At 45.1% G+C, this 105,209-nt stretch overlaps 2 long non-coding RNA genes across 2 annotated transcripts; one reads left to right on the forward strand and one right to left on the reverse strand.

Annotated features, from left to right (window-relative positions):
• Window positions 1-26,152: 26,152 nt before the first annotated feature.
• On the forward strand, window positions 26,153-78,423 carry LOC128352141 (uncharacterized). Its single transcript, XR_008320232.1, has 4 exons — window positions 26,153-26,501; window positions 69,802-70,009; window positions 73,673-73,836; window positions 78,146-78,423. It is a non-coding gene; the product is annotated as an uncharacterized LOC128352141 (long non-coding RNA).
• LOC128352142 (uncharacterized) lies at window positions 73,529-87,337 on the reverse strand. The gene is made up of 3 exons (XR_008320233.1): window positions 87,271-87,337; window positions 74,033-74,119; window positions 73,529-73,795 (listed from the first exon to the last, which is right to left on the reverse strand). It is a non-coding gene; the product is annotated as an uncharacterized LOC128352142 (long non-coding RNA).
• Between the last annotated feature and the right edge of the window lie 17,872 nt (window positions 87,338-105,209).

Raw genomic sequence — 105,209 nt, forward strand, 5'->3', positions numbered from 1 at the left:
TGTACATTTGTGCATAAATGTAAATTTGTGCATAAACTGATTGATTATTACAAAGGCTTCCAGTGTTCTCCATCCTCTAAAAGAAACTGGCCTTGTAAAGCATGTCCTCTTCCCACTATTGTGGAGGCAGGCAGCACACCAAAAAAACCTCATCATATCCTACTGAATACCTAAATAATTATACATATTGCTATGTCTCCTGTCATACTAGACTTCTGATGTCATGTATCTTCCTTTCCTGTAGGGGGCATGTACTCACTGGAAGTGTGTATGACAAGCATAATGCAGAAGCTAATGGCTTCATCTGCTTTTCCTGGCAGTGTTTATGGGACTGTAGTTTAGAAGTGGTAATGGCAAAACTTTCTACCACCCTGATACTGACCTTGGCAACTGTCGTGCCCAATCTAAAGGACATTGAAGAAGGAGAAGCTAGCTTCTGTTTCAGACATTAAGGTCATTCTCATGACCAGTAGTCAGGCGGGGAGGGGAGGCCGGGGGGAAGCCAGGGTTAAACCTACCTCCCCTCACCCCCGACGATCTGTAGTCTCCTCTTCAGTGCACTGGCACATATCCACACCACTCCCAGCAACATGGATTGCTGGAGGTCGGAAACATGACTCCCAGCCTCGGAATCCCCCATGAATCGGGCACTCTAGGCGCCTGAATCTGTGTGCACTTGGACTGTGTGCAGTCCAAGCACACACATGACCTCAGGCCTGGGGTTGAGGGTGTGCTTGCACCTTCTAAACCCAGTTAAGGGCCGGGGTAAAAAGTCGGGCTAGCGGGGTGGAAGTGCTGCAATTGGGAGTGATCCTGGCACTCCACACAAGCAGCCTAAACTCAGGCTGGGCTGCCCTAGCCTGGGTTGGGCTGCTTGTGTGAATAGCCTCATTGTGAACCAAATGTCAGGGTGCACCTTTGTTCCCAGCTCAGCAATGTTTATTTTCTCCCCTATAAGACAATAGAAATCATTTACTGCTGTGGACAAAGATAAATACAGGCAATCATACAGACCAGCACTTGGCCTACGAAGTAGTATCTTCAAGAATAAAACATAATTGATGCTGCTGCACATAGGCAAAGAACAATATTTAAAGACACTTCACCCATTAAAATACTATATTACTTTGAAAATTAGAAGCATTAACACGATTACTAGGGGCCTAGGGTCATCATTATGGTCATTTTGTGTCCTATAATTTACCCTTGAGTTTTCTACTCCTCTATTGCTAAGATTCATGTTTCTTCTATATTTCCTAGCATTGCCTTCCTTGTGGACTGTTTAGGAGCATGACATGACATCGTTTACTGCTTGCAGTCAGCCACTGCCATCAAATGTATTTTCCCCCAGAGGCATAACTAGGGAAAATGGCGCCCAGGGCAAACACTGAAATTGCGCCCCCCCCCCCGCCTTTTTAAGCACTGACATCTTGTCTCACCCTAAGAGATGTGGACTGCCTTGCCCATTTCAGCTCATGAATTGGAACAATGGTCCGCACAGTGAAAAGAGATCAAAAGTGTTAACTCCCATGTACCTGGCAGCTCTTTAAAAGACAATCTCTCTATGTTTTGTTTCATTGTCTGATTTTTGTTCCCATCAACTATATTTTTCATACCAGTTTCCACTTGTTTAACAACAACAACAAACACCAGAGAAGCCCACGTCTTGGATGCATCTCGCCCCCGCCGCCGGGAGTTCTGCACGCACCCCCTCTCGCCAGCTCTCTCTCTCTCTTGCACACGCGCTTACACACACCCTCCCGCGGTCGTGCAAGCGCCAGGGGCGCAACTGCTCCATGCCCGGCCAGTGCCTGAAGGCTGCTTACCTAGCCCTGGCACGAAGGTGTTGATGAACAAGCAGATGAAGGCCACGGGAAACGGCATGTAGGGGATGGCGGTGCACAGAGGTCCCTTCTTCTCCCTCACTTGCACCACCACCCCGCTGGAGGAGGCGGCGGCACCGCGGCAGCCTCTTGAGCAGCGTCCCCAGTGGCTGCCCCGGCAGCAGAGTCCCCCTCTTTGGGACCGTGGTCCATGACGCCTGTTGACGCGTGCACGGGGTGGGGGGAAGGGAGCGAGAGGCGAAGCTGCCGCTCCCCAGAGGAGTCTCTGCTGGAGTGAGCCGCTGGAGACGGAATCAGCCGCCTCCTCAGAAGGCACCTCTGGAGTGGAGTGGAAGGAGCGCGAGGCGAGGGACTGAACATGCATCCAGACTCCGGAGCACTTGGTTTAAAGAGACAGTGCAGCAGCGCACGCTCTCTCAGTCGTCACACGCGCTCCCTCCCTGCCTCGTGCCCTCCCAGTTGTTTGGCCCGCGCCAGCACGCACACGCTCTCGGCTTCACCTTCCCCACGAAAGGCTTGCAAACATCTACCGTATATCTCATTCTCCCATTTCTGCCTTCCAAGACAAGTCCTCATAACCTCAGAAACTCGCCGTCTCCAAGCACACATACTTAGGAGGCCAGCAAACCAATGGGGGGCGCGGGTGTGGAAGGGACCGCTCTTGCGGGAGGGGGCGCCGCCGACACGCTCCCTTGACTGCTGCTGCTGAGCCGGAGAAATTTTTATTTAAAATTTTTTTTTAAAAAAAAAATTGGGATCGGCGGGGGTCATGGCGGTGCCCCCCACATGACCCGCAAAGATGGCGCCCGGGGCACATGCCCCCCTTGCCCCCCCTATCGTTACGCCTCTGTTTTCCCCACAGAAGCTATTATCATATCATAATTGTACCTTGAAGTCCACATTGGCTCCCTCTTAAAGCAGCAAGATGCTTTTAAGTGGGCTTTCCTTATTTTTATACTGCCACACTGATTGAACTAACCTAGCCTTCAGGTTTACAACATCTAGTCTCTGGCTAGGAACAGCCAACAGTCTGCTAGGATGGCAGCTCCTGAAATGAAGAACTGAGTTCCTTCTTTTTTCTTCTGAAGCAGTCAAGAGCAAACCCAGGACATTGCAATGTGGAGGGAAGACAAGATTACAACACAAGGAAAAGCCATTCCCACTGGGTGTGTTGCTGTAACGTTATGCAAAGCTAGGGCATTGTCTGAAGGCACATGATACAACAAACCAGTTGAAATTACTCACCTCTGAGTCTTGTCAGTGCTGGATGGGAGACCACCTAGGAACCCTATCCCTGCTGCCTTGAGCTTCCTTGAAGAAAGTCTCTCCTATATTTGCATAAAACTAAAAACTGTAACAAATATTGACACAGCTACAGGCCAGCATGGAAGGAAGAAATCAAAGATAAGTCACAGTCTTATATAAGTCACAAAGATATTTGTCCATTCATAATACTGGTGTCAATGTGGATTTCCACTAAACAGTGAATGCAGAAAAAGCTGTTGAGTAGAACATTTCTCAGACTGAATTAGAATTTTGGAGTTTAGCCCAGTATAATTCCCTAAGTCATTAAGGTACATGTGAAAGTTAACAGCTCATGTTTCACTTGTCAGTATTTGAATGGCAATCATATACAGGAGTATACAGGAAAATGAGAGAGAAGAAAAAAGGGGGAAAGGGCTACATTATTTTATCTGGAAAATAAGATCCTAATTAACTGTTGCCAATTACATTGACAACTCAGTTCAGTTGTAACCTACACAACTCACAACATGGCTCCAGAAGCACAGGGAGTTTTTTTTAAAAAAGACAATGGTTGCCAAGTAGAACATTATTTTACCAAATAAAAATCCCAGCTGAGAGGATAGCTGGTAAATAGCTTTTAAATGCTTCTGTAAAAGAATCCCATCCACAGAGAACTTAGCTTGAAATCCCTATGCCAGAACCTGTAGTCAAGACTATTTTTACAGAGTTGGCCCAAGACCTTTCAGTGCCTTAGATGTGGTGTCAAATGCTGCCCCTCACCTCTCACCTACCTATCCTACGTATCCACTCCTACCTATCCACTCCTTGCCCCTGCTGCATCCTCCTCCCCTTCCATTTCCTCAGAATGCCTCCCAGGACTGCTTGACTTGGTGGTGGCAACACCCAAAGCACCACTCAATCCTCCTCCTCACTCAGCACACTTCTATTTGAAAGGGAGAACAGAGCACTGGAAAATGAAGTGTGTGTGGAGGGAAAGAGGGTGGTGTCCTAGAGCATTTCAAGATGCCCTAGGCTACCACCATCATCTCCTCCATGCTTTCTTTTACAGAACTCGATTCCCCTCTGCTTTTCAACTAGAACTTTGACAAGAGGGGAATGGAGTGGTAATGTGTGCACTACCTTGGTGAGCCAGTCTCTGAGAAAGATGGTGGAAGTAGAGGTGGCAATGGACAGGTGGACATGTAGGCATGCTGCCTCTGCTGCCTCTGCTGCCTGTTGCCTCCACCTCGGATCATTGGATGACCTAATGGACAGAACCAAGTAGCTTTGTCCCTTGATATAATGTTACAGTAGTTTGGTTCTCCTAGTGAATTTTCTATTGGTGTGCAGAGGTGTCTGCACACTATTGGACGTTGGAACATTTGGACCAGTGTTGTCAAGCTTCTAAGACTGTTTTTCCACTTGACAAAGAATGTATTATTTATTTATTTTATTTAACATTTTTGTATACCGCCCACTACCAAAGTCTCTAGGCAGGTTAACATTGAATCAGAGGTCACTGTTGTGGGTTTTAGATTTATTTATAACAGACTATATCACTCTCCACACAATGGACTTTACCATTTCTTCAATGCTATATATCTAGTTTCATCTATGTGATCTTGTGTGGATGATCTGCAAGCTCTAGTAACGAAAATCAAAGAGCACAGTGAAAAAATGGAACTATGACTAGATGTAAAGAAGACTAATCTAATGACAACGGGTACAGCAACCAACCTCAAAAGTGATAATGAAGACATTGAAGTGGTGGATAGCGTCTGCCTTTTAGGATCAACCACCAACAATAAAGGATCTAGCAGTCAAAAAATACGCCACAGAATAGCACTTGGTAGGGTTGCAATGAGGGCCTTGGAAAGGATATTTTATTGATTGATTGATTGATTGATTTTAATGTTAAATTTATACTCCACCTTTCATTAAGAAAATCATGAGTCGGCTTTCCCAAGGCGGATATTTAGATGCTGTGATGTGTCTATACCTACAAAGATTAGAATAGTCCGGACAATGGTTTTTCCTGTGACACTCTATGGATGAGAAAGCTGGACTTTGAAGAAGCAAGACAGAAAAAGTATTGACGCTTTTGAACTTTGGTGCTGGAGAAGACTTTTGAGTATTCCATGATCAGCCAGGAAAACAAACAAATGGATCATAGAACCAATCAATCCATGACCAGGCTCCAACTATCATACTTAGGATACATTATGTGAAAACCCAGCAACCTTGAGATAATGCTGGGGAAAGTTGAAGGAAAGAGTAGAAGAGGACAACCAGCAGCAAGGTAGATGGACTTGATTATGACAGCAATGAATGCACCACTGAGAGACCTAAAAGGCCAAATTGAAGACAGATCTTCCTGGAGAGAATCTATCTATGTGGTTGCTAAGAGTTGACACCGACTTGACGGCACTTAATCAATCAATCAATCAATCAATCAATCAATCAATCAATGTGATCGCCTATTGTTAACTTTGATTTATCTTTGGTTGAGCATCTTTGATTATACTGGACCCTATATATGCTCTTTATTGTATGGTTTGTGCATAGTATGCTGGGGATCTTGTTGTTTCTTGTTTGCTTGACCTAATGGACGGGCCAGCCCTGCTGTTTTTGTTGATGGTTCTGCATTCCGTTTTTAGAAAATAGGTATCACCTAGCTCTAGGAAGCATAATTACTTCCATTTTCTCAGTCATAGCTTTAGTACAGAGCATATACCAACAACAATGCAACTCTCATGGAGCCAGTTCACACATACGGCTTAATGGTATTTAACACTAGCAGCAACTGTAACTGCAGTACGTCCGAATATGAAAAACCGCTGTTAAGTCTCAGAAGTTAACTCCAGTCTTCCCTGACTAATTCCAACTTGTACTCGAGATGTTTCCTATGGTTCACTGCCAATTACAGCAGTTATGCTGCCAAAGCTGTACACCTGAACCCAGAACCGGAGTTAAGCACCTCTGTCTGACAGCAATCACCTCTCAGAGATTCAGCCCCACCACCCACATCCTTCCCTCTCTTCCCTGTTCTGTCTGGCAAGGACGTGTGCCATTAAATTTAAAGAGGCACAAACACAAGCTTCCTACTAATTCCTGCTTCAAGGTGCTGTGAAGACTTTTGTTCCCAGTAAAGTAAAATCAAAAGCAAGCCACACTTCTACAGCTATAATTCTCTGCAGTTTTACTTAAGAGGAAGCCCACTGAACTAAATCATGTACTTCTGTGCAATCCCATTTGTTTACTGCAAGGCAATGGATCAGTCCAGGGCAGGGAGAGAGAACTGTCACTTTCTTAAGAGGAAGCCTATTGAACTGAATCATTTACCAGCAAGCCTGCAAACTGTTCTCAAAATTCAGAAAAACAGCTACTATTTCATGTCACCCCTGCCCTTCACAGCCACAGTCTGTTTCGGAACTTAACTTGATGTTTCAGGCTTGGAGGGGCTCCCCTCTCCTTCAACTCCAGTTAGGCTAACTGGAGTTGTTTTTTGTACGTCTGTAGCGCAAATTGGAATTACGAGGATTTTTAACTCGTTAGTGTTAAATCCATTTAAACTGTACATGTGAACCAGCCCTTATAGTAACAGAAAGTACTTTGCAGGAATTGAAAAAATCAACTGCAGCAGGCTGAGTTAATATGCCACAAAACTCATCAGTCCATTCCAAAGGTGAAACATGAAGATAACAACACAAGATAAATGGAATTCCCTGGACCAGCTTTCAATTTCATTTTATATATAGTCAAAAATCCTGCGTTTTACCTCCCAGGGTTCTTTGGGAGATACATCTTCTGGGTTGTTAACCTCTGCTAACTCAGCAAAGAGGCACCTTTTAAAGTGATTATTCTCTTATATTTAGCAGGGGGAGAGCAACTGGCCCTATCCAACCCCAGCACAGCATCACTCAAGTGGCTGTTGCTGATATTTGTCTTATGTGTCTTTTTAGATTGTGAGCCCTTTGGGGATAGGGGGCCATCTTATTTATGCATTATTTATTTTTCTATGTAAACCGTTTTGGGAACTTTGGTTGAAGAGTGGTATATAAATATTCATGGTGGTGATGGTATATCTCCCAGGACTTTTTTCTGGATTCTGATGCACCAGTTTAGCTCAGTGGACTTGTGCAAGCCAAACAGCATCAATATATAGCAGAAGCAGATCCACTGATAGCCTCACAGCTGACTGAAGGAGTCTCATGGGAAGTATGGTCTAACACAGGGATCCTCAAAGTTGGGCCCCCAGATGTTCTTGGACTTCAACTCCCATAATCCCCAGCCAAAGGCCACTGGGCCTGGGGATTATGGGAGTTGAAGTCCAAGAACATCTGGGGGCCCAACTTTGAGGATCCCTGGTCTAACACAGCCCTTCAAGATAAAAGGATGTTTGGAAACTAACCATAGGGGATTGGAGGAATGATTGTTTCCTGTTGGGTTCCCAATAGCACCAGTGGGGGTATGCTAGCATCTGATTGGGCTCATCAACTGAGCTCTTTTTCAAGCATATAGAAAATAGCTGAGTTTTCCAAACCCTGTAAAATGGCTGATGTTAAATGACCAAACCTGACCAAAAAAATTTGTTCCATGTCTACCTCTGATAGGATTCTTGGTTCTATAGGATGATGTTGTTGTTTAGGTTTTTTTTAAAAAATGTTATTTCATTAGGTCGTAGCCTACTTCATATATATATATTATTGCTTTGCTTAGAATGGGTGAGGTGTACATTGCAAAACTATATTGATTATCCAGTAATTCTGCAAATTTCATTATAAAGTAAGGTAACAATTTAGGCTCACAATGCAAGTGGATTTAGTGTGCAGTATGGATTTAAAAAAAACTTTCTGTGAAATTATGAGTGACATGTTTCTTTCATACTGCTGTGCCTGGAACTCTTGATAACAGTTTAAGAATATTGCTGCTCTAATTTTTCTTACTCACTATGGATCTTGTACTGCTGATATTGATTATCTACGCAAACTGAAACATCTGCTTAATTTGATCTAGCTCCAGTTCTCTGTCACAATAATTAGTTGACCTGCTTCTGGGGAAAGTGTTTGAATATTCTAATCAGAACTGAGAGATCCGTCAAAGCACAAGCCTGTGATTTCATTAGCCGGGAAGAAGAACATTTTCACAAAAGGCAGCATAGTAAACTGGCTGATGTTAAATGATATTGGACCCTGATGCCCCTTAGCACAAGCTACAAACTTTTTAATTGATTCAGCTTCTTTTTCATGCACTCATACATCAAATCTATTGGATAAAGAATTGCGACCACATTGTTTTGTTGACTAATGCAAAAAGACTTAATTTCATGAATCCATTTAAATAATCATTTCCCAGGACTGTTAACATCTCAATATAATAACATAAGGCACACATTCTGGTGCAGTCATCTCACAATTCTGCAGCCTAATGTACATTTAAAAATAGCACGTCGGAAAACTGATTTCTATAGACTTGAAGCTCATTCACATGACTCATCCATGCCTGGAGAGGACTGGCAGGGAGGCAGGCTCCCACCTGTCTCCCCGGACTCAATCCTGCCACTCCCCACCCACCGGCTGCTCACATGCCCATATGAGCGGCACCTTGGCAAGAGGCAAAGCTAGGAGCTGGAGGAGGAAATCCTCTGGCATCACACAATGCACTGCAGCGGCATTGTACATTTTCCCTTGGAGCATGCCAAGACATGGGCAGCAGGCAAAACATAACCATCCACCCCACACCAATGGAAAGGGCACCCGCCAGCAAAGTTCCTTTGACAGATCTCTGCAGGAACATCACCTATTTTTGCTTGCTAGGAAAGGAGATTGAAGGGCATACACTCACTCCCACCCCTATGAGATGGGAGGTGCCCATTAAAGGATTTGCACACTGCAAAATCTCCAGAGTGTGTGTGGCCAAATTCCACTTCCTTTCCTGGCACCAAGGAACATTTTTGCAATAGCAGGCAGAGCACCCAGCATGGCTGTGTACAGCACCATGGAGATGGTCCTTCACAGCATGGAAGAGGAATCTAAACATAGATCTTAGCAGAAGAGGGAGTTACTGTGGGTTCTTGGAAGCTGGGGGAGCATGGGGGCAGCTGCTGCCTGCCAGGAAGCTGCCAGGTTCTGCGCTGTATCAACGAGATGCAATGAGTTCATTGTGTGCTCGAGGGTTGCTGTAGTGAGTGTGGAGAGAAGTGCTGGGGCACTCACCTCCTTCTGCAGGAGGTCCACAGACAGCAGGTGGATATTGTCAAGGCATGACAACACCTTCCAGTCCATGGAAGATGTCTCAGAGTAGGATGATGAGCAGTTCATGGACAGCTTCAGAATGTCTAGAAAGACCTTCAACTTCCTTGCTAGTGAAATGGAGCCAATCTTCCGATTCCAGGACACATTCATACAGCTTGCTGTGCTAGTGCATAAGTGTCTGGCCATCACACAGTACAAGTTGACTTGCAATTCAAACTACCTGACACTCAGCAACCTGATTGTGGTTGGTGCCTCAACGGCATGCAAAATTTTCAGGGAGCTAGTTCATGTGTTGAATTAGCTGTTCCTCAAGGACATGATGTGGGTGGGGAACCTGCAGAAGGTAATGGCAGGGTTCCTGCAGAAGGGTTTCCCCACAATCATTGGCTGTATATATGGGACACATGTGGATATTTTAATGCCCCCTCCACTGCTGCCATGATGAGTACTATAGCCACAAGTACTGCTACACCATGACCCTGCAAAGTATTGTAGACTCCACTGGGTGGTTTATGGACATCTACATTGGGGTTTCCGGGAGAAGCCATGACACAGCAATTTTCTGGACCTCTCCTCTCATGTCAAAGCTTCGGGCTGGAACCTGGGTAAATGCACTACCCGTGTCTGTCGATGTTCACCTTGTGATGCCTGTGATATCTGAGGGCCAGGGATACAGCCTTCGGAAGTGGCTAGTAAACCCCTACCGTGTACCTCGGAGCACCATTAAAAGGAACTTCAATTTTCAGCACAGTAGCATGAAAATAGTGATGGAACAGGCTTTTGGTAGGCTGAAGGCCCACTGGCATGCCCTGCACTCCTTGCTGGCTGTAGAGGAGGATATCGTCTTATAGGTGATAGTGGCCTGCTGCCTCCTTCACAACATTTGCAAGTACAGAGGAGATATCCTGCTGTTGGAGCACCCCGATTTGCCAGCCCCTCCTGCAAAGGGAGCAGGTAGATGTCTGGGCAAAACAGGGATGCAGCATCCGTCCCTGTTCCGCCAGAAAAGATCCAGAAGAGCAGCAAGGAGGCGAGGACAGCAAGAGCAACTTCTGCAATATATGCATGGGAGCATCTTCCACTGGAGAGCCATAAAGGCAGGCAGATGCATATGTTTGAAGGGCTTGCTACTCTTAAACCAGGAGAAGCTTGGATGCTGCCAACGGATGCAGCTGTGGTCCCATAAATGATCAATCCAGGATACTCCTGGGTGGCCATGCCTATTGCAACCCTTCAGTGATTGGATAGAAAAATTAAGTGTTCACCTTCCAGAAAAGTGTGTTGTCTGCCTATGTCACTGCTACTGCCCTTGAACTAAGCAGCATGTGTTCAGGAAAGGAGAGAGGAAAGGGTTCTGCACCAGGTGTAAATCTTTGCTTCACCTCTGCTGGCATTTTACTGCAGAGTTGCCCCAAGGGCTGGGCTGGGGCAACGTAGAATGGGAAAGAGTTTGGCTACTCTGTGGAACCTATCTGGAAAGAAGGTAGGGGTGTGTGGCCTTGGACCCACAGGAGGAATTTCCTGTTACTGGCGACCATGGGCAATAAATATCCTTGTACTGAAGCCTGGAGCAGAAATCATCAGGAACACAGGTGGTGGCAGGTGTGCCAAAAATCTCTTGCAGTCTGTCATTACACAGTTGCAGTGGGAAGAGAGGGGCCGGATCCTCCTTCCTTCCCTTCCTAAGAAACCTTACCCTCATTTTGTCAAGCTTTAACAGAATGGATGATTTTGTTGGGAGAGGGGAGACACCAATAGGTGTGGGTGGGATCGCAAGGTGCATTCAGTCTGTCTTTGAACTGTAAAGATGGAAAGATAGGGGCCCAATCCTCTCTACCCAGGGGGGAAGGAAGGAGGTCCCAAGTCTCTTCCTCCGCAACTGGTGGTTAGTCTTTCCCTGGGGAGATTAAAAGAGGATGCCCACAAGGGGAATACAGGGATCCTCGTATTATTCAATAAACAACCATTTTTCTGACTTTATATTGAAAACCATGGCGAGCAGGACAGCAATCAGTTTTCCCCCTAGGGAGACCCCCTTGCTGCTCTCAGGCTGCCATTGGATGGCAGGGTATACAACATAGGGAGTGCCACGGTGGGGGGACACTCTAAAGTCTGGATGCATAGAGTGGTGGTTACTCCCCCTGAACAAAGGTGGAGGCCACATGGCTTTGCGAGGCACCACCTTTCAAGGCAGGTAACATCTCCCAGAGAAACATTGGCAAGTAATTTACATGAGATCTGCCCTGTGGTGCAGGAATAGCTGCATGGCTGTGTCAAGGGATAAAGTTTTCTGGTACACCATACCTTCTACCACCCACCCAGCCAACAGCCCACCCCTAGCCCCAAGTGCTCAGTTGCCGTGTGTGTATCTCCCATGACCATGCTGCCATAAAGTGCCCCATGCCATTCTGGCATATCAGTAATTCTGCTTGTGCATGACCACATGGCTTGGAAGTTCTGCAAAGGCAGTGGTGCAAGGAAGAGGTTAAAAGGTCTTTGCCCTGCCAAAAGCAGCCATCAAGGCCAAAAAGGCATGATCACATTGGCTCATAAGAAAAGCCCTGCTGTATCAGGCCTAAGATCCATCTAGTTCAGCATCCTTCTTCATACAGTGGCCCACCAGATGCCTCTGGGAAGCCCCAGGCAGGAGCTGAGGGCATGCCCTCTCTCCTACTACTACTTCCCTGCAAGCATCTTGCCTCCGAGGTTGGATGTGGCCTATAGCCCTCAGACTAGTAGCCATTGATAGACCAGTCCTCCATGAATTTATCTAAACCCTTCTTAAAGTCATCCAGGCTGTTGGCTGTCACTCCATCTTGTGGCAGAGAATTGCTCTGTGGCAGAGAACCCTCTTGTGAATGCCTCCAAAAAATTCCTCTTATGACAGAGAACCTCTAGAAGATCATGTCCAATGGTAGCTGCTTTACTTGCATCCTCCTGCCCACAGTCTGGTGATACGAGTGGCCTGAAGCTTGCTGGGATTCAGCCTTGGCAGACCAGGAAGAGAGAGCAGCTCCTCTGCCCGGAAGCTGGAGGTTGCCAGGCTACAGTTGGTGGATCATCTGCAGTACAATTCCTGGCTTCGTGAATTAACCTCCAGTTCAACCAGCTGTTTCACACTATGTCTGAAGGCAACCACTGTGAGCCCATTCACACATAATATGAAACCAGAGTTGAAGGGGCCATAGGTTGCAATTTCTGATCATCTGAATGTGTGCAACTGGACCCGAAAGTTCCCTCCCGAGACTCTGATTTTAACATTCAGTTTGTAGTGGGTTTTGCTGGCCCTACATGCAGTTTGGTGGTGCGTTTTGTGCAATCACTGCACCGCGGTCCCACACTGCTACAGCCAGAGTCGAGGGAGGAAGCTCTTCCTTGCTCTGGCTGTAATTGGCTGCTGGGCTGCCCTTGTCAAGAAGGAAGCCCACTCAGCCAGTTCCACCTCCTCTCTGTCTCTGCAGTCTCCCTGTCTGCAGTGATCCTCCTGTCTGTGACATCCAAATGCAGACAGGAGTGTGGGAGGGAGCAAAACCACATTACATGCAAATGTGGCCAATGTCTGAAGCTGCCCACAGTTGTTGAGTTTTTTCAATTACAGTGAGAATGATGGTTCTACCCAATACAATATTTCTATACAGATATGAAATATGCAGGACTGGAGTCGGTACTGATATGGTATATTCATCTCTTTCGAGAAAAGATCCCTCATAAAAGCATTAAAGTCTCATTCAGAACTTCCTAGGAGTATTATGCAGTACTCTTCTTTATTTCATGTTATTTGAACTGGGCTTACAAACTTAAAGCTGTTAAGCTGACTAATTTCCTTCTGTGTGCAGATAATATCCCCTTATTAGTGAGGGGCCTATGTAAAATGATCACAACAGCCTTTGAAGTATTTTGATAACTGATAAAAGCATACTAAATCAGTAGAGCTCACATTTAACATGAATGTGCAGGTAATTCACATTTATGTCTTGGAAGCTATAATGGGATTACAAAAAATAGCAATAACTAGTGATAATGCTGCAGTTAGTGCAAAGTGCTGGGTCCTAGTGAGTATATTACAGTAGTGCTCTTGGGTCTGTTCTGGTTTTCTATTCTCTTCCAGGTGCAATACAAGATATTTCAATTAACATTTAAATGGTGTAAGCCTAACAGCTGAAAAGCATTACCTTTTATTTCTTGTCATAATTGCTAGTCAGGCAGTGATGACTTGTTTATTTTTGCATCTATATCAACAGATCTGATGAAGGCACAAAGTTGTTTTCTTCTAGATTGATGCTCTGGAATTATCTTTCTCCAAAGGACCAACGGACTTAAAATCTGTGATTCTTCCAGAAGCTATTTAGTACTTTTAAACACATATTTCAACACCTTGGGCTAAGCATGGGTTATTTCAATGTAAGTTTTATACATGCTTTAATGTGTGCTTTTAGAAGTTGTTGTTATCGCTGTTTTTAGCTTTCCAGTAGGCTTATGAGATCACCCAGCATTCTCTGTGTGTGTGTCCATGTGTCCGTCCGTGTCCCCGCCGCCATCAGCTTCGCAACGCTTGGACCAATATGAACCAAATTGGGTACAGTTGTAGGAAAACACAGGAACACCTCAGTGGCGTAGTTTGTGATGATGTCATACACCCCAATCCAAGATGGCTGACATGTAAACTTTTGAGGCACAAGTGGGCTAACTTGTGAACCGCCTAACCGATTTGAACAAAATTTGCTACAGCTGTAGGGACGGACACAGAGGGATGCCCTAATGGTGTGGTGTGTAATGGTGTGGTGTGTAAAACACATAGGGATGCCCTAATGGTGTGATGTCATCCACTCCAATTCAAGATGGCAGCCACATGAACATTTGAGGAGCAAGCGGGCTAATTTGTGGACTATCTAACCAATTTGAACCAAATTAGGTACAGTTGCAGTGAGTAACACACAGGGACACTTCATCAATGGCGTAGTTTGTGATGATGTCATTCACAGCTATTCAAGATGGTGGACAGGTAAACTTTTGAGGTGCAAGTGGGCTAACTTGTGGACTGTCTAACTGATTTGAACCAAATTAGGTACAGATCAATGGACACATAGGGATACCCCAATGGTGTATTTTGTGATGATGTCACCCACCCCAATCCAAGATGGCAGATGCATAATTTTTTGAGGCACAAGTGCACTAACTTGAGGACCACGTATCCGATTTGAACCAAATTGGAATAGCTGTAGTGAGTGACATACAGGGACACCTCAATGGTGCAGTTTGTAATGATGACATCAACCCCAATCCATGATGGCAGACACATGCATTTGAGGCATAACTTGTGGACCTTGATTTTCACCAAATTTAGTCCAGATGTAGAGACAGTGAAAGGAAAGTAAGCTGATTAGTTCTTACTTGAACAACATGTTAAATTCTTGTAAACAACCAGAGCCTAAGGGTTAGATTAATTTAGATGTTTCAAATTGTACAAATAAATTGGCTGCCATCGAGTATGGAACTTCTCTTGAGTGCAAGCAGCAATGAACATACATTATTATTATTTATTTATACAGTCAGACAGGTGTTATTGACTGGTTTGTTTTATCCAGACATCAAGTCCTTGCCAAGGACCTGGGATGGCTGAATTTTATTGTCAAAGTTGTTGCTGTTGTTATAGATATTGTCGCAAAATATAGGCTGTTCCCAGTAAAGCTGCTTTTTGTAACTGGCTGATGGTGATTTCTGTGGCCCCTATGGTGTTGAGGTGCTCGGTCTTTTGGAACTGCACCCAGGGCGCCAATTACCACTGGGATTATTTTGGTCTTTTTCTGCCACAGCCTTTCAATTTCAGTTTGTAGATCTCTCCTGATGTATTCACTTCCAATTTTTCTTTTAACTTCAGTGTGTGTGATGTTATCAGCCTGGAGAATGTCCAAGTATTTGTAATGTTCTTTCTCTTCCAGGTTCTTGATGTTGCTTCCATTGGGCAGTTCTATTCCTTCTGTTTTTCTTATTTTTCCTCTGTTCATTATTAATGCAGCACACTTGTCTAGTCCAAACTCCATTGCTATATCACTACTGAATATACGGACAGTGTTTAGCAGTGATTCAATTTCTGACTGGGACTTTCCATACAACTTCAGATCATCCATGTACAGCAGATGGTTGATTTTACTTGATGTTTTAGATGTTTGGTATCCGAGGTCTGTTCTGTTTAGTATTTGTGAAAGTGGGGTCATGACGATTACAAACAACAGAGGGGATAGTGAGTCCCCTTGGAAAATGCCTCTTCTAATGCTAACCTGTTCTAGTGTCTCACCATTGATTGTTAACTGTGTACTCCACATGCTCATTGCTTTTTTTATAAATATCTGAATGTTTTTGCTGACACCAGTTGTTCCTAAACATTTTAGTATCCATGTGTGATTATTAATTATTATTATTATTGTTGTTGTTATTATTTTACATTTACATCCCACTCTTCCTCCAAGGAGCCCAGAGCGGTTTGAGCTTTTTTTATCTGTTTCTTTGGTGGCAGATCTCCCCTACATGGGTTTTGCAGGGAAATGATGCAAAGAAAACAGGTTATAGAAACCTCTGTTCTGTCATGATCTATTGGATCATGTCTAATATATCTGACATCTACCAAGCCCATGTACAATAAAAGTTAAAACTGCTGCGAATTATCTCCTTCTCCATTTGCGGTAAGGACAAGAAAGGTGACCCTATACTGTTTACAATAACTGTTTACAAGAACAGTCTCAGACTAAATGATCCATTATTTCCATTATTTTTGTCAAAGACAAAATGAGAGGTGTCCAAGACTAATCAGTTACAACATAAGTTACTATTGCACTATACTATCATTTTCTTTATGATAGTCAGTGGCATAGTGAGGACACTAGCGGCTCTTGTACAGGCTGCCACCACCCCAGCCATGCCCCCTGCATCAGACACAGTGAGTGTGGCAACTATAGCAAATGAGGCCACACACCCTGAAAAACAATCCGCCTAGCACTAGGCTCCCAGTGTGGCTAGGGTGGCTTCTCCCTGCTTTCAAAGACAGGGAGAGGCATTCACAGCCAGGCTGGGAGCACAGCACCGGCTAAAACCTCTCAAAAATGGAACCCTGCTATAGTTGCCACGCCCCCTGCATCTGACATCAGATACAGGGGCTGTGACTGGGGCCACACCTCCTGTGGCATAGCGGCCCCGGTTCTTCAAACTCGTTTGCACAATGAATGCTACACCCCTGGTGATAATATAGTGCACTAGTAAGTTATGTTTTAACTGATTATATTGGATGCCTCTCATTTCTATTTTGAAAGAAATGATGGATCATTTAGTAATGATGTAAGAAGAAGTAATCAAACAGTTAATGAAAGCACATGGTAAGGGGAGTGGGAGCATCATAACCTATCACCTTCATTTTGAAGGTCCACATAGACCTTACAGCTCTCTTCACATAATTGGGAGTTCTGGGATCCCAGCTGTATGGAGAAAATACACCACACATACATAGGGTCTATGCAGTCATTCAAATTGAATGTACAGAAGTCAGGTGATGGCGATTTCCACTACAAGCCTATTCTTCCATGCATTCATTCAGCCTTTGAAAGGAGCTAATAATTCCAGAATTCCTAAGCAATGATACAACTTAAATTCAGTTTTGGCCTAATTAAAAATGGTGTTCACATTTGTGCCATTTTGTCCCACTGTAAAAATCTGCTGGTTAGTTTAGTCTTACCATAGATCTAACTCATACAGTGTGTATCTCTCCGTGAAGAAAACCATGTAAAAGAGTTTTCAAAAGTACTACTTTCCCCAAATTTTTGTGTATTTATTTATTTATTTATTTAGCAAGAGCTTCACATTATTTGAGTTACATAAATCTTTAGATCAGTTACCTATTATTTCTTGTTGCTTATATATGTTATGTAAGCCACACTAAGGGCTCTGTTGAGGGTATACATTGATTGATTGATTGCATATTTTTATAGCGCCGAAAACTTGCGTCTCTCGGCAGTTTACAACAAAATAAAAACAGAAAAAGTAAAACATTAGTTAAAACAAAAACAAAACATTTAAATCAATTTTTAAAAATTTAAACAACATTTTAAAACAGCATTAAAATATTAATATATGCCGAAAACTTGCGTCTCTCGGCAGTTTACAACAAAATAAAAACAGAAAAAGTAAAACATTAGTTAAAACAAAAACAAAACATTTAAATCAATTTTTAAAAATTTAAACAACATTTTAAAACAGCATTAAAATATTAAAACAGTATCAGTTAAAAGCCTGGGTGAACAGATCTGTCTTTAAAGACTTTTAAAAAGCTGTCAGAGATGGAGAGGCTCTTATTTCACTGGGGAGCACATTCCAAATCCTCGGGGCAGCAGCGGAGAAGGCCCGTCCCTGAATAGCCTCCAGATGAGCCGGTGGCAACTGCAGACAGACCTCTCCTGATGATCTCAATGGGTGGTGGAGTTCATGACGAAGAAGATGTTCTCTTAAATACCCAGGGCCCAAGCAGTTTAGGGCCTTGTAGGTTATAAATAACACCTTGTATTTTGCCCCAAAACATATCGGGAGCCAGTATAGCTCCTTCAGTACAGGAGTAAGATGGTCTCTCCAAGATGAACTGGAGACCAACCTGGCCACCACATCCTAGACTAACTGCAGTTTCCAGACTATGTACAAAGGCAGCCCCACATAGAGCACATTGAAGTAATCCAGTCTGGAGGTTACCAGCAGATGTACCACTGTTCTGAGGTCGTTCATCTCAAGAAACGGACGCAGCTGGCATATCAGCCAAAGCTGATAGAAGGCACTTCTGGCCTCAACCTGGGACACCAGGGAGAGATTTGGATCCAGAAGCAACCCTAGACAATGTACCTGTTCCTTCTGGGTAAGTGTGACTCCATCCAGAACAGGCAGATCAGAATTGTCTCTCAAGTTTCAACCCAGCACAATGAGTACTTCTGTTTTATCTGGATTCAGTCTCAGTTTGTTATGCCTCATCCAGCCCATCACCGACTCCAGGCAGGCAGGCATTTAGGGAGGTTATGCCCTCTCCTGATGATGCTGACGTGGAGAAATAGATTTGGGTGTCATCAGCGTACTGATAGCACCCTGCACCAAATCTCCTGATGATCTCTCCCGGTGGTTTCATGTAGATGTTAAACAACATTGGAGACTTTGAGGTGAGTCTCATGATCAGTGAGACTCACCTGAATGGGGTCTGCAGGGAGAGCGGGCTTAGCGACTATGGTCGATAGTATCGAAAGCTGCCGAGAGATCCAAAAGGACCGACAATCACACTTCCTCTGTCAATTCCCAATTGGAGGTCATCCATCAGACTGACCAAGGCAGTCTCCACCCCATAGCCAGCCCAAAAGCCAGTTTGAAATGGGTCAAGATAATCAGTTTCATCCAAGACTGTCTGGAGCTGGGAGGCCACCACCCTTTCAATTACCTTGCCCAGCCACAGAAGGTTGGAGACAGGCCTGTAGTTGCTCAACTCTGAGGGATCCAAGGTAGGCTTCTTCAGAAGTGGTCTAATAATTGCCTCCATAAGACAAGGCAGCATCCTACCTTCCCTCAGAGACTCATTTATAATCTCTACCAGGCCTTCTACAACAACCCCCCAGACAGATAGTATAAGCCATGTCAGGCAAGGGTCAAGAGAACAGGTGATAGGCTGCACTGTTCCAATCAGCTTCTCCACATCTTCAGGAGTCACAAACTGGAAATGATCCAACCTGGAGTTGCTGGACACCTCCACATCAGACACTGAAGTAACTGTGGAGATGGCGTCTAAGTAGGGCCGAATACGAGAGATTTTTTCCACAAAGAATTCATTAAGCACATCACAGAGGGTAATTGATGGTTCCAGATTCTTATTCAAGGCAGGAGGGGCACATAGCAGACCTCTCACCACCCTGAACAATGCCACTAGACATGAACTTGAGGGTGCAATATGGGCAGAAGAGAATTGCTTCTTTGCCACATGTATTGCCTGAGCATAGGTCTTCAAATGAGCTCTATGTTGCAATCTGTTGGATTCAAGCCGAATCTTTCTCCACTTGCACTCCAGTCGTCTACCTTGCCGGTTCAGCCCCCATAGTTCTTCCGTATACAAAAGGACCAGTTTTGAAGCGGGTCAGAGAGGATGCTTAGGAGCAATCATGTCTACTGCCCTGGTGAGTTTGCTGTTCCAGTTCTCCACCAGGGCATCAACAAGATCACCAGCAGAGCCAACACTAAATCCGTCCAAGACTTCTTGAAATCCTATTACAGGTAGATCCAATAACCTTTTTGGGTGGACCATCCTAATAGGTCTTTCGCCCCTGTGAAGGTGGGAAGTGATTGTAAGTCCAACCTTAACCAGATGGTGGTCCGTCCATGACAATGGGGAAATCACAGGATTCCCCATCCATGGAACACCACCCTGATCAGAGTGAAAGACCAAATCAAGCATGTGACAAGCAATGTGCGTCGTTCCCGAGACCACTTGAGATAGGCCCATAGTTGTCATGGCCGCTATGAACTCCTGAGCTGCCCCAGACAAATTGGTCCCAAAATGAACATTAAAAGTCCCCCAGCACCATAAGCCTGGGGGACTCACACAAAGCCCGAGATCAAGTCTGTCAGCTCAGTTAGGTACTTTGTTGAGCAGTGGGGTGATCAGTACACCAACAGAAGTCCCAGTCTATCCCCAAACTTAAGTACACACTTATTTGAAAAATAATTAGCTCTCTATTTTTCCATTGCAATATTGGAGAGTGGCAGATTAAAATTCCATTGTATTCATGGCATGACTGCTACTAGGGAAGGGAACTATGTAAGTTAAGAACCAGCTGGTTTGTAAGGAACTGATGTCCTTCGTCATTTGGGAGCATTTTGACCACATTACAGCTTTTTTTTTTCTTAATAGTAGCTGCATTCATGTGCTTAAAGCCTCTCCCATGAATTATGTCAGTGGAAACCACTTGATAACCACTGTCATTGTGATTCAGTTTACCTGCAAATGCTCCACAAACGTATAATGGATTTTAAATAGAAAGGCAGTTTAATTGTATATTGTATATAAGCTTGATCACACAGTCATTTGAATCTAGGTTTAATGTGGGTTACCCACATAGTAGTGATTATGTGAACCCATGCCAAGGTGGTTTATACAACTATGACGGATATTTATATACCGCTTTTCAACAAAAGTTCCCAAAGTGGTTTATGGCCCTGAGATGCTTACCTTGACTTGGATTCACACAATTATGCTAACATTGATAGCCCACATTAAACCTAGTCAAATGACTGTGTGAACAGGCCTTATGGGTTGTATCCTGTTGTGGGGCTGTGCAAAGCTCCAGGGGACTATTTGGTTTTAACCCATTTCCACTGCCTGAAATGAAGTGCTATCTGGCAGTGGCCAAAGTGGAGTTGAAGTGGAGCAAACACGGCCAGACCCCCTACACCACCGCTCACCCCTCAAACTACAAAAATTTACTGATCAGTAGGGCCAGGAGAAAAGCATCTATTCTCTTTCTTCACTTCCTGCCATGAGAGAGCAAGCGACTGCCTTACGCAGCCTGACTTTTAAAAGGACTTTTTTGCCTTTCCATGGAGTCCAGAGAATTGTATGGGTGCTCCTAGAATTTGAGATATTTTCTGAGGCTGGCAGAACAATCCTGACTTTGCTTAGCACAACTTGCACAAAATTTTCCCCTTGGGCATTTCAATTATTAAGCATTATCACCTCTATCCATCGGTCTGTATACCTATCAAATTGTTAATGAGATTTCAATAAACATCATCCAATTAACAGAATATGAATGAACAATATGTGTAATTTTTCATCTTACAATAATGTCAGACATACTCCTAAACTCTAAATTGATGAAGTTCCAGTACAGTACAAGGTGTGACATCACAGCAAAACACACACATCCCTAATGCTGAGCATAAAGCGCATATCCAGGAAGTGCAAAGAGAGGATATCCTCATGATTCTTTTCCCACACTTCTGTTAGTACAGGCAGATGCTTGGCTGGAAATTGCTCAAGGCAACCCACAAACATCAAGAAAACGGCCATGCTCTGGGGGAGGCTGCAACAGCAGATCCAACAGAAATTTGTTTATTTCCTTCTTCCTTTTAAATCTTTTATGTTTTCCCCAGTTTGATAGAGGAAGTGGGGGAGAGTTATCACATTGTTAAAGAAGTAGGACAAGTAGTATGTCTTAGGGTCATGGGCTGGGGATGGGAGACGAATAAGGGATTTATGTCTGATACCTTTTTTGTTTAATGAACATTGAAAACCAATGCCGAAATACTTATTTTAGAAAAAATATTAACACTTTTAGAGTTTTCCAACATTAAACAATTACTATCACAATCTTAGTTTCAATCATAAATACAATAATAAAACTATAATACATACATGATAATATGCACTTGAGAGTACAAAAGGTTATGCAGAATAATTTATTATTAAATAAAAATAATTTATTTTTCCTCTCAAATTTTCCTTACACTCAGCCTCTCTTTTAAACAGTGTTCACTAACAGGGTTTAAAATACTTTAGCATTTTATTATGCTGCAAGTGAAATGATTCATTTTACCACTGCCGTCCTGGAGAAAGCATACTGTGTGGAAGTTAAGCTTGAGGTAGAACACTCAGAAGAAACTGTATTTGCTACTGCTTAGAAGCTTGGACGAGCAAATTCTCTGCTACAATATGAGAATGATTGGCCTAGAGTAGGGCCAATCATATTTTAAATTATGTTTTTGGTATTGCTTTTATAAAACTTGTTCCACCTTTTCACAAAATATGTTTAGTAATAGGTCTGCGACTTTAGGAGTGAGCAAATTTTATTTTTAAACAAGATTGTGCCCATAACCCCTGCTAACTTGGCAAAGAGGCACCATTTAATGGGGTGATTATCTTTATTTAGCAGGGGGAGAGTAACTTGCCCTATCCACCCCCAGCACAGTACCTCCAATGACTGTTGCTGGTGTCTCTCTTATGTTTCTTTCTAGATTGTGAGCCCTTTGGGGACAGGCAGCCATCTTATTTATTTATTATTTCTCTGTGTAGACCGCCCTGAGCAATTTTTGGAGGGGCAGTATAGAAATTGAATTATTATTATTATTATTATTATTATTATTAATATAACATAATCATTTTAGGATAAAGAGAAAACAATGGCAGCAGCCACCTATTTATGAAAATATCTGTTCAGAACACATTACTTTATTTTAATTAAGATGGTAACCCACTCACACATGCCTTTCTATGCTGGAGTCACTATTGTAAACTATCTTCAAAATAGCAACCTCATTTGCACATTCTGCTCCACCCACCCCCGCTCTCCTATCCACATTCGGATGATAGGGAGAGTGTCTTCTCTGCAGTCAGTGAGACTTCAGAGAGGAAGGGGAACTAGCTGGGCGGGCTTCCTTCTTGCTTGAAGGACAGCCGCACAGCCAATCAGGGAGGGAGGAGCTTCCTCCCTCAACTCCAGTCCAGCCAAATGCAGCCTCCTATACAGCATTTGGACATCATGGAGGCTCCGTGAATCCTCATTTTTGAGAAGCAAAACTCACTACAAACTGTGGGTTCAAATTGGAGTCTCCCAAGCAGAACCTTGGGTTGCACAATGGACAGAACCAGAGTTGCACATTTTTGATAAGGAAACTACAGGTCCATGCAACTCCAGTTCCCCGTTACATGTGGATGTGGCCATTGTCTTACCTACCATGCAGCAAACCACACACTCAAGTGGAATCCAGGCTTGCTACTTGTGTGGGGCTCACCAGTTGGCATTGCATGCATAGGCAAGGCAGGCTCCATGCAAATGACATAGTATGTCAGAGCAGCTGTTCCAGCATTTCCAAGGGGAATCAAGTGTCAGTCAGAACATAAAACTAACTGGTTGCTATTATCACTCTCACAGTAACAATGCTATGCAGAAGATGCTAAAAGTTGACTGAGTGCTGACTTGCAAGTGATGTGCATGTGTAAGGATCACATGACTATGTCACCAAGTGTCAGGCCATGAATGGTTCTGCACAACTCAGAGTGGAACTAGATATACAGTGGTAAACACAAGAGTCCAAAGCCTATGTTTACATCTTAGATGCAAATCAAGGATGGGGAGGACGTCTTTAGAGAAAATCTGGCAGACAAGGGAGGACTGCTTTAACCTCTTCTTCCACCCATCATTTGCCTCTGCAAACCCTTCCTCTCACAGCCATTTCCCCCTCAGACTGGATCTGAGACCAGGTTCACTGGCTAAATGGGAAAGTGGATGGAGCGAGGGGCTTCAGAGAAAAAGGCTGACACTCCATCCTGCCCCTTTCTGCTCCTTTTCCCTTTGCTACACTGTTTTCCCTTCTCAGGTATGGCTTCAACATTGGACCTTTGGTTAGAGTTCTTTAACTTGACCACATAGGCAGGAGCAGCCAGTGAGGGCAGAGCTGGGGGTGGGCAGCAAGAGGCCCTTTTAAGGAATAATAAGCAGGTGCTTACAAATGTGTAAGCAGCACCTGCAAGTTGCTGCTCTCTGTCTGAAATCCTGCACGGGTCAGTGGTGCTCCGCCCAGCATCTGGTGTGGCTGTGGCATGGCCCTAGCCTCTGCGCATGCGTGGAACCTCTGCACACGCACAGAGACCAGGGGAGCGCCACAGATGCGCTAGATATGCCACCACCCCATGTCCTCCATTCTACTGACAAATGGGTCTTGGGCATAGAAACTAGCTTCTTGCTACCCAAGCCATTTACTAATACAGATCTGTCAGGAAGGAATGCTTTTTTATCCACTAAATCCGATGGGATAAATGGAATTGTAGCTCTGGTAGGGAGGACTGGCGGCACTGCTGTTGTCCTATCAATACTGACTGATGAAATTGTTCATCTCATCACAATTAGTGATCAGGAATCCACATTTGTGGGCATCTGCCTCTGCTTTAACTGCAGGGGATTTTTCATAGCGAGTGTCTGGTTTCTTCTCCTGTGGCTGGTTTCTATAGCGACATTCAGCCATGATATGTCCCCTCCTCCCACAGCCATAACAGAGCACCTCACTCACTGTTGTTTTAATAAGACAGTTTTTCAATCTCTTTTTTCTCCCATGTAGGAGATTCATTGCTTTGTTCACTAGTTTCTTAGTGTGTGTACCTCCGGTTTGGTTCTATAAGGGGACTCCTCCCTATTTAAAACCAGTGGACCAACAATCTCTGCCACTTTAATAACAGTTTCTGGGGCCAAGTCTTTCACTTTAATTTTGAGCTCCCTCGGTAACAGATAATAAAATGGATCCAAACCCACCAGCTCCACAATCTTCTGCTCTGAGTCAGCTTTTGCCTCTTCAACCCATTTCATTATAATTGTGAGGCAAACTAAATGTAGGATTTTCCAGTTTAGGCTCTTTTTGAAAAAGTATTGTCCCATATGAAATCTATTATATACTGCCTGTTTAAAAGTTTCATAAGAGTCTGCCATTTCCTCAGGTAAACCATTACAAATCTCTGCCAGGTCCTCTGACAAGTCCAGGTATATACTTCATAAAAACCTCCTCAACCACCTGCCATCTTTTAGCTGCTCTTTCCAAATTTTAGAGCAATATATAATGATCATCTCATGAAGGATACTGAAGAATACATGACAAAACCTTTTGGCGTTACTTTATCCTGATGTTGTGCCTTAAATTAAGCCACTTCTCTGTCATGCTTAAGCCTTGCTTCATCCTGCTCTCCTTGTGATTCCCTATCTCTTAATTCAAGCTGAAGCTTCCTCTCTTCAAATTCCTCTCAGCATCTCTGTTTTTCTCCTCAAACTCTCTCTGAGCCACTGTATCTTTTAATTCAGCTCTCAGACTTTCTTGTTCCATAGTCATTTTCTCTCTTAAATATCCCAAGTGTTTTTCACTTGGTGAACTGAGTATACTTGGTTCCACCACAGCCTTTTCTTGACTTGTGGCATTAATTATTAAGAGCACTTTCAACTCTTCCACACTTGCACCACCGTACTCCAAACCCAGCTCTTCACATTCCTTGACCAGAGCTGCTTTGTTCAAAAATATACATATAGTAGCCATATCTACAACTTCTTTCCTCACAAAAGTGTTTATACTGTTATCTTTACTTTCCAGCTGATGTTTTACTTATTTCAAGCAACTTTTACCTCAGGATTTCACATTCACTTTTGCCTCATTAAATACACTGCCTAATCCTATTGAATTCTGACCCCACCTTTACCACCACTCTGTCAGAAACCTACCCTGACACCCCTCTCAAATCCAGGGAGGTGATTTGTTTTTATATCGTTTTATAACAACTTAATCTCCAGGTTCTGAGAATTTATTCAGTTTTTACTTTCTTTTGCTGCCACTATATGATTACTTATTATCCTGCTCTCAATACTCAACACTTTGGTTACGTAGCCTCGTTAGCACAGGACAGGCGTATATGTTCACTCAGTGTACAAATGAAACAAAACATGAGGTTTAGAACAAAAACAAGAATTAGTTTATTGTTTACAACCATTTGAAATAAAGATCTCTGGAAGGCAGAGCACATAAATTTTCTACAAAGTTGCTAAATACATCCACTGTTTAACTCTCGGAATGGTTTTTTCTTCATGATAAAATGTAACGTTTAGGGAGGTGATGTAACTGGGACAGACGTAAATAAAACTTGGTTTGCCTGCTTAGTGAATCAACTCAGACTTTCCTGACTCTCACTAGGAGGTTTCACTTCTGGGTACCTTTTACATCCAAGGTTTCTTTCCCAGGCTTCACCCTACCCCCCAGGCGCGTAACAACGATAGGGCAAGGGGAGACAGTTGTCTGGGGGCCCCACTGCCTGGAGGGGCCCCCCAGAGGCACCTCACGTGACTCCCCATTGCCCCCTGCCCAGCCCCAAGGCCCCTCAGCCACTTGCCCTGTTCGCCGTCTCTCCTGCTTGTTCTGCTGGCCGGCAATCGAGCAGCAGACAAGCTGCAAAGAGCTCCTTTTCTGCCGCCTCTCAGCTGATCGGCGGGTGGGCGGGGCTTCCACGGAGGTCTGGTGTAGGCCTCTGTGAAGCCTGAACTCGAGTAGGGCCCAAGCCAGCCAGGAAGGAGGAGGCAGCCAGAGAGGCCTCCACTGTTCTCTGCAGCAGAAGACCCCCTGCTGCCAGGTAGAGTGTGAACTCCTTTTTGTGGTTACCTTCCCCACCCCCCCACCCGGATATATAGGGATCTGCTTGCCATAGGGCTTTGATATGGGGGGGAGGGACTGAGAAGTCTCTGACTATTTATTTTTAAACAGCTTGGAAAATTTGCTGGCTTAAAAAAAACTATCTAAAAAGTCTTATAAGTGGCTTGTTTCATGGCAGAAAATTACAAAAACTTCTGGAAGAAACAGTATTATATTTATTTTATTCATTCATTCATATATTTATAAATGCACTTATGTTCAAGTTGTTTTGCAACCCAGAAGGTCTGAGTGAGAACTGTGAAGCATGTGTGGTGCTTTTATTTTATTTTATTTTTCTTGTGTGTGAACTGCTCCCCAATTACTTGCAGGGACTTCAGGGTAAATCTGGCCAACATGTGAATGCAGCACCTCCATTCCAGAGGAGAGGTGTGTTAAAGGGCTTTAAAAGCCTCCTGTGAAAAACCTCCTGGAATCAAACTTGACTGAATTTGTTCAGAATTCTGAGAAAACAAACATAGGCTCACCCTGCATGGTTGAAAGTCTCCTTGGCTAATCTGCAGTGAGGGGGCCATTTTAATCATTCATCTTTCTAGTGTGTTCTAGGCATTAAAAGTAAAACAAATGTATAGTACTCAATGTATATAACTATATATTGTGACGTGTGCGTGTGTGTATTCAGTGAAATGTATTTCCAGGCAGCATACTTATTTTGGAAAATCAGACTTAAATCCTTGGGGGCCTGGGGTGTGCGGAGGCCCTGGACTTTGAGTGGGGGGGCCCCATTTTAAAATCTTGTCTCTGGGCCCACTCCAACCTTGCTACGCCCCTGCTACCCCCACTTTCAGAGCACTGCCCAGTATAATTCTGGTTCCACATTCTCCACACATTCACCTTTCAAGTCTCACACAAACCCCTGAACAATCTCTGCTACGCCATGTCCAACCTCTTACTCCTAACAATCAGCTCCAACCCTCCAACACTCCTACTCCAACACCAACTGTCTTCTCCTGACCAACTGTCCTCCTTTTTAAAATGCCTTCCCCTCTGAACATTCCAGGCCTGGTTACTATGGCAACACACACTCTCACGTACTCACTCTCCAACTCCCATATGTACATTCTATCACAGGGGTAATCTCAATTTTTTTCCAGCAAAGAAAGACTTCTTAAGACTTGTCTTAAATATGTTTTACCTGTTTACTTTATTACTGATTACTGAAGGGGGAGGGCAGTTTGGAGTAGAAAAGAATATCTAAGGAAATGCTGCTTAAGCACATCTTCTCTGCTCAAAATTGCCCCCACTGGGGGGGAGACGCTATTAGGATTGTGTTCCATACATGTGTACATAATCCAGCTGCTCACCCAGGCCTGTCGGGTCATGGTTTCTTTGCATCAGCCTCAATTAAATTAAAGCAAGAGATAATTAGGGCCAGGCTATTGGCTGCCAGGCCAGGATGAGGTGGAGTTAAGGAGCTGTTGTGGCTCCCATGCTCCTGGCATGGAAGTCAGCATTAATGAAGCAACCCTCACCCCAAACCCACCCTGGACACAGTGTGGGCTTCAGCTGGTTATCCTTTGGGGGTCTGGATGGGAATCTTTTGGCTTCCATCACTCTGGCCGCATTCACATGTAACATGGAGCCATGGGTCCAATGGACCCACAGTTCTGCTCCCCGTCCCATCCCATCCCCACTTTCTTGTCTGAATTCGGATATCATGGAGAGCACTCTCTCTACAGTTAGTGAGACTGCAGAGAAGAGGGGGGACAGGCTGTGCAGACTTCCTTCTAGCATGAAGGACAGCCCACACAGCCAATTGTAGTTGGAGCTGAGGAAGGAGCTTCCTCTCTCAACTCTGGTTGAAGTGGATGCAGCCGGCATTAAGAATTTGGATGCAAGACAGGCTGCGTCTAGCCTCGGGTTGCAGCGGTGAAACTCACTAAAACCCAAGTGTTCAAATTGGAGTTTAAAAAACAGAACCTTGGATTGGTTGCCACATGGAACTGGAGTTGCCACATTTGCATGGTAAGAAAACCTCTGCCCCCTAAAACTCTGGTTCCATGTTACATGCAAATGCAGTCATTGGCTAGCGATAGAGTCTCTTTTTTTACCTACCTCTTACTAGCTCCATAGTTAGGTTTTTCACTGACCACAATGGCAGGTACAGTGCAGAATAGGAAACGTTAGTATAGGGTTTTGTGTGCACCTTAAGGCACAGATTTGATTTGATGAGGAGTCCTGGTTCAGTCCCTAGAAGATTCTTTATGGCTCAGGGGTTCTGGTTGGGGCTTCCTCTAGCCTGCTGAGTCATCGTCAGCCTTAAAGACTTGATGACTTGTTGGGAGGATGTTTTCTTCAAATGCCTTGACCTTAGGTTGGCTAAGAGGGGCAGCATCCACTAGAGCAGGGATTCTCAACGTCGGGTCCCCAGATGCTAGTGGACTTCAACTCCCATAATCCCCAACCAAAGGCCACTGTGGCTGGGGATTATGGGAGTTGAAGTCCAATAACATCTGGGGACCCAAGGTTGAGAATCCCTGCACTAGAGGACCGCGATGCTGGTTGGAACCAAGGTGTGTTACTGGATGCATTTTAGTTTGGGGCTTGCACTGTGGCTGGCAAGTCTCTAGTTTCCACACTGTGGGGGATGGAGAGTCAATCCCTTCTGTCATTTATTTGGCTTTCTTAATTAATAAAGTTCTGGTTCTTTATGCCTCATGTCTTCATTGGTCTGGGTACAATGTGTATTTTGCCTTTCAATCTTCCTTGAGACAATAAAAGTTTCTATCTTCAACATTAGAAACAACTAAGTCTGAACATAGGAGGAAGAAAGAAGATAGCTACCACACAGTACTAGTGAAAAATAAACCATGTCCTGTATTTTAAAAAGTTGACAGACATCACATACTAAAGGGCTTCTCTAACTTTGAAAGATTGTCTGATTACATAACATCACAGCCCTGGGGAAGATAACACTTGCCCCTTATATGAGAGTATTTCAGCTGCCTTGAGACCTACGGAGTAAGTCTCTCATTTCTGAAATTGTCACCTGGCATGCTTCTCCGTAAATCACAGCCTCAATTTGTTTCTCTCTCTTCAGCAGACATAATGAACACATAAAGTAGGGCAGAACTGGAACTCCTCCAAACAAGCAGCTTTCTACACAATTAGGCTACCTTGTAAGCTTTGCACATTAACAGTCTCCTTGGGCTGTTCCTGTATTGTAGGATTACCAGCCAATTGTTTCGTAAATTTTCTTCTGTACTTTCACTTTAAGCAGCTGTGATTGAAGGCCATGACCAAATGTAACAAGTCCACTCCTGGGCTATTGTCAAAGCCCAAAGGTGGAGGGGAAAAGCATTTGCAGAGGCCTGGACATTAGAAGTACTGCCATTTATCCAGTAGCATAACAGAGGTTAAATAAAATAGCTCCCTGCCAAAAAAAATTAAAGTCTAAAATTTAACAAAGGAAGAATGACAACACAGACAGGAGTTGTGCAAGATATAAATGGGAAACAAAAACAAAAAAAGAGTAAATGCAATTCTTTGTTCACAGAAAGACCTAATTACGATGCTAAAAGCAAAGACTGAAAATGATAGGAAATAGCTGAGTGGCAGAGTGCCAAGGGAGTAATAAATTAATACACTGTAGCCAGATAATTTGGGCAAATAGGTCTATTCCACAATTTAGATAGCTGGAAGAATAGTCAGCAGTCAACCCAAGCTGAGGAACGAAATTCTCACTTGATTGCAATGCTTACTAAGTAGCATTGAGGCAATGTGCTCTGCTCTTACCATGAAAGCAATTACATCCAACTGAAAGTTCATTTTAAAATTATTTAAAGCTGGGATACAGAACCAAGCATTGGATACAACAGAGGGAAATTGAACAAAAAATACAAGCTCAAACATGAGTATGCAACAGGAGCTTAAGGAGATCCTACCTTTCAAAGTCATGCCTTTCCTATGTCCAGGGTAGTAGAATATGTGTTGGATTTGTTTGGGCTTTTAAAAAAAATGTAATAGTCTTAAATAAAGAAAACAAAAATATACACCATTATTATTTTTTAAAAATAATATCAATCCATAATTCTGAAGAGTGTGGGGGAATGAGAGGTAGTTCACACACTGAGTTTCACGACACTATTTTACCACTTACAAGCATTTTACTGACCTCTAAATTCCTTGAAAGAAACAGACAATATACCAACTATTCTCAGTCTGTTCATGGGCATATCACACACAAAACAGCTGGTGGAAACATACCTCCAGATAGGGCTTGTTAAGTAGTGATGCCAAGCTTGTTTTGTAATGTTCTTGACAGCAATAAATTATTTGTCCCTGACCATAGGGAATGCATGTCAATGTCTGGTTATCTTCAAGGATATTCAGTCTTACTTTCATTTTTTACCCTCTCTCTCACTCACTGGCACACACTTATAAATATAACACTTAGGGATAATAATAATATGACTTGCATATTTCTGACTCAAGTCTGGAAAATGCATTAAATGACTGACTGAGGATTTATATGAAGAAACAGAAATCTCCCTTTTTAACTGGAACACATTAGAAAGAACAGGAGGTAAGGAACTAAGACACATTCCTACATCCAACTGTGTGTAGAGCCCACACACTGTGGGCATATATGACTGACACAGACAGTACAATCCTGTGCATGTTACTTTCAGCGGGACCTACGCCCTAATATATGTACACTGGATTTCAGCCACAGTTAATCATTTATGTAACTGCCCCTTTGGCATCAGCAAGATTTAGAAATCTTTTGTTTTGAGCAGATTGCACCCATAATATATAAAGATGAGATGGTACTTATTTGTCTGTGCATGACCAGTTCCTGGGATTGGAATATCAACCAAGTTAAGATATTCGGGGCTTTAATCCAGTTGTTAAAATCACTTTGATTTCTCAGGTAGGTCTTAGAACTGTGGATGGTACATAATGGTGATAGGTCATTTTCTTGCAGTGGAGGGGCTGGCAGTCTTCTGGCTGTGGAAAACTGAGTACCCAGAATGTTGGGGGCAATATGCTAAAAATCATTGTCAACCGCTTAGAGAGCTCCGGCTATAGAGCGGTATATAAATGTAAGTGCTATTGCTATTGCTAGTGCTATAGGCCGCCTTCAGAAATCACACCAAACCAAAGGCAACCATGCCAGAGGTTTGAGTTTGTCTGAATGCTAGAAACATCAGGTCCATTAGAAAAGTGACCTGCAGTTTCTGGCCACAAACCTGAATTGCCACCCTTTGTCCTTCTTCAGCTTCACTACTGAAACCTCTAGTGGCAGTGTGTCATCAGAAGGCTGCTGCAGCTGTAACCAGAGTTGAGGGTAGGAAGCTCCTCCCTCTCTCTGACTTCTATTGGCTTCCGCAGCTGCCCTTTATGAGAAGGAGAAAGCCCGCGCAACCAGTTCCTTCCCCACTTTCAGGCTCCCAGACTTCAGATTGGGATTGTCTGGGAGCATGTATGGGGTGTGTGGGGGAACCTTGAATCCGTTGGATCTGCAGTTTCCCGTTATGTGTAAAAACGTTCATGGTATAATGGAATCTGATTTTGCAGCTCACAGCATAGTAGAGTGACTGTTTGGAAAATGAAAGATAAATTTAAAATCTTTCCTTACAGTATTTGCTTAATTACTTACATGGCAGGACTATATTTGCTGGCTCTTGGTTCCCAGATGCTCTGCCTTCCTCTTCTTCCTGTTCTGTAACTCAGACTCCATTTTTTTGTGCTTTAACTCACCAGCCTCCCAGTGATGGAAATGCTTGCCATCGCAGTTACAGTTTTCACTTCCTCAAATGAAAGTTGCTGGAACTGTGAGCAGTGCAGGGGAGAACATGAGTGATGCATCGGGGCAGGACTTCTGGCACGCTACAGCCTCTGCTCTAATAATGGCTGAAGGTGGCTTTGGCCTTCTCTGTGTAGTACTAGTTCTTCATGATGACAACTGCTCCTCCTTTGTCAGCTTCTCATCATAATTGTTTCTGAGGGTATGATGGCATCACAGTTGAGATTAGCATGGTTGAGGTCAGCTTGTATGGCTGAGATGCAGAAGGTTTTCAGACTGGATGCAGATGGCTTCTTCGATCATGTACAAAAAAAAATCAGTTGCTATGCAAAAGAATAAATGGACACATACCTAATGTCAGGAACGAAGACCCTCAAAAAAGAGTAAGAGAACATTTTAATCTTCCAGGACACTTTGCTGCAGAATGCCCCTTTCCCGGCCTCATGCAGGTGGGAGGGCGATTTGTCCCAGCCCTGCACGAGGCCCAGGAAGACTCCCATTGGTCCTTGGGCCTTGGGGGCAGGGTTTAGCGGCTGTTCCAGCATCTCCCCACCCTGCATTGTCAGTCCAGCGTGAGATTTCCCCATCCCCCTTCCCTGGAGTAGAGCGGGCCTAGAGGCTGGTCATCCCTTGGGGGGCCAAATAGGAATTTTCTGCTCCCAACAGATTGGCCTTGGTTGGGGTTTTTTCCGCCTACTCTGTTCTGTTCCATTAGGGGAAGCTGTTAGATAGTTAGGTCATAGCTGGCAGGGACAGTGCAGGTTTGGGTGGTAAATAGTGGGGTTTAACATCGGTGAGCACCCTTGGATGGTTGAACGGGTGATTGGTCAGTTGCTCCCTTGTGGTTTGTGCAGCCCAGGAATGACGATTCGCCATGAACCGGCTTCAGGACTTTGCAAACCCTTGGGCTGCGTGGTCCTGGGTGTGCAAAGGCCTAGAAGGATCCAGGCCCCCGCAGGGGGGTTGGCTATGAAGGGGAGGGATCGGGCTGGTGCCTGATGCTTTCCTGAGCCAGGGTGTGTCGCCCAAGCAAGGTACAGGGGAGGACCGGGGTGTCCAAACCTGGCCGTTGCTAGGCCCCGCACTGTCTTGGGGAGGTGGATATCCCTACCTAGTTTGCTTGCTCAGTGTTAATTAATTTAATAAAGTTATGACCAGTTTCACCCAAAAAATAGTTGTCTGTGTCTTCTTGGGCTGGGGTCTGGGGACAATTGTAAGTTGCATTCTTCAACTGAAGAACTTCCAAGTAAGACTAGAATGTTAGACTTCTGAATTACAATGTATAACAATCTTTGATTTATTATCTTTGGTATAAAGTAAAGTGTGTCATCAAGTTGGTTTCGACTCCTGGCGCCCACAGAGACCTGTGGTTTCTTTGGTAGAATACAGGAGGGGTTTACCACTGCCTCTTCCCACGCAGTATGAGATGATACCTTTCAGCATCTTCCTATATCTCTGCTTCTCAATATAGGTGTTTCCCATAGTCTGGGAAACATACCAACGGAGATTCGAACCGGCAACCTTCTGCTTGTTAGTCAAGCATTTCCCCGCTGCGCCACTTAAGATGGTTATCTATTCTACAGTATACATAAGGCCTAATCATTCCTGTCACATGACAGAATTAATTAACATAACTTTTCTGGAAGGATGTTACTGCCAATTACTGTTATTGTGAATTATTACCATGCTTACTGTATATTCTTTTACACTTATCACAAGACTAGGCCCTAGGCCCTAGTTTCAACTTTCCCCACTATCTATGCATACCTCCCTCCCAACTGAGGATTATACTTCATGAATCTGAAGAAGTACACAGTAGTTACAAAAGCTTATGCTATAATAAATGTGTTAATCTTTAAAGTGTCACAAGACTCTTGTGAATATGCATTAGGAATGCACAGGAATAGGCTACAAGTTTGGGCCAGGCAATATCCAAAATGTTGTTTCAGTAGTAATGTCAGTACTTAAGATATTCTCCCTCCAGTTGGCACCTATAATGTTCCTTTCTAAATACTCTTTTGTATAAAAGAACAGACCTTTAAGGACTTGTTAAATCATGAGAATTCCAGCTCTTCAAAGTTCCAACCTCATACAGAAGGACATTTCCAAAGGATATCAAACCATAAGAAAGAAGGAAAATGATCCAGTTTGTTTTTAGGCCTTTGAGAAAAATAATTGTACCAGAAACATAATCAGTAAGGTGTTCTCTTTTCATACTTTACTGCAATACTAATGTGAAATTCTGACTAGATAAGATGACAATAGGTTAGATTTGTATGTCCAGAAATAATTATGCTCAAAGCAATTCACAATATTTTAAAAGCAGCATCATTTCAATTGTAATCAAGTATAACAATATAAACAAAATGATCAAAACCAAGAAAATTTAACAATACACATTAGCAGCAAGGGTTGGTTTAAAAAATACAGATACCATCAAAGCAAGCACAAATTATAGCTAGATAACAAACTGGTGTTTTCTCAGACTTCTGAAGATGCTAGACATATTCTGCGACTCACACTCAACAAATTCAGTCCCAAGACAAAAGGCAAGGGGTACAGAGTGCAACCCCTATAGAAACAACCCCTACCGTGGCTAAACCCTACACCACTAAGATATGCTCACATCGTGTGAGTAAAAGGACCACCCCCCAAACTGGCAGGGAGAACATAACCTATCTCTGGAAAGGACATCGCACACACCCCACACTGTGAAGCCCACTCCATTATTGGGAGTCCAAAGATAGTTAAAAGGGTGGCCCTCATTCTAGTCACAACCATAGCAGCTTCAGCTGACATGTCTTCTCTGCAAAAGATGGCACATCCATGATTGTTCCTGATGTTTCCTACATCTTCCAGGATTCTCTCACATAGCAACAGCTGAGGAAAACTCTGGCCTCTCAGTGCCCCAGCTGCCATATTTTAACCGCAGTCATAATGCCCGCCACTTTTCTGGCTCCAATTATTGTTTAGCAAAACAATAACAGCTCTAAAGCAGAAGGCCGGGCCAGAACTGCAAGCACTTACCAACTCTGCCTCCTCATGATGGCAGCAAAATTTTTATTTTACTCTAGACAACAGAAGTTCAGGTGTGCACAACAATGAATATCATATTGTTCCTCGCACGTTGAAGTTACTGGCTAGAGGTTACTTCCAAGTCTAACTCATAATGTGGTTAATCATGTGGTAGTAAGCATGGACACTGGTATGTGTGACATTGCAGCCAAGTAGAAGCTTATTTTAATAAAGAAATCAGTCCTTTTACCTTAGAGGCAAACCTTGGCTTAAACAACCTTTCTAAAGATAACAGATGGTCAGCAATTTAATAATAATGTGCTAGATTTGGCACATTACTTAAGGGGATATTGTTGATGACAAAAAAATTAATATCACACTATATCATTCCAAAGAAAAGTGGGAAGAAAGCTTTATCATTAATATACATTGACAAAACAACTAATTAGATTTCAAGTTTGCACTCAAATGAAAACACGAGTCATAGGATTTTGGTAATAATGGGCCACAACTTTATTTATTACAAATGGGGATTGGTGCAAAAGGGGATTGGTGCTCCCTCCCTCCATGGTGTGGTAACTAGAGCTCACCACCCAGGATGCAAGCCCAGCCAATAACACCATGGGCAACATATCTTGGCTCCAGGCAGGCCCATTGCCCTGTGGCTGGAGCTGCCCTTCCTAGCCAACCTAATGTCAGGCAACTTCACACACCATCCCTGCCATCCCTGAAGCTGTATAGTCCTTTCAGACTGGCGAAGTCACAGCAGGGACTTAGAGCAAGCCCAAGCCAGAGTTCCCTGAGCTCTAAAACTTCCAGGGAATGCCCTGGGCTCCTCTATACACCAAACGTGTGCTTAAAGTGCTCACCAGACCCTACGCTATTAAAGTATTCTGCACTGTCCTTGCCATTGTGACCATGAAAACTAACTAACTAAGTACATAGTGAGAGGTGGGTGAAAAGGTCAAATCAAAAACCTGGCCAAAGGTCCATCAGGCCAGAGCCCAAGAAATTCCTACCCAGCCCACCAAAAGGGAGACCAGCAGAAATCACACTATGCCCAGGGATGGGCAGGAGGTGTCTGGGGTAGTGAGTGGGCTTGGCAAATGGCCACAGAAGCTCCACCCCTCCAAACCCAGCAACCAGTGACAGCTCCTGTCTCATGCTCCATTAGAGGAGCTGGGGCAAACAAGCCATGTCATGGATGAACCACGGCAAGTGGCAGGCTTCTTGAATAAGTGGCAGGCTTCCTGACTGTGAGAAAGCTCTAAAGTCCTATGGCATTTGCAAAAACAAGAAGTTGTTCTACGAAGAACGAATCAGCCTACTTTCCTTTCACTGTCTCTACAACTGGACTAAATTTGGTTCAAATTGAGGTCCACAAGTTAGATCTCTTGCCCCTCAAAAGTTAACACACCGACCATATTGGATCGGGGTGGGTAATATCATCACAAACCACACCATTGGGGCATCCCTATTTGTCCATTCAGCTGTAACAAATTTGGTTCAAATTGGTTAAGCAGTTCACAAGTTAGCTCACTTGCACCTCAAAAGTTTATGGTACCGCCATCTTGTATCAGGGTGGATGACATCATCATAAACTACACCACTGAGGTGTCTCTGTGTGTCACTCACTACAACTGTAACTAATTTGATTCAAATCAGTTAGACAGTCCACAAGTTACCCCACTTGCGATTCAAACATCCATGCATCCACTTGGATTGGGTTAGATGACATCATCACAAACCATGCCATTGAGGTGTCCCTATGTGTCCCTACAGCTGCAGTAAATTTGTTCAAATCGGTTAAGCAGTTTACAAGTTAGCCCACTTGCACCTCAAAAGTTTATGTGTCCGCCATCTTGAATCAGGGTGGATGACATCATAACAAACTACACCATTGTTGTCCCTACAACTGTGCCCGATTTGGTTCATATTGGTCCAGGCATTGCAAAGTTGATAGTGGGCGGGGCACACACGGACAAACGGGCGGACATGTACAGAATGCCAGGTGATATCATAAGCTTAAAGTAGGCTAAAAAAAAAAGCCCTCTCAAACAGATTGTAGGATGTAACTGTCTGAAAATATTCAAAGCTCATATTTAGACAGTTATCTTGTGCTCATATATTTCACACTGAAATTAACATTTGCAGGCACCATGTAATGCAGGATTGCAGCCCTTATACGCACTGGAAGAAAAGACCACACATAAGATTTATCGTTTGGACTCCATAGTGAGAGGACATTTTCTGAAAACACAAAATTCAGCAGAATTATGACAAAATATTTCTGTTCCAGTGTGTTATAATCCTTCTCTATTATTTTGACAGCTAGAAATCCACTGCACTTCACTGATCAGGAAGCTTTATCTGTTGTCAGTCTTACATCAAGCAGTATGGTTATTCTAATGCTGCATTTTATTTCTTTTACACTTAACCATTTCCTGTGATCTCATCCAATATTGAGATAAACAGGTAGAAACATCCTTAAGGATCATTGTCATTGTAAATATCAAAATCACATTGTCATGACAAAAAAATGTATGTGTACATACAGCTGTGCCAAATTCTAAGTGAATTTGAAATTTCTGGAAAAGGTTTACTAACAAATCATGTTTAGTTATGATACCAAATCAATACACCTTGATGCAGTGAAGGGGGAAGTTGCTTCTATTCAAAGTAGCACTGACTGACAGAAATTTACAGACATTCATTTACAGTGATGTAGGCTGACACCTAATGGCGCAGCGGTTGCCGATTTGAATCCCCGCTGGTACTATATTGGGCAGCAGTGATATAGGAAGATGCTGAAAGGCATCATCTCATACTGCGCAGGAGAAGGCAATGGTAAGCCCCTCCTGTATTCTACCAAAGAAAACCACAGGGCTCTGTGGGCGCCAGAAGTCGAAATTGACTTGACACACTTTACCTTTAGGCTGACATAGGGATGTGGAGAAATTTACCCAAAGAAATTCTCTCTGAATGTAATGGGTTTTCAGGGTTCACCCAAGGAGGTATACACTGATGGGGTCTGAGCTGTCAGTGACTGACCAGGAGAGAGATCTTGGAGTCATGGTGGACAGCTCATTGAAAATGTCGACTCTGTGTGCAGCAGCTGTGAAAAAAATCAAATTCCATGCTAGGGGAAGGGGATTGAAAAGAAAAATGCTAATGTTATAATGCCCTTATACAAATTGTTGGTGTGGCCACATTTGCAGTACTGCATACAATTCTGCGTACAGTTTCACAGCAGCCCTCTTGCCTGTGGGCTTCTCAGAGGCATCTGGTGGACCACTATGTGAAACCAGATGCTGGACTAGATAGGCCTCTGGCCTGATCCAGCAGGGCTGTTCTTATGAGAAATTGAAATTCTTTCTGAATTTCAGAGTTTCTGCCAACGAGGAATTTTCTAAGTTTCTGACAAAAGTTGTACTGAATGAGAGAGAAATGAGATATGTGGACTATAAGCTAAAGAATGACTTAGCATTGCTAGTGTGAGCCATAGGTGTGCTCACTTCCCTACCTGTAAAGGGAGGAAGTTTGCAGCTTCTGTTAGTAGTTTAAAATAAACTATAATTGAACCCAACAGAGTGTACTAACCACAGTTTGTGAACACACCAAGTTATCAAACCAGAATCTCAGTGGATTCTGGTTTCATATCTTGGCCTGTTAATAAACTGTAGTTAGATCGAATCAGGATTTCCTGGGATTGGATACAGAGATAAACTGAGATTCTTCTAAAACATAAATGGATGCTTGTGCATGAAGGGGAGGGGGAAAATACGCAAGCAAAGCGCTTATACCAGCAGTGCTGAACCATGGTTTCATTATGGTTTAGTGTTACATCTAAAGCTGGTCACTGTGCAATTTATTTTCCCTAGGCTAAAAGAAAGAGTCAGAAATGAATTTAAGTTGAGTTCATGCATTATATAATTCATGTGAAAATGCATGTCATTGCAATTATTAGCTGTTAATCTGAATGGTGTTAATCTGAATGGATAGAAACTGCTATCATCAGTCGTCATGATTCAGTGCATCCTTTCTAGGAATCATAGTTCACTAGCATTTCAACTCAGGGAATTAGTTACCAAAAATTAGAAGCCAAGCTCCTATATTTACTGTAAATTGCATCCTAGAAAGAGGTTATGGAAGGGTAGGGTGGAACAGATTTAATAAGTCATAACTATGTATAGGCCAATATTGGAATGGATGTTTAGAGGCTGTTTGGATGAGCAGTTGCACATAAGAACATAAGAACAGCCCTGCTGGATAAGGGCCAAGTCCCATCTAGTCCAGCATCCTGTTTCACGCAGTGGCCCACCAGATGCCACTGGAAGCCACAGGCTGGAGTTGAGGGCATGCCCTCTCTCCTGCTGTTCCTCCCCTGCAACTGGTACTCAGAAGCATCTTGCCTTGAGGCTGGAGGTGACCTATAGTTCTCTAACTAGTAGCCGTTGATAGACCTCTCCTCCATGAAGTTATCCAAACCCCTCTTAAAGCCATCCAGGTTGTTGGCTGTCACCACATCTTGTGGCAGAGAATTCCACAAGTTGATGTTTCGTTGTGTGAAAAAGTACCTCCATTTGCTGGTCCTAGATTTCCTGGCAATCAATTTCATGGGATGAACCCTGATTCTAGTATTATGTGAGAGGGAGAAGAATTTCTCTCTATCCACTTTCTCCACACCATGCATGATTTTATAGACCTCTATCATGTCTCCCCGCAGTCGTCTTTTTTCTAAACTAAAAAGTCCCAGGTGTTGTAGCCTTGCCTCATATGAAAGGTGCTCTAGGCCCCTGATCATCTTGGTTGCCCTCTTCTGCACCTTTTCCAGTTCTACAATGTCCTTTTTTAGATGTGGTGACCAGAACTGTATGTAGTACTCCAGGTGTGGCCACACCATAGTTTTGTATAAGGGCATTATAATGTTAGCCGTTTTATTTTCAATCCCCTTCCTAATGATCCCTAGCATGGAATTGGCCTTTTTCACAGCTACTGCACATTGAGTCGACACTTTCAATGAGCTGTCCACCATAACCCCAAGATCCCTCTCCTGGACAGTCACCGACAGCTTTTGAGAGTGATTGAAATATACCTTGACACTGCATTGGGATGCTTTTCAGACGACATCATGGTGAATAGGCTCACAGTGCACCACCACACTCTTCGCATATTGGTCTGGTGTTACCGGCCCTATGCTAATTAGCCAGCTGTGGAGTTTTACATATCCAGGAAGAGAATCCGGTAAAATAGAGAAGGTTGCCATTGCTGACAGAGTAGGGTATGGTATGCAAGGCCAATTCTTCTGCCTGGGCAGTTGACTTTGCTCATCATCATTTCTCTTAATGGCTCTTCTGTTCAGCTTCCATACCTTTTCAAAATTCACTCATAAGTCAGAAAGGTCCACAGTACCAGTTCATCCATTTGGACTACCCCCATCACTCCCACTTCTCTTCCAAACCACATTTCCCCAGAGCCGTTTTCAGTAGGTTAAAGCAACCAGTAGGAGTCATTTTTTGCTAATTATCCCTCATCACTGAAGAATGGGAAAGTTTGCAAAGTTTAGGAAGGTTTGCAAGCAAAGGAAATGCTGGAAAACTAGCATTTTCTCTGTGTAATTACTTATCCATTTTTCATGTGGGGCTTTTTAAAACAAAAGACTCCCCAGGTGAAGATGAGTTGATTACTTTACTATGATATTATAGCAGATACAACTAGTCCAGTATTTCAAAGAAGAACATATTGGAAACGCATGCTTCTCAATGAACTGTGCAAAATTACCTGCAATAATAGAACACTATAAAAACCAAGTGCAGGATATAAACAACATGAGAACTTAGCCATACCTAATACAGTCAACAACTAAAACATTATTTTTCTCTTTCATTGTATTCATTCTTGCCAGTACAGAACCTCTGTTAAATCAGGACATATACTTTGTCCCAAACATATCCAAGCCCTGCTATAGGCCTTCATAGCCATTGCTGTTCTCCACTTGCCTCCCCGCTTTCATTTCTTTGCCCCAGGCTCTGAAACCACCATACTGGGATTTGGAAGACCCATTTGAAACAAATTGCTTTAATTAAAATAGTAATTTTCAGTCCCAAGAGATGTAAACTATTAGCATGTTGCCAGGAGGGTGTTACACTAATGGAGAGCAATGAGCAATTACAGACAATCTGCTGCAGAATCTCAGAGAAAACGCACTGGAAAGAACTAGAACATTCATTAGCCAAATCAACATTTGCCACCATACACAACATTTATATTTAAAGGTACATATGCTATTTCCTCTTTGACAATTCCCTAACAAGTATACTGCATTTCCTTGTATGTCAAGGACACACTATTTTCATATGAAATGATGTAGCAGTCAGGTTTAAGGGAGGGGAGGGGGAGACTTTTCCTTGAGCTTTGTTAAAAACTTCCACAGTACTGCAGATAATAAAATTCAATAGTCAGATAAAATGATTAACTTTTATTATATCATAGCAAATTTATTTTTCTAGCAAGTACTCAAGCATTCAATTTGCCAGTTTTCTCTGGAGAGAAAGCTTTAGCAGGCTCAGATTTTAACAAGCTACTCTAGATGAAATTCTTTCTTCAGTGAGGTCAATGGTGTTTTGTCCCAGAGATCAGTGAAATCAACAGAAAACAATGCACTGTAGATACAGATTTCATAGGGCGTTTCCACATAATTGGACTGTGTGTGCCCCATCACATTTTTCTCAGAACACAATTCTCCATGAAACCCTCCTACAGAGATAATGCCATAAATATCCAGCTTGCATATCAACTATGGAAATGCATTGGTTCATACAGAACGATGTCCTTATCTACTAGTGTGAGGGCTATAGGCCATCTCCAGCCTCAGAGGCAGGAAGCCTCTGAATGCCAGTTGCATGGGAGTAACAGCAAGAGAGAGGGTATGCCCTCAACTCCTGCCTATAGGCTTCCAGCGGCATCTGGTGGGCCACTGTTTGAAACAGGATGCTGGACTAGATGCGCCTTGGGCCTGATCCAGCAGGGCTCTTTGTCCTTACGTTTTCCTGGAATCAACCCATTACCAAATAAATGCTGAGGAAATGTGAAAATCTTGCAAGAGGTATTAATGTGAAGGCAGATATCTGGCTTCATATTTGTTTTTCATAAATTAAGAACAATTGCTCATTTAGGACTAAACTAGGTGGGATACAAGTACTGTACATATGTTCTTGTGTCTGCCCCATTCACGGGGAGGGGTGTTTCTGTATTGTTTTTGTTGTTATTTTTATAAGCAATTTTTAAGTATTTGGAAATTTAAAAGTGCAACAGAAATGCAGTAATTAAAGATAAATCAATACATGCATGTAACATCAAAAGGAACATGGGGGTGAGGGAGCTGAAACTTCCACCACACACCCCTAACTACAGTAAAGTTTATTTAACAGAACTGTGGGGACTGAAAGGTTAAGAGTTGTAGGATGGGCTTCTACCACTAGAGGTGACTGGGAGGAAGAACCTAATTGTTAATTTGTGTTAACCAGAAGACGGTTGATGGTAGCAGCAGGTTCTGATTTTGTATATCTTAATTCTTTAGTCTGATAAATACAGTGGACCTCGCTATATGCAGTCCTGACATCCACAGTACAGCATATCCACAGCATACCCATGGTCAGGCAACCGGCACCTGACCTTGGTATATGTGGGAAAGGGTTAATTTCTGCATGTCCATGGTTTGGGGGTGGCCAGAAATGACCTCTGAGGTCATTTCTGGCCACCATTTTGAGAAAGGGGGGCATTTTGTGGCTCATTTGTTGTTTTTTAAAAGCCATAATTTTTCATGGGAAAATGGCAGATTTGGAACTTGTGGGGCATTGCTGGACAGCTGAATACCAATGGAGCATGGTAAGGCACCATTTTTAGGGCAATTTCCCACCATTTTTAGCTATTTTTCCAGCCTCCAGGAACCTAACGTCTCGATTCCCATTACTCAATGCACAGTTCCATTATCCGTGGTTGTAGAGGAGAAACGGAACCCCGTCGATAATAAGGTCCACCTCTAAACTATCTTATCAGAAGTAAGTTTTGTTCAATTGTAAAGATTAGAGAAACTGGGATGGCAGGATTACTTGATGGCAGGACTGTTGGAAGTGAAGGACTCTGTGCTGCCTCATGCCTCAATGACAGAGGGGGACAGATAGTGAGTCAGAGATGTTATGAATGGTCCATAACATATCAGAACCAGAGGTACCAACTCAGAAGTATGTGAAATATAGGCCTGTGTCTGATTTCATTTTATATTAAGAAATGAATTAACTCCTGAACTCAAGGTGAACTGGCATACTAGATCTCAAACTGCTCTGTGGAGCAGGAGGCCATCCGGCATTGTATTGTAAAAATGGATATGCAAGGAAACACAAAAGCCAGGCCTGAATGCTGAATGCTAATCAATATGCTAAAAATGTGACCCAGGCTGCTCTTCTGTTGCAAGAAACCAATGTGAATCATTGTCAATGATGGCTCTGCTATTCCCAAGGGGGATATCTCAATTGCTCTCTATAGAGGTTCAACAGAGATCCACCTGTAGACTTTAAATCTTACCTCACTGATGCTACAAATGTATTGAACGTCTCACACACCTTTTCATGTTACTTTAAATATTCTCTTGTTATAATTACACACTAGATAGAGGTACACAAGAAATAATGTAATTGCTGTCTCACAACTAATTTTCTCACTAACTCTTGACTTTTAACACCTTTTTGGGGTCAGACTGGCAAGATGTAATTTGCAGCTCTGAGAATGCAGATTTGCTTTGGGCAATATTCCCCCTCCCTTCTAAGCGCACAGTTTACAGATGAGATTGAGATCTCTCTAAACTGACCAAATATCCTGAGAGATTTTTGGTAATTAAAAGACAATATTCAGAGGATAGCAGGAATAAACGCCTTTTGTGATTCAGAAGACTCAAATGGACATCAAAGGATGGAACCACTATAAGATGGAGTCTCTGGACATGGCAGTTTAGCTATCTTGTGCCTACAGCAAAATTTGCTCACAGCAATGCCAGGGTTTGCTGCCAAGCCGCGGGGCTAAGCAGGAACTCTGCCCATGGACAGGAACTGTCTCCTACAAGCAGACTTATGCCTTCGGGCAATCTTGCTCACACAAAGATCCCAGAGTTTGCATCCCCAATCTGTCAAGCCAGCAGGAACTCTGCCCATGCACAGAGGCTGTCTGTGACTTCTACTGCACAGTGAGAAGTCAAGACTCCCCAGCCATGGTGCTCTGGCTCTCAGCCGTGCCCTGAGCAGACTGCAAAAAGGTTCCTGTCTCCAGCCAGAGGCCTCCTTCAGCTGAAAGATCCTGCACTCTCAAATCTCTCTGATCCTGGTAAATATGCTGCTCCATTCCGAGCCTTGGCCCTCCCCATCCTTTCCCCTCCTTCTCCTTCCCCCCCTTCTTTTCATCTACTAATCTCTCCAAACCATGTCAGCCCTCAGCCTTCCCCCCCCCCTTTTTCTGCCTGTATTTGAATTGTATTAGGCTCTAGGAAGATTTAATTGCACACACATATGTTAGTTAGGCACACGGGTTGAATATTGGTGCTGGCTAGGAAATACTGTTACTGATATTGATAGAATGTTCTGCTTTCTGCTTTGCTAGATTATGTTGTTAGTCTTTTATACTCAATAAAGCCCATTTAATCTTTGAGGATTGGTTTGATCTCCTTTCTTCCATGCACCCAGATGACACATGGTCACTAATATAAAAGAACTTGGTCCAGACCTATTTTGTATACTAGCTAATGAGCATATTTAGTATATAAATCAGGCCTGGTCTGTAACAGAGGGCTAGAGGCGTCAAGACATTGGTTATTCCTCTGCTCTACTGCTCTGACACTATCCCTTTGATATGTAGATTGCTACTCTCAGGGACTTACTTACTTCCTCTCTTCCTTCTTCTTCTCCCTATCACACACGCTTGCCTCTCTTTCTGCACCATGTGTGCAGAGATACAGACAGCATCTCTCTGCATCCAGCTAGCTAGCTAGATTAGAGATTCTATCTCTCCACTTTCCTATCTAGAATGGAGTTCTCCAATAAAGACTCCTTATATTGATTTGAAACTATGAACTGGCTCCGAGTTTCTTTTGCTCTCAGCAAACACACATGCCTGGGCAGACTCCACTGTGTTTTGCCTCTGTGCACTCTGCTGTAATAGAAGGGTATCTCTTACCAGAGATAATTCTGAACAAGGACTACACACCAGGTGGAGTGGATTCATGTGTACACATGCTACTCCCCATCTGATTTGACAGGCTGGTTAGAAAGTATCATCCAAACTGGCTCATAAAACAAAACAGCCAACATGTTCTGCAGTGTAACACAGGTGGTTCTGAGCTGCATAGGCTGCTGTGAGTTCCTAAGAAACTTCCAGTAGTCTTCCACAAGATCACAAATACTTAAAGTAGGCACCCACATTTCAGGAGCACTACTTAGATTGGAAATAATATAAGTAGCGCTCCCAAAGTTTAAGAATTGTATTCTTGCACTTTTACACAAAATTGCCGACAGTTGCTTAGGAGCCCACTTTATGCTGTGTGCAACTGTCGGCTGGTGTCAGGAAAAAGTTCTAGCCCAGCTTTCTCAGTGGACAGGTTCAAAAAAATGCATCCACCCAGCTCTGCCCACAGAACAATTAGAAACATGAGCATACAGATCTATATTTCATAATCATGTGGAAGGGTTATCTGAGACATCCCCTCATATGTGATTTAAATGCATTAAAAGTATTATTTAAATATCATGTGATGGCATTTCAAATGAATCGCCCTCTCACATAATGATGGATACAGGAATGGCAAACAGGAAGGGGAAGTGAGATGTGGCAGTCCTGTCCTTTTTTCTGTGGTGGGCACAGTATCTCAGACTGTCACAGGAGCTCAGAGGACAGCAACCATAAGGGTAAAGACTTCATTACTGTACTACAGGAATAAACAAGATCAACAAGGGGAGCGGGCTGGATAAAGAAAGGACTTTGTCTCTAGTTAGTATCACCTCCAGCAAACACTAGTGCCACCTACTGGTTGGGACATATAACAACAACATTTCCACACCCAAGATCCAGGCTGTCATCACACATAACAGCAACTTTTGTTTAAAATGGCCACTTTTATTATCATTTCAATAGCAGTGGACTTGTGAGGCACTCAGCTGGGACTGGCACTCCACCCATCGCAGTGCGGGGCCCCCCAGGATGGCCACGCGTGTGGCCGCCCTCTCCTAAATGCCTAGGGTGCTGGCACCTTCGTTTGAGGCAACTCAGCCGCTGTCAAGTGGTACACACTTCTCAGCCAACCTAATGTCAGGTACTTGCTGTCGACGCCACCCCTCCGATGTTGTCCAGCCATACGGAAGGATGCCGCCTACAGCAAGGTAGGAATTGAGCTGCATCCCCAATCTGTCAAGCCTCAGGGAATCAGCGACTCCTCCTTGAAGCCAAACACTTACCTAAGGTGCAGCACCAATTATTCCCCTGTTTCCCACCGCACTGAACCTGCCATTGCGGGCGTTAGCCTAGCTTAATGCCCCGCACCCCATAAACCCCGCAGGACTACCACCAATCCCAGCCTCCAGTCATCAATGAGTAGCCGCATCCCTTCAGGTGACAAGTGCACCCCGTCACCCCGGTAGAGTGAGGGCTGCGTGAAAAGTATATCATCGTGTGGTATGCAACCGCCCCCACTGGTGGCTAAGAAATGTGCCAACACAGCATTAACCCCCCGTCTAGCCCTGTCAATTTTATTCTGCTGGCACACTCCCCTCCAGACCCTACTCTGGGTGATGTCAGACCAAAGTATAATGATGTCAGGACACCAGGACAGAACAACCTCCAGGTCCTGCATGGTCTGCTGGGACAATGAGATGCTTGACTGGCTAACTAGGTTGTTGCCCCCGAAATGCAGTAACAGGATATCCAGTACTGGATTCTCCTTGAGGAACTCCCGCAGCATCAGCAAAAGCTGGGCCCTCCGCATGCCCAAAGTTCCGCACCACTCCACCAAGGCCCATTGCCCCAGGCCCAACTGCGTTCCAGGTTCAGCGCCCTGCGCCCACTTGAACGCTCGAAAAAAGAAAGAGTGGCACAAGACGAGGACTCTAGCACGCTCTGCCGGAGACATCATCCCTAACGAGAGAACATTAGTGAAGGGTGAGGCAGAATGTGGGGGCTCCCCCCACTAATGCACATATTTGCAGTAGACTCCGGACGGCCAGCGGCCCATAGCCGTGCCTGAGTACCCAAAGCACGCCACCTCAGAGGCCGCACCAATTCTGAAGGAATGAGAAGACAGGTGGCGTGTGGGCACCCCAGCTGCCACGAAGGCCATCCGCAGCACTGCCCAGAATTGGTATTGCGACAGGTGCCCACCGTCCGCATGAATGAAGAGGCAGCCATCTGCCTCCCCACTAACGGCCAAGTATGCTGCAAGCGCCTGGACCGGACACAATTGCTGGTTGTCCACCCTGTGGAGGGTAACCACCTGCCCCCTGCCCCTCTGGTCTGTTTTGGAGAAGCGGAGCCGGAGTACAACTGAGGAGGGCCTGAAGGTGAGGTCTCACCTCTGCAGAACCCTGCCCGCCAGGCTGCGCGACCCTCTAGGGAGTAACTCACCTATCCTGAATGCTCCAAAGAAGGCCACCAGAGCCACCGCATGGAACAAAGCCTCTTCATAGGGGGAGGAGCAAATCCCCCTTAGGTGCTGCGTTGTGCTCAGCAGAGCCTCGGGGATGATTGGCTGGCAGTGGTCTGCCTGAGCTGGTGTTTCCCTGGCCCAGCCCTCCAACATGTGCCACACCCGGAAGTCAGTCAAGTGGTCCAGCAGCCCCCTGGCCTTCCCGTAGAAGGACAATGCTGCCAGATGACCTGCCATGGTGCTCACTGCCAGCCCGCCCTCACGGAGATGCACCAAATATTGCATGAAGTGCTCTAGCAGGGGCAGCCACTCCTGCCCAATCCCTACCTGTGTCCTAAAGTTTTGGAATGCCCTAACCCTCCTGACGCAGTCTACCTGGGTCCTAGGTGCTATTGAGGCCTCGATCGCTCTGAAGCCCTCTACGCTCCAAGGTTCCATAGTCCCTCGGGCATCCGCTCAGGGACTGCAGCCGCTTCTGGGGCCAGCTGCCAAAAACTCTGCATCTGAAAACAAGACAGTGCATCCGCCACGTCATTGTGCACCCCGGGGACGTGCTGAGCGGTAAACAGTATGTTTTGGCGTAAGCTGGTCAGCACAAGGGCCTGTATCAAGCCCATAACCCTCTTTGACTGGGAGGTCTGACTGTTGATAACCTGCACCGTCGCGAGGTTGTCGCACCAGAAGCGCACAACCGAATTGCTAAAGCGATTGGCCCAGATGTGTGCAGCCACCACTATGGGGAACAGTTCAAGGAAGGTGAGATCCCTCGTGATGCCCCTGTCTGCCCAGTCATGTGGCCAGCGCTCCGCACACCACCGTCCCCTCAAGTAGAGACCAAAACCTAACCCTCCAGCTGCATCTGACTGCACTTGGAATTCTGCTTCCAGCAGCTGCACAAACCACCAAAAGGACACCCTGTTAAAAGATGTCAAGAAGCTGTGCCAGAGCCTCATATCCTCCCTCATATCTGCGGTCACCCTAATCTGGAAATGTGGCCGCCCACACCCAACCATGGCATCACAGAGGCACCTGAGAAAGGGGCAGCCAGGGGCTACTGCCCGGCAGGCAAAGTTGAGATGCCCAACTAGTGATTGCAGTTGGTGGAGGGTAACCTTCTTGGCTAGGACACAAGCCCTAAGCAATTCCCTCAGTGCCTGAAGCTTGTTGCCTGGAAGGCGCGAGAGCTGGCCCTGCGTGTCCTCTTCTATGCCCAGGAAAGTGAACCTGGTGGATATTCCCTCCATCTTGTCTTTGGCCAGGGGCACCCCTAGCTCCTGACAGATAGCCATGAACCTGTGCAGCAGCAGAGAGCATTGATCAGAGCCCGCCCTTCCTCCAAAAAGGAAGTCATTAAGGAAGTGAGCTGTAGAGTGGAGCCCTGCCCTGCAGCACAATGCCCACTCTAGCATTGTGCTGAACGCCTCAAAAGCTGCACAGGATACTGAGCATCCCATGCGCAGCACCCTGTCAATGTAGAATTTCCCTTCAAAGGCGAAGCCAAGCAGGTCAGAGTTGTCTGGGTGTACTGGCAGCAGCTGAAACTCAGACTCAATGTCGCATTTGGCGAGCAGGGCCCTGGGCCCGCACACTCGAACCATAGCCACCGCCTCATCAAAGGAGGTATACTGGACCAAGCAGAGTTCGGCTGGTACGCCATCATTGATGAAGCTGCCCTTGGGGTACGACAGATGGTGAATGAGCCTGTACTCACCTGCAGCTTTCTTAGGTACCACCCCCAACAGAGACACCCTCAATGCTGGCAAGGGAAGTTTGGTGAATGGCCCGAGCACCTGGCCCAGTGTGACCTCCTTCTCTATTTTCCTGGCTACTACGTGTTCTAATCCTATCACTGCTTTCAAGTTATGTGCAAAACTATATCTATGCGGGAACTGGCATGGTATCCTGAAACCCTTTGAGAAACCAGACTCCAAATACTATGCGCATGTCCTGTCCAGGTAGTTGCACAGCATCAACCGGAGTACTGGGACACTAATTGGGCTGGGGCCCTTTTCCAGTACCGCTGCCAGAAGTGGCCACTGTGCCCCTTTCCCCCACCAAAACGGTGCTGCCTGCCTCCCCTTTAAAACCCTTGGTCCAGGGGCAGTGGAAGCCTGTGTGCCGGCTACCACAGAAATCACACTCATGCTGGTATTTGCATGGAGAGCACGTGCATTTCCCGCTCCTATTGAACTCCCAGCAGAACAGGGGGCTTTGAACATCCTGGGTGCCCACAGCCAGAGCTGTCGATGCCACTAGTGTCTTGGATATCAAGTGGCCACTTTCAGCCCCGTCGCTCTCCCACCATAGGCCTTGCAGGTGTCATGATCTGGAGCCAGAGCTCCTGATGCTGCTTCTCCCAAGCAATACCCAGGTGGCTCGCAGCACATTCCCTAAAGGATCTATCGTAGTGCTCCCTCGCATTACCTGTGAAGTCCATGAACGCCCTGAGGAGTATGTTGAAGTACTTAATGAGCACAAGGCCCCTCTCCGGATATTTCTGACTGACTACCCCCATGTACTGTAAATAGTAAACCCAACAACCCAGTTGCTCCAGTTGTGTTTTATGGGTTTCCTCCTAGTTCTTTCTTTTTCCTTCTCTTGCATCCCATCCTTGTCTAAAGGCTCGGGCTCCTTGAAAAGCAGCTGGAAGATGTCCAAGAATCTGCCCTTCCAGATCCACTCCTTGACCCCGGGCAACAAGTGATCACCTAGAGGGACGGGCACACCATCTGCGCTGCCACTGGAGCTGGCATGCGCGGGTGGCTTTGGGGGGGGCATTCACCTCCCCTTGCCCGACCCCGCCCTGCCACACCTGATTATAGGCGGCATGCGGTGATGCCCAATTCAGGGGCCTTGGGTACCACCCAAGTGAATTGAAACGAGGGCTGAAAGGTAGACCCCACGGCCATAACCCTTCGGGGGACTCACCTGCACCAGATCCACTGCTGCCAGGCTCCTCATCACTGCCTCCCGGCCCGGGCTCCGGCTGTGGTGCTCCGCTGCCCCCTGGGCTAGGCGATGGTGTTGCGGCGGCCTTGAGCGCTGCTAGACAGTCAGCAAAGCCCTGCATTAGCTTTTCCTTTTTGGTGGCCCTAGATAGCTGCTGGTGACTCATCGGGGCCCCGCCCAAGCCACTCCCAGCCCCCTCCCCTTTGGGCGCCGACCGCTGTTTCTCCGGGGCCTCCAGATGTGCAATCAGCGCTCTAATGGCCACCACCTCCGTGTCCCTCTCATCTTCAGAAGAGGAGTCCAACGGGGCAGGCGTCCGCCTGTGGGGGGCTGCACTGGCCTCCCTGCCTTCTTAACAGTTGCTTTCTTAGGACCCATAATGTACCGTTCTATCATGTATGGGGGGGTGTATGTGGTCGTGCCTTCCAAAACCAGCCCAAGCCCCCCCAAGAAACGTGTGTACTCACGGATGGAATGGGGGGGGGTGTCCACCTCGGGCCCGCCCCTATCACCCGGCCCAGGCCGGGGGTATGTGGAGTTAGTTGGGGTTCTGCCCACGGGGGAGCAAGGGCGAGGGGATCCTCGCCCTTGCTCCCCCATGGGCAGGACCCCAACTAACTCCACATACCCCCGGCCGCGCCGCTCAGTCAAACCTGATGTAGAAGAAGAAGGCAGTCCCACGTTGATCAATGGGGTCCTCTGACTGTAGCCGGCACCCCAGGCCTCAAGACTTGTTGCTGCACTACTGCAGGGCTAAAAAAAATGGCAGCCATGGCCAACTTACGGGGTCAAGAAGCCCGTGCCAGTGCCCCAGAATGCCTGGCAAGAGTGGAAATTGCAACCACGGCTGATCCGGAAAGCCCCATCGCCACCACCCTCAGAAGGCCTGGTGGGGGCTGAAACCACAGCCCTGGCCTATCCGGCAGCACACGGGGAGGCAGAAGAAGGCGCCGCCGGGAGGCAGGCCGTGGAGAACCGAGGCCGTGCATGGCCAAGTGGGGCGCCAGGGCCCGAGTCGAGCCCCAGAGCCTGCCGCAGCCCGCCTGCACAAGCCAACAACCGGCGCTCCGCTGCCACTTGAAGCGAGTGGGCTTAAAAGCCTGCACACCAGCTACAGCCCCCCGGCGCAGCCTGGTTCTCCATAGGCCTGGCCACGTGTTCGTAGCTGGCCTCGGAGAACTGCACATCCACGGCCGCTCTCTGCAATGGTGAGAGTCGGACTGGGCAGGCGCAGGCAAGCTGGCAGCACACCTGCTCTGGCCCCGCCCCCGGAGGCACGTCCAGCAAATGGGAGCCAGCTCGCAGCGTCATGTGCTCCTCCAATCGAGGGGCTGGGGCAAATGAGCCACATTGCCTAGAGAGACGGCGATCGGCTGGCTTGCCTCCATTTCCTACCTGCACACTCCCAGATGATCCAATATGCAGTCTGGGAAACTGCAAAGTGGAGGCATTGGCTGTGCACATGGCATGAAGGACAGCTGCAGCAGCCAATTCATAAGGAGAGGGGGAGGAGCTTTATGCCCCCAACCCTGGTTAGAACATGGCATGATGTTGCATCCAAACCTGAGGTCTTGGTAGAGATGCTCACTACAGACCTAAGGTGACAACTGAGGTTCGGGGGCTAAAACTGACTCATGATTCAAAGACGAAAAGGTGGTTTTCACACACTAACCTAGGAAAATAATCTAGTATTGATTAATCCATGTTGTTCATTGTTCAAGATTTTATCACTTGACTTGGTTTGTCACTTGATGAAGCGGAACTGGACTGTGAACTATGATTTATAATGTCTCTATGCAAAACTGATGATATCTATTTCACACATTCAAGTTGTCATGCTGCTGAGGTTATCATAAGGACATAAGAACAGCCCTGCTGGATCAGGCCCAAGGCCTATCTAGTCCAGCATCCTGTTTCACATAGTGGCCCACCAGGTGCTGCTGGAAGCCTAAAGGCAGGAGTTGGGGGCATGCCCTCCCTCCTGCTTTTACTCCTCTGCAACTGGTACTCAGAGGCATCCTGCCTTTGAGGCTGGAGGTGACCTATATCCCTCCGACTAGTAGCAGTTGATAGACCTCTCCTCCATAAAGTTATCCAAACCCCTCTTAAAGCCATCCAGGTTGCTGGCTGTCACCACATCTTGTGGCAGAGAATTCCATAAGTTGTGAAAAAGTACCTCTGTTTGCTGGTCCTAAATTTCCTGGCAATCAATTTCATGGGATGACCCCTGGTTCTAGAGTTATGTGAGAGGGAGAAGAATCAAGCAATGACTACTATGTATGTATGCATTATGCCTCAGCAGGATTCCCTAGACTTAAATCAAATGTAACTTGAGGAGCATAAAAGTTCATTCTTCAGTAAAACAAAAAATGAAACTGGTTTAGAAATATGCATTTTTGGTGCAAAATATGGCGTCATAATCTTTGACATCTCTCACTTATTGCTTGTGTATTAATAATTAAATTATATTCAGTAGAAGTGCTTAGAATTGGAATCACTGGAGAAATCAAGCTTCTTAAAAAGACTTCTCTGAAGGATGTTTAAACAGACATTCCACAAGGGCAAATAATAAATTATGCTTCCCCTCAGCTGTCTGTGTGACAACAACAAGAGAATACTAAATTGAAAGCATAAGGGACATGTTGTAGCAAAATGTTTTGCTTTTTTTATTATTTAAAATTGAGCTTTATAGATAGAGGGCCTAGAGGCAATGAGCATTGCCAATCAAAGCTCATGTAATGAATAAGTTTTATAAATGTTCTAAAATCACTTCTCCACAGAATTGCCTAACTCATTTGAGGATTCCCATATGCACACACAATATCTTTAGAGTTTTCGAGAAACATGGTTTCTTATTGACAAATAGTACTTTTGAAGTTACCCAAATAGCCTTTGAAGTCAAAATAGGGAAGTAATTTATTTATAATTCATAACACTACTTCTTCCCTTCACCCACAGAGAGGTTGCAGAAGCCAGTGTGAAATACGTATGTTTAAATATGGCATAATACTGCTCCCTTAACAAATTTCCACGCACCTGAGTAAATCAGTAATGCTCTACCTATGCTCTAAAAAGCATGGAAATTGCAAGTTAAGGTGCCCATCTTAACTTCTGTGCCATCTAAGCTGTAAAGACTTTGTACAGTCTGGTATATGATGATGGCTTTACAGATGAGGCTCCATGCACCCACACTTTGCCTTAGGCAAAGAGATGCATTAGGCAGAAATTCATCAGGGACATCTCTAGGGAGTGATTAGGGAAGCTGCACCTTTAAGTGTCTGCCTGGATGCATCCCTCCCAAGCCCAATGTCCAACTGAAAGACCAAGGCAAAGTGTGGGTGGACACACAGGCCCTGAGCATCAGTCCTCTCCCCACCCTTCCAGGGCCTCTTCTCTGGCTACAGTTGAGCCCCAAGGAGCTCGTACAAGCTCTTCTGGCCTTAGCTCATTTTCTTCTTTTAATAACGTTGCGACATGCTTCAATTTGTGTCTGTCTCTTTCCCTTCTGTCTAGGAAGTGGTACGTTTTCAAAGTTGTACACAAGTTACCTAGCCTCTGAGCATAGATGGAGTAGATTTCTCCCCTTTAAGCCTCGACTTAATGGTTAATGACTCAGGCCTCCACTTAAGGGTTAATGACTGATAGGATAATGGCTTCCTCAAAGTAGTCTCATTGAAATTAAAAGGACACTGGGCATTCTTTAACATGTTCTTTTAATTTCAGTAGGATTACTTTGAGTAATGTTCCTAATTACGTCAGATGCTATCTCTTTCTTGCTGTATTCTCTACAAAGTAGGAAAGGAGGGGTTATCAGCATTTTTAGCTGATTTCCCTTAAGTTCTTACCAGAAAGACTTGTTGTTTTAAATATACTAACAGATCTTATGCCTTGTGGGATGCTTTGGCTAATGTCAGATCTGTTTGCTGGGTGGGATGCTAGTGGGTTTAGCTCACAGGATTTGACATTGTTTTCCACTCACATTTTTGAAAGGAAATTTCCATTATTCTCCCCTCCCCAAGACCATTTCCCAGGGATTATAAATGTTCCCTCATTGTTTGGAAGAAAGTCCCACTCATTTTAATGGAGTTTACTCCCTTCTAGGAGTGCACATAGAATTGCAGGTTCAGTTATCAAAATGCTGCTGGAAAAGGCAAGTGTACTACAACCCAGTATCCTCTCTCTGACGGCTCTCAGCTACATGCTTCCAGGAAGCTCCAAAGATGTGCAGCAAGCAAATTGCATAACCCATTTCTACCCAGTGCCAAAAAACTTGTATCGTGGTATACACTGCCCATGAAAAAGGAAGTTCTGCATGATAACCTAACCACCTGTGAATATGGAGGCTTCATTTCTTAAGTATGGCCAAATGAGGCTATATTCAGTTTCATATTCACTGGCAGTTTGGTTCTGATGTAGAACCTCCATGTTCAAGAGCAGTCTACACCAGTATGATGGTTTTTTGGTGCTGGGTGGGAATGATTTTTAGGATTTCCTTGAGGTTTCTTCTTCAGAACTTCCTAGCATGGGACTCTTGCTAGCATGGGAATCAGAAGTAAGTCCCAGGGAAACAAATGGAGTTCCTTCAATGCTTTGCTGAGGGGCTAGGAGGAAGGGAAAAGAGAGAGCCCACATTCTTGCCTAGGAGCTCTGTTGGTTCTGATTCCTGTGTGTGTTTACTCAGAAGTAAGTTACAGTGGAATCAAAGGGCTTACTTTCTAGTAATTCATTCCAAGCTTTGCTGAGGGGCTTGGCTTCCAATCTTGTGTATCCAAGAAGCAAAAGGAGCCTGCTACTTAAAACACTGCTATAGAGCCTGTGACTCTGTATTTCAGGTGGTAGCAACTCCATTTCTGTGACTGTTTAGGTGAACTATTGGTGTGGCAGCTTGGCAACAGGTATAATCATTTTTTAAATGATGAACAGAGAGCACCTTCTTCTGCATGATCCCCACTGCACATTAAGGTCATCTGAGGAGGTCCATCTCCAGTTACCACCAGTATGTCGGTGGCGACTCAGAGGAGGGCCTTCTCTGTCGCTGCTCCTGGGCTGTGGAATGCACTCCCAGCAGAAATCCATAATTTGAATGCATTATTGGCCTTCAGGAGAGCTCTCAAAACCCTCTTTGGCCTGGCCTTCCAGGATTTTTAAATTGTAGTAAATGTTTCTAAGTTGTTGTAACCTGGTTTTCCAGGGTATTTTTAACTGTTTTGAATGTTTTAACTGTTAATTGTTTTATGGTGTTTTATAGTCTCTGTTTTTAATTGTTAATTGATTTTAATTGTTTTGTTTTAATGTAAGCCTTTTGTTTTAATGTAAGCCGCCCTGAGGCATTTTTGGAAGGGCAGTACAGAACGCAAATAAATAAATAAATAAATAAATACAATACAATACAATACTTTGTGGTTTTCTTTTCTCATTTTATATTCTGCCCATCTCATAAATGTGTTTTCCCACCACTTAACATTTCCCAAGTCTTTCCAGTATCACAAGCTCCCCCTATATAGATTTTCAGCAGCTAGGAGAATAATAACCTCTGACCCTACAGATATATATTTATATATGCTAAATGCTATAAGAGAGTCTCCTGTGAGATGCTGGGGGGAAATTGCCACTTCAGGGCAAGGGTCAGTAAACTGTGTCTATTGCATGCACAAATGCACTGTTTGTTGAGTACAATTCTTGTTAATAGAAATTGCCTTTTAAACTCCCATAAGTTGGAAAGCATCTGGACAACATGATTACCCCCTGTAGACCATGCAATAACTGTAGAAGTAAGATTAAAAGGTAATTTTTTAAAGAGGTTTGTTCTTAAATAAAAGTGTTGGGTCTAGTTACTGGGGTTTTTTGTAGTACACTCAGAGGAATTTATTATATTATTATTTTATTTATTTATTATTATTATTATTATTATCATTATTATTATATAACAATTATAATAACAGTGCTTTAGAATGTTAAAGCACTCTACATTATTATTATTGTTGTTGCTAAACAACAATGTCTGACAATTTAATGCTTTAGTGTTCAAAGCACTATAAATTATTTATTAATTATTATTATTATTATTAATTTTCAACATTAATAAAATTATTTATTAATTATTATTAATTTTCAACATTAATTAAAAAAAACCCTCTAAGCATTTTACTTAGCAACAAAAATAAGAAGAGGGATACCTGTCCCAAAAGGGCTTCCAGTCTAAATCAAAACACAAGAGAAACACCAGCAAGAGCTACTGGGACAGATGCTATTCTGGGTTGAATAGGCCCTGCTAAATATGAGAGAGCCATTACTTTGCACAATTAGCAGGAGTAATTAGCTCAGTAATGACAGAGTAAGGGCTTACTCTTCAAATTCAAAGGACTGGTCACTATAAAACGTCTTACTTTAAAAATACTGTTCAGACAATGAAACCTTCTCTACATTGCCTTGCCATATGGACAAATACCATTGAGAAGATCACCTAATTCTCAAAACAAATAAATCAAGAATAAATAGACCCCATTTTAAACTGTCTAGTGTAACCGTAGAGGGTGCTCCATTTGGACTCATATTACAGTAAGAATGAATGCATTAAGAGCTCAGCTATTTCTGTGCACAATTCTCAAGAGCATAGGATAATGCGTGCCACAATAAGAAATCGAATATATGATTAAATTTTATTGCAAAGATCAAGCATATATCAAAGGGAGACCATTTTATTATAAAAATACATGGAATCTCTTATCTTTCATCAGACAAATGAAAGAAATGAAAAAACTAAAGCTAAAAGCCTTGATTCCAATTGTTTTTCAACCCTAAGGTCCCTTTAGGAAAACCAACCATAAAGTTTAATTAGTTCTACCCTTCACAACCCTTCAATCAGAACTCTGGCCAAAGGGCATAAGAATACAATATTTTTAATTGTATAAACATAACCCCACAAAGTGGATATTTATTTTAAGCCTTCCAAAAGAATAAACTGGACTGACAACTTTGTGTAATCAGAAATGCATTAAATGTCAAACCTGCCCTGAATGTTTAATGGCGCTGAGCAGGACCAAACATTATCCACATCTAAAGCTTTAACTAAAACTGAGCCAGCCAAAGTAAAAAAATAAGTTATGGGCCATGCTGTTCTGTACTGCAGAGCAAAAAGATAATTCTGATCTCTCCCTCTCTCGGATCTTGTATAGCTTGTGAGTTAATGGCAAAAAAACAACAACAGTAGTTTCTTTCATAGCCACAGATGACTCTTCAGAGTAGACTTTACTTTGACACAACAAATACAGCATCTTGGAGAATAAAAGAGTTATTGTCAGTGACAATATATTTGCAAACATCTGTATGAACTCAAAGAAACTACAATATATGGAACAATCCAGGGCCATGTAGAATTTTGTTATTGCTCCAGATATTGCTGTGTACTGTAAAACTACTTCTGCTATCTCAGTCACTGTTCATCCCTCACCATAGTGGTCATTAATGGGAAAATGCAGTATGGAATAAGAAAATGCAGCCTGCTGCATGCTCCATTCCTGTAACAATACCTATAGCTATTTTTAAGTGTCTCTATTTTCCTGATATCTTTTCCCAATTGGTGTACCACCCAAGTGGTTCTTTTACTGGGTCAGTGAGCCAAAAACATCACCAGAGGAAAGGTTTCAAAAAGGCTTTATTTGCTCTGCAGAAGCAATGGTTCTGGTCAGCTAGCAGGAGCGTATCTAGGGTAGGGCAGGCATGGCACGTGCCCCTGGTGCCACTTGAAGGGGGGCACCATTTTTTAAAATTAATTTTTTTAAAGGCCACTGAAAACAAAATGGCCATGCCAGGCCTCGCAAAGGCAATTTGAGCATGCGCGATGGCCATTTTGTTTTCAGCAGCCTTCAAAAAAAAAAAAAAGATTATTTTTTTAAATGGCCACCGCACATGCTCAAATGGTCCCTGTGAGGCCCTAGAGGCCAGTGAGGGGAGGGGGAAGCCTTGCAGACCCCTCTCCATGGCCTTTAGGAAGACCACCAAAGAGGCTACAGGTATTTTTAAAAAAACATTAATATAATATAAGTCACTGCACACATATTCAGATTGGCACTATGTACAGAGAATCAAGGCTTGTGAATACTGAGCTGAACTTATGAGCTAGGATTGTATTCATTTGCTCTTACTTTGCTTCTTGTCATAAGTGAGTTAAATGTGATGTCTTAATAATATGGCTATTAATGGTGAGTTTGTCTTTGAATCAGTGTGAAATCCTTAGTATTAAGGCCCACTGGGAGTTTCTTGCTCTCTTTCTCTCATTTTAACTGTCTTTCTGAAATACTAGAATATATTCCAGGCAGTGACACAGTTTACTCTGCATATCCTTTAATTATTTTCAGAGTATCTGGGAAAAGTCAAATTCTCCATTTATTTTTAAAACTTATGTAATAGTGATGCTACAATGCATAGTAGAGAATTAGACAGGCACTTCTGTTTAGTTTTCCAAGTACACCTCCACATAGTATTTGGATATTTCATGAGCCCCAGCATACTGAAATTTGTAGTTTTCCAGCATTTTTTGGTCTGGCTACATCCACTGCTAAATATTTTTTGAAATATTAAAAGATTAACAAGCTTAACTTGTATTTTTCAGCTGATATTACGGTAACGTTATCTGAAAGATGGGTGTCAGGTGTTTGGACAGGGGGTGCAATTTCAGTGCTTGCCCTAGGCGCTATTCTCCCTAGATACACCTCTGTCGGCTAGCACCCAAATTCCAGAACCCCAACTATCAGTCGCAACAGACTTTTATACATTACATGTCACATAGGCAAGCAACCTCCTGATTAACAAATATGATAACAGTAACTTCCTATTTATCTCCTGTGTAAAGTTAGACGTACTTTTTTCCTGCTTGCACAGCAGTTTCAATTAAACAAAAATCCCTCTGTGTGGTTTGCCTTGTCCTTGCCAATACTTTGTATGTTTATCCTTAAGTTAAACATAAACTTAACATAGCTAAGTTAATATTAGTTTGATCAATTACATCACCAGATTAATCAATTCATTCCCATTTATAGTGCTGATTTTAATTTTCTCAATAATCTGTACATGAAAACCTTGGGAAATATTATTTCATCATTCTTCTCCATTAGACACTCGATTTCTCTTGGGCAATAACAACACATTGACCTCCATTCAGATGTTCTTGGGCATGATGTTCTTGGGCAATAACAACTCATTGGCCTCATGTTGTATTAGCATAACACTGTTGCACTGTGTTGTAGACTCATGTTGTATTAGCATAACACTGTTGCACTAGCGCAAGGGGATGTTGCGCAAAGAAAGAAATGTTTGTTCTGGACTAATTCTTGTGCTACTCGAAGATGTTGACATGTTCCACAATGCATTGCACAACAGGTTGAGCAACATCATTTTTGGTTGCACAACATCATTTTTAATCATCATGGCACACCTCAATTTTGCAAGAAAGAAACAGAAGCAGGGGGCGGAGCAGTAAGCCCCCTCCCCTCGTATTGTGAGGCTATTAAAGGAGCCAGTACAAGGCAGGGGAACACATGCACAAGTCATACATTAACTAGAGAGTGTTGGAGATAATATTTAAAGTTTTAGCCTGGGGTGCCCAAACCTGTAAGGGTTTATGGGCAGGTTACTTCAATATACATAGCAGCATATTTCAGAAGCTAACAGGGTCTTAGGGACAACAGCTTGTAAATGATAAGCATGGAAATTGATTTAAGGTTAAATTAATCTACTTTATTTAGAAGTACAAGAGGACAGAAAAGACCTATACCCTAGCTGCTAGCTACATGGTAGTCAGAGAGAGACCTATAGGAGCATTCTGGGGTGGGGGGGAGGAGGTTGTCATCACTTTCAGGAAGTACTTGAGATATTCTATTCATTGAGGGGTCATAGAGGCAGAGATAAACAGGAAAGAGGAGACCTTAACTGACTATCTCTGCTCTCAATGCCCCTAGTGGTCATTAGGGTTATCAGTGCAAAAAGGTAGATGCCATCTGGAACTGGATCTCCAACAGAGAGGAGCGCTGTGCTGTTTAACCTGTTACATTTTAACCCAATTTTTTAAAGTACACACCTAAAAAGACACTGTTAATTCAAGAAGACATGGCAAATTCAAAAAGTTGCCAGCCCAGAATCCCATTTTTGTTGGGAAGATTTTACATAACCCTTCCACCATCAACAGGCTGGAATCCTTCATGTTCATGAATGTGGTTTCTAGTACCAAACAGGTTGCCCCATTTGGGAATTCTCCACTGCTTTCCCAAAAGCTAGGACAGTGAGTGCTGGTGTAGTTAATAGGACAAAATGGTGTTTTCCTTCATCTTAAAACAGTCCCTGGATTACCTATTAAACAGCACCTTCCAGCTGAAATTGAATATACCCACTGGACAAAATCTCCCCATATGTTCAATATCTAATTTTCTGAATAATATTCAGAATGGTTTGCAGGCATTTTTATACCGGGGGGTGGGAGTTAATTCTCCCACTCACATGAAAGTGCTGCCTGTAAAATTGTGACCTTTGTTTTATGTGTGCACATTCACAGCTGTTAACCAATATTATCAGTACATCCCAAGGTGTATTTCATCTAGAATACAAAGTGTGTCTTTATTGCACTTATGGTTGCCTGGGAATACAATTAAGAGAGTTTGTTTTCTTATGCCTGAAAGCTATTTGCATGGTGTTCAGATATTTAGAGGTGATCTACAGCTTGTGTATTCACATCATGGATATATAAACTTGAAGATGGCACATCAGATGACAGTTTACTTGCTTCAGCATCTGTTTTATTCCAGCAATGATTTAGTGAAAGAGAGCCCATCTTAATTATTACTACAAGAAACTCATTTTACCTCCCTTGCTATTGCAAGTTATTATTGCATTTAAGTGTACCTAATGGCATCCATTGGAATTTCAGTGTGTCGTAGTTGGCAGAGTTACTAGAATCTACCTTTTCAACAAAGTGGCAACCTGTTAAAGAAAATTAGATGGTGACCACATGTCTGTCATAGCAATAACTAAAAAAACGCTAAAGGGAGCAAGCAATTGCACCAGAATAATTGCATAAAAGATGATTGACCAATCAGTGGTGGAACAGTTCCAGGTTCTCTTAAGAGGAAGGATACAGATTTTCTGGACTCATGTCAGTCAGGATTCAGGGCAGGGCTGAAATGGCTTCAGTCATTACTTTACTCCTTTGGACTATGGGGTACCAAAAGGTTATATCTTGTCCCTGTGCTGTTTAACACCTACATGTAACCTCTTGGAGAGTCTGTGCATCCGTCTGGAGTGCAATGTCATCAATATGCTTATCCATCTCTGTTGTTCATTTTCATCAAATTCAGGAGCAGCAGTGGATTCCCTGAACGAATGCCTGAATGCCCTTATGGGCTGGGTGATGGATAACAAATTCATGCTTAATCTAAATAAGACAGAAGAGATTGTGAGCCATCCTGGAACTGTAGGCAGTGGGGCTGGGAATGCCCCATCCTTCCACTTTGTGCTGGGGGATGGGTCATTGTCCCACCCCCTCAACAGGCAACCTAATGAAACAACCTGGTTGGTCAGGGCTTGGTGGAGGGCGGAACTTGCCCACTGTTCAGGCAGCTCCCCACCTCCGCTCTTCAGTTTGTTTCCTGCAGGTTTCGGGAAGGGAGTTCACTTGGGCACCTTGCTCCCAGCCATGTGGCCTTGAAGGACAATTTGTGGTCCAGCAGGGAGCATTGGCGGTGCGCCTGCTGGTGGCAAGGACCCTGCAGGCCATTCAGAGCCTGGGTCTGGGAAGCTGCAGCAGAGCAGCATGGGGCTGTGGAGGATGTCGGAGGTGGGAGCAGACAGGGTTTGCAGGCCCCTGGCCACCAGTTTGGGAACACCTGTGGCATTGGCCTCTGGGAAGGGATTGTCTTTATCAGGGGACAAGCTCCGGGAGCAGCAAGAGGATTCAGGGTGTGGTGGCTATGAAGGCCTCTGGGATCTGTGGGGCCCCTTTTGGAGCACTAGGGGGGTGGGGGATATTAGAAGTAGGGGAACCCCCCATCTGAGACCCCTCCCCTTGTCTGGGGCGACAATTTATTATTGCTCTGTATTGCAGTTGGGGTTAAGTCCCCTTGGGGAGTACCTTTAGGGCCTTTGGGAGAACTGGGTCTTCAGTGTGGTGGGGTTCTTGTTTTTGGTGCTGCGGGATGCTGAAAAATACTTGGCCATGCCACCTAAGAAAACTCTGGAGGAAAGTGGGAGCATTAAGAACCCTAGGAAACTGCTCCCTCGGTCATCATCATCTGAGGTGATGCAGAAAGCAGAAAGCATACAAGGAGTGCTGCCCGGGTGGAATACTACTGAAATCTCTATCTGATAGGTTGGCATCCTTGGAGCAGGATAAGGGCGAGCCTACACCTGTTCCTGCAGAGCCCACAGGTCCTGATCAACAGCCTCTGGTGGCACCTTTGCCCAGCAAGCCTCATGTTCCGACACCTGTTGTGCCTGCACCATCAGATTCTTCTCCATTGGAACCACCGAGGCCAAGCCCATCAGGTGATGCAGACACAGACCCAGTGAAGGATGGTACCAGCTAGTGGCCAGTGTATCCCTGTCCTATACCTCCTTTCAGTGGTTGGGGTTACAATCCTTTTGGGCCATGCCTGCACTGGTTTGGGCTTCTGGTGCATTGCCGAACATGATGGTGGTGGTGGGGCTTGCAACACAGGGGGCAGCAGAGTGGTTTTGGCGGGGATTGATGCCCCAGGGCAAAACACTGGCAGTGGTGGGGGCCAGGGGAGGCTATCCCATGGGGGGTGGTCCCATCCCCCCAAACATTAACCTTATGAGGCTTTGGACCTACCACTTGGAGATCATCTCCAGCCCACCACAAAAGATAAGATTTTGAAAGGGGAATATGTGGATATTTTCAGTTTGCTATTTCATGAACCTGAAGAGAAACAGAAGGAAGGGGATGCCTGCAAGGAGCAGGAGATTCCCAAGTGTAAGTAGGTAAATGGAACGGACCTGGAATAACTGGCTCTCAGGTTTTAGCATCTACATGGGTGTTATACTATATATAGGCTAGGGGCCCTGTGTTAGTTAAATATATGGACATTATCCATCGGGCCATCATGGGTTTCGTGGGGATCTCATGTGCCCATTATGATGAAAATTTCAGAAAGAGGTCAATGTTAGACCCCTTCCTCCCATGGGATGCGCCACTAAATTTGCTGTTAAGGGGACTTATTATGTCCCCCTTCATGCCCAGTGGATGGTGACAGGGCCAATAGTGGCCACTTGTTGTCCAGGACACCAGGCTCCCCCAACTCCTCCAATGCCAGCCAGCAGTGGGTTCAACCCCGCCTGGTATGCTGGGAATTTAACAGTGGGGGCCATTGTAGGGGCTCCATTTAACAGAATTTAAGAGTGTTGAATTTAACGGTAGGGGCCACCATGTAGGTTCCGCTACACATGTGGCTTCTGTGGCGCCTAGCATCCCAGTTCGTCCTGTAACAGGGAAAAGGGCAGGGTTTAGAAACCACCAGTCCAACCAGATGAAAGGTAATCCCCCTTCCCCGTCTCCAGGTAAAGGGGCGAAGCCCAATTAGATTAGATGTACTGGCTCAGCTCTTGGCGGATTAGCCTGGTCATCAGGTTGCTGTTTATTTGTGGGAGGATTTCCATAATGGGTTCAGGATCCCCTTGTCTTCATGGCAGGAAGCATTTGTTGTGCGTAATCTATGCTCCGTGGCAGGCATGGAGGAGGTGGATGTTAGGAAGATTGATAAGGAGGTAGCAGGACGTAGAGTTATGGGCCCCTTTGACACACAACCTTCTCCTAATCTGTGTGTGTCACCATTGGGGGTGGTACCTAAGAAGAACCCAGGCGAATTTCACCTGATTCACCATCTAGCTTACTCTCAGGGGTCATCTGTTAATGATAGGATCCCCAAACACCTCTGTTCAGTGCGGTATACAACCTTTCATGAAGTGGTTAGGATGGTAAGGGTTGTGGCCCTGGTTGTTAGCAAAGTATGACATCGAATCTGCCTCCTTCCTCTTGCCCTTACATCCTCTAGATTTCGATCTACTAGGCACCACCCCCAGGGATCATTGCTTGCAATTTGTGGACCTTTCCTTCAAGGGGTTGGTAGAGCAGCTGCTTTTGTGTGAATCCAAGACCGACCAGAAGGGCAGGGGCCAGAAGGTCAAGCTTGCTGCAGTGACACTTGACTCGCTAAGCCCAGTTTTGGCTTTGCGGAAGTATGTTGCACTTCAGCCCGGCATGGCAGGATGCCTGTTTGTGCACTCTGATGGCATGCCCTTGACACAATATCAGCTGTGGACTGTCTTGCGGAAAGCACTTCTTAAGTTGAGTGAAGCTGCTCACCTCCTTAGTTTACACTCTTTTTGAACCGGGGCTGCGACAACCACCCATCAGCTGGGCTTTGAGGATGCAGAAATTAAGCATACGGGACATTAGAAGTCCAAAGTGTTCGTGCATCATGTATGTTAAGTGATGTCGCGTTATTGCCAGCTGGTTGCTGGATGTTCAACTCTGTTGTTCTTTTTGGCAGGTGCTGGCAGAGCAGCAGCTCCTATGTGTGTGCTGATCTGCAGCCATTCCCTTGTTTTCTGGGTCTTCAAGCAAGCCAGCACTTTGCCAATTGGTATCCAACTTGGTTTGGGGTAGCGTGACACCATGCCTGGCTGGGTACACGGGGTGTGCTGTGGAGCTAGTTGCTTCCAACGTTGTGGGAGTATTTAGAGGTTAGCATTCTTCCCAAGGTTTTGGTAATGCATTTAGGTGAAAACGATTTGGGTGAGTGAACTGGGCCAACTCCCTGACCCAGCAAGCCACCTCCGATTTTGCCACCATTTGTTGTTGAATTCCTGGGGTGATCATAGCATGGGCTGAATGGCTACTGCGTAGAGTTTGGAGTGGGGTACAGAATTTTCAGGGCCAGAAAGAAGATTAACACTGCCATGGGTAAGTATGCTGTGGCTTGCGCCAGCGTGTTTATCCTGCAACTGGGTATAGCACATTCATTGCCGCGCCTATTCCACCCTGACAGGGTGCATTTATCCACAGAGGGGTGTGATTTGTATCTGGCTAACCTTTGGAGGGGGCTTGTTGCAATCTTGGACGGTGGTGGGGGAGGAAAGCCAAGCTAGGCTAGCCCTTTGTGGCAGGTACAGTGTGGACTGGGTAGAGGTGTAAAAGGATTTGAGATCGGTGAGCACCCTTGCAGTTAAAAGGGGTGGATTGATCCATCAGTCCTTAGAGGCTTTGAGGCTCAGGGACTTTGATTCACCATGAAACTGCTTCATGGCTTCACATACCTTAAAGGCTGCTCGCCTTGGTGTGTGGTGGGGTGGGTGCGTGAAGCAGTAGAAATTGCCCTGATCTCTTTGGGGTTGGCAATGATGGAGATGAAACCTGCTTTAAACCTGAAACCAGGTTTAACCTGCTTCTATCCTTGAGTCAGGGTGTGCCACTCATTCAAGGTACAGGAGAGGACATTAATGTCTAAACCCGGCCTTGGTTAGGCCCTCAATGTTAGGGGCTGGAGTTTGTTCCGCACACAGTTTGCTGATTTGATCATTTAATAAAGTTGTGGCCCTTTTATACAACTGGAATGTGTCTGTGTCTTCACTGAGGCTGGGGTGTGTGGGCAATAACAGTTTCAACTGAATTTGATGGAGTTACACTCCCCCTGAAAAATAGGGTTCACAGTATTGGGGTGATTGCAGTCATCCCAAGTGACAGGTGTGGCCACCTTTCATCAATATAATGGGTCAGTTATGCCTGTTCCTTTCAGTTATCTGTGCTTTGGCAGGATTTCAGTCACAGGCAAAACCTGAGTAACAAATTCTTGCTTTTTTCTTTTCTTTTCTTTCTTTCTTTCTTTCTTTCTTTCTTTCTTTCTTTCTTTCTTTCTTTCTTTCTTTCCTTTTTTTTTTTTTTTTTTGAGTGAGAGGACTTTTGGAGGGACAAAAATATGTATTGGGGAGTGAAAATATGGGTTATTAGGTTTGGTAGTGGAGAAAGTTCAGTAAAATGAAAGTTCTGGTGGGTCACTGGGGGAAACAGTATTCTGGACTTGATAGGCCTTGGGCCTGATCCAGAAAAGCTCTTATATTCTTAGGAGGAACTGCTCCCCTGTGCCTCGATAACCTCCCATTAAGGTCCTTGCCTTTGAAGGTGGTTTGAAAGCTGCAGCTGATGTAAAGTGTGGCAGCTTGTCTTTTGTCAGGGCAGAATTCTGGTACAGCTACACCAATTAGTTGTTTGCTTCCTGGCACAAGTCAAAATGCTGTTATAAATTTTAGTCTGGGACCTGCATGCCTGAGGGTGCACTCCCTTCCATTTCCTTATATCCACAGAGGTAGAGTTGTTCCGTGTCTCATCATTTACAAAAGATGAGGTTGGCATGGGGCACAGGAACAGGTATTTTCCATGTTGACACCCATACAGATTGTCATGCCCACTGATGTCCACTTGCCTTCTTCATTATTGGCTTTCTGGTGACAAGTAAAACATAGATTTTCTAAAGAAGAGATTTTCTGGACAGCTAATTGCCTTTAATTTTAACCTTCTGGGTTAGGGATGTGCAAGCTGGCTCGCACTCAACTTGAAGGCTCACCCTCGAATCGGACTGCGGGGAGCTGGTCTGGGGGTCGAGCCAAGCCAAGCCCCCACCTCACGAGCTGGCTTGATGAGGATACTTCCAGTAATGGAGAATCCAGCAATGATTCCTCTTTACAAGTAAAGGGTTAATGGGGTGGGGGTGGCAAGGGCAAAGCCTTTCATTTACTTTCTTATAACCACGGCTGCAGCTGTGGGGTTGGGGGATGACAGTAGCGATGGCGGAGGCAACAGGGGGCTCCTTCCAACACCACCCAACCCCCCGCCAGCCTCCCAAATGATGCAGCAGCCCATTTCAGGGCTGGGATGCCAGTGGCACCCTCCTTCTACCCCCCACCAGCCTCCCAAATGACAGGCCGGCCATGCTGCAGTCCATTTAAGTTCTTTGTACACACATGTGCACAGAGGCCTGAAACGGGGCCCAGCATGTCTTGGTTTTAAAAGGTAAATGAAAGGCTTCCCCACTGCCCGCATTTAACCCTTTACTTGTAAAGAGGAATCTTTGCTGGATTCTCCTTTCCAGGTATCCCTGCCAAACTCCTCGAGCTGGCTCGATAGCTGGACCAGACCAGGCCCAGGCTCAATCAAACCCAAACCCGAGCCACCAAAGGCAGCACAAATCCTGTCTGGATTGGAGTCAAACCTTCCAGCCGCCTGGCTCGCACATTCCTAGTCTGGGTAAATTGCATTTTTATCTTCTAGATGTTATTCATGTTGTGTTATATTTATGTGCCTGTGCATGGTTATGTTGTTTTATTGTGTTTAATATTTTTGAACTTGTATTTCTATTGATTTTCAGGAAGAAAAGATGCTTGGGAAAGGAATATTGTTTTAACAGTGGCAATATTAAACCCCCCTCGTATCAACCCTTCCAAAAGCCTTACAAGTGAAAAATAATTTTATATAGTCCACTCTTTGTTATCAAAATTAACACCTACATTCCTTAACAAATAACAAAATTTCTAAGGTGTATCCCATCTACTCCTATCTAGGTGCTAACCAGGCTTGATCCTGTTTAATTTTCAAGACCAAATAGGATTGGGTGCTTTTATGGTAGGCTGTAGGTGAGTTTATCCCATCAACATCTGCATGACTCAGAAAGGAAGCTTGGTTTTTAAGAAATGTAATTTTTCTCTCTTTACATACGACTTCAATCAATCAAAGCTTATTACGGTCTATGACCAACATACAACTTGCATAAGATCCATTAGCATTAAATATCTTCAGTGTCTCAAAATGTGCATGCCCATTGGGTAACTATGGAAGCCTAAGCTTTTTTCCTGTGTCAAAATTTAGCTTTATGCTACTTTAAGAGCTCGTAGGCAGACGACACAACTAAAAATGGTTTAAACATATAAAAATGGAAGATGGATACGTCCATGGGTATGGAAACAAAAATTTTTAAAGGAAGGTTCTCTCTTGCTGCTTCTTGAATGATCATCAGAAATGATTGTCGTCATATCACTGAAAGCCGCTTTCACTATTTGACTCACAGGTCACACTAAGGCAGGCTCTGGGCTTAATTCTAATAGACCAAACAGCACATCATGAAGATATTTACCTTAGGCATCAGCCTTTTAACAGGGTGAAATTACAATGAAATCCTGAATTCTTCTGAAATGATATCTCATCCGAGGACATCTGAAATTTATCATGGGCAACATCCAAAGTTGTTGTTAGTCTGAAAGAAGTGACCTTAGTATCAAACAGGAGTCCTTACTCTGGAGCAAATACTCCACTCCAAAAGGTCTCATTTTTCAGACTATGGATGCTGTCGTTTATCCTGGAGATCCATTCAATGCTATAATTCTCCATAGAGGTATCCAGTGCATAGGTGAAGAGCAGTTTTCCCTAACAGGGATTCCCAGATGCTGCTGACTACAACTCCCAGCATGCTCATCTGCAATAGCCTTTGCTTGGGGATTCTGGGAGTTGTAGTCAACAACATCTGGGAATCTCTGTTAGAGGGAACACTGGTGGAGAGGGTGCATTCCAAAGTAATGTTTACCATACAGCAATTAAAGCCACATCATAATGAAATCCATATACCATCCTCAGGCTTTGGACAGTGTAGTTAAAGCACTGAACATAATATACTGTGCAATTCTGCTTTCTAGAAGTGACACCAAAACCTTTGCAGTCCTGCTTTTTGTGAAATAACTTGCCCAACAGCTAACCAATATTTACTTTGCTTTTGCACCTAGCACACCTGCAGCAGAACCCATTATGAAGTGATCTGCTAAAACTACCTCCTAATGTGTGGGAAAATAAAGTGAGCTCATCCATGAGACCTGGAAAGCCTGAAAAGTACTGAAACGCAGACTAAACCTGAGCAGATGGTGAAGGGCTAGTGTGACTGCTTTGTCGTGCATTATGTATCTCCCAGACGGGTCTGATATTCAACCCAGAGAGGTTAGTCATATAATTAGCCAAACTGGAATGAACAGAGAACTAGCATTCAGCGTATTTTCACATTGTGCAATAAGATTGGTTGTTTAACACATTTGTGGCAAAAAGCCATTGTTCCTATTTATAAAAAAGGTGATAGGTATTATTATCTATTATTGGGGGAAATAATGCCAAATTACTGTACAATTGTCTTTTAAAATGGATGGAAGAACTATCATCTTGGAAGAAGAACAGATTGGATTTACATCAGGCCATTCGACTTCAGATCATTGTTTTGTTCCGGGCCATTGAGCAGAAAAAATACTTGTCCAAAAGGGGGGGGGGATCTTTTTTCCACATTTATAGACTTAAAATCTGAGTTGGATTCAGTTCCTAAGAGTTCAGAGGCCAAGTTGCAGGAAATGGCTATCAATAGAAAGCTTTTGTTTTAATTCAGAATTTTTATAACCCAATGGAAATGCAAGTGTGTTGTACTTGTTGTTTATTTACGATCTTAGATCAAACATCAATATACACAGAATATACACAGTAAAAAGAGAAACAATAATGGAAACAAAGTCTAAAATGTCATCAAATATATAAAATCAGGAATCTTTGACAGTAACCGATTGCTGTGCTCTAGCTTCTCTTAGTTTGGTCAATGTATAACAAAATTTAGCAACCACCAGGGATATTGTTGGGTCCCTGTCTTCTAATAAGCATATAAGAATTGTCTCCACTGAGTGGCTTTGGAGATCTTTCAGATACTGAGATAAAAATAAATCTCTTTCATCTGTATAAAGTGGGCAATGTAACAGTGAATGCGTCAGTGTTTCGGGAGCAGCTCCGCAAAGGCATAGTCTCTCCTCATAGGGTTTTCTCTCAAATTTCCCTACTAGCATCGCTGAGGGTAAAGCATTCAAGTGAGCTCTTGTAAATGCCCAGCGCAGCTTTGGTGAATAGATTGTATAGAAATAAGAGGCTGTGACCCAGTCTTTCTTAGTGCTTAGAAATTGTAGCGGCCTGTTTACAGAGGCCCGTTCCTCCTGGAAATTTATGTCCCTAAGCCTTTGTTTAACTAGGGATCTTACCGTTGACTCGCCCTGTTCTAACAATTGTACTGGGCAGAAGCCCATCTTCCAGAGTCTTTCCTCAACCATCATACACCAATGGGGTTGTGGGGTAGCAGCAAGGAGATGAGGTATAAGTCCTGCCGGGTAAAGATAAGTCTTAATCCAATACAGGATAATGAGCAGCCAGGCCCTGGTCTCCAATTTCCATAGCCCAGTCTCCAGCCGTATTAAGGAGTTCGGGACGCATTTTGGTACCCCCAATAGTGATCTCAGAAAGCCCGATTGTACTTTTTCTAAAGCTTGTAAGTCTTTTGGCAGTCTAACCTGAATCCCATATAGCAGCTGAGGTATCACTTTAGCCTGAAAGGCTTTATTAGCTGCCGGAATATAGCCACCACCTTGTGCCCAGAAAAATTTCCTGATTGCCATGGAAGATTGAGTGGCATTCAATTTAGCGGCACTGGTGTGCATAGAGGTGTGCATAGTGTGTTGTAGACAAATTGGTCTAATTCAATCAGTCTAATACAATCCAGACTGCAAAATGTTAGGAAAGTGGTCTGGAGCTTAGCCCGCTTTCCAGGGATCATGGGAACCACCGAGCTCGCAGGCGAGCCCGGTGCTCCCAAGGCAGCTAGCCCGCCTAATTCCCCCTCCCCTTAAATGTGGTTAACGGAGCGAGCACTCCATTAACCTCATTTGGTTGCTTGTGGGTCGCCACTGCGTGTGACAACACATGAGTAGACCCCCAACTGGGAGGCTGCAAGCAGCCTCCAGGGCTCGGGGGTCTGTCCAGGATGTCCCGTGCACTTATGCGGGGCATCCTGGCCCTTCTGAGGGCCAAGCGGTCCCTGATCCCTGCAGCCCCCACTAGTTCCATGATGGCTGCCCAAGGCTGCCTTTTGATCGTCTACAGGGAGAGCAGGCTAAGCCTGGAAGAAGACCTGAAAGAAGCTCTTCTCACCAATCATGAGAGGAGCTTCAGTATGTCAGCTCTGCTTTTAAAAAACTTGTTTTTCAATGACATCTCAGGCATTTTGAGACCATGGTCGCATTCTCATGAAATGTGAAACTGGAGGTAAAAGGGGCAGAGGACTCTTATGTCTGAATGTGTGCAACCACAGTTTTGAGGCAAAAGCAACCTGTGGTTTGCCTCGCCAAACTCCAATTTGAACCTTCAGTTTGTAGTGAGTTTTGACATAAGCTGAGGTTTTGCAGCAGCAGCGTTACGTCCAAACGTGGAAACTATACATGAAGTTTCGTTCATTTTCTGGAGCTGCAAGTCACAGAGATGGTGGCACAAACCCATCCGGGATTTTGCCTGCTCCATGCCAGTGGCACTTCTCGCTGCCCAACTCTCTGAGCACTCACCCTGCCCCTGTTTCTGATCCAACTAAACAGGTGCCCGGCAACGGGGATGCCACCACGTCACATCCCAAGCTTCTCAGCCTGTCAAATGGCAAAGTCACACTGGCCATGCCCACTTCCCACTCTGCCTTTTGCTCCCCCCTCCTGAAAATCAGGCGAGAAAGGGGATGGGATGGCAAGATGGGCACTAAGTACTGTGTTCTCCAAAAATAAAGCAAAAAAAATGTATTTTCACAAGCACATCCCTTTGAGATGGCGACACAGGCAGGGCAACCCCATTTCAGTGCTGGGATGGAAATATATGGCAGGGCAGCAATACCTAGGGTTATGCTTAAAAGGAAGCCCCAACCAGGAATTCTTGAATGGCTAAGATCTAATTTTTGTACACTGATGCTGGGGAAGGGGCAGCCAACCCTTTTCCCTTGTAAGAGCTCCAAAACAAAACTGTCTCGCAGAAGCACAATTTCTGGCATGGTGGAGGATCTTTGGGGGCACTATTTTCCTATTACTCAGGAAAGGGAAGGGAACAAGAAGAGTTCCTAGGAGGAGATATGTATATGAGAGAGGGCAAAGGATCCTCAGTCTGGCCCTCTGTCACCAAGGATGCTCTTGAAATTGCTCATCCCAGCTCATGGAGACCAAACCATACTCCTGCCACAGTGGTGGCTTGCTGCCAGGGGACTAGCACTCTCATGAGAGGGCCAGTCTACTGGGGAGGACCTTAGGCTTTGGGTGCATGGAAGGAGATTTTGATGCTCCGTGTGTCCAGGTGTAGTTGGGTGTGCAGACTGGTGTTTCGGGGCTCTTACAAGGGCAGCGGTGCAATCACTGTCAGTAGAAGGGCTGGCATGGCCATTTAAAGGAATTTAAATCTTCTTTCCCTGCTGAGGGTGGGCAGACCATTCCAAAAAGCCACTGTCATACTCAGCATGTCCCCTTCAAGGTTATAGCCAATGGCTGCCACTCTTGTGATGTACCCACAGTCGGGCAACGAAAGCACTATGGAGCTTGCTGGGATGTGACCTTGGTGGACTGGAAAGCTGGAGGGGCCACCCTGCCCTGAAAATGGAGGTTACCGGACATGGTTGGATGAATGTCTGCAATGCAATTCATGGTTAAAAAAATTAAGCCCTAGTTCAGTGACCTCTGGTTTAATGTTACATGCAAATGCTGCACATGTGTGCAAGAGAAATGCAGGGTCATTTCCCCTGCAGATTTCAACTGGCCTGGTACTGGCTTCTCTCTCCAGGTCAGTCTTTCCTGCCACGTAGTCTTGAAAAGAAAAGTCATCTGGAACGCAGACAGGAAGCTTTGGCTCAAAAGCTTTTGATCCAAAGGGACAGCATTTTCTAAGAGGGATCAAGCCGATTTCCTGAGTAATTTTGAAAATGTCAAGCAAACTTCATCATTAAGGTAATTAAATAATATACTAGCAAATTAACTACCTTTTTCTGTAAGTACTTAACTATAGCAAAATCCTCTCTTCTCTACATTTTTAACATCCCTTTGCTCTAATAAACTAGTTGTTCTAAAGTTGCACCATATCATTTAGGCAAAAAAACCCAACTTCACATATACACTGATGGGATCTAAACTGTCAGTGACTTACCAGGAGAGAGATCTTGGGGTCGTGGTCAACAGCTTATTGACAGTGTTAACTCAGTAAGCAGCAGCAGTGAAAAAGGCCAATTCCATTCTAAGGACATTAGAAGGGGATTGAAAATAAGAGTGCTAGCATTATAATGCCCTTATAGAAATCTATCGTACAGCCACATTTGGAATATTGTGTACAGTTCTGGTCACTGTATCTTAAGAAGGATATTGTAGAACTGGCAAAGGTGCAGAAAAGGGCTACCAAGATGATCAGGGGGCTGGGGCACCTTCCTTATGAGGCAAGGCTAAAGCATCTCAGGCTCTAGTTTGGAAAAGAGGTGACTACAGGGAGACATGATCAAAGTGTATAAAATTATGCATGGAGTAGAGAGAGTGGACAGAGAAAAAAGATTCTCCCTCTCTCACAACCCTAGAACCAGGGGCCATCCCATGAAACTGAAGGTCGGAAAATTTAGGACCGACAAAAGGAAGTACTTTTTTACACAGCACATAATTAATCTATGGAATTCTCTGCCATGGGATGTGGTGATGGCTACTAGCTTGGGTGGCTTTAAATGAGGCTTAAATTCATGGAGGACAGGTCTATCAATGGCTACTAGTCTGGTGGCTATAGGCCACTTCCAGCCTCATAGGCAAGATGTCTCTAAATACCAGTTGCAGGGTAGCAGCAGGAGAGAGGGTATGCCCTCACCTCTTGACTGTGGGCTTTCCAGAGGCATCTGGTGGGTCACTGTGAGAGACAGGTGCTGATCTAGACAGACCTTGGGCCTGATCCACCTGGGCTATTCTTATGTTCATTTATGTAATAATCTAAGTCTCTACTTTGATGAAATTCCTATGGAATAGGACATGTATCTGACTTTTCTAGATATTTTGTCAAAGCAAAGTGAAGTCTTCTCAGAGATATCTAGTGATGGTGTTTAATGAAGCAACTACGCAACTGCATACATTCTTTCAATCCATATCTGGGGGCGCTTTCAAAGTTGTGTGGATTGGTTCTCACAGTCCCACCTTTTACATGCCTACTCTAGGAAGGAACAGAGAATATTGGAGGACAGTACACATGGACAGAATTTGGATTTTTCCTGTTGGTACTGGAGCTACATTCTAATTTTTTTTTAATAGTTCTTTGCCACATATTGGGAAGTCTATCCTAAATAAAGAAAACCTTCTTGGGATTCTCTCATTTCTTCTCAGAACGATTACATTTGTGCAACAACCATTGAAACCACTTACACAGCTATTCATGCCTTCTGAAGAGTCATTATTACATCATTAACCTTGCTAGTTAATGAATTTTCTTATATTACTGTTTCTCATATTACTGAATTTTCTTATATTTACAAACTTATATTATAGTTTGTAAACAGGCCACCAAGAATGCATTTATTTATCTCTGTTTTCTAGCTATCTGTCTTTGAATGGTTTTTTCTATTATAAACCCTGCCACAGGTAGTTATATATCTGAAAGGATTAATTCCAGGCAACACACCTGGTTCCATGATTTTCTTAAGTGTCGTTTTGTACATTGCTTTGCAATGGGCTGAGTTACATTGAAGATGAAAGCACTTGTACTTGCTTTTCTTCCATATTTCCATCATGCCCAGAGACACCTTCAGCAGGGCCTTCCAAGGGACTTCAGATGGATGGAACTCCTTAAGGATATTCTGATATTTATGTATGGTTTTTGTTTTGTTCTGTTCTGTTGTTTTGTTTTGTTTTGTTTTGTTTTTTGCCTTCGTGGCATTCTGGAGCATTTTAAAGATTGTTTAAAGAAAGTATGCACATTACTATTCTTTGCTATATGTATTTAATGAAAAGCATTCACTCTGTAAATGGATAAGAACAATACCATCCTTATGATCAACCTGCAGAAGAATTTGGGTTGCCTGTGTTAGGCAGTATCAGGCTCCCTGACTAATAACTGTCACTACGATTAGCAGTACAGAAAGGAATGCTCAATTTCCCAGCTTAGCATGGCTAGAAATAAAATGGAGTAACTGGCCAACGTTTTCCACAGCATAACATGGGTGGTTCTGGACCACCCACGTTGCTGCAGGAGCCAAAGGCAGCACCGGCAGTCTTGTGCACAGATACTTAAAGCAATGTGTGCACAATTCAAGAACTTTGCTTATATCAGAAATATAAGTAGCTCTCCTAAAGTGCGGGCACACTGCTTTAAGTACTTGTACTCACACTTACTACTTGCAATTAGTTGGCACGCAACCAGAGTGGAAGCAGTTTATTAAAAACTAAAAACGTATCTTTGTACCTGGAGTAGCATCTCCATTCCCAGATAAGCCTTAAGCCTGCCTTCCAGGGGTTTTAAATAGGGCTGTGCAAATTGATCAGGTACAAATAGATTTCAAATATCTTTATTTCGGTCAGTGACCAGCATGAGATTAAAACAAATGTAGAAGAGAAAACAAACAAACTTCTAGTACAAACAATAAAACCAAATAAATTTTAAAAAGTCCTCCTGAACATAAATCAAGGTACTGAAAGTAGGCCCACCAGAACTATTAAAAATACATAACTATGAGTAAAAGGAGACAGCAGTATTTCATACTTATGAGATTATTACATACAGATCAAAATTTAAACATTTGCCTTCCTGACTCCTGAATCTGAGAGGGTTAAACAATTCAGGAGTTCGGGAAAATTTTGTTGTTAGATTTACTGATGATATACTAGTAATCCCAATACCTGCATGCCCAACTGCAGTTAGCCACACTGTAGCTGCAAAAGTTGCTCTGGCCTTAAATCCATCACCTATTTTCCCATTATTAAGCTCTTACGCAAACGGAGGGCTGCGCTACAAAATTTAGCTACCTGTCTGGTGGTGCTGGGATTACTTCCTTCCAACAGCCTGCCAATCATCTGAGGAGAATCCAGACCTGGGCATTTAGCCATCAAAGGGTAGATGAGATCCTGACACAGGTCTCTGTAGAACAAGCATTCCAACAGCACATGGGTGACTGTTTCCACTTGACCCTCCCCACATGGACAGAGCCTCTCCCTATAGGGAGTCCCTCTATATCTGCCCTCTAAGAGGGCAGAAGGCAAGGCATTGCATCTTGCCAGGGTAAAAACTCTTCTAAGTGGGGGCACCTCCGGGATAGTGAGATAGGATGCTGGGGCCAAACTATACCTGACTGATTCCTGGCTCTGAAAGTCAGGTGCCCTCGCTATATCCATTTGTCTCTCAATATCCTCTATTGTCTATTTAATGAGTTTCCTAGCTGTCTCCAACCTTTGCATAAGCAAGGCAGACTGATCGAGGCCCAAGGTGGTAATATTTTGGTTCAAAGCACACTTCCAGGTCGACTGATAGGAATACAAATAGATTTGTACCCGAATCTAGCTGATTTGGGTGATTTGGAGACAAAACAAATCACCCCTGTGCTCCATTGGCTAGATTCGGATCCAAATCTAATCACACCTGATTCAATTCAAATCTATTCAAGATTCGGATCCTTCCTATTAATTTCCCCAGATTCCCAGCTTTCATTTTTTTTTTAAAGCTAAGCTCTAGCCCTTGTAGAAGTGGAGTTATGGAGCAAAATGTATGGTCACTATTTTTCAAGTGTTTGGATTCTTTGGTGTATAATAACTTTCCCTCAATGAATCCCTATAAGGACAGTCGTGACAAGCTTATACTTCCACTGCTCCTCAAGTACCCTGGCCACCCTAGTCAAGCTTACACCAGGATGCTGCTTTTGGATGAAGATTAGGCCTTCGCGTATAACACTGCCAAGTTCTGTGCGGCAGCATGCAAGATCTACCGGGCCCCGACTGCCAGTCCATAACCATGCATCAGTCTTGTATTGATTTTAACCACTGTCTCATTTTATTATCTATTTTACTAGTTATCCTATCCTACATATTTTAGCCACCCAATCCTATAGTTTAAATATCTTATGCTTTTATCCTCTCATAGACAGAGCTTTACTGTTCCTATCTTATGCTGGTCTTGGGCTGTAATACAGATGATTGATTGATTGATTGATATTTGGACCTTCACCATACTGGTTCTCAAGCATGCAAGTGGTAGCCCTATGCTACTCACCCTTTCTTCTTCCCACTGTTCTGCTTCTTTTTCTGCTAGGAGATCTGCCAGTGTACCCATCTACAAGTGCACCAAACAGACCAACGGACCAAGGATAGGTAAAGCTAATCTTCTGCCTCTTGGAATCTCCTTGCCCCCGCCCCTCTCTTCTATCTATCCCTGCCTTCAAGCTCTTTCTACTACAAGCCTTAAGCTGATTTACCCACAATTAGTGAAATTCCTGTTAAGACTGTCAGTTAAGATTTTATTGCCTTTCCTAAGCAAACTTTTGTCTTCCTGTACCCCTATTTTATCCTAAATAAATCTGTTGTATTGCATTTCTGCCTCCATTTCCAAAATCCAAAACTCACGCAGATTGATACTGTAACAGAACTGCCCCCTCAAGCCAAGTTAACAACCCACACTAAGCCAAAAGCACAATCAGAGTTTGTGCTTTTGGCACTCTGTCAGCACTCTGGGGCACTTCTGGTAACAGCTGAGAGAATACACAGAGATAGGCATATTTAGTACTGTGATATATGAAACTAAGAACATCTATCAAAGTTTGATAGCATGTACAGTTTTTTGTGGAACACATCCAAAATGCCTCATAGGTGAATGAGTTATAGCTAACTCCAAACAAACAGGCTTTGTTTTCATTTCTGCTGTTCTTATTTGCTCTTTAATATTCAAGCTGGATTTTAGATTGGTGCGATGTTTTTGAGTGTTAAATGTGTTGTGCAGCACCTTCAGTGCCTTTGGTAGAAAGGCAGAACAGACATGTTTGAGTAAACAAGAAAGAAACTGTGCTAATTAGCTGACCAAACACAAGGCACTTGCTTCCTTATCCAAAATGAATGGAAAGTTTTCTTGATAGAATGCATAGCTGAGGGGGTGGGGGTGGATTCAATATTTATGCAACCTGAAGTACTAAACGTGAATTTCACAACCCAAGATGTGGTGATGGCTATTAGCTTAGGCCAGGGGTTTCCAACCTTGAACCCCTGGCACCAAAGTGGGATAGTGAAGCTGCTTGTTGGATCTGCAAAATAACAGTGGCATACTGTGTGCAGAAGGCACCTAGAAAGTCAGGCCAGAGAAAAGGGGAGAGGGGTGGTATCTGGGCTGCTTAGGCAAGGTGTGGGGCTGATGAGGGTGTGGGGCTCCAGATGAGGAGAAAATCGTGCAGGCAGGGCGGCAGTAGAGCAGAGGTGAGAATGTGGCAAGGGCCTCAGGCAGGTGGGTAATGCCTGCAGTGGGAGGACGGGGTGTCCATATTTGCCATCCAAGACCTTCATCCCACTTGGAGAAGCTGCCCCTGCTCATGAAATTCAGTACTTACAAATGCTGTACATTTTCAAATCCTCTGCTAATTTATGTTGGCAATGCCCAAAATGAAACCTATTTTATTTTATTTTATTAAAATGTATTGATAAATGTATATACCACCTTTCATAAAAGAAGGCTCTACACACGATTCATGTGTAGAGTCAAAAGGGGGTTTGTGGGGAGTGCAGGCTTGACCCGCCACAGTGCTGGTTGGGGCAGCGGGGTTCCTCCTGCCCCCCCATAAGGCACCGCACAAGTGTGTGTGTGGGGGCCTTTTGGGGAGCCTCCCGGCCAGGAGGCTACTTGTGTGTTGTTGCTGCACGGAGCCACACTGCGGCGACCATTTAACCTGCTTTTCGGGCACGAGACCCAGGTTAAGCGGTGGGCTCCAAAAGCAGGCTTGCCACTGATCTGCTTCCGGAAGCTGCGTAGCTCCCTTTGCTGCACACGAGCAGCAGGAACCGGGCTGGGCTCCCTTAGCCTGATTCCTGCTGCTCGTGAGAATAGCTTCAATATCTCAAGGCTGTGTCCAATAAAAATACTATAACAATAATAAAATCCAATAGAAAGAATTAACACAATAATAAAATCAATAATTAAAAACTAGTTAAATGATTCTCCAGTGATGTAGATCCAAGAACCTCACAAAATTCTGTTGCTTCTTAGGGATTTTCAGGGCCCTAACCCACTTTTCTCTAAATATTTATTATACTGATCACATTATGCCTTTCTACCCCTTCTAACTTTTACCCCAATCTTTAGCAAAAATTCAAATGCAAGCATTTGGTGCATGTGAGATAAAATGTGTAGCTTGTTTCAGACAATAAGGACATAGCAAGGTCAGATTACACCAGCTCCTCTCCCTCCCTTCCCTTAGCCTAAGAGAAATCCTGCTGTAGGCCTGTCTTGAGAGACCTACCAAGGTACTGTATATAACCCCTAATAATACAGTTTCCAATATTTGTGTGGAATCTGAAATCAGTATTCAAGGTTGTGTGTCCACACACAACACAATAACCATAACCAATCAAAATGATTTGGTAAATGATTTCCAATCTTTCATCTTTACACTCTGCCATTCAGTAGTTCCAGAGTTGTATAGAACTCCACCACACAGTGATTCCCAGTTCTCAGCTATGAATAGAGCACTCTGCTCCCCTGATACACTCAGGGATGGTTCCCTTCATAGAAGAAAAGAGGTAGTCTCTATGTAAGTGCAACTTTGGATCACACCCACAAGTCCTCTTCAACAGGAAAAAGAAAGAAAAGTTTTGTTTTGCATAAAGTTGATTCAAAGCAATTACAAGGAACAGCCTGCTCTGGAGGGGAGGAAGTAAAATCTGTAATTTATTTTTACATGATCTACTCATTACCTCATTAAATCATTATACACAAAAACATTCTGGATGCTATCTGGAGTGTTCCATGTCAAATCAAGAATTGACATAGCATATGAAATCTTTATATTAGAAAAAAGGAGCATAGGAAAGCAGATACAAGAAAAAACAAAAAGTATTTATATTTTACTCAGCAAGCAATCTGCAACCTGAATCGTTATTGTATAGCTTGGCAGGTCTATCAAATTAAGTTTTAAATAACATGCTCGCTGTCTGTACAGCAGAATAAACGACATGTCTGAAGCATGGCTTAATTAAAGTACCCAAGCAAGCATCTCAACTTCTTTGCTTCAGGCTTTCTTTAATGAAACAGCACAAGTGAGTGGACACTGAAACACTTCTGTTCTACTTCAGAGAAAACAAATAATTAGGGAGAAAGGGTGGAACCGCACATAAACCAGGAACAAAACGTGTAAATCTAGGAAATAAAATTGTATCTTTCTGGCAAGATTATACACTGCTGGCTGCACAATTTTGTTCTTTATCCGTGAATGGGAAAGTAGTCTCACCCCACCCCCGGAAAAAAAGGAAATCGTTGCACAAGAAGTGGTGCAACAATCCTGCCAAAACCTATCAATTAGACTGTTAGCCATGCTGACCCTGATAATAGCCAAGTCTGCCATTTGGATTTCCAAGGATCAATGTTCAGGCCCAAACCAAACCGGCACCTGAGACGGAGTGGTGAGTTGCTCCCCTAGCTCATTTCGCCCTTTGCCTCATCTTCCCACCTCACTCTTGCAATGCAGTGAGCACACCATGCACCAGCTTTCCCCCACAGCCAATCTCTCCCTCCACCCCAGAATGTGTGTGCCACACTCCAATTCCCCTCACCTGAGTGTGCCACACTCCAATGCTGAGTGTGCCACACTTCAACTCCCCTCACCTGATTTCCCCTGTCTGCCCCAACTTGATGGTGGCAACATTAGGGGTGTGCACAAATCATTTTTCGCTATTTGATTCACTAGTGATTCAAATCACACACAAAAATGACTGTTTGTCAAACCAGCTGGCCGCACCCATCCAATCTGTTGAATCAAATCATAAGTGCATGAAAAAATTGTGAATCACCCCCATAGGGGACAATGGGGAACCTGTCGTTGACCTACTGATCCAGATAAAATTTAAAAATTCATTAAAAATTGCCTGATTGCTTTGTGCATTGGATGATAGGTAGGTTGCGTTATGCCCTATGAACCAACTCACTTTAGAGTCCCTAGGGTCTACCCATGGGGAACAATGGGGTGATACATGTTCACCATTGTTCCCTATGGGCTAAGCACACATTTTGCAACCCCACCTCGTGCCTTCAGAAAACAGCAACTCTGCAGAGGAGAAGCACACAGTCCCTCCCAACGCAGAACAGAACACCACATTTTGCCAAACACACACAGTCCAAAGATGGTAAAAAAAGAATCAGTGGCCCAGAATCCACACCAGCCATTGGTGTGGATTCCATTGCCTGCCTGTGCTGCAGTAGCATAACTGGCAGAAGTTGTCTCTTGCAACAGCTGCCACAACAAAGCAGGAGCAGCAGCACCCAGCAGCCAGAAAGCATAGGCATGGGCTCAACTACAGCAATATCTCTCTGTAGCCACATTCTAAGTACATCTTGCAATGCAGATTGCATAGCAGACAAAATCAGTTAAAGAGAGAGAGAGAGAGACAGACAGACAGACAGACAGACAGACCTGAGAAGCCACTGTCCATTTCTCGCCATAACAACACCATCTCACAAGCAGACCAAACCACAACTCAAGGAAGGAAGGAAGGAAGGAAGGGCCAGCCTGTTTCTGGATAGCACCATAACCTCAGATTAGTGCTGGGCCCCAGCTGACAACCTGACAGATGGGTCAGGGGCACCAGTCCATATCTAATCATTGGCTATGGCAGTGGCAGTGTGTGTGTCTGCATTGAATGGGGTGATTCAAGTTCCCAATTGTTCCCTATGGGTGAAACAAGCAGAGCACACACATTTTGCAACTCCGCCTTGAAAAACAGCACTTCAGAACGGAAGCACACACAGTCCCTCCCAACACAGAACAACACATTTTGCCAAACACAGTCTAAAGAAGGCTAAAATAGAATCACTGACCCAGAATCCACTGTCAGGCAGCCACATTGTGCCTTGTGCTACAGTAACATCACAAGTGGCAGAAATACACACAGAAATAAGACACCTTATAACAGCTGCTACAGCAGCACCCTTAGCAGCCAGCAACTAATCTCAACTACAACAACCTCTTCAGCCACATTTTGACTGAGTGAGCACACCTTGCAGTGCACAATGCAGACTGCAGAACAGACCAGAGCAGTGAGTGAAGCACAAGTCACTCACAAGGTCAGACATGGAGAATGGAGATAATGTCTTACCATGTGAAGAAGTCTTCTCTTCTTTTCCAGCATAAGCATACCGCCCTGCCTGCCTGCATCTGGATAACACACCATGGCCTCAGATTGGTTCTGGACACTCCAACACTCTCCTCCTTGTTGTGCCCCAGGCTCCTCTCCTTTGCTCACCTAACCTCTGCAACCAGGAGGTCCCTCCGTATTGGCAGCTGGTCAGGGGTGACCACTTTGCCTTTCATCCTTGGGTCACATAGACAGGACAACACATGTGCTGCCATTGAACCCAAGAATCATCCAACCCAATGATCCACCACTCCAGTCTTCAGCTGACTTACCAAGGCTATTCCTTCCTCAGTGGTCAGAATGGTCTGGAGCTCACACACCATCTTCTCAAGGTGAATAGGGTGGGCAAAGCCTGGCTCAGTGTGGCTGTCTCAGAAGACAAGCTGTTCATGGCAACATAGAAGAGCTCAAGTGCCAATACAACCTTGGAAAGCAGTGCTCAGTCCTAGTTGGACAGGTTACACACTCCCAATACATACTTCCTTGCCAGGGCGTGGATGGCCACACCTTGCAGGCACTAGAGCAAGAGAAATGTGCAATTCCACCGGGTTGAAACATCTTGAGAGATCAGGTGTTTAGGTCAGTCAAGCTCAAGCTACCTCTTCTTGAGCATCCACCTACCCTTTCACTCTGGTGGAAGGAACCTGTGGTACTTCTCCACAATAGCAGCTGTGGCAGCAGCAGGACTGCAACCAGTGCCTGCAATGCAGATGTGTCACCTGGCCACAGCCCCCAAAGGGCCAAGTGCATCCCCCAACAACCAGGTTCAGAGTGTGCACCATACAATGGAGGGACACAAACTGACCCTGCTCGGATGCCTTAGTTATTTATTTTATTTTATTTTATTTTATTTTATTTTATTTTATCACATTTGTACACCGCCCAAAACTTTCATCTCTGGGCAGTTAACAATAACATTAAAACAAGTTAAAAATGTCTTTGGCAGCATTGTCGGTGTTAATGAACACTCGGCGAAGGTTTGACTGCCTGGTCAGCTATTCCTTCACCTTCATGGCCATCGATTCATGGCCGTTGACAGCTCAACTACTGTGTGCTCGGTGTCAAGTATCTCCACATGCAGCACAGCCCACCTCTGCTTCGCAGCATGGGAGGGACTGGGCACACCACCTGCACCAACTGTCCCCTAGCTCTCCAGCCCCTACCAGTGCACTGTGAGGGACAGGAAAGCAACATGCCTCCCATTGGGACTCCTCCACAGATAAACAGTGAAGTGTACACTGGTGTCAGGGGCTGTTGCACGCAGCAACCCTGACATGGCCTCCCTGCAAGCCCAGTACAGAGAGGGCACCACCCACCTGCTGAAGGTGATGCATGAAGGGATTTGGTAGTCAGAGGCAAACAGTCGGAGCAGCTGGCAGAAGTGAGCATTCTCCACCACCTGAAATGGCTGGTCGTCCAAAACTTTCATCTCTACAACGGTCTGGATGATGAAATTACGCTTGCCCATCAACTGCACCCAACATGCAGGCAACTTCCCCTGCTTGGAAGCAGGAGCAAGTGCCTTGCCAGTAGCTGAGAACATGCCAGGCCTATGGCTGCCAGTATGAGCAGGGACCCTGTGCACAACGCATCAGTGGGGATGACTTGGGGAGCAGGCCCCGCTTGCCATCCCCCCACCACCACCAGTAACATCACCCCACTTGCTGCCTTCCACTCTGCTGCTTGCTCTGCTTCGCACTCTCTTGGACATCTTTGGGGTTTTAACATTTTAAACCCTAACCCTGATGGGGGGCAGTGCCTTTTAGGGGGTGTGGGGTCGGGTGGTGTATTTATGCTCTGTGTGCCACACACAGCACTACATATAGCACTGTGGTGCACACAGAGAAGGTTAAAAAGTTAAATTCCCAGAAATAAAGCAGCAGGCTTTATGGGGGGGCTATTTTTAGAGGGGAACAAGCAACCATTGGGGAAAGAACAAGGGATGGGAATGCAAAGAAGGGCTGGGATTTTGTGTGGCTTATCTCTTTACCTACCTTACCTACCTAACTCCTTACCTACAGTCCTGTCACCTAATCCTTCCCTTCCCCCAAACAACCTGACTGAGGCATGGGTGTGTCACTGATCTGGCATCTTCAGCTGGAGTCTGCCAGGTGTCTCTGGGGGGAGACGACAGCTGAGGGGGGAGGGCAGGTGGGCACTATTCAGAAATCCACCCACCCAACCAATTAAAACACACAAACACACACACACACACACACACACACACACCAAAAAGAAGGTATAGAGGGAGCCTGGCAAGCTAGGCACCACACACCAGCCTACACAAACCAAAATTTAATCCACCGGGCACAGGCAAGCAGCACACAGCAGCAGCAAAAGTGGCAGCAAGGCTGCAAAATAATAAAATAATAATAATAACCACACCCTAAGAAAAACCAAATACAAAGAATAAAATTCCAAGAAGCACTCAGTTAAAGGCACTGGTGCTGTTGGTACAATTTCAATAAAATTGGGCAGGGGGCGGGGTCATGGTGCCCCAGTTACTAAAGGGGCCTGGCTACATAAGAACAGCCCTGCTGGATCAGGCCCAAGGCCCATCCAGTCCAACACCCTGTTTTACACAGGGGTCCACCTGATACCTCTGAGAAGCCCACAAGCAAGAGATGTAGGCATGTCCTCACTCTTGCTGTTGCTCTCCTGCAGTTGGTATTTAGAGGCATCTTGCCTCTGAGGCTGGAGGTGGGCTGTAGCCACTAGACAAGTAACTCTTTTAACTCTTGTGTGGTGTTATGTATGAACCCAGCCAATGTTGCTGCCTGCTTGCCTTTCCAGAGTTCCAGCCTTCCACTGAGAACAGCAGCACTTATTTTAAAGATCATGAAGCTTCTGAAGTGGGGTTTTGTTTTTGTTGTTTTTGTAGCGGGATGTTGTGTATGTTGGACCTGCATTTTCTAAAAACATAAATGTCTCAGAAATTGAGGGGAGTACAGATTTTGGAGCATGAGCAACCGCCCTACGACACACACTTGAAAGTTATACTTTGGATTACATTTATTTCGCATCTTTCTTTCATGATAAAACTCAAAGCAGTATAGACAGGCTTCCCAGGTGCTCTCCTATTCAGACATTGACCAGACCTAGACCTGCTTAGCTTCAGTATGATGCTTGTAGCATCATGTGTGTCATGCTCAGGAACTTCCTTTTCCTCAATTTATTCCAGCCCATTATTCATCCTTCATGTTCCTCCAGAAGCTAGTTTCGATGTTAGAGCTACAGTGACAACTGCATCTGTTTGAAGAGTTATCGGGTGACCAATAGTAGGGGTTTGACCTGAGTTGCTGGGAAGGGTACCAGTTGCCAACTCCTTATCATCCCCAGACATTGATGTCTAAGCTTGCTGTTTGCAGTTCAGTACACTTGTAATTGTAGTCCATTCAGTGGATCCACCAATGTAATCACAACTGTCACAGTGTTGCACTCATTAGAAATGGGAATGAATTAATCAAAAAACATTTTCTCTATCTGAGCACCTACATCAAAAATATTAATCAAAACATGGTTGGCTGGTTCATTTGCACATTATCTGTGTGTCATTTATACCGCAGAAAGCAAAACAAACTTGCTGTCAGTTGAGTACTTCATTTTCCCCTAATGAGTTCTAAACTTTCTAAATTGGACATTGCAGGAAAGTAATGGTACTCTGAATTTATCTGTGTAATGTTTTGACTAAAAGAAAATATATCATCCATGGGCAAATTGGTTTTCTATGCCAGAATTTGTCAGATTTTAACAACTCTGCCAATTGCAATTTTTAAAAAGGTACAAGGCTAGAAGTGAAAACAACAACATTTAAGTTAAAGGCAAATACATAAGAACAACAGAGAACAGGGGTGGAGGAAACTCTGGAAGTCACACACAACGAGGCTATTCTCACGACCAGCAAAAACAGGGCATGAGGGCTGAAGGCGGGGTTAGCACTCCCATGTGAAACCTCGGCAAGCTCTCAAACAGGGCTCTGTCAAAAGAGGGTCACCCAGTTCCCAGCCCCTCCTCTAAAACCAAGTTTAGCAAGCAGGGGAGGTTGCCTACCCTCTCCCAGTACTTGTGTGAAGCCACGGAACGCTGCTGAAGGCTACCGCTCCTCCGTTACACAGAGCTACCATAGAGCCTGCTTACCAGAGTGGCCTGCAAAGCAAGCAGAATGCTTCGGAAAATCGAGCCCAGCAACAGCACTGAGCACTCACTCAAACTTCCTTAAAGTGGCAGGCACCTTGCAAATGAGCCCAAGGGAAAATATGAACATAGGAAGCTGCCTTCCACTGAGCCAGACCATTGGTCCATCCAGCTTAGTACTGTCTACACAGACTGGCAGTGGCTTCCCGAGGCTTTCAGGCAGGATTTCCGCTCAGCCCAACCTGGAGATGCCAGGCAGGGAGCTCAGACCCTTCTGCATGCAAGCATGCAGGTGCCCTTCCTATAGCAGCCCCATCCCCTAAGGGGAATAGTTGCACAGACACATATTTCATACTATTTATTTATTTTACATTTTATATCCTGCTCTTCCTCCAAGGAGCCCAGAGCGGTGTACTACATATTTAAGTTCTGCCTCACAACAACCCTGTGAAGTAGGTCAGGCTGAGAGTGAAGTGACTGGCCCAGAGCCACCCAGCAAGTATCATGGCTGAATGGGGATTTGAACTCGGGTCTTCCCAGTCCTAGACCAGCACTCTAACCACTCTAACCACTGCACCACGCTGGCTCTCCAGTGTGACATATGTAGTCACCAAATTTACATATGTAGTCACCAAATGCAAACCAAGATGGACCCTGCTTCGCAAAGGGGACAATCCATGCTTGCCAACACAAGACCACCTCTCTCCCATGGATTGGGGGCCCAAGCCCCATCCAATTGCTTGGCAAACCCAGCAGTTGCAGAAGCAGCCGCTGCCAATTTGATATGCACACTTTCCTGACGGTCCGAAGCACATATCTCTGGGTAGGTCACAACAACCTATTTATCCATCCATCCATTCATTTATAACTGCATTTAGCCCTGCAGTCATTTAACACAGTTTTATACCACCCTACACACAAGCCCCTGGGCAGTGTGCAATCTAGAAACAGTTACAGGTAATAGATGCAGGAACACGCACCCAGTGGGCATGCCCACCCCCCAATTGCAGAGCCATAAGGATGGCACAGAGAGAGGGGCTGTCCTGTGCCTAGAGTGAGTGGGGAAACAGACCCCTGACCTCCCATGCTCCTTCCTGTCCCCTGCAAGTCACTGGACAAGACCAGGAGTGTCCCTGCCCTTGCCTACAGCTACCCGCCAGTTCCTCCTTCCATCTGCTGCCTCAGAGGAGATGCTTCCCGACACACACACACACACCGACCGCCGACCGCCAAGGCAAGGGCAACAGCACCCTTGCCCTTTCCAGGTGGAAACTGCACTGGTGATGGGGCTGCTGCTCTTCCCTTCCTGGTGCCAGTGGGGTGGGGGGAGTGCATGCTTGTCCACTAAATGGTAAGAAGAAGCCTGCAGCAGGGCGGCAGCATCCAAGGAGAGAGCAGCTGCCATGGGGAGAACGGCGTCCATTGGCAGGGACCCACCAGTGCTCCCCTCCCAGAGGTAGCAGGGCCGGTGCACACAGCAAAGAGTGCTTACCAGTGGGTGACATTTTGGCACAAAAAGGCACAGGAGCTCAAGGCAGCAGCCATTCAGATGTTTGGCTTTGGACAGTGCTCTCTGCTCATGCTCTGAAGCACTGTAATCCATGTGAACTTCCTCTTCAAGGAAAGATGCTGGGTCCAACTTGTGGCATGAGCAGAAGCTGTGCTCCACGCAACAGCGCTGCAAGATCCCACACCATCCCACAGGTGCATCTATCTGACTCCCTGCTCCACTCGCCCACACAAGTGGCCTGGGAAAGTCATGGGAACCCTCCACTTATCAATGTCTCAAGCCCTCTGGAATGTCATGCCTGATAATAAGTCTGGGAAATGCACGCCCTGCTGTACAGGTCAACACAGCCCCAGGCAAAGATGTCGACTGACCAATGAGCTGCATGCAGAGCCCAGCAATGCACCCCCCCATCACCTGGATGAAGTGGGAGCTGCAGCATCCCATCAGAAGACCCCCTACCTACCTTTGCACACACCATGGCAATCGGTACAAGGAGGGCTGGGGGAAAGACAGGCTTGCCAGGGCTCCAGGGAACAGAGGGAGCCACCAGTTCCTACCCCAAAACCAAGGAGGGCCAAGAGCTGGGCAGATGAGGAGACAGAGGCACTTGTCAACCTGCTGAGCATGGACAATGTGCAGACTGCACTGCATGGCAAGCCCCGCAAGCATGGAGTGTACAATTGGCTCGTCGTTGAGATGGAATGCAGGGGACACAAAGCCACCCAGTGCCGTGACCGGTTGCACCTCCTCAAGAGGAAGTTCAAGGAGGTCAAGGCCCATAACAAGCTGTCAGGGGTTGTGCCAAGAACAATGGTGGCATATGAGCGCCTGGCTGATTGCTACATGATCCGCACGAGGTCACACCTGTGCATACAGCTGGGAGCGGAGTTGCCATAGGTGGGAAGCAGGATCACATCCCAGCCCACCCCCAAGGCAGCCTGCACACAGCTGCACTCCACTGCCCCACACCTCGCAGCTGTGAGAGAGGGAGCCCTTCACAGCCTGCAAGGGGATGCAGGGATGGGCTCCGTACGGGGAGAGTGCGGGGCCCTCGAAAATGTGAGGCCCTTAGCATATGGCCAGTGGACGGGGTGGATGGGTGAGTGGGCAGATGTTCAGCATCACCCACACACCTGGAGGTGTTCTTACCCCCGGACCATGGAGCCCTGGCTCATGGCCCTGGCTCATGGCCCCAAAGCTGTGGGGGAGGCATTGAACGGCTGCCACAGGGTTGGCCACCACGACCGCGAGGCCAAACTGCTGATCTTTGCAAGTATTCTAGCCACCAGATTTACTCCAGGACTTCAGCTTTGGACTACTAAAATGTGTTAATTATCCGCATTTGAATTGGGGTTTTCTCACCGTTTAGGCAAAAAAGAAGAGTTTCAAGCTATATGGTCAAAAATTAATGAATTATATGTGCTTTAGAATGCATATATGCATTGTTTGTCGGGGGGGTTCTTTTCTTTTCTTTTTTCCTTTTTTCTCCCCCCCCCCCTTCTTCTTCTCTCTTTTTATTTTAAAATTTCTTATGAAAGTGTTTCATTCTTGAGAGTGTCTTGGACTGTAATGTTTGTTCTTTAAAATAAAGTGTAAAAAAAAAAAAAGTATTCTAGCCACCATGTGTGTGGCCAATGCAGGCTGGAGCAGGCTGAGGCTCCCGTGGCGGCGGCAGGAAGGGGAGTGACTGCTGGACTGACAGACTGTCCATGCAAGGATCACAGAGGCTCACATGGTGACTGGGATACTTGCAAAGTGGTTCGGCCTCATGGCGGCAGTGGCAGCAGTGAGGGGGCTCACAGTGGCAGCAGGGGGCTCACAGCAGTGGCGGGCAGAGCAGCTCCTATGCCCACTCACCTGGTAACACGAGTGGCCTCTGTGCACGCACAGAGGACCAAAATGGGTTGCAGATTGACTGACCTGTTATTTGGGAGGCTGGCAGGGAGTGGCAGTGGTGGATTGATGGGGAGGCAGAGTCACCACTTGGCTACGGTGGCAGTGGGGGGCAAGGGGGTTCTCCCTTTTACCTTCTACACATGCTATACAGTGGGATGGGGGTGCCACGGAAGCCACAGCTGCGGGGAGAGTGAGGGGGCGGGGCAGGTTCCCCCTTCTGCCTTCCCAAACCATGCTGTTGTACGGTGGGGTGGGGCGATGGGGCCAGCCACAGCAAGAGTGAAAGGGGGTGACACATGTGGCAAGGAGGGCAGGTACACACTCCCCATTGCCTGCTTGTCTTCCCATCCACTGTGACCAGGGGGGCAACTGGACAGGGGTGGTAGGTGACACATGTCATCACCCTTGCCACCAGCTTAGTGCCTTGGGTGGCCATTTGCCCAGCGTTAATGGGTGGCCCAGCCCTGCATGCCTACTGAGTGAGCAGACGGGGAGGTGAGGGGAGTGTTCTTGGGCTAGTTGTGGGGGCATCTGGTAACTGCTCTCACCGGCAACTGGCAACTGCTCCAGGGGGCATATGCTGTGTCCCTCCTGGATCTGGGGTGTGTGTTGAGGTTTGTGTGTGTGTTCATTTTGGCTCTTCCTTTGGGCTGGCTGGCAGCTGCAGCTGCTCTCTTCTCTCTCCTTTCATCCCTGCCTTGATGTGAGCAGGGAGTTTTGGGCATGGGGACGGAGTTCAGTGCCTTTGACAGTGCTGCAGTTACCAGGAAAGGGTTAACTGAGGTTACCAATCAGGGAGCAGCAAAGCGGGACTGCAGCTTGAAGCCCTCTGAGTGGTCTCCTTGGGTCACGTGATCGCACTGTCCACTCAGGGGGCTGCTGCTGCCAGGGGTGGGGCTGAAGAACCAACAATGCTAGCTGTGGCCGGGAAACGCTGAAACGTTAATCGTATGTCACTCACACTCCCTGCCGAGTCTGCACCATATGCTTGTGGGTTTGCTATGAGGTAAAAATAGGGTTCCAGCTGCATTCAGGAGGTCACCCTGTTTTTTGCTCGTGTGAATAGCGCCAACATTTACTGGCCGTAACTCAATTGCACCTGGCAAAGGTGGCATATGGCTTTTGTTTATTTATTGTACATATACATCTTATGTCTCGATGTCATCATAGTGAAAGAGCTGATAAACATTTCAAATCCAAAATTATATTTCAATGGTCCAGCAGTTTGCACAAAAAAGATTAGCTGCTCTGCCTCAATCCCAATGTCAGTTGTCTCTAAAGCAGCTCTTTGCTGAGGATTATGACTCTGAAAAATGTAAGGACAGTTAAAAAGAAAGCACTATAATATCAAGTTATATCATGGTTACTGGAGAATACTTCCAATTATGGTAGTAAAGTTGGGGGGGGGGTGAGGTTATGTTTGGCAGCTAAAGATACCACCTCCCAATTCCTCCAGGACATGGCAAGGCTGTAATCTTTAAACCTACTGCAGATATTCTACCTACAAGATCTTTAATGCAATGTTGTAGGTGACAGGGATGTCCAGCATTTCCAGCACTTAAAAAAGCAATAGGCAATCATTCCAACTAAAGAACAACTAGTACAACATAAAACATAAATATTATTTCATGCCAAGATCCAGCAGTTGTTTCCAAAGAATGACTCATAACACTTGACTGAAAGCAAGCAAAGAATGGCTCAAAATATTGATGAACACCATTTGCTTAAGGTCTTGCTATTTGGACTGCATATTCCTTTAAAAATAAAATAAAATTGTTCAGAAGTTACTTTATAAGAAACATAGGATTTTCAGCTTCAACAACTACCCTTGTAACTTGATGCAATTTTCTTGTTCAAAAGGAATATTCTGAGTCTGTATGACAAGCCAGTGTTTTTAGCATTGTAAACACTAGCGGTAATGTTTAGGTCTGGAATCTATATCTAATAAATGGTGCATAGGGGAGGCAACCTGCCTAGAGAGCAAGAAGCTGTTGGTTCGAATCCCCACTGATGTGTTTCCCAGAATATGGGAAACTCCTGAATTGGGCAGCAGTGATATAGAACGATGCTGAAAAGCGTCGTCTCATACTGTACGGGAGAAGGCAATGGTAAACCACTCCTGTATTCTACCAAGAAAACCACATGGTTCTGTGGTCGCTAGGAGTCAACAACAACAGCACAGCCTTTCCTTTCCATTTGTGAGGCTTTGTAGTCTGAAAGGCAGAGTTGTTTTGTTTATTTGGTTGCTTGGTTTTTAACCCCTTTAAATTTTTTTAGCTAGATAGATGTTATAAATAATAAAGTGATGCCATTCAACTAAACAGGATGCACAGCATATTTTATATATGATGGTGACCAAGATCATGGCTTCCAAAATAATTGACTCAACCACCCAAGAAAACTAGGTGAACAAAATAACGTAAAGTCCCCACTTTTGCTTTGAGTCTACTTCAGCCTACACTAGGGTTGTACAAATATAGCCCATGGGCTGGAACCAGCCTGTGGGCACATTTTCTCTGGCCCTCAATGAAAGCAGGCCACTGCCACTGCCACCCACCTCCTGCAAGCAGCCAGGGCTTCTCATCTCCCCCCACTCACTACCCCAGCTCCTGATCCCCTCTGCTTCCATTGGAGCTGAAAGCTTCATGGGAATCAGGGTGTGCATTCACATGGTCATTCACCATTAATAGACATATTATTAAGACATCACATTTAACTCACTTATGACAAGAAGCGAAGTAAGAGCAAATGAATACAATCCTAGCTCATAAGCTTCAACTCAGTATTCACAAACCCTGATTCTCTGTACATAGTGCCAAACTGAATATGTGTACAGTGACTTATATTATATTAAATTAATTTTTTAATCTATAGCACCTTTGGGGGGGCTTCCTAAAGCCCGGGGGGGCTCTGCAAAGGTTTCCCCTCTCCCCACTGGCCTCTTAATTCACAGCCGCAGCCCATCCTGGGCTGATTTTCGGGCCTGTTCAGGCCTGCAAAGATTGGCATGGAGGCTTCCATGCATGCTCAAATGGCCTCTTTGAGGCCTGGCAAGGTCTAGAGCTTAGCAGGGACCATTTGAGCATGTGCGCTGGCCATTTTTAAAAAAATATATATTTTTTTAATGGCCGCTGAAAACAAAATGGCCACTGTGCATGCTCAAATGGCCTCTGTGAGGCCTAGCATGGCCTAGAGTCTCGCAGAGGCCATTTGAGCATGCGCGGTGGCCATTTTGGTTTTGGTGGCCATTTTCCTTAATTTTTTTCATTTAAAAAAATGGCGCCCCCCCTTCAAGTGGTGCCCCGGGCATGTGCCCTGCCTGCCCTACTCGAGATACGCCCCTGTCCTTAATGCACATATAGCCATGCACACAAAAGCATGCACATACATACAATCTAGTGTCTAAACAGGGCAAGATATGTGTTGAATGTGCATCCAGCCCATCAAAGGCTTCTATGTAAAATCAATACTACTAGCAATTATAGAGGCTTAAACAAATATGTTAACTTCCTTTCTTAAACCCACCAAAATAAACTGTTCCTACTCAGCAAGCTGGAAGACGTCATATCAGAAGTGATGACTCTCATAGCCAAAGGAAAAACACAGTACTTAAAGGTAGATAGCTGAAGCTTAAATTATACATTCTACAGAATTCAGTTATTCTTTCCTCTACATGTTTTTAAGCCCAACTCTGCCTGAGGTAGCCTCTGTCTGAGTGCAAGGAGGACAGGTGAAGAAAGATTGCTTAACCCTTAACCCTCCTGCCTTTTTTCCAGCTCATTAGCCTCCCTTTTGCTTTCTACCTCCATGAGAGGAAAGACATGGGAGTGGGGGTGGGAAAACAGAAAGATATGAGCATTCCATAGCTTTCCCCCTGCAGGTGAAAAAGGTTGCTTGGGAAGGGTGTTTTGGAGCTGAAAAGGAGTCAAAATGAAAGGGTTAGGCAGTCTCACTGAGTGTCTTCCTCCTGCTCAGACACAGCCTGCCCCAGGCTATGTTCAGTTAAAAAAAAAAGCATTGATGAAGCAATGGTTGGAATTCTGTGTAACATGTAGGATGAGCCTTAGTTCTAAACTTACTTTCATGCACTACAAAACTGACTCTGGATTGGCTCAGTCTGAGAGCTTTTTGGGGAAATGTAAAATCAATAAACAAGCAAGATGTTGTTCTAATGCTGCAATCCCACCTCTAAGGGCTGCTTTCAACTTGTTTGGGTTTTCTTGTTTTGTTTTGGGGTTTTTTTTGTCTTCTTTCATTCTAAAAATCTATGTCAGAAACTGGCCAGAAAATAAGAGACACATGACTTAGTAGCGTGAGAATGCTCAAATATTACTCTGAGGGCAAAACTACATGTTCTAGGAAAAAAGCATATGGTACTTCACTTCAGGAACACACAGGGGTGGGGTGGGGGAGAGGTGAGAAACATTGTTTAAAGCAGGGATCCTCAACGTTGGGCCCCCAGATGTTCTTGGACCAACTCCCATAATCCCCAGCCAAAGGCCACTGGGGCTGGGGATTATGGGAGTTCAAGTCCAAGAACATCTGGGGGCCCAACGTTGAGGATCCCTGCTTTAAAGTTCTTACCAGCTCCCCACCACTCAACTCTCCCTGCCCCCAGGTGCAGCTGAATCACCAGCGATCTTTAAACAAGCCACTCTCATGTTGCCTTGTTTAAAGAGCGACCCAGCCAGCGATTCAGCTATAGCGGGGGCAGTGAGTGGCAGGAAGTGGGAAGCTGATAAGAACTTTGAAAAACCTTTCTCACTGCTCTCCCACAGCCAGTTGCTCCCCCTTTGCTCCACCAGTTCTCATCAAACGGGGCTTGGTCTGTTTCAATCTCGGACCAAACTGGCCTCGCTTTGGTTCGTGATTGAACTGCTGAACTGGCCTACTTCAATGCAAACTGGTTTGACATCGAACAGTTCATGCATACCCCTAACCATTGACCCCACTGCTGCTCCATACATATGTTCAGAGGAAGGTGGTGAAAGAACACATGTGCATACCAACTAAACGTTTTGCACATCGCTTGGGCCACATGACTGCAGGCCCTGCCTACTAAGAGCCTATAATTGCATAGACAGATACCACATATGTACACTTTGTATGTGCATAGGCTCTTTCAGGCCTTCTGCTGAACACACCTCAGTGGCAGGACCTAGGAACATAGGAAGCTGCCTTATACTGAGTCAGATCATTGGTCCATCTAGCTCAGTATTGTCTCCACAGACCAGCAGCAGCTTCTCCAAGCTTGCAGGCAGGAATCTCTCTTGGCCCTATCTTGGAGATACCAGGGCAGGTAATTTGGCACCTAGATGCTCTTCCCAGAAGGGCCCCATCCCCTAAGGGGACTATCTTACAGTCCTCACATGTCTCCCATTCATATGCAACCAGGGCAGGCCCTGCTTATCTAAGGGGACAAGTCATGCTTGCACCACAAGACCAGCTCTCCAACAGCCATTTAGCAGGTATGATCCTGCTCATTCTGTTTATGCATTCCAATAAACAAGACTAAGGAGTCCTCACGCAAACACACAGTGCTGAGGAAATGTGGTCAAATCCATACAGCACTGTGCCAACAGTGGTTAACTGCCTTCTACCTTTATGTAACTCAGTTTTCCTTTAGCACATGTAGAGTCTCAGGAGGAAGCAAAATATAGCCACAGGGACAAAAACACACCTTTTGTGTTATCACACTCTAAACCTGGCTCTCATAAATGTATCTCCCAATGCTGTTTCATGAGGAGGGGAAAGGAAAAAAAGGACACCTTTCTCTTATTCACTCTCAAGAAATCTCCCATCCTCTCCTCTTACACTATGCAAGGGAACTAGTTTGTACATAAGAAGCGCCTTCTGAATCAGGTCCAAGGCCTATCTAGTCCAGCATCCTGTTTTCCACAGTGGTCTGCCAGATGCATCTAGGAAGACACCAACAGAAGATGAAGGCATGCCCCGTCTGTTGCTCCTGTTGTTGGTATTCAGAGGCATCCTGCTTCCTTGATTCCTTCCTCTTCTCCTGATGTAAGGGTTCTCTCTCTGCCTCCCAGTCCCTTTGAATACATTTTGAAATCCTCTCCTTTTCTGTTCCCCGTTTGTAAATCTCAGATCCAGCAAAACCAGATAGTTATAGCAGCAGTAGGTAGCTCAGCATTTACTCAGTGCTGAGAAAAGAAAACCACAAAACCAACCTTCCTTCCTCCTGTCCCAGTGTTCCCTCCAATTTTCATCATCAGTGAGGGCAAAAAGTTTTGTTCTGGGCGGCAGTATCAAGTCAGTGAGGTCATTCACACAATCGAAAACTGTGTTCTACCTGGGTTTGGGAACTGTGTGTACTCCCAATTTTTGATTGTGTGGAAGCAAGGTTAGAGGAAAACCTGGGTAGCTTTTTCTCCTACCTTGCTTCCACACAATCACTTCTACCCAGGTTTTCCTCTAACCTTGCTTCCACACAATCAAAAATTGGGAGTACACACAGTTCCCAAACCCAGGTAGAACACAGTTTTCGATTGTGTGAATGACCTCAGTGTGTGCACATAACTCTCTGGGGCTATTCTCACGATCTGCAAAAATCAGGCTAGGAGAGCCTAGCCTGATTTTGGCAGATCGTAAGAACCACTAGGCTCGGCTGTGAGCCCGGTGGTTCTAGAGTGGGTAACACGCTGAAGAACCCCTGCCCTAAAATGAGGTTTGCAGAGTGAGCGTTCTGCAAACATGGTTTTAATAATCGTGAGTAGCCGCGGCGCAGCTTTGCACTGCGCCTACTCATGAGGAGACCCCCGGAGGGGAGGTGAAAAGCCATCTCCCGGCTCCAGGGGTCTCGCCAGCATGCCCTGCGCACTTGCGCAGGGCATGCTGGAGCTTGCGGGGGCCAATTGGCCCCCACTCCCTCCAGCCCCCGCCAGCTCCGTCACGGAGCTGGCAATCATGTGGGCAGTCAATCCGGACGCCCAGGGCTCCCTCCCCACTCACCCTGCAAAACCGGGTCTCACAGATCGTGAGACCCGGCTCCATCTCTCTCTCTCTCTCCCCGCCTCCCCCCCCCCACACACACAGTATTGATGTGCCACACAATGCATAGTGTGCAATTTTTAAAAATCTCCCCCACCACCAGGCCCCCACCTTGACAAGTTTTAATTAATTAAAAATCACTATTTAGATCACTTGTCTACACAATCTATATATCCCCCCTGCCTCACTGGGGAATCACACAGGGAATCATTAGGGCTGCATATGAGGATGGGCATCCACACACACACATGTGAACACACAGAGATATGAAAGGCATGAGGTGGATATACACAGTCACCTCCACAACAGAAAAGGGAACTAACCACACTTACAAAAAGGAGGTAGTTTGACAGACACATCCATATGACACAAGGAGAGTGAGGAGGGAATCTCACACAATGCCAGGAGAACAATCTTTTTCCTTCACCACCCCCCTTCCTTCTCCCATAATCTCCTAAAGGGGGGTATCATCCACATTATTGCCTCTGCCCCCTTCCTCTTCTTCCTCCTTCCCCGTAGTCTGCAGTGGAATTACTGGTGGTTTCCTCTCTTTACCTTCCCTCAGCGGAAGGAAGGCAGCTCCTCACAAGGTGTGCCGTCCCTCAGAACAGCAATGAATTCCTCAGCCACCACCTGCCAGTCAGTGGTGCCCAGAGTGTCAGCATTGCTCCAATAGCCACGGCAAGAGTCGGGTTTTCCTCCACGTGGAAGAAAGCTGGAAATGAGCTGCAGAGGAGGGGAAGTGGAAGGAGCCCACCTACCCCCATCCAGCAGCGGCCCAGCCAGCGAGAGGGGGAAATGGGGCAATGCTTCCTGGCCAGGCAGAGGAGGAAATGGGGTGCCAGGCAGTTGGGCAGCAGTGGCTGGCGCAGCAGAGACTGCGCATCTACCAAAAACTGCTGCACGGGGGCCTGGGGGTTTAGCTTGTGCACCTTTGAGGGAACAGTGTCTTGTCCTGATATATCCTCTTCTTCAAGAGAGGCATAAGGACTCTCTCGCTCTCGCGCTCTCTCTGCTTCTCATAGTCCTTTTGAATACATTTTGAAATTCCCTCCAACAGTGTTCCCCCTCCCTCTCACCCAGCCAATGGGGGCACAGTTGTCCATGACAACATTTGATATGGATGATAACAAGCCAACCAAGAAGCAAAGAGATCTCAAACCAATAGGAAGCCAGTGCCAGGAACCAAATAGGAAGGGCAAAACCAACCTGCCAAAATGGTACTTGAAACACTTGAAATGATTCAAGCTCAAAACAGGGTGTTTCCCCTCACCCCTTCATTTCAAGCTAGAAATAGGCCCTTTATTTTATTTTTATTTTTTATTATTTTATTTTATTTTATTTTATTTTATTTTATTTTAAGGGTGTTTTGTTTCAAGTTTGAAACACTTGAACTTGAATCATTTTGCACATCCCTACTAGTTTCCAAGGGGATGTTGAATTTCCATAGGAAAAGTTAGTACTGATACAAGTTAAGGATAAGGGAGCTACTAGAACAAATGTCTATAATTTTCTATCATTTCAGATATAACTGTGGTTTAAAGTACAAAATATTCTTTCTCCTTTTGGGGGCCTGGGAATTCAGTGAAGTTTGCCACAGGGCACATTTCCTAAGCAATTATGGTCAGGCAGTTTCTGCATGCTAAGAAGTTATTCATAAGTTTCTGCCTTGAGAAGTTATTCATAAGAGAACGTTGTTTCCTTTTAAATCAGGAAGTACCGACAGCAAAGCTCACCAATCTGTAACAGACACATCATTCCAAAACCTTGAGAAAAGTTCAAATCTTGTGTGCTAAAGGGGTCTCCCCAGGCCATTCCTTCATGTCACTAGACATCCATTTCATTTCCTTTTTAAAACTATGTTTCCCATCTTCTTTATTGGAGCATTTTGAACTTTGTCTTCTTTCCCTCTTCACTCCATCATATGCCTATTTAATTCTGATATTCTTATTGCAACTAAATTCAATCTAGAAAGCTGATTGCCAAAGCAGTGCTAGAATGAAAAAGCTAAATCAGGATCTAGGAGTGTCTGGGAATAATCATGTACCCCTGGAACGTGACACAGAGACAGAGCAACATAGATATCGCAGAGCCACATTTTCACAGCAGAACCATCATTTTGAACAGATGTCTAGTGGTGATTCCTTCCACTGATGCCTTGAGAACAAAACAACTAAAACCAACCAGAAATGTCTAGGACAGGGGTGTCATACTGCAGCCCTCCAGCTGCTTTTGGCTTACAACTCCCATCATCCCCAGTCACAGTGGCCAGTAGCCAGGGATGATGGGAGTTGTAAGCCAAAAACAGCTGGAGGGCTGCAGTTTGACACCCCTGGTCTAGGAAGCATGAATTGTCTCATTTGCTAAGCAGGGTCTACCCTGGTTTACATTTGAATTAGAGACTATGAGGCGATTCTCGTGATCAGCCAAAATCGGGCTAAGGGAGCCTAGCCCGATTTCAGCCAAGCATGAGAACCACTGGGCTCCCAGGTGAGCCTGGTTTCTCCAAAGTGGGTAACCTGCTTCTGCAGCCCTCCCCTTAAATGGGGTTAGCGGAACCCCATTTATTTGATGGTGTATTGCCATGGCGCAGCTCCATGCCGCGGCAACACACGAGGAGACCCCCAACCGGGAGGCTGCTCCAGGTCACTCCAGGATGCCCCATGCACTCATGAAGGGCATCCTGAAACTAGTGATGTGCACGGACTGCGGAGGCACGGTCCGATGCCAGGGGGGTGTTGTTTTAAGGGAGGGGGTTGTACTCACTCCTTCCGCCACTTTTCCCCCTCCGGCACTGTAGTTTTCAGCAAAATCTTTGGGTGGTCCTCCCTGCCACCCCTGCCCCCTTGTTGGTGCCCAAATACAGAAGTAACACTCGTGCATGCACCCACCACCATGCGCGCCACTGATGTGAGCGCGCGCACCGCACATGTCACAGTGACGTGCGTGATGCACGTGGTGTTGGTGGGCACATGCACGTGTGTTGCTTCCGCATTTGGGCACCAACAAGGGGGCAGGGGCAGCAGGGAGGACCACTGCCACCCTGAAGATTTTGCCAAAAACTACAGCACCGGAGGGGGGAAACCAGCGGGAGGGGTAAGTACAACCCCTCGTCCTTAAAGCAACACACCTCCCCAGCTAAGGTCCATCGGACTGCCGGACCAGCGAACTGGTTCACAGGCCTCCAACATGGCCTGCGAACCGGTTCGTGTACATCCATACATGGAACTTGGTCAGTGTGGGCCCCGATTCCCACAGCCCCGGCAGTTCCGTGATGGAGCCAGCAGTCATGTGAGCGGCAGGGCTGCAGAACTGATAATCTGTGGGGAGAGCGGGCTTAACTTGCTCTCTCCGCTAATCCCCTTACGATGAGTCTCACTGATCATGAGATTCGCCTCTATGTGTGAGCACTGTAAGATATTCCCCTTAGGGCAGGGATCCTCAATGTTGGGCCCCCAGATGTTCTTGGACTTCAACTCCCATAATCCCCAGGCCCAGTGGCCTTTGGCTGGGGATTATGGGAGTTGAAGTCCAAGAACATCTGGGGGCCCAACGTTGAGGATCCCTGCCTTAGGGGATGGGCCACTCTGGGAAGAGTATCTGCATGCAGAAGGTTACAAATTCCCTCCCTGGCATCCCCAATATAGTGATGAAAGGGTCTCCTGCCTAAAACCTTGGAGAAACCACTGAAAGTCTGTACAGCAGACAATACTGAGCTAGATGGACTGGTCTGGCTCAGTATAAGGCAGATTCCTACATTCCAAGGAGGAGGAGGTCCAAGCAATTACTGATACTATGGATCTGAAACTGTGCCCTACGTCCCAAGGGAAAGATGCCTGCGTATGTCTTCAATCCATCAGACTCTATCTGAGCTCTTCACTAGCATGACAACCTTACTCATAAGGCCAGATCACGCAACTATAAGTGGGGTTTCTTTTTTCAGCTTTGTGTCTGGTTGTGCATATGGCAAATCAACCAATATGCCATAGACACCCAGATAGGTGACAAAACTCATTGCAAGCAGACTGACCATTGGTGCTGACTGTATACCAACTTCCACAATTCTGTCAGGTTACCTTATATTTTCTCTGGACTCAGCTAAAATGTCTGGGCCAGATATTTGGATAAAACTGGGGGGTGGGGGAATCAGGATCTGAGATTCCTTCCTACCTTCCCACCCCTTGTGGGGGCTTCAAACTTGGCAGCTTGCTTTGATCCATAGATGAACAACTGTCACCCTCTCCATTGGCATCATCAGAGCAGGCCCTTCAACAATGAAGGAATAAAAGCATCACACATGCAACATGAAGGTTGCAGGGAAATGACTGATTAATTTTCTACATTACTCTGAACTGGATTGTTGACCTCTTTGCTTGAGATTCTAGGCTGTCATTTGGTACAGATACTGATACACAGAAGTCATTCTCACGACCAACTCTACCTCGGCAAACGCAGCCCTACCCAGATAGAGCTTCTCATGAGAACCACTGGGATCGGGACCAATCCCAGCACTCCTTGGCCGGGCAGCCTTTTTTTTTTTTACCTAGGCTAAAAGTGAAGTAAGAATATTCTTACGATGCGTCCTCTCTCACTGCCTGGTTGCAGGGGTGGACTAAGCTTTTTGCTGCCCAAAGACAAAAAGGCTTTTGCCACCCTTTAACCTTTAAAAAAAAATGTCGCTCATGGAGGCAGCAGTGACTGTGGGGAGGGGGGCGAGGGGAAAGTGTCCCCTTTTGCTTTCTAAAGAGCTGCCAGCGGTGGGATGGGGCACAGAGGTGGCAGCTGCAGGGAAGGAGGGTGGGGTGGTGAGGAAGGGATAGTTCCCCCTTTTACCTTTGTGAATATACAAGGTCCACCAGCCACATAGAGGAAGGCTGAAAGCGGGCTGCACAGCAGACAGGCCGTGTAGTCACTTGTGAGGAGGGGAGCTGGAAGGAGCTCCCCCCCACCCATCCTGCTGCGCAGCTGCAGCGTTTTAAAAGCTAAACGCAGGGGCTCTCTCCTCCTCCCCCCCACCTTCCCTCCCTGCAGCCACTGCCACGCCCCATCCTGCCACTGGCAGCAGCATCCTTTAGAGGACAAAAGGGAAAACTTTCCCCTCGCCCCTGCTCCTTGCAGCTACTGCTGCCACCGTGAGCCGTGGATATTTTTTAAGGTAAAAGGAGGGACTTTCTCCACATGCACCCTCACTGCAGCAGCCGCCCCCAGAGAGTGGTGGCAACATTTGCAAAATGCATTTCCAGCATCAGGATTATGGCCAGAGGTGAAGAACACTCCTTTTGTTTACCACTTTGCATGCGATCTCTTTGAAAAACACAGTGCTTTCAGTGTGATTATAGCTTCGAGCATGAAATATCTTTGGTACCTATCTGATATATTGCTGTATCATCTGTGCACAGGCTGGACGTGTTCTGCTTTAAGGTCTTGTTTCTTGTGATTAAAGCTGCTGAGTACCTGTTTCTCTCCTTTAAGCAACCTTTTATTCTTCTTAACTTACAAGTAAATAAATCAGGGCAATTATTTAGCATTGGTACCAGATATAATATGAGCTGTCTTTGAGAAACAGCAGTACCAGCTTAGATTTTTGAAAAGGAAGGGAGGGAAAAGACCGTGCACCATATTACCAGCCCTGTCTGGTTAGTCAAGGACATGCTCAATCACAAGAGGAATATTCCTCCTTTAACTCAAAGCTTATCAGATAAAATGATATTTAAGGATGAAGACAAATTTAGACACACACCCCTCAAAGGACTCTGAAGACTGAATTTCCTCAATGGGGTAAAAATAACCATTGTAACAGGATAGAATCTAAAGCACCAAATTTGTGCTTTTCTTCCCCTCCTCTAAACTGTGGGTTGCCAATTCAACTTTAAAAAGCAAACTCCTGAATTGATTCTCCTTCTGTGTGGACACCTGCAGTTTTCCGGGATCTTGAATGAACTTCTACAGGCTGGTTATATTCTGACAAATATGCCTTTACATTGAATCACCAGCTGTGTGAAAAATTACCTAACATTTCCTCTAAGCACAAAGTGTTCCCTCAGATGTCAGTGCATGTTCTCAGTAAAACTGAGTAAAATTCAGTAAACCCACATAAAGTATATAAATAATTTAATAAAAATTCCATTGTTTTCTGTTTCTAATCCTTCAAATGAATGTAATGCTTAATGTTTTAATTGCTTTATTAAAGTCCCCTTTAATGAAGAATCAAATACACATGGATGGGCAGGAGAAGGCAGGGACAGAAAATAGGAGGAAAGAAACATGGAGAAGTTGTTCTCCATGCCAATGAGACTCATGAATTCCTTAAGGACCAAACCATGTGATGTCGGAGCTCCATTATCAGATCACCAATGCCCACTTCACTGAGCATGGGAAACTCCAGTTTTGATTGAAAAAGCCGCATTGGTGAGCAGATGCACTCTTACTCCGGGACTTTGGGGTCAAATTCCAGGGGCCTCCACAGCCCCTGCCCCCCCCCCAATCTTCTTTAGTCTGTCCTGGCTGGTGTGGATGCCCGGCGGAGCACAATGATGCTTAATTTGCGGGGGGGCGGGCGTTCCAAAAGCCTTTCGGTCCAGGCTCCAAAAATCTGCCCTGGACATGGTTCCTGCCTTTCCCAGGCTTAAAGCATAATATTCCTGCCTACATGACCATTTCGTTTTCCTGAAGTCACAAAATGGAAGCCAACTCTCACAGCAAAGCTCTGGTTCACATAGCAGTTTATTAGGCTAATATTTAAGCTAAATTCCGGGAGAGTTGCAGGGAGGAAATGCTCTAAGCAACAGGAGAAAGAGTTAAACACCTCCTCTCTCAGTGCTGCTGCCCTAATAAAAATGAGAGCCATCCATAGCTGCCTTTAATAGTAATAGACACTTGTTTTAAATGAAAGTTAGGGGAAGGGCCCTTAGAATAGTAGGGAGGCAAGACATCATCTATTTTATTAATTCTCCTGGGTGTGCCTTGGAAAGTGCGTCCCAGAACCCAGCTGATTGGTTGGGCGGGGGGGAAAGAAAGTGCGGGGCAGAAGTGGAGGTGGGGAGGAGAGGCAGCTAGCCCAGAAATGGAGACTAGGGCAGAAGGGGGGGGAGGAGAGGTAACCGCTGGCCCCAAAGAGCACACAGATGCTCTGTGTGGTGTTGGCTAATATTAATCTATTCCTGCTTAGTCATGGCTGCATAGTAAATCCATGGACATAAACAGCTTCTATGAAATTCTTACCCACAGCATTACTCAGAGGAATTACCTGAAGGGTCATCTGAGGACCACTTAATTATGTTGAGCGTGTGGGGTAAGCTTTGCCTATGACATCGCACAGCTGCTTCAGTCCATGCTGAACAGTCATGTGCAGAACTCAGCTTTTACCACACCTCCTCAAATAGTCAAAAAGCAGTGTCAGGGGCGTAACGGGGGTGGCAAGCAGGGCACATGCCCTGGGCGC

Source organism: Hemicordylus capensis, chromosome 3, assembly GCF_027244095.1.
Source record: "Hemicordylus capensis ecotype Gifberg chromosome 3, rHemCap1.1.pri, whole genome shotgun sequence".
Taxonomy (NCBI): domain Eukaryota; kingdom Metazoa; phylum Chordata; class Lepidosauria; order Squamata; family Cordylidae; genus Hemicordylus; species Hemicordylus capensis.